Source organism: Lampetra fluviatilis, chromosome 2, assembly GCF_964198595.1.
Source record: "Lampetra fluviatilis chromosome 2, kcLamFluv1.1, whole genome shotgun sequence".
Taxonomy (NCBI): Eukaryota; Metazoa; Chordata; class Hyperoartia; order Petromyzontiformes; family Petromyzontidae; genus Lampetra; species Lampetra fluviatilis.
The window spans coordinates 32,234,860-32,379,038 of record NC_136276.1 but is presented as its reverse complement, the minus strand read 5'-3'; the positions used below and the strand labels follow the sequence as shown (position 1 = coordinate 32,379,038).

At 46.6% G+C, this 144,179-nt stretch overlaps 4 protein-coding genes and 1 long non-coding RNA gene across 13 annotated transcripts; 1 reads left to right on the top strand and 4 right to left on the bottom strand.

The window, feature by feature from the left end:
• Positions 1-3,780: 3,780 nt before the first annotated feature.
• LOC144938505 (uncharacterized) lies at positions 3,781-11,232 on the bottom strand. The gene is made up of 2 exons (XM_078866388.1): positions 10,943-11,232; positions 3,781-5,991 (listed from the first exon to the last, which is right to left on the bottom strand). Exon 2 carries the CDS (start codon positions 5,412-5,414, stop codon positions 4,365-4,367), a length of 1,050 nt encoding a protein of 349 aa, XP_078722514.1. The 5' UTR covers positions 5,415-5,991; positions 10,943-11,232; the 3' UTR covers positions 3,781-4,364.
• Positions 11,233-31,058: 19,826 nt separating this feature from the next.
• NFYC (nuclear transcription factor Y subunit gamma) lies at positions 31,059-52,071 on the bottom strand. 7 transcript variants are annotated; one of them, XM_078874077.1, is made up of 9 exons: positions 51,593-52,071; positions 45,122-45,283; positions 42,928-42,999; positions 42,293-42,406; positions 41,978-42,073; positions 38,994-39,167; positions 38,091-38,159; positions 36,670-36,984; positions 31,059-35,462 (listed from the first exon to the last, which is right to left on the bottom strand). In XM_078874077.1, exons 2-9 carry the CDS (start codon positions 45,272-45,274, stop codon positions 35,355-35,357), a joined length of 1,101 nt encoding a protein of 366 aa, XP_078730203.1. In that variant the 5' UTR covers positions 45,275-45,283; positions 51,593-52,071; the 3' UTR covers positions 31,059-35,354. The 7 variants fall into 7 exon arrangements, with proteins under 7 accessions (XP_078730203.1, XP_078730229.1, XP_078730211.1 ...); XM_078874103.1 differs by having other exon boundaries at positions 45,140-45,283; positions 51,593-52,070; XM_078874085.1 differs by lacking the exon at positions 51,593-52,071 and adding an exon at positions 47,576-47,871.
• An 8,959-nt stretch (positions 52,072-61,030) lies between these two features.
• On the bottom strand, positions 61,031-78,516 carry LOC144945577 (isoaspartyl peptidase/L-asparaginase-like). Its single transcript, XM_078874065.1, has 7 exons — positions 78,461-78,516; positions 75,853-76,222; positions 74,857-74,999; positions 71,016-71,179; positions 70,172-70,290; positions 66,973-67,083; positions 61,031-61,557 (listed from the first exon to the last, which is right to left on the bottom strand). The coding sequence occupies exons 2-7, from the start codon at positions 76,151-76,153 to the stop codon at positions 61,352-61,354; spliced, it is 1,044 nt and encodes a 347-aa protein (XP_078730191.1). The 5' UTR covers positions 76,154-76,222; positions 78,461-78,516; the 3' UTR covers positions 61,031-61,351.
• Positions 78,517-81,627: 3,111 nt separating this feature from the next.
• Positions 81,628-124,405, top strand: LOC144945566 (uncharacterized). Of its 2 annotated transcripts, none has more exons than XR_013639693.1 (3): positions 81,628-81,701; positions 120,254-120,376; positions 124,297-124,405. It is a non-coding gene; the product is annotated as an uncharacterized LOC144945566 (long non-coding RNA). The 2 variants fall into 2 exon arrangements; XR_013639691.1 differs by lacking the exon at positions 124,297-124,405 and adding an exon at positions 120,674-120,704.
• Positions 92,273-142,628, bottom strand: LOC144945554 (protein FAM135A-like). Of its 2 annotated transcripts, none has more exons than XM_078874037.1 (21): positions 142,546-142,628; positions 136,698-136,926; positions 132,995-133,074; positions 124,141-124,283; positions 122,745-122,815; positions 121,014-121,187; positions 117,903-118,029; positions 116,545-116,698; positions 113,170-113,219; positions 112,481-112,636; positions 111,735-111,808; positions 109,165-109,319; positions 107,060-107,348; positions 104,332-106,620; positions 103,609-103,778; positions 102,855-102,946; positions 101,732-101,829; positions 100,646-100,797; positions 100,083-100,193; positions 98,701-98,814; positions 92,273-98,319 (listed from the first exon to the last, which is right to left on the bottom strand). In XM_078874037.1, the coding sequence occupies exons 2-21, from the start codon at positions 136,772-136,774 to the stop codon at positions 98,114-98,116; spliced, it is 4,782 nt and encodes a 1,593-aa protein (XP_078730163.1). In that variant the 5' UTR covers positions 136,775-136,926; positions 142,546-142,628; the 3' UTR covers positions 92,273-98,113. The 2 variants fall into 2 exon arrangements, with proteins under 2 accessions (XP_078730163.1, XP_078730172.1); XM_078874046.1 differs by having other exon boundaries at positions 136,698-136,890; positions 142,546-142,622.
• Between the last annotated feature and the right edge of the window lie 1,551 nt (positions 142,629-144,179).

Genomic DNA, 144,179 nt, shown 5'->3' with positions numbered 1-144,179 from the left:
AGATGTGGACTCGAGTCATGTGACTTGGACTCGAGTCAGACTCGAGTCATGAATTTGATGACTTGCGACTCGACTTGGACTTGCATAACAATGACTTTGTCCCACCTCTGGCGCCCTCTCAAGTCCAGACGTTGGACTTGGTGGGTCGCGTGATGAAATACTGTCGTTACTTTGGCGAGACAGATATATGAAGGAGACATTGTTTATCTAAAATCATGAGATACAGCGGCTGTCTAAGCATTTCGTAGAGGGGGGTAACTGCCCTCCCTTTCCCCCTTACTAGATGCACCTCTGCATGTACTGCAATTACAAGCACAGCACCATTTATTTATTCGTTGAGTCAACACCAACAACAACTGCCACCATCCTTCCACGAAGAGGCATTGGCATAGCCACAGGCCACTTGAGCCAGGCTCCGTGCAGTTTGAGGCTGCTATCATCATGTCCAAGTGCGGAATGCTCGCCGCTGGCAAGGAGGTCCTGGGACAGACCCAGGTGGCATTGCTCAACTGACCGAGATGACTGACAGATGCCAGCATCTGCGCTCTCAGCTGTGCCCAGCCCTGCTGTCCTTTGAACTTGAACCTGCTGAAACTCAGATAAGGTCAACCGAATCCCACACATGAATAACAGCAACAACATTGGCGGCGGTTGATGACACGTGTTTATTTTGTCATTGTCTCTCTGCCGAAGGTTACAAAACGCTTTTATTGTTGTGTTTGTTAGTGATAGTACTAACTACTAGTAATTACAGAAAACATCATGTGCCATTGACATACAAAGTCCCGCTTTGTATAGTACATGACTGCAATATACAATTTTAGTACTCAAATGTCAACAATAATCCATGCAGCATATTCTGAATTATTGGCTACATATACGAGTCTCCACTGTATATGTGTATGTCAGTGATCGTCTCCGTATATCTCTGTCTTCATCTCTCTGCGTCTCCATGTCTTTTCTCTCCATGTCCATCTCAGTGACCGTCTACGCTTCTCTCTCCGTCCCGTCTCAGTAACGCCATCTCTGCGTCCTCCACGTGTCTGTCGGTCTGTCTCCATGTGACTTTTCCTTCAACTACATCTCTCTCCGTGCCGTGTATCTGCATCCGTCGATCTGCGTGTCTGTGTCAATCAACATCGCGATCGGATCATATCCGAATTAACAATAACAATAACACGGTAATAAAGCTGCGCCCTGCTATATATAAACACCACGCCAAGATGCGTACAATTTCAACATACAAATACCCACTTGGATTACAGGATGTCCCTTCAGTGCGCATACATATAACTGAACAACAGAGCAACTATATAGCCACTCTCAGCTTTACACGCCGTGGGGAATCAGAGCTCTTAACGAGCACCCGATTAAGGCCAGCACGACACAACATTCCTCATGTGCACCGAGCACTGGGGAGAAGAAACGAAATGCACACCTCCATGTGTGCTTATTTCTGAAGTGTGCCTGTATTCTAAGTTACCGTTTGCCCCCTCCAGAGCCAGTGCCCCTGATACATGTTTTTCTCCGTCTATATTTGAGTGTCAGCGTGTTCCCTCCGTTTGCCAGTATCTGTCTCTCTCTCTCTACAGTATATCACTGTATGTCTCTGTGTCTTTGTCTTCGTGTATGCGTCTGTGTCTGATTTCCCTCCGTATCTCACTGTGTCCACAGGACACCGTGTCTCTCAGTTTGCTTCCACGTGTTCACCTTGTGTCCAATCAAACTTCTCAGAAAGGGTGTTGCTTATATCGGAGCGGTGCTTATATAAGGCGTGATCTTATCCAGCTTCCAGATACTTTTACATTTTACGCATTGCTCCGCGTGGACGTGATGTCACGTAAGCCTATAATCTATTGGGTGGCGCATGGCTCAGATTATTTTAGGACTTTTTTCCGCCCGTGTTTGCTAAGCCCAGGGAATGCGTTCTCGTTTATTTCGGTGCATTGTACTTTGGCCTTGTGTGCCCACGTTCCTTTGGTGACCCGGTGGCCGGGTTTAAATGCCGCGGCCGCTGAGATTGGGAGACAGCCTCCAAAATTTGTTTGCGTTTGTGTGGATGTGTTTTGCCGAGTCTCGATGCGTCTCTCCGTTTGCCTTGTCCGTCTCTTTCATCGTCTCTGAATCGCCACGCGTGGACGTTTCTGTGTTTCTCTGCATGCCTCCTGTCTCTATGTTTGTCTCTGCACCACGTCTCTCTGTGTTTCTCTGTGTCCACAGATCTCCATGTCTCGTTGTGTTTGTTTCTCTGTGTTTGTCTCTGTCTGTACATCAAGACAAAGATATCCCGTACAGCAGGGCTCCCCAACCCCCATCAGGAGGTGAGCGGTGAGTCCGCGCGTGGCTCGCCCCATTATTTTATTCACCACTTCAGTCACGGTTTTGGTGAGCCCACAAGCTGCTAACCCTAGTAGCCAAAATGAGTAAAAAAACAAACGTCGCTGGAGAGCTTCTTTGAAAAGGGGGAAAGACCCAATGATGACCCGCCCCCCGGTCCGTGAAAAAATTGTCTTCCACGAAACCGGTCCCTGGTCCCAAAAAGGTTGGGGACTGCTGCCGTACGCACAACCTTTAACAGACTCATACTCTTATTTTTTTCGGTAAAGTCACGTACGTAAAAAACTGAAATTAAAATTAATAAAATAAAATAATACAAAAATAATAATTTTAATTTAATTTTTTTATCTACGTGACTTTACCGAAAAAACTAAGAGTATGAATCCTTGCAGTCACGAAAGCTTAAAATCTTTAACAGACTGTTGGGGCAAATGCTGTTAGCGATCACCTTGTTAATGAGACACGGCACACGAGGGGGTGAGTGGCCCCCTTTGTCTCCCGAGTGGCGACGTTTACACACCGCACCAGGTACTCATTCCTGGCCGAGTCGACCTAGAGGAAGCCGAGGACTAGTTCACATAATCGTCACTGGTGTTGGCCATGAGCGGGAATTGAACTCGGATGGTCGGTTTCATCATGCAGTGCGCTAACCACCACATCACTGTATACCACACGCATGCAGACACACGGCACAGACTCAGCCTGTATCAGCTGCAGGAACTCAAGACGCATGTTTTGATTTTCACAGGAATGCAGGGCCCAACACAATTTGCCCCTCAGCAATATTGTTGACCTGACCTCTGGGCAGAGAAAGGCACGCCCAGGCGATGTCAACTTTGAACCTGACCTTTGTGAGCAAGGCTTGTTTACAAAAAAACACCGAGCCGCATTATGGCTCCTCTGACGCATGTGTGTTCTTGTGTGTGTGTGTTTTCGAGGAGCAACTGTGTTGATTGCCTGAGCAAAGGAACACAGGGTGCCTGTCATGGCTGCCACGCCAAACCCACCCCCAATTTTGGCAAGTGTGGCAAAGCCATAAGCTGCCAATAAAAAAATTCCAGAATGTTATGGCGAGCGCGAGCAAGTTGAATTAACAGTTGTAGTCTGGGAGACTTTGCACTTTTGATAGACTGTTGAGTGCCTTGGAACAACAGTAGTTTGTGAAATGTGCTATATAAGCGTAATCTATAGTAATGATTAAAACCATTTGACGCTTGCCCTTCCAAGTTTTTATTTAATTATTCTACTTTGGCCCACGAAACTTATTTTTAAAATAAACTTTGCCAATTGCACTTTACCCCCGTATTTGTTCTAGCCCACGTGGATGCTTCCCACAAAGTGGTACTCATTTTATCCACTCCTGAAGGATGAACGAATGAGTAGCTGAGTTGACTACCCAATAGAGATGTGAACTCGAGACCTTCCAGTCAAGGTCTACGCATATCCAGGGGTATTTGTCCCCCGAAATTCATTCACCTGTTTCTAATTACAGGGTCGTGCCTGTTAGTGACAGCAGTGTAAAAGCATTTGTTTTTTCCAAGGTATATTGTGCTTACGTCACACGGTGGAGTTATCTAATCAGAACTCTTGGACAGCAGTGACATAACATCACAACTTATTAGAGAATGGCATGTGGAAGGTGATAGCAAACAACTACTTCTGAAATCCATTCAATTGCCTCATCCACACTACGAGGCGCACCAACGCATATTCCCTGCTGTAGAGGCATTCATCGCATGACAAAGCAAACATGTTTGTAATTTTGAGAATTTAAATACACCGACTGAAGTGACATCCCAAATTTTATAACTTAATGTCTTCTTAGTGCAGTCAGTGATGACCGAACTGAAACCACCAACTTACTACATTCGAGACCTCGGTTTAACCACGGGTGGCCAAAACTCAGATTCCCACCTCACAGGTGAAGGGCTCAGAGACTTGAAACACAGTATCAGTCTCCTGTGTCACCCGGCCATCTTGTGCTAAAACCTCCAGGCGCTGTTCACGCGGATCAGCTAGAGGCCAAACTACGTCGTGTCTTTGCCACGCGAATTCTTAATCTTCATGATGCCCAGCAGCATTACGCGGAGCGACGGCTTTGAGTTCTCCTCCACCTGTGTGAGGTCCTCTTTGACCGGTGAGCCGTTCGGGCTGTCCCCGACCTTCCCGGCCGAGTTCGACTCCGCCGCTCGTCCTTTGACGTTGGCGCTGCTCTTCCTCTTCTCCTCGCCGGCCGTGGGACCCACAGGGGGTTTGGCCGCGGCCTGGGAAGTTATCACGCTCGCTGACCGGCGCCTCTCGTGGACGATCTTGCTGGGCGGCACCTCCAGCCGATCCGGCACCAGCCGCAGGGTGGAGCGGTCAAGCGAGCTTGAGCGCAAGGTACGGCGTGGCAGAAGTCCGTGCTGCTCGGTGCCCTGGGTGCTGTGCGACGCACGACGTCCCATCATGAGTTGCATCGGGGGTCCGTCCATCATCTCGCTCTGCTGCTGCGATGACGCCGGTAGCTGCCACCGCCGCGTGTCCCTGAGCGTGCGAAGCGTCTGTGCCTTGACCGGCATCGTGACCACCACACGGCCGGGCGAGCCGAGCTGCCGCTCCGTGCCATCGCACGATACGGACAGGCTGCGCTTGCGGCGGTGGAGCTGCTGCTGCGGAACCCTCAACAGCTGCAGCTGCTGCTCGTAGCGGGAGCCGTGCGCCGGCTGCAGGTACACCAGGTCGTCGGTGAGTGACGACGTGGAGAGGGCGCGCCTCCTGCCCTGCTGCTGCAGCAGTAGCATCGGCGGCTGCTGGTGCAGGTGCAGCTGGTGCAGGGCCTCCTCGGCTTTGCTGCTGCTCATCATCATGATCGCCTTCTCCCGGCGCAGCCGCTCCTCCGAGCCGTTCACCACCCGAGGCACGTACCGAACTTCGGTAGAGCGAAGGTCGAAGCCCACACGCAAGGCGGGTCGCTCCTTGGCGTCTCCGTCGCCCTCGGCCGCCTTGAGGGCAGATTTGAGAGGTCTCTGTGGGCCCTGAGGGCATAGCCACGCGTTCTTTCCCGTGGGATGCATGGGGGCCTGTACCTTTTGCATCGCGCCTCGAGTCTTTGATCGGTGAGGTGATTATAGAGTTGTGAGCACAGAGAGGAGCTGTGGCAGGGGAAGGGTGAGCGCGTGGGTGCGTTGATGGGAGGGTAGGTGAGCAAGGGGGTGAGCGAGGGAGTGAGTGTGCAGGTCGTGAGGGTCGGTGGGTGGGTGTTTGAGTTGGCCAGGTGGCTCTGGGGTAAGAGCGCTGAGCTGGCAGAGCTGAAAGTCCTGGGCGAGTGAGGGAGTGAGTTCGTTTTGCTTGTATGTATGTTGAACTTCGTTTGCACTGTCTGTAGCCGAATGTGCTAATAGGAGGTGCGGCGGAAGGACAACAAACTAAACACAAAAAGCAGCTCTCAGTGGTTTCCTAATAGCTTAATGAAAAAGCAATCCCCATGACCGCAGAAACGCTTCTGAAAGCGCATGATGTAGTGACCGTCTTTGTCCGATGGCCAGGAAAAAGCCACTTGCGAGGATGACCGGAGTTCACGTGATGCTTTATGCTCCCTGACGAGATCAGCAAGGTATATTCAGCACTTGGAAATGGTCCCGGTCAGTAGGCCCTGGTCAGACGCCTCCTCTCCTAAAATATAAACAAAGTCACACATGATGAATAACACCAAGCATTTAACCAATCACAGGTAAGTTCACAGTTTTACTTTTAAAACACTCCCCATGCACACATTGTCAAAGGGCAGCATATGATGATGGTTTGATGTCTGCTTACGCTGATACTGCTGCTGCTGCTGATGATGATAATTATAATAATAACTGCTCAACCGGAGCTATTGATGCATTTGGATTGCCTTTGTGCTATTCGCCTTTTGTCATTCTCTGGTTTGACACTGGTGAAACAAAAAGGTTGTCTGTGGTGTAGAGCAATCAGTTCCAAGGACAACGCATACACTATTATCAAAGCACGTTTGTTTGAATGTTCTACCATAAACATGTGTGTTTATTGCAGACTTGACGCTTATCAAAACGCGTATATTTGGTGTTTGAACGTCTTAACATCTGAACTAATGCCGGAAAGGAAAAAAAAATCCTCTTCTTTTTTTCCATCAATAATAACACAGCGACTGCTGCTGTTGTTGTTGCTGCTGCTGATAATGATGACGACGACAACGATTTTTTTTAAATTTCCCTTGTGTGACACCTCAGGCCCGCGCAGTGAAAGGGGCGAATGTGCAATTGGGTGCGAGGGCGCGCACAGATAAGCGGATACCTTTGATACCAATAACCAGCGCGCTCCGTGAGGCTACGACGCCTCCGCATGCCAATCGGGCCGGGGATGGGGGAGTTGGGATGGCGGGGGTTGAACTTGTATTTTTAACACGTGCAATCAAACAACCAACGAATGGTTTGAAAGCAGCCATTGTTCTATTACTGTGGTGGAAACCCAGGAGGGTTGTGTGCATCGTGTCAGCTAAGTTAATGTCTGCGCTACCACCGAAAACACCCCCACTTTGCATGGAAGCTGTCAAGAGAGGCATCACGTGATTGGCAGGAGAACATGCAACTCAGGCCACCATGCAATTGCCTTATTAATAACAGTACACCATACAGGGCCTTCTGTGCCAATTAAACCTCTCTTAAAATTAGTTTATGTATGTGTAATAGGTTCAACTGAGTCACAGACGTAGACACATTTATTCAGTTCCAACACACTTCCCCTGAACAGAATAACAACCTAAGGTGGTGACCACCCAGCTAACTACACTAGTTACCACGTAACTGCTACTACGGACTGGGACCAACGACTTCGGCCTGTGCCCACGTGTTGGAGACTCGTTGAACGGAGATCGTAGACGAAGGGTTTCTTCCAGGATGAACAACAAACCCGGTCCCTCTCGGGACCCTGCTTATATTCTCTGTGGCGTGGCTGGCTTCGCCCTTGGCCACGCCCACCTTCCAGAATCCTCGGGAAGGATCTGGGCCCCAATCACGTGACCCTCCCTAGACCCCTCTTGGGGCCCCTCTGTCAACTTAACCGGTCACGTGTCCTCCAGGGTCAACCAGAGTGCCATGGCCTCACACAACCTTATCGTTCGGTCGGCACCCACACACCCTGTCCTGTATGGTTGGCACTGCACTTAAAGCGTGATGCCATCCAGCGCTATTATTCAGTGCACACCGTGCCCCTCTAGGGCTGGTACTACACCCACAGCATGGTGACATCCAGCGATGTCACTACATATGTACTGTATGTGCGGGCAAGGACAACAAACTCAACACAAAAAAGCAGTTCTAAAGAAATGAGTTTCAATTAAAATTATTTAAAAGTGCACAGCTCCGGTGGTGTCCTAATATCGGATGGAAGAGCGTTCCAGACGGCCGCAGAAGCGCATCTGAAATCTCGCGATGCGGTGACCGTCTTTGTTCGATGGCTGAGTCAAAAGCCGCTGCTGCTGCTGCTGCTGCGAGGATGACCGGAGTTCGTGTGATGATGGTTTATGCTCCTTGACGAGAACAGCAAAGGCATTGCGGTTTAATTTTCGATTTTAAGCTTTCGTGACTGCAGGGATTCATCTTCTTGGTTCTTTCGGTAAAGTCACGTAGAAGAGAAATAGTAAAATAATACAAATAAAATATAATACAATAATTCTCACGACGCTGTCTTTCCGACAGACCTGTTCTTCACCTGAGGACGGCTGCTTGCGTTGTGACCGAAACGTCGTGAGCATTCTTTTATTATGTTTTATTTTTATTATTTTGTTATTTCCCTTCTACGTGACTTTACCGAAAGAACCAAGAAGCATTGCGGTTTACATTCACTCTCACTAAACATTCGCTAAACGCCATGTCTCACGTTAGGCTTAGGAACCAGTAGGTTAGCGCCGGTCTTCGTGCTATCATCACTGAAGATGTAAAATATCGTCAGGGATTCATTTTAGCTGTGTCTTGTCTGGGTCAGTGACCACAAAAAAAGATTCTAAATTCGGCACACCACATCCAGGATACCTCATGATGCGGCCAGAGGTAATATTCAGTGAGACATTAATTCCTCAATCCAGTGTTATACCCATTTATATAAATGTATCGCAATGTACTTTAATGCCAAATGGCTTCTGCAAATCGATTTTGATTAAATGTATTTTGGTGGGAGCTTTTTAGCAGACTGCGGCAAAAGCGATAAAAAATATTGATTTTAAGTTCGCGATCGGTTGCTGGAGAGGATTTGCGAAAGTTGGCCTCATCCGAGGTCAAGTTACGATGCGGCGAGCACCACAAGTGAAAGCCTAGCCCTAGCTCTAACCATAACAAACTAGCCAAATAGACTCTATCCATAAATACACTCAGCAAACCAGACACTAACCGTAACCATATCCCAAACCGCACTAGCCAATCAAAGTCTAGCCCAGCTTGTAACCACAACAAACTAGCCAATTCTACTCTATCCCTAAATATACTCAGCAAACCAGACACTAACCATAACCATATCCCAAACCGCACTCGCCAATCAAAGACTAGTCCGGCTTGTAACCACAACAAACTAGCCAATTCTACTCGATCCCTAAATATACTCAGCAAACCAGACACTAACCGTAACCATATCCCAAACGGCACTCGCCAATCAAAGTCTAGCCCAGCTTGTAACCACGACAAACTAGCCAATTCTACTCTATCCCTAAATACACTCAGCAAACCAGACACTAACCATAACCATATCCCAAACCACACTCGCCAATCAAAGACTAGTCCAGATTGTAACCACAACAAACTAGCCAATTCTACTCGATCCATAATTATACTCAGCAAACCAGACACTAACCATAACCATATCCCAAACCACACGAGGCAAGCAAAGTCTAGCTCTACCCCTGATCCTGACCGCATCCCGCTAACTGTATATCTGAATATTCATCATCAGCCTTCATCTATCCACTGCTGGATGCATGCAGGCCTCCCTTGTGATGTCGCAATCCCTCGCTGTGCTGCAATAATCCAACCCCCAAGCACCGGGGCACGTGCTGATCTCATGGCTATGATGATAACAAAGGTATAACGAAGATAACGAAGGTAGACGTCCCTTGATACGGTTAGCCCCACTGAGGCTCAACGCTCGATTTTTCTAGGAGGGTTCTCTTCTGGGATACTTTGGCTAATACGATTATAATAAGATAATCAGATTTAAATCAGTGGACGCACTCGAGCTAGAGAACTCCCGTTATGCGGATGTACTGTCTACGTCGTGGTGGTAACCACACGCTCCGATCATAAGTTCTTAACAGCCTTCTGGACTATGAAACAACTTCCGCAGAGTTTGCGTAAGACTTGCGCGTGTTAACTTAGAGCAAAACGAGTGGAGTCGGGGCATGAGAGAAATTCGTCCTGAGCGAGACCATCTACTGGGAAATCTGTGGGCGGGGGGGGGGGGGAACGCGCTTCATAGCTCATCGGATTCCTCCCGCAGTATAAATGAACATTCCGACGCTGATTTACAGCGACAATCGAATATGTAAATTTGACGGGAAGCGAATTGGAGACGTTAAAGATCCCCCCGCGTGTAGCCTTTAACAGACTGCCGCCGGGGCACGTGTTGTTAGCGAGCGCCTATTACGATAAGTAAAGGTCGGAACGGCGCACGAGTGGGAGGATTTTGTAAAACTCCACACCCGGCCGCCTTTGTCTCCCCGGTGCCGATGTTTTACACACACACCGCCCCATTATTTACGATTACACCGGGAGATACAGAGCTGCTTCTGGCTTCACCGAGCCACTGATGTCAGCCGTGGTTGGCAATTGAACTCAAGTTGGTGGAAGTTCGTCCCGAAGTGCGCTAACCACTACGCCACCGCTCCCCACGTAAGGTGACACGTTGTAGAGTACGGCGATATTAAAACGCTCATTAATGGAATGTGTCAAACGTTAGTGAGCGTTTTAATAGTGAAAAAGTCTTGAGACTCTGTGAGGCTTTCTTGGTTAAATAAAGGACACGTTGAGTGGAGCGGTGGCGCGGTGATTAGCGCACTACGCTGTGAACTCGGAAACCTCTGTTCGATTCACACTTGATTTAAATTTTCTGTTCGATTCCCGGTCACGGCTAACATCAGTGGTCACCTAACATCAGAACCGGTACTGACCAGCGTGGTGAAGTATGGTTACTCCCCCCCCCCCCGCGCACATCCATAATCGATACGGTGTGGGGGATGTCTTTACCACATCAGTGAATGAATTAAGTTGCTGTAATTATCATCATTATTTGTCTGTATTACCATCAGGATAATAACGACTCTAATCACACACAATATGTAGCACACACACACACACGCGCGCACACATAGCCTGTGAGTGCAGCACAGCGACCGGCAGCTAAAATAACAAAAATATTATTTGTCTCCGAATTCGGCCAATCTTTCAAGAGCCGCAATGCACCGTGGTGGTGGTGGTGGTGGTGGATACGAGACGATCCTTAATCGATAACGGTCACGAAGCAGCCCCTTTAAAAAAAGGACCCCGCGACACGCGTCTACGGAGGAGTCGCGTGTCGCCGGGACCTCCCGTGGTCGCACGACTGTTCGACGGCTTCTCACCTGGCGACGCAGCGGAGAGGGCGCTCCACGTTTGAGTTGCGTCTTGCGTCTGTCGCGGGCACATCCACCGGCAATCGACGGAGCAGCCGCTGGCTGAATCAGTCTTCGGAAATCATTGAGCCACAAAAGGTCGTCCAGCAGCAGCGGCAGCAGCAGCGACGGCGGCAACTTTTATTGCCTCTTCAATTCCAAAGGGCCACCCACACGCGCCGCCGTTCACGCAGAGCGCAAAAAAAACAACCGCGGCTTGCCTCTTCGGCCATGTGATTGTGACGACGTCTTTTCTAGCCAGCCGATAACAAATACAAATAATAATAATAATAATCACGAAGCGAAGATGTAGACACTCGGGTGAGAAGACGACGAAGACGACGACGACGAAGATGACGACGACGTTGTTGATGTTATCGAGGCGTGCCGCGTTAGCTGCGCGCGCGCGTGTCGTGACGGTGTCGTGTCGGTGTCGTGGCGGGGCTCGTGGATGATGAGGTTCAGCGCCGCGGAGCTTCCCACGGAGCGCGCTGAGCGGCGTCGTCCTCGTCACGAGGTGGCGCGTGACGAGGGTGGTGGTGGTGGGGGGGTGTTGGTGGGGGGGTGGTGGTGGGGGGGGTGGTGGGGTGGTGGTGGTGGGGTGGTGGTGGTGGGGGGGGGGTGGTGGTTGTGGTGGGGGGGTGGTTGTGGTGGTGGGGTGGTGGTGGGGGGGTGGTGGTGGGGGGGGTGGTGGTTGTGGTGGGGGGGTGGTTGTGGTGGTGGTGGGGGGTGTTGTTGGTGGGGGGGGGTGGTGGTGGTGGGGTGGTGGTGGTGGGGGGGGGTGTTGTTGGTGGGGGGTGGTGGTGGGGGGGTGGTGGGGTGGTGGTGGTGGGGTGGTGGTGGTGGTGGGGTGGTGGTGGTGGGGGGGGGGTGGTGGTTGTGGTGGGGGGGTGGTTGTGGTGGTGGGGTGGTGGTGGGGGGGGGTGGTGGTGGGGGGGCTTTTTTAGCTGCAGGCCACCGCCGCCACCTCCTTACCCCCCCCCCCTGCACCGCCCTGCGTTGGCCACCCAGCATGGTTCGTACAAAGGCAAAGGACCCCCCTCGTCTCGTATAGCCTTAACGGACTATTTGGGGCAAGTGCTGTAAGCGAGTATCTGCATACCTGTCAACCCCCGATCAGACCAATTCAGATCTTATTGGTCACCCCGTGCACCGTATAAATCTCGACGTTCATCATACAAAGTCCCATCACAAGAGAGAAACACAGACAAATAGACACAAATATTTTTTGCGCGTATTGAAACTGCTGTATGCCGTACGGACCTGAAAACTCAATTTCCCTGTACAAGAATACGGCTAAACCGTATGGCTTGACAGCGATGAATATCTGTCCTATGAAGGTCGGCACGGGCACACACGGGCTCGTGTGTGCGCCCGTGCCCGGCCGCCTTTGTCTCCCTAATGATGATATTTTTCACACCACGCACCACACCAGGTACTCATTTTGAGGCTGAGTCGACCTGCGGCAGGAACTGGACCGGTTCAAATATTCGCCACTGGTGTTGGTAGTGAACGGGAATCGGACTCGGGTCACCGGGTTCTTAGCGTAGTGCGCTGCCCACACACACACAACGAAGACTTAAATAACACATAGAGAGGCATACACACCTACACAGACAAAGACATACACAAAGACACGTAGGCATACTGTACATTAGCCAGAGAAACATAGACAAAATAAAAATGCAGAAATACATACATACATACACATAACAAAACATGTTTACACACCACTGCTGTAGAGTACTAATTTAAGGCCGAGTCAACCTAAGGGAAGCCCGGGACAGGGTCAGTTAAACCCTCACAACCAGTGCCGGATTATCCTAGTAGCAAAAGTAGCTGCATATGTAGTAGCTACGGGCCCCGCACTTTCAAGGGCCCCGCGCTAAATGCTTTCAAGCTATCAATTCCAGTTCAGTGATTCTGCACTTGGTCTATTACTATAGTACTATACTGCCTTCAACTTTTATGAACGACTGGGAGTTTAAGGTTAGCGATTCGTCGTATTATCTGGCTGTATAGCAAATGAAAGAATATAATTACTTTACTTATGCAAGTAAAAAAATGTATGTGTTTTAATATTTATGTGTTTTTATTTAGGGCCCATTATAACATATGCTACAGGTCCCGCACTAGCTTAATCCGGCACTGGTCATCCCTCACAAACTGATGTTAGCCGTGGTCCGGAATGGAACTCAGATTTCCGGGTTTGTCGGCCGAGTGCGCTCACGACTGCTCCACCGCGCGCCAAACAAAGTCATACACACACGCAGGAAGACAAAGACACCGAACACCAATCCAGCAACCTCCCTTGCACCCCACCTCCTCCACTAACCCCATACACGTCACCGGGATCATATACCGTATGCACGCACGTGCGCAGATGGATTGATGGCTCTGCCTGCCTGCCTGCTCCCTTGCCATCATAGCTACGTGTTGTTTTTTATTGGGGCAATGCAAATAGATCTCTCACGCGTACAGGCCACCATATAAAATGAATATCGCTGTTCAACACACTCATAAATCCCAACATTGCACCACAATTTCCCAAGGCGATACACTGTGTGATGTAAAGCTTGCTCAATTGCTTGGCAATGGCCCGATGCTTTACTCTCAAGTTTTCCCTCGTTTATGGCAGCCGCGATGGAAAAGTCCACACGCGGTATTTCGCAGAGCACAGGGGTACTCCAATGAAGGGCAAAATATTCAACTTTGGAAGAACATTGAGACATCTTTAAGCCAACGTGCAACCTTTAATATTATATCTCACGCCACTGTTTTGTGAAACGACCTCCACCAGGGGGAGCCCCTCTCCAGAGTACTGCAGGGTGTGTTTTGGCCTATTCTTCCACGTCAGTGGTACTCACACTTTCCCCCACCACACACATGATCCGCCGATCGACTGGATGGGCGGGAAGCCATGGGCGATACTCGGTGAATTTTGGCCAGATATGTGTCCAGGAGCGTATGACGGATCCTGTGTCAGTTTGATGCGTTTCCAACACTTTGGCCGTCAACTTTCTCAGCAAGAGTGGCAATTAGTTTTGGTGCTGTTTGAAGTCAACTTGTTTGCTGGAAATGGAGAACACTGCAACATACGGACACATCTTAAGCAATCCTATGCTAAACAGACCCCAGATTATCGGTGCTCTCGATACGATTGAATAGTGAAAAAATCACACAATTACAATTAACAAAAACAACACATTCGTCAATTGCGACGTGACCTGGAAAACAATATACAATAGCCGACATTTCAAGCAATGGTCCTTCTTCATAGTAGTACCGTCGGCTTTGACATTCCTCGACGTTGGGTCATTTCGCTCTTGAACATATCGCTGCCATACGCAAGAATAGAATAGCACATCTAGGGACTCCTTTACTTACGGACATTGGATAAACCTCGTCTGTGTGTCGAGTTGCCTGTTTGGACCGAGAGGCATACGTTCAACCGTCGCGCAATAGATGGTGGTGGCATCTACATCTACAGAATGTGAAGAACCAGTGGCATCTACAGGATATTATTCAACTTTTAAAGCCATTCCCTGTGTTTAGTGTGCACGCCGTACCACGTGTTTGTAATCGACAGGAGTAAAGTTGGACTTACGAACAAATCGATTTGCAAACAGACCTCTGGAACCTAACTCGTTCGTTAGCAGAGGAGTCCCTGTACATATTCGAGGCCACAGAGGTAAAGTGGATAATTAGAGCTGGAGACTGTGTGGTGAAGAAGGGCCGTTGCCCAAATATCGCCTATTTTGTATTTTTTTATTTTAAGGCCACAGCGTTGATGATGAAGAATGTGTCACGATGGTGGTTTTTTGTTGCAGGGAAAGTGATTTTCTATTGACATTGAAGTGACGTGAGTCAAAGAGTTATATCAGGTGGGGATTAAAGCCTTCGGACATCGACGATAATGATGATGATGGAGCAATTGCACACCGCACTTCAAGAGACACCACGGAGAGAAACTAACACAACTTCACCCGCTCCTCCCATTGTCCTCTATGTCAAACCAAAAACTTGCCCATCTCCCCCATTGTAGACAATGCAAAAAAAATAGACTTCAAGTTTAATCGACATCCAGAGACAGCGAAATGTAAATTGAACCCAGGATAATGAATGAAAACAATTTTCTATACAGTATCATCATCATCAGCCGTGGTCAATCCACTGCTGGATGAGTGCCTCCCCAAAGCCGCTCCCACCCCCCCAACATCTAGCGATGTAACGACCTCACCCAGCAACTTCACGCGGGCTTCCCTCGCCTCCCGATCGCCTCCCTGCATGTTCCCTCGAAAAGCGTCCCATTCACTCGGCTGCCGCTCCTTCACTACCCTTGGCCATCGACCGTCGTACCCTTCGAGCGAGACGGGTCTTGTAACCAAGCCAACGTCCTCTTCTTAGCAGCTTGAGTTTGAAATTAGATTTTTTTTTTTGAACAAGTAAAAGTGCGCAAAGGAAACGTGGTGAGCTGCACGCTTTGGGAGCAGCGCCGAGAAAGAGCAAGAGGGACACGAGGATTGGAGGACACGCGAAGGCTAAAGACATCATTCAAACGCACGTTCGCATTCAGCAATGAGCGTACACCAGCATCATGCATGGCCACGCAACAACAATGGGCAAGAGCAGCGGCGTTCAGAATTTCAAACGATTCTCTCTCTACGACTGCACCACGGCGCTGTGCTCGCCTCGAACCCTCGTAATGGGGCCGTCCATAAATGACGTAACGCGATTTTGGACGATTTTTTACCCCCCCCCCCCCCATTCGTCACACGGCGTCACAAAAAGTCAGGACCCCCCCCCTCAAATATGACGTCACAAAGCTCTGCCCCCCCCCCCCAAAAAAAACCATGCTTCAAATCGCTTTAAACTATTGTCATTGTAGTGCGTATTTAATGTGGCGCTGCACTCTGATGTTGTAGGAGAAAACATTTATTAAAAAGTCTATTTAATTAAGTAGAACGTGTTGTCTATATTTATTTAAAGTTGCGCATTTGATGTGACGTCACATTTCTCAACCCCCCCCCCCCACTCGTCACACATCGTCACAAATGTCTGACCGCCCCCCCCCCCTAGGTGCGTGACGTCATTTATGGACGGCCCCTAATGGGCCTGGAGGCGCCTCGCCCTCCCTCCCCTTTGCGGGGAAGCCGACCAATTAGCCCGTGCCGCCTGCTAATATAATAATTAGGGAACACGTTCAAACCCGCGTGGACAACGCTGATCCGATCAGATGTGGATTGCGTCCCGGGCTTTTGAGCCACACGGGCAAACCCCCGCGAGTGCTGAGCTCAGAAGAAGATTTCACCCCAGATGACCACGACGCCTCGATTCTGTGGCACCGTACGGCGAACTTCTTTCGCGCCGTACGTAGCCAAGCGTGCTAATCGGAGGCGCCTGGGAGGGATTCTACCCTTCCTCGCCTCCGACAGAACCTTTAACGGTAACCCTGGCAACTGAGGTTGATCTCGTGCCTTAAGCGATTTATACTGGCAGGACCACTGCGTGTGTACGTTGAACTTCTTTCGCACCGTACGTAATCGACCGTGCTAATCGGAGGCGCTGGGTTGGGGAGGGGGGGGAAGGACAAGCAGCTGAACACAAATTAAACACCACTGAGCCGATGCAGCTGAGATTTGGGGTTCAAATCAGGTCGGCCACCCGCGATGAATTCGGATTCTCAAGTGTAAATCCTATCCCTCCACTAATCATGACCTTGCTCTCACCCCAGCCCTCCTACACCCATAACGCACACGCTCATAATTATTGTAGCGTAACGGAAACCTTACACCGGAATATTCCTAATTGTGGATCGATGTCCAAGTTAATGATTACACTGGTAATAATGGACGTCAAATCAAATCGTCGCCTGTTTGCGTCGCTTATGCCGCAGCGCGTAGCCTCCCTCTCGGCAAGCGAGGCCTTCGACACTTCACGTGGCCTCGAAGTGCACCTGGCCTGGCACAGGCGCCGTGGTGACGCCACGGTCTTTAAAGTGATCTCCAAGGGGAGTTTAGGGTCGCACTACCGCACTCATATAGCTAACTAACACCGTCACGCCGACCGTGATGATTACCTAATGCCGACTGACGATTTCGGTACATACCGATTGCGATGTGAAATCACCAACGCTGACTGTGATTGCTGTAAAGGGTAACGGTGCAGCGCTGCAATCGCCTGCTTCACGCCCCTGCTGGCAGAAGAGCCACACGAGATAGAGCCCCACGAGAGGGCATTTGGCCTACTCTTCCACGCCGGCCAGACGTCTCCGACGCGGGTGAGAATGCTCACAATATTACCCCACCTCCGATTAGCACGGTTGGCTACGTAGGGTGTGAAAGAAGTTCAACATACATACATACATGCCACGCGATCTGCCGATCAAATAACCGTGCGTGAACCCATTGATTACCGCTGGGTGGGGAAAAGGCAGTGACAGATTTGAGGAGCTACACTATGGGAACCTCATTTGCCAGTAAAAATATGAAAATTGGTTTTTTACCCTTCTATCTGGCAACAACCCATGTGAGACTATAGGCTCTAAGGAAAGCTGTCTCGGGTGTGGACCAATCAACTTCAAGGACAGTGCACATTATCAGAGTTATGTTCTTTTGTTTGTTTTATGACTGCAGGTATTGCGGTCTATGCAAACATGACTCCTTGTAAAAAGGTGTCAGTTTTGTTGCCAGATAGAAGGGTAAAAAACCAATTATCAGATTTGAGGAGCTCGCACCCTACATCGTTTCAACTGCCGCGCCGGGAACTCGGATTGAACCGGCGCCCTCTGGGTCGCAAGCTTAGCGTGCTTCCCATTGCAGCAGGGCAGCGCGTGCTCCATATGTCGATTCAAAACTGTTCATTTATCATGTTTGCGATGAGCAGTTTTCTCAGGGCACCGTATTACATAGTGCGCTGTACAACCTCCTACTTAGAATCGTTTCCACTTGCTGTCGTTCTTTTCTGACCTGAAGATGGTCCATTGCCCTTCCAATGTATTATAAAATAAGGTTGTGTTCGTGATGTGGTGAGTTATCATCCTTTTAACACATTGTGAATAGTCTAACAATCTTCCTAGCTGGGTAGAGATACACATCTGTTAATTTCTGCTGTACGTATGTTGAAGGTCTTTCAACCCGTGCGTAGCCAACCGTGCTGTTCGGAGGTGTGGGGGAAGGACAATAAACTGAACACAAAAAAATTATCTCCATAACTGCTGTTGGGGAGGTAACTATATATATTCGTCATAATTTCTGGAGTCAGAGAAAATATGACCTTGAATCAAACGACAGCCATTGAGAGTAAAAGTGTATTTTTTCAAGGTAAACCCAATCAACACAAATGGTCAACTTGGCATTTTCAAAACATGACCACAAAACGCCCGACGTGTTTTCGGCTTCGTACCGCATGTCGTTCGGGAATGGTGTCTGACGTTTCGCTCCATGTGCTCCTTCAGGAACTCAACCGGAAAACACACCGGAGGGTTGTACAGTGCGACCGAGAAAGGAAGGCAGTGCCATGACCACAGAATGTTCACCGAAGGTTATTTTGGGGGTCATTGAGTAAAATAAAAAAACTTATTTTTTTGAAAGATTAATAGGTCCTCTTAGTCAAATACAGGGTGGCCCAAAAGTAAATGTTTTACTTTACAACGTTAGTGAAAGTAATTTTGTGAAAAGAGTCAAAAGTCGTTTCTTGCTTAAACAAGCATATCAGAGCACTCATGCTGTCAGCACAGTGGTGAAAATGCAATGTTCCTGTGGTGGGGGTCTGTTTCTACACGGGACGATGGGTTCCGACTGGACGTCTTTGAAAAAAAAGAGATTCACAGCTCACGGCCTCCTCATGCGGCTACTCAATTAATGGAATCTGTCGGGATGAAGGGCACAGTCGACAACCTTCAAATCCCGAGCTGCACCCTCGGACCACAATGCCAGTGAACTTCACCATTCAGGGTTGCTGCGGAACATATGGAGCGATAAACAGGCACAACAATTACAACGGACACACACATCAAGACAAAGATCCCCTGCATATTCTTGGTTCTTTCGGTAAAGTCACGTAGAAGGAAAATAATAAAATAATAAAAATAAAATATTATTAAAATAAAAGAATTATCTTATTATGTTTTATTTTTATTATTTCATAATTTTCCTTCTACGTGACTTTACCGAAAGAACCAAGAAGATGAATCCCTGCAGTCACGAAAGCTTTAAATCGAAAAATCCCCTGCATAGCCATAATAGACTTTTCGCGGCAAGTGCTGTTATATGGGGTGGGAGGCCAGCACCACGCACGGCCGCCTTTGTCTCCCCAGTGGCGATGTTTACACACCGCATCAGCTATGCATTTGAGGTTGAGTCCACCTAGGGGAGGCCCAGGACCGGTTCAGATAATCGTCACTGGTGGTGGCAGCGAACGGAAATCGAACCCGGATCGCCGGGTTCATAGCGCTAACCAGTATTCATAATCAACGTTTTTGGGTTTAGATCGCGTTATTTATAAATACGCGATCTAAACCCAAAAACGTTGATTGTGAATAATATTGGTCGCGAAAGCCTACGTGTTAAACCGCTAACCAGTACACTACCGATGCCCAAATAGAAGACAAAAACACTCACACACCTATAGAGAGACACACACTCTCGTCACACACGCCACGTTGTCTTTTCAGACTGTTGGGGCACGTGCTGTTAGAAAGCCCCTATGAAGGTCAACACAGTGCACAAGAGGATGGTGTGGCCAGAGGCATGGCCGGCTGTCTTTGTCTCTCCAGTGATAATCAAACACTGCACCAAGTCGTTCATTTAAGACTGAGTCGACCTAGTGGAGACCAAGGATCCGTTGTCATATCACTCGCTACTGATGTTAGCCGTGGCTGGGAATCGAACCCAGGTGGCCGGATTTGTATTGCAGTGCGCTAACCACTTTGCCCACTGCTCCCCAGGCACACGCGTGTACACACACACACATAGATGGACACATTTCAATGGGATGTTTATGCTGTATACTTTTTGTGATGACATTGATTGTACCAAGTCAAGAGAGTACTGCATAGTCAATCAAACGTGATATTTATATGGCTCATGTGGCAATAATTCACACACTACTCTTTGTTTCTTTCGGTAAAGTCACGTAGGTATATAAAAAAATTTAAATCACGACGTTTCGGGCGCAACACAAGCGTCCGTCATCAGGTGGGACAACCACAGCAAGAAACAATTGCTGAAGTGGGCAAAAGGGCTGCTGTAACACCTCGAAGCACTGCAGAGAGAAAGACAAACAAATATGTGCAAACATTAAAGCGTACAACTTTAAAAGAAAGTGAATAAAATATAAATCACTTGTTCAAAATGCAAATTGTAAGTATAAATAGTTTACAATTATCCGCGTAAAGCATCCTACCACTGACTTCTGACGGGACTGAACCTTTGTTGAGTAGACGCGGAGCACAACCTCTGACCCCAGCCTGCTGTGTTTGTTGAGCCTGGGTTTGGAATCCGGTGTTTGCAGAGCGGGTCACTTAATAACCCAACTGCCTAGAGGCCTGATTAACCTTGTGGTGGAAAGTCCACATTCCTATGGCGAGGGCAAGTAGACACATAGCAAATCCTGTGATCCCAGGCTGTGTTTGTTGAGCCTCGGTTTGGAATCCGGTGTTTGCAGATCGGGTCATTTAACAACCAAACCGTCCCCTAGAGGCCTGATGAACCTGTGGTGGAAAGTCCACATTCCTATGGCGAGGGCAAGTAGACACACATATCAAATCCTGTGATCCCAGGCTGTAATTCTAGATTACTTTACTTTACCGAGTGTTAACATCCCCAGTTATTTTTTAACAGTACTCTCTTCATTGTTCAGCCAGCATTGGTATTAACATGGGCATTTTCGTTCTTTTGTCTATCATGTGTATTAGAGCTTCCCTCCCCCTCTCTGCCCATTGTGTTGGCGTGTGCGGCAGTTGGCCGCTTGCGCATAATCGCTCCATTGTGTTGGCGTGTGCAGTAATTAGCCGCTTGCGCACAATCGCTTGCACGCCGTCGCCCACCCTTTTGGCCTCGCCCCCCCTCCCTCCCGATACGTTCCATTCATTGGCTACCATAGTCTGATGAGCTCCCCCCTCCCTCTCCTCCCCCCCTCAACTCGCTTTTAAGGGATTACATCTTGAATCATTGCCTCACTTGATGCAGCTAATCTGGCTGTGACGGTCCCACCTGATGACGGAGACTTGTGTTGCCTCCGAAACGTCGTGATTTTTGATTTTATTTTATTTTATTTTCATTCATTTTGATGTTTTACCTACGTGACTTTACCGAAAAAACCTAAGAAGATGATCCCAGGCTGTGTTTGTTGAGCCTCGGTTTGGAATCCGGTGTTTACAGAGCGGGTCATTTGACAATCCAACCGCCCCCTACAGGCCTGATGAACCTGTGGGGGAAATTCCACATTCCTATGGCGAGGGCAAGTAGACACATAGCAAATCCTGTGATTTCAGGCTGTGTTTGTTGAGCCTCGTTTGAAATCCGGTGTTTGCAGGCCGGGTCATTTGATAACCCACCCTACCCCCCTACCCACCACGTGGTGGTTGCCTGCGTTGGGTCAGAACCGCGAACAATCTCAGGCAGCGACGGGAAGAGGACAACCATCGTTCGTTGTGCCCCTCCCCCCTCCGTGTCAACAGCTAAACAATTGCATCATCTTCTTTGGGTCTTTCAGTAAAGTCACGTATATACGTTGAAATAAAATAACAAAAAACTACGACGCTTCGATCGCAACACAAGCGACTTCTCCTCCTGATGACGATCGCCTGTGTTGTGATCGAAACGTCGTAGTTTTTCCGCAATTTTCTTTGAAACTATCTACGTCACTTTACCGAAATACCCAAAGAATGTAAATTCTTGCGGTCACGAAAGCTTTAAGTCAAGATTTAATTGCATCATCGTGAGAACACGTTTGTTTACCCAGGAGAAGTGTTCCTACCGAGTCTTGTTCACACAGCTTGCAATTTTTGTTTTGTTCAAACAAGTAATCCGAAAATAGCCGCACGGCGGTGGTGACTGTGCTACGCTTCTGTACGTGACTGCCTGTAGTCCAGCACTGTGAAGGCAGCCCCAAGGGTTGGTGGATCACCGCACAAATGTTGAGAATCTCTCCCTTCCCGTGGGAGGTTGCCATACACCGGCTCGCCAGCAGGAGACGGTTCATCAAATGGACGAATCGCCGTTTTAATCGCCATCTGTTTCCATCTGCACGGGGATTGAGTGTTGTCCCCTCGCGCGCGTGGGTTTTCTCCGTGTGCTCTGGTTTCCTCCCACTTGTACGGTGTACACACTCAGCGTTAATTGGCTGAAAATATTTTGAAATAAAAGCGCGATTTCGCGCGACACTCCTGAAGAAGAATCCTACGACTCAGTGTGGCTTTTCTGGATAAAATATCAAAGTTATTATTTTATATACAGGAAATAAAAAAGATATTAGAAAAATTTAGAAGATAAATAATTGTAGAAAAATCACTTAAGAAAATGTTTCCACTCAACACCAGGGGGCGCCACGGTGGCGAGATGTTAACTACTTCGCCTTGTATACAGGAGGTCGTGGGTTCGATCTCGACCCTAACGCCTGCTGTATATTTGGAGTTTGCGTGTCTCTCTCTCTCCCCGTGGTGGTCGCGCAGATTTTTCTCTGGGTTCTCCGGTTTTTCCCTCCACATTTATAATCAACGTACATCTAGAATATTTGGCTGCAATAAATTGCCACATGATAAGCCACTTCATTGGCTATCATTTGTGATAGCCAGGTTGCTTCTGAAAAAAAGCTATATAGCTCAGTGGGCCTTACCTGGTAAATAGTTTAGTTTATTTTATATATTAACATTGCTTTAGAATACAATGGGGTTAGGGTAAAGTTAAAGGTACAGCCCCGCAATTTCCTGCTCATGCCACTGATGGCAGAAGGGCCTCCACTAGGCGGAGCGCCGGAGAGCTCATCTACAGGGTGGTTTTGCCTACTCTTCCATACTGCCCAGACGTCTTAGGAAGACGCTGTAGTACCTATGCTCTGGCCCACCACATGAGACCTGGACATTAGAATTGGAATCTTTATTTATAAATCCGTTGAGCAACGAAGCTATTTTTCACTTTGATGAACCCATTTATACTGCTGGGTGGACAGGGTTAGGGGTTGGGGGGATTACAATTTAAATGCCAATTGTTTTATATCTGTCGTGCCAGGAAACAAAATTGAACCGGCGACCTCTGGATTGGAACTTCTGCACTTTGATAACCATTGCATATCAGCAGCAGCGGGAGGCAAGGAATGAGACGGAATATTTCTTTATTTACTTCATCGCAGTAAGTGGAGTGATTTCTCCAACGAGTTAACGGAAAATCATTGAAATGTTAATTTTTTACGTTTGGAGTGCCGCGTTTGGGATGTTCGGTCAATTCGTCTTGTTCGAGTTTTTCATGTTTCGTGAAGAAGGCGGTCTCACACCAGATGAACTGTTGAGTAGGTAAGTAAGAGTTGATCTATAGACCTTTACCTCACCTAACCCTACATTATCTTCACAGCCAGGGGCACAGGCAACGTAGCTGGTATGGGTGTCCACACATTCCCCAACATGTTTAGATGTGGCTGAGAGACGCCCACAAAATGTTTTGACAAATATGGTATTAGATTTTTGTGTCGGCCTTTATTCTCACTTATGCTGACAATTATAATTATACAGCAGCGCACGAACCGTAGACTAAGTACCCAGTCATTAGCCGGTAGCTGCAGAGATTTAATATAATTTTAGCGCAGCAGAACTCTCCTTAATCCGCCACACAGCAGGGGCAGAACTTCACGGATCCCATCTGTAATCTACCCAGTGACTGCCAGGAACCATTCGCTTGGAGGGTCTCCCCCAAATTGCAACGTTTGTGGGTTGCACTCCTGGTTGCCACGGTGGAAATCAGTTAACGACCTCGCCTCATATACAGGATAGGGGTTCAGAGTTTCGATCCCGACCCTGACACGCCTAGATATTGGAGTTAGGATGTTCTCCCAGTGTTCGCGTGGATGTTTTCTCCGGGTCCTCCGGTTTTTCCCTCCAACATTTAGAATCCACGTGCGTTTAAAGTACTTGGCCATTAAATTTTCGATTTAAAGCTTTCGTGACTGCAGGGATTCATCTTCTTGGTTCTTTCGGTAAAGTCACGTAGAAGGGATTATGTTTTATTTTTATTATTTTATTACTTCCCTTCTACGTGACTTTACCGAAAGAACCAAGAAGATACTTGGCCGTTATACATTTCCACATGATGAGCCACTTCAATTGGGCTATCACTTGTGGTCAGGTTCGCTTATGAAAAAGAACAGCTGTGGGTGGGCATTACCTGGTAAAATAAATTAGTCACGACATCACACACTTTCCATATTCTGTAAGAACAGCATCATCATCATCATCGTACCACAATCTCCGGTACGTGAATGTCTGCAATGGAGAGGGGTTGGGGGTAAGGAATGTTTAGTGTTTGGGGTGAGTTTCAGAGTCCATGAGAAATGGGGAGGTGGGAGGGAGAAGCTCGTAGGAGGAGACCAGGCAAGAGGCTGAATGAAAAATCAGTTTTTTAAGCTCAAATATTGATTCTTGCGCTAGGCCAGTCAGTTTTGGCGTGCGAAGTGAATGCAGTGCTCCGTATTACACTTGAAATGGGACGCTGTGAGTGGCGTAGCAGCTAGCAACACTGCATTAATTGACTCGCTCATGGCCACGGCGTAAGGGCCTCCACTAGGAGCTTCAAGAGAGCCCCTCCAGATCAGTGTTCTTCATTGCGAGAACCACGGGCCACTGATTGCCCCTGGCAGCCTTTAGTAAGGCCCCTGAGCATAAACCATAATTTGTGTATTGCCCCCGACAATACACAATTGTGAAAACACCCCCATCATGGTGTGAAACCCAGTGTGGCGGTCCTCGATGACGTCTTATCGGCGAAAGCGACGAACACTGCTGGTCCTTTTTTCTTCTTCTTGGTTCTTTCGGTAAAGTCACGTAGAAGGGAAATAATAAAATAATAAAAATAAAACATAATAAAATAATTCTCACGACGTTTCGGCTGGTGCTAGTCTCGAGAGTAGTTTGCCTACTCTTCCACGGTCTTGGAAGAACCCACGATGTTCGCCCACCACCGCACGTGACCTACGGATCAACCTGCCTGCGGTGAACCATAATTAGGGGCCGTCCATAAATGACGTCACGCACCTGAGGGGGGAGGGGGGTGAGAAATGTGACGTCACATCAAAATGCGCAACTTTAAATAAATATAGACAACACGTTCTACTTAATTAAATAGACTTTTTAATAAATTCTTTCTCCTACAACATCAGAGTGCAGCGCCACATTAAATACGCACTACAATGACAATAGTTTAAAGCGATTTGAAGCATGTTTTATATATTTTTTTGGGGGGGGGGGGGCAGATATTTGTGACGTCATATTTGAGGGGGGGTCTGACTTTTTGTGACGCCGTGTGACGAAGGGGGAGGGGGAGTCAAAAATCATCCAAAATCGCGTGACGTCATTTATGGACGGCCTCTTACTACACTGGCTGGCTTGGACAGCAGTGTTGGGAGTGTGAAGGAGGAAATCGTCTTGTTCACAACTGAATGGATACGGCAGCGTCTGCTTTGCAAGCGCAGTGTGCTCACCACCACACCACGGCAAGCACGAAAATACGCCACTACGCATTGAAGCATTACACTCGCCACAACGGTCGAAGTTTCCACCATGGATATTGGCAAATTCGTAAGCGCTGATGAACCCCATCACCGCTTACAATCTCGCCGAGCTCTCCCTCCCTGGTTGAATAAAGGACGTACGCACAGAGATTCGTAGCAAAGGATACTCCGAAGACAAAGATCCCCCGGGTGGCCTTAACACAATGTTGGGGCAAGTGCTGTTGGCGAGCACCTCTGAAGGTAAACACGGGCACACGAGGGGGTGGGTGGCCAACACCACGGCTGGCCGCCTTTGTCTCCCCAGTGGCGCGGTGTTTACACACCGCACCAGGTACTCATTTGATGGCCGAGTCGACCTAGAGGTGGAGGCGGCCCAGGACCGTTTCAGAAAATCGTCACTGATGTTGGATCGTGAGCGGAAATCGACCTGGGGTCGCCGGGTTTCGTAGCGCGGCGCGCTAATCGCTACACGACCGCTCCCCACGAAGGACACGCCACCTCTGCACTAACACTGCGAGCACGCTGCTGCTGCTGCTGGAGGAGGTGCTATTTCAAAGTGCTGCCAGGTTTAATGGCAGTCGGCTTTGATGAGGTCACAACGGATCAGATGACACAATGTCCTGCCGCTAGATTGTTGTTTGTTCCATTGTTGCCCGGTGTTTTATTTTTACCGCGATAAACAAACCTCGCAATCTCGACCCCACGCAGCCTCAGAGTGTTGGCGGCTGGTGAAAGGGGAAATGGGGGGGGGGGTAAAGGGGGCTCAGCTGTCCTCGTGTTAATGTGCGAGCTTCGTTTGGTGATTCATAAACCGTCCGAAATTTTTGTTCTTTAATTCATAATAATAATAAACGTGTTAATCTATCCGGGAAAGTCGCAGTTGATTAACTCTTTTTCAGGAGGGTTCTGCACCGTTGGGCACCACGGTGGCTAGGAGATGTTCTCTCTCATGCCTGGTATGCAGGAGGTCTTGGGTTGGATCCCGACCCTGACGCCTGCTGTATATTTGAAGTCTGCGTGTCTCTCTCTCACCGTGGCCGCGTGGACTTTTCTCCTGGTCCTCTGGTTTTCCCCTCCATATTTAGAAACGCGAGTCGAGAGTATTTGGCTGCGATACATTTACAAATGATCGGCCACTTCGTTGAGCTGTAATTTGTGGCCAGGTCGCTTCTGAAAAAGAGCTCAGTGGCCCTTACCTGCTAAAATTAAGTGTTTTTAGCCAATTAATGATGAGTGATTATTATACTGGTGGGAGGAAGCTGGAGCACCCGGAGAAAACCCCACGCCTTGCGCGAGCAGACAGCATTCAATATCCCCGTACAGATGGTGATGAGTCCACTTACTGTACTACCTCCTCTATGGGTCTCGGTCTATAATCATACCGGTCAACCCCTTATCAGCGCCTACCTTATTACAGACCAATTCAGACCTTATTGGTCAACTATAACAGAGGGTTTTTGGGTTAAATCGCGTAAATATATAAATGTCGTTAAAACCCGCCACCACCCGACACAGCCAACTAGTAAGGGTTGTCACGTAAACAGAACGTGGCCAATTCGTCACTAGCCCAGCACACCGGTGTGTCGCGGAAGCCGACGTGTCAAACGTATTGGTCAACTCCATGCCTCTTATAAATCTCAACGTTCATCCTACAGTCCCATCACAAGGGAGAGACAAACAGACAATTTTCTTTTTTTGCCCGTATTGAAACGGCTGTACGCCGTATGGACCTGAAAACTCAATTTCCCCGTTACAAGAATACGGGTTGACAGCTATGAATGATATTGTACCCCACTTCACAACCACCACCACCAACGGAGTTCAACTTTAAAACAAGGTCGGTCACACGACCGGGGACCATTCCGTCACACGGGAGGCACGCCGATGACGTCGTTGTAACCGAAGGTTACGATTTATTTTTGTTTTCGTTTCCGATGACCGGACGAGCACATTCAAGTTTCGATTTAAAGCTTTCGTGACTGCAGGGATTCATGTTCTTGGTTCTTTCGGTAAAGTCACGTAGAATGGAAATAATAAAAATAAAATATAATAAAATAATTCTCACGACGTTTCGGCCACAACGCAAGCAGCCGTCCTCAGGTGAAGAATAGGTCTGTCGAGAAGACAGAATAGGTCTGTCTTCTCGACAGACCTATTCTTCACCTGAGGACGGCTGCTTGCGTTGTGGCCGAAACGTCGTGAGAATTAATTTATTATTATTTTTATTATTTTATTATTTCCATTCTACGTGACTTTACCGAAAGAACCAAGAAGACATTCAAGTTTGGCAAGGGCCATCGTGTTCACGCGGCGTGGGGTTCTCGCTACGGAGTTGTCAGCCGACCAGCGGCAGCATCGCCGCCTCGTGTCACAGCGGCCACGGGCGCTGACATCATGCAACGACTTTGAGAAGCCCCTTCCCGGTTCATATTATGCACACGAGGTGGCACATATTTTAAAGGGCCCCGCGGTAGAGTGCTTGTCCCATGCCAATCATTCCGAAAGGACAGTCCTCAAGAGTTAAGTCTGTATTTATATCCCTCCCTCCCTCCCTGTTCAAATCATAAATATTTCCCCAGTTTTCGGAGACCAATCTTGAGATGGTTACATTTTGACCACTTTATGAATTTCTAATTGTATGGTTTCGTTCAATTCTACGAGTTCTCACGTGGTTAAGTAAATACATATTCTTAGGTTTTTTCGGTAAAGTCACGTAGGTAAAACATCAAAATTAATGAAAATAAAATAAAAACAAAAATCACGACGTTTCGGAGGCAACACAAGTCTCCGTCATCAGGTGGGACCGTCACGAAAGCTTCAAATCTAGAATTAAGTAAATACACTTGAAAATATTTCAATCTACGATTTCAGTGCTGGACCAGTGCTCGGACAAAACACGAGTCCATGAGCCTCCCTACAACATTAGTCTTTTTATTTTCAAACTCTTAGTATTGAGCACTTCTTGGATCGGGCAAACAGCTGCATAAAGCAGAGAGAGCGACGAGTCACACGGCAGAGAAGGAAGCAGCATTAATGTAATGAGAGAATCGTCGAAATTGGATTCACACCGCATTCCTTAAGCGCAATTAACTTAAGTGGCATTTACGGTCAGTTGCTTGCGAGCGGTGGAATAAGCCGCTGCCGAGCTTCAACTTCACAAATGCATGCGATGCGTTTGGCAGACGAGCATGGCGGGCGTGGGGGAAAGGTGACTTTTTTATTCAGCCATCATGAATGGCCCGGTTGCATCAGAAAAAACCAACAGGAAACTGAACAAACTATAATTATACTATAGTTTAAAAAAAAAATCTGACCAGGTAAGGCCCAGAGCTAAATAGATCGTTTTCAGAAGCGACTTGGCCACACATAATAGCCCAACGAAGTGGCTTATCTTGTGGAAATGTATAACAACCAAATACTCTAAGCGCATGTTTCTAAATGTGGAAGAGAAAACCCGGATGACCTGGGAGAAAAATCCACGCGACCGGAGACACGCAAACTCCAAATGTACAGCAGGCGTCAGGCTTGGGATCGACCGCACGACCTCCTGCATACCAGGCGAGGTAGTTAACATCTCGCCACCGTGGAGCCCCAACTTAGGACATTTCCGTGGGGCTCGTTGGTGAATGGGCCGTACGTCCCCCCATGAATGTCCAGGGACTCGTTGGTGCTGCCCTGCTGGTCACGTCTGTCGTTTCGAACGGCGCTGCTCTTCTCCCTTGCGCCAATGTGTCCCTACCCCCGAGACCCCACTCCCAAACCTATCCAAACGAAGATTTTTTTGTTACTTATGTAGTCTTCACTTTCCACAAATTTTGTTGTTGGCTAGGACTAAATGAGTCCAATTTCAAGGATACATGTCAAAATAAAACTCCTCGGTCGTGAACGTTCACGAAGCAGTATTAACACATATTCTTAGGTTTTTTTCGGTAAAGTCACGTAGGTAAAAAATTTAAAATTAATAAAAGTAAAATATAAAATAAAAATCATGTTTCGGAGGCAACACAAGCTTCCGTCTTCAGGTGGAACCGTCACAGCACGATAGCTGTATCTCACTTGATACAGCTATCGTGCTGTGACGGAAGCTTGTGTTGCCTCCGAAACGTCGTGATTTATATTTCTTATTTTACTTTTATTAATTAAATTTTTTTTTACCTACGTGACTTTACCGAAAAAACCTAAGAATATTAATCCTTGCAGTCACGAAAGCTTCAAATTTAGAAATAGTATTAACACGGCGCGTTATGTCACGTTATGAATGTCCAATCGTGCAGCCCAGCGTTGAAACTCGGCAAGTCGTGGTCACGGCGACTCCACGCTTCACGACCTCCGGAAAGTGGCATCGCCAGCTCGTTTTGCGCTCTCAATCAGTGGCACTCGAGGGAGAGACAAACATGTAAAAGGTGAGAGGGACGAGCTTCAGGCGGGCTTGGTGTGATCAACAGCCTGGCCCACAGTAGTTAACGGGGAGGGGGCCTGGGAATGCTAACACCCAAGATCAAGATTAGGTTAACTGGGACACGAGCATAAGGTGGGTGAGCAAAAGATGAATGCGGATTAATAACATGTGCCGTCGAATTGGGTCACGCGTAACGATTCGTTCTCGAAGCGACGCGATTATTCATCACAATATGGGGTCGCGATTCCAGACGTTTTTTTGCAACCGGTTGTGTGGAGGTCACTTGAAGGGCTCAAAGGTTGTTGTGATAACTGCTTCCATCGGCCAATCTCCGACACAAAGGGTTGCACCGATCGGCGAGCGATTAAATTGGATGTTGTTGCAAGATAGCCCAATCAGGATAAGAGTGAAATATAAAGAACACACTTTGGTAAATTTCTTAACACCTGTTTTGTTGCCAGAAAAAGGGGAAAAACCTATTATCATATTTTGGTACTGGCAAAGGAGAACCCATGAATCAGAATATAATGTATCCAGAAGTTGATTAGTGAATCTATTCTTAGACGATACAATGCATGTGCGCAGGATTCCATCTCATCAATAAGTCAATGTAGCACATGGTCGAGTGGAACCTAAAAATACAATGCCCTCCCACCACACCATTCAGCACTGATGCAAGGAATGAGACTGGATGGAAACACCAACCAGAAAAAGTGGACATTTAAAATGTTACTTGTGATATTACAATTTCAACACAATCAAGAGTGATGGCATTTCCATTACCAGACAAACCAGACTACGCAAACAAACAGCAACTTCGAAACTGGAAATGTAAGAACACCACATCGCAGGAACAGATCCAGTCTTCACACAAGTTCATAAAACGCTGAATATGTCAAGTCCTCGCATTGACACTCCACACATTTACCACCAAACCGGAGCACCTGAAGGACACATCAGTATAAAAAAGTGAAAACTTTATTTGTTAAAAGTTGGAAATCTTACCATTCTTAAAATGATGTCCAATGAAATTGTGATTAAACTACGGTATTTAAAAAAATCATGACCCAAACCAAGGTGTGCAATATTAATTCACAAGTGGTAGGTCCCTATACCTTTCAGGGACGTATAAAAAAAACCCTTCATTTTTGGGGCATGAAAAGTTTGAGGTTGACCAATGCGTTTAAGGACATGGGCCTGCCCAAGTATCAGGTTGGATGGCGTAAAGATGAGGGGGTACACATCTCAGATAAAAACCCTGCGGAATTTTAAGGAAATCTTTTTTTGCAGATACTTTGAAATAAATAATAAACCGTCAGTGCCAACAGGCAACACTTTTAACAGGAAAAGCACCAACTCGTCATACGTGACATCATTCCCAACAATGCACTTCTGGATCAAACCTTCGGATCTGACATCGTGTCTTAGCCCAGTTTTAAGATATTTCAGATCAATCCCATAATGGGAGACATCTCCATTAAAGACCGAACCTCACAATAATAATATCCAGGGCCTACATTGGCTCCTCCCACCCTCAACCAGTATATATACAAGGACTGTTTTCTTGGAATTTCTCTTACTTGATACAGCTATCGTGCTGTGACGGTTCCACCTGAAGACGGAAGCTTGTGTTGCCTCCGAAACGTCGTGATTTTTCTTTTATTTATTTTTTACCTACGTGAATTTACCGAAAAAAACCTACGAATATGAATCCTTGCAGTAACGAAAGCTTCAAATCTATAACTTATAAGCATAGTCAAACGTTGCCAGACGAATTTAAATTGCAGGGAGATATATAGTGACATGCAGTTCAAGCCGAAGACCACGTGCAAAAAAATGGCAAAAGAAAGTTTCAACGTTGCATCTGCCCGAAAGCAGATTTCTTGGTTGGTTGAGGCCGATGTATGAGGTGCAGAGATTGTTTACAAACAGCTTGACTTTATTTAACCAACACTTAATAGCATCGAAAACATTTGGAAATACGTACAATGAAAAGTATTAATATGGCTGAAACGTTTACAAAATTCACACTTGTGTTGTTTTGTTTGTACAATGTGAAGTGTCCCCCCCCCCCGCCCCTCTTTCTTCAGAAGCATGACCCTAATATTAAATACGTGCACAGGTGGCCCTACAACATCGCCGGGAATTGCGAGTCATAATAACAATAAAAACACACTTCGCTTTTTCTTCTTTATCCGATAAACATATTTCAAAAACACAAAAGTAAATATCACAGGTCACGGACAGGTACACAAATACAAAAAAAACTGAAAGTCAAAGGCCGATCCAAAGCACTGGGAATTCGGAGGGTAAAAAAGATGGGGGCGATCATTTAATCCATTACAAATGTCACGTTAACCCGTGATGTTGTGTAATAATAATCCTCTATTAGTCTGTATAAGGATAACATTAAAACCAACTTAATATTACACGAAGAAAAACACTTTTCTCCAAGTTTGGTAAACACGCTCACATAGGCAATGTAATGTGACCGACCCATTGCCACAATTTGAACCTAAACATCACTGCAGGATTCAATAAACAGAATAGTGATAAAGACGGTGACTGTTTATTCGTTGATGTCCTACACTTAAAACCAAGTAAGCCCCAAAAGACCAACAAGAAGTAAAGCATGTCTATATATAGGTAGAGCGGCGAGGTTAGTAGCACGCTCGCTAAAATCCCAACGACCAGAGTTCGATTCCAGCTCATGACCAAGATCAGTGGCGAATATCGGAATCAGTCTCGGGCCTCGTTTTGGTCGACTTGGCCTCGAATGAGTAACTGGTGCAGTGTGTAAACATCAGTACTGGGGAGACAAATGCAGATGTGGTGCTGGCCACCCACCCCATCGTGCAAATAATAAAATAATAATAGTTTTTCACCTGAAGACGATTGCTTGTGTTGTGATCGAAACGTCGTGATTGTTATATTTTTTCTATCTACGTGACTTTACCGAAAGACCCAAAGAGTATTAACACGTAGGCTTTCAAAATAAACAAAAGTCACATACACCACGTCTTCTGAACCAAAAGGAATTGTTGGGACAGCTGGATATCACAACAAAGTATCCAGGGCGATTAGTGGAGGACTGAAATGAAAATAATGGACTAAAGAGTTGAGCAAGATGGAGTACTTTTGGAAAATTAAATTGAATAATGGAAAAGCACCAGACCACAAACATCCCCAACAAGAAAATTATCAGAGCATTTACCTGCCGTCACCAATGGGCGATGGGAAAATGCTCAGTGGAAGCGCGTTTGCCACTTGTTGCAAAGATTTGCAGTTCAAATCCAGCGAGCCACCCCCGGGAATACTGCCGGGGCATTAACCATAAAATGCGTCGTCCGTTTCATTACCGATGTGAAAGATCCCGTGACCTTATTTGAAGAAGAGTATGCTATAATGTCATGATCCAAATTTTTTAATTGTTCACAAAAATCAGATCATTACCTACCTCGTTGGTAAAGCAATGCATTAACTGAATAACTGAGGCATTCCTGGGTAAACAAGCATCGTAATAAAAAATAATAGATGGACTCAGAATACAGAACAGACAGAGAAACACGTGATCAGAGAACAGATGCAAGTTAGAGAAATCATATTGACCTGTTCAGAACAGTTAAGTTTCGCTTGGGCAGGACACATAGCTAGACATGATGACACCAGAAGAATGAGACTGGTGGCAGAATTGCAGCCAAATGAAGGACCATGTCTGAGAGAGCAACCAGTAAACAGGAGCAAAAAAGTTAAGCAGGAGCGAGACTGTAAACGTCACAGGACGGTGAAGGCGATGTGGTGAAGCCTTTGTGCCGTAGTGGCTAGAGTGCTAGACCATAATTAAATCACAATGGTGCGCGCACAACCAACTTGTAAGCAGCTTTTCCTGCTTTCCGCCAGCTTTACTGCCGCACAATTCCAAAAAGTTCCCAAAGAAGCAGGGTTAGCAAAAATGTCATATTTGTATGCAGCTAAGTCATGTAGTAAGTATATTGAGGTTTAACACCAGGAGCTAAACAATTTTAACTCACATTGCGAGGGAGATATCGTTATGTGCCCTTTTGGAAAAATACAACTACCCCGCACGGAAGAGGCTGATCTCACCTGTGCTAATCTAGACGTATTACTTACTGTTAGCAATGCTGCAAAGTCCGAACCCGAGGCTATTATAATTGCGAAACACTTTTGGAATTGTGGCTAATATTTACCCATAATTTGAAAACGTTTTTACAAGCGTTGCACCAGACACCATATAGAACTTCTGCTGCTTTTTATCATAACGGGTCCAAATTGAAGGCTCTGGAAGCACCCTACACAGATATATTAAGGTTGAAACCCCTGATGTGTGCCTGGACCCGTGATCATGGCCGCATGAAACACCCACCATGCTTGGCGAACCGTATGAAATAAGGGTGTCAACGCATTGTGGATTAAACTGGAAATTAATGATAAAAACACCACCCTCATTCACTTGCCACGACGTGTTTAATCAGCTTATCTCGTATATAAAAAAAAAAGATGTTTGGTTCTCATGCCCCTAGGAATAATATCAAGGATCGACTCTGGTGCGCTGTAAACATCAAAATGGAAAAGCAAACAAAAATGTAAACAAATCCATACCTATTCATGCGGGTTAGGGTGGGCCAAACTGTTCATCGTGGATCACAATAACCAACCACACACTTTCCATATTCTTAGGTTTTTTCGGTAAAGTCACGTAGATAAAACATTAAAATTAATAAAAGTAAAATAAAATAAAAATCACGACGTTTCGGAGGCAACACAAGCTTCCGTCTTCTGGATTTATTTTACTTTTATTAATTTTAATGTTTTACCTACGTGACTTTACCGAAAAAACCTAAGAATACGAATCCTTGCAGTCACGAAAGCTTCAAATCTAAAAACACACACTTTCCATTACCGTAAACCCTAACCATTCCTTGGCACACGCCCTACACCCCTGACACTAACAACACACACCATTGCCCAACACCCATTTATTTACTTTTTGTTTGCAATTCTCTTTTTTGTGTTTATCGCAGAACTTTCAGTAGAGCCTGTTAGTTTACCACTCAGCTGTGCTTGGTACGAATGCTGCGCATGAACGCTCAGCTCACGCCTCCCTATTAAGGGGGCCGCTCCCTGCAAGGACAACTTCATCCCCGTCTGCGCCTCTCCTCGCGTCGCCACCATTTTTCACTGCCGCTACAAACCGCCGCTTGTCAGCCCCATGGCCGTCAGCCTGGGGGAGCGGGCAAGTTGCCCTCACTGAGGCGCCTGCTCTACAGCGACCTGCTGCGTCTCGCCAGCCTGCTGGATGAACACCTGCTGCTCCGGTCCTGATGGGAGGATCACCTGCTGGATCTGGTATAGCTGTGGACACACAGCAAGCACAAGGCGGGGGGGCAGGGGGGGATGAAAATAAATCATTAAGCTCACTTGTCATTATTGGAGGCTCATCTGCCTATGATAATGATGCTAGGCTTGTCCGTGGTCCCACTACCCTGTTGCGGCTGCCACTGCCCCATTAAAGGTTCATCTGTTCTGACTGTACTACAGTAGGAAGTCTCATGGCCTTAGGCTGGGCACCCCCGTTCAGCCTACAACTTTCAAACGATTCTCTTGCACGATACTGCGCATCTCCCACGAGGAAATGAAGTTGGGTTTGAGGAAATGAAGTTGGATTTTAGGAAACGGCAAGCGATGATGAGCTTGTGTTGGCTTTCAATCACATTCTTCATGATGACCCCTTGGCATAAAAACATGCATAAACTTAATCCTGGCATCATGAGAAAATAAAATAGTATCAATTGTCCTTAGACCCGTTATTATTTAGAACAGTATGCTTCAAGAAAAACAATGGAATTTGGATTCAAATGCTCGCTCCTTTTTGGCCACGTTATGCATTTTTTTTGGTAAAATTATATTTTTCAATTGTGCCATTTCACTGTGATAAGTTAAAATATTTCTTCATGGCACTCACATCTTTACTGGACATTTGTGCAAAAATAGTAGCTTCATAGCTCACCAGATTCCTCCAGCCTAAATAAAGATTCTGATTCACATAAATAAGTGCATCACACCAGTCGAAGCCTACTGCCTCCAAGCTGATAATCACAAAACTACTTCACAGGACTCAATTGCCTCTTACCCACACCTCATGACATATCAGTCACATGGCAACCAAAAGCAATGTAACCCTCCCTCTGACGAAATTAATTGAGTCATTATTTATTTAAAATCATTTTATTTGTACCATCTCATTGACAATGTCCATCTCATATGTACCATCTTGTTTGCATTGTCTGTCCCGTCTCATTCCTATCGTCTTGCGTGTACCATCTCGTGTGTAGTGTCTAGCTCTCATTTTGTGCCACATGCCTAAAAATGTACATTTTTCATGTCTATAAATAATTCTTACAAGCACGACTTCATGCACACGAGCATTAACCAATTTTAATGGATGAATCACTAACAATAGCCACCACTCAGCCACCAAAAACAACTACTTAATAACGGTAGCCTTAACACGATGAAGCAGCCAAAGCACAGGCCGTTGTTATTTTTCCGTCTACCTCACCTGCTGTTGGCCTGTGGGCGTAGTGATGGCCTGCACCTGTCCCTGCACCATCTGGCCCCCACTCATCGGCTGTGCCAGGCGGATGTACTGCAGCTGGCCCGTATTGAGCTGGACGGGGATGTGCTGGATCTCGCCGGTGTTGGTGATGATCTGCTGCATGACCTGCATGGTCTGGCCAGTCGTGGCTGTAGTGGTGGTGCCAGCTTGGCACACGGTGCCTGTTTGAACCTGCCCGCCGGTGCCCACTTGACCCTGGTGCGATGAGACGATCTGAAGCTGCTGACCGTCTGCAACTTGCACCGTCACCGGAGTGCTCTGCAAGTTGGAGTGACGGGGACAAAAGTTGGAGTCCATCTTTGCAGTAGACTCGACGAGTGGCTGTTGTCTTGGAATAAGATATATTATAAAGGTTCACTTTGTTCACTGTATTTTAAAGAAAAAGTTGAGGTGCGACTTATACTCCAGTAGGTGTGCGACAAGATTTGTAGACCTTTCTTATTTTCTTTTTGTTTTTGGGTAAGGCCACAACAGTTATGCCAAAATTATTGGCATTAACCCTTTATACCACGTGACAAGATTGTCTAATTTACAAACATATTGTATGTGCTGTTTATAATGATGACAAAAATGTGTATTTAATTTGATACTATGATGAACTCGGGATCACACAGTCTGGGTATGTGTACAATAATTATTCGGTTTTATTTTTATTTACATGGATGGCAAGGGGCCAGTTGTATTACAGTGCCATATGGGTAAGGATTTAAGAAGTTGGTAAAACTGCGTGGGGTTGGCATTACCACTACATTGACCAAACCCACAGTTATATGTTTTAATGCGGAAAAGGGTGGGTCAGGCACATGGTCCCTAGGTATTTAACGATGGTTCAAGTAGTGCGAGAGATAAAATACAACCAGGAAGGAAATCCCCTACTTCGTCTAACCAATTAGGGATGAATGACATTCGTGAGAAGTTTCTTATTTTGTAATGTGGTTGTTTTTGCTAATTTACATTTGTTTGTGTTTGCACCGATTTCTATTCGCTTGATTCCAGTACTTTATTAGATTGCTTTTTTATCATTGTGGTAAACCAAATAATTTTAGCGAATGAGACCATCCTGGTCTCTCGAGTTCTCACCTGGTTCAACAAATAAAAACTCAAACCATTACCGTTTTGCATTCTACTCAATTTACACGAGTAATCAAGTTCCACGTCAATTATCTTCACGTGTGTAAAAGTACCACATTGTTGCCATCAGCTTAAATGTTGCGTGAAAAACAACACCGTTTACTCAGGGAAGCATGTCTCCCCTTGTTCACATTCGTTTCGATTTGATAAACGACCGTTAATGGAAGCTGAAATGTAACCGCACTTCTGCATGGAGTACACATTCATGGAATTCTTTTGAAGACGTAACTTACGCTGATGGTGGCAGCCTGTGCCTGTGTAACCGCCTGGATTGACTGCAGCTGCGCACCGCCTTGAACAACCTACACCAAACACCAACCATCAAACATTATGTAGTCTTTTGTCAATCCATTGCTGGATGAAGACCGCCCCACACCGTTGTCGGCCATGGGGGTTGTTTGACCATACTTCACCACACTCGTTAGTGTGGGTTGGTGAAGGGAGGGCCCACGACCAATTCAAACTCTGGTAGCCGGGGTTCATAGCGCAGTGCGCTAACCACTGCACAATGCTCACCCCCGCACCCTCCAAAAGCGACATTTACAGTAAAAATGTAACCATCAACCAAATAAGTAATTCTTATCTTGCAAATAAGTCACCGTGCTCTATGTCCCAGGCAGACAAGTTTGAATCATAAAAAAATACTTGTCATTTTCAGGCACTCTCCTGACATGTACAGAACATATTAAACTTGCAGTGTTGTTGTTGTGTTTTAAAGAAAATTACATCATGAGAGCAGCTGTAAGCAAATTTAAGTCTCAACTTGATAAACTTCAAACTAATGTCGGACAGTCCAGGAAGCACAACCTAGATTGCACAGCAACAGCCGTTTATGTACAACACATGAATTTGAAATCGAGTCTTAACACACAAGTCAACATATGCACTTAGAATGAAAACAGCAGTGCTCATCGATTAGAAATAAACTCAATATTTTCATGTACACCTTTTCATTAAATAAAGATTTTCATTCCAATTACCTGTACGTAAGTGAACTGTGTGTAAATGTAACAGTTCGCATAGACACTCTAATTTACTCAATTAACGATTAAAGAAAATGTAAGTGCTCATTTTGAAACTCTTTAAAAAAAAAAATCAAGCCGTAAAAGACACCATGCCACCCAAGTGACCATTACCTGTCCCTGGGGCTGCTGTGCGATGATGATGTTAGGTTGTATGGCTTGCTGACCCCCTGCCGTCTGTTGCTGCCCTCCCTGCTGCGCCCCCTGCTGCCCGGCAGTGGGCTGCTGCGCCAGCGTGAAGTAGTACTGCACCTGCTCGGGCGCCATCACCGCTTGCCTCACCTCCTCCTTAGCAGAGCACGGGATGTGCAGACACCACGCACGCACCGAAAACACACAAAGCCACGGACACGTGCACACGCACGCCATGGACACGCCAGAGACACAGCATGCACATACCACACGTCACATAACCCCACCACACGATATGTAGATGACACATTTGGACATAAAACGGGCACAAAAACACACACACGTACCAAAAGATACACAGTAAAACACCTTGCTTAATATTTTTCCTTTTGACTATCAAAATAGAAGATAATAAACAGTCAAAAACACACTTCACCTGATGAGACTGCGATTGCTGATATACAACAGCATTTGTTTGCAGCCTAGCAGTAAAGGGGAACCTATCGAGCAACAGCTTTACTATAAAACACCATAGCAAAAAAATCTTACATCTACAATGGATTATCCAGGTGAAAGATAATTAGAAAAAAAATCCGTCTTTATTTAGTTTTTTTTTTACTCTGTTCTAAATTTCAGTGGTTCGTCTCGCGACAAGGAGTGGCGTCTGCAACTGCGTAACATAACTCAAAAGGGTATGTTGAAACGTTTAAGGATATCTGGCAGCAAAAACTTTTCACCACTCATTAATCCTTCCCAGAAACATCGTGTACGTAAACTTACTATGGGGGGGAGGGGGGAAACAAATGTGAAGATACAAAAATGCATTACCACTGAAGGTGTATACAAATTTGAATCCTAGTTATTTAAAAAAAGCCATCAGAGCAAAGACTCCATGAAATAAACTTTGTAATTTGTGTACAACTTTTCAAATTCGCACGAAGGTCGGCAACACGTCCACTCCTAAAAGCAACTTCACGTGTTACCGCCGACCATGGAGACGCATTTTAATAGGCAAAAAATTAACCCGTAAAAACGTTTTTCACTATAAATCCTTTATATGCGTGGCGGCTAGAGTCCTCTCGTCCTCTGGCTTGAGATGGCTGCCACCTATGGGTCAGATGATTGTCTGCCACAATTAAGCAATTGGTAATTAAATATTTAAAAAAATTTCCCTAAACAGTGTAAAATTTGGGAAAATTTTTTTTCACGAAAATTATTTGTCACGCACAACGAGCCTGTGTGCAAAATGTCAGCTCGATTGGATCACGGGAAGTGGGTTAAAAAACGACCGAAAGATTTGCACAGTCCTAAGAAGCACGCAAGCAAGTGAATTTAATATAAAGGATTTAAAAATGGGGACAATTTTATGCAGACAGCTCAAAGAATTCAAATGGGGGGGGGGGGGGGGGGGGGAACCAACATGGGGGAGCTGGGATCGGAGGAGGTATGTCCGAGCCAGCTGGTGTCAACACCCCCCCTCTCAGTGTGCTTCCGTCTCACAGCTGAGAGTGAAGGATGTTTACACCACCTGAAACTCGGGATGTCTTCGCACGTAAGGTTACAATCCAAAGCCCCCAAATTGTTTAGCCATGTATTCTCTGCTTTCAGCTTTCTCACACAAGAGACCAAGAATGTAACCCAGAGTCCAGTGTCATTGATTAGGGTTAGGGCTGTGTTCTCCATTGTTTCACGTGGTAATGAGCCGAGGACACGTTGAGTGAAGCACAGGAGCAGGAGACAGACGCAAACATCCGACTAAAAGCACTTGTTAAAGCACGGGCTTCCAGTCGAGGATGTTTACAGATGTACACACTGCCAGTTCTTGTCCAACGTCGGTGTGTACTGTATACATTCTAGATGCACACAAATTACTTATGGTTACATAATCACACAGAGTGCTTTTGGCAATAAGTGGCATTATCACACTTAAGGAGCCCTCCTGAAATAGTAGTTTCATCGAGGCTCTGGATAATTAAATGACAATGTTTTTATTTATTAAACCATGCCTCGTAAATTTCATAGTTGGTTGGCCTTCCCCTGGAAACCCAAGTTTATACGATATTAATATTGATAATACAATTGCCTGCTTGGATAATTAGAACATTATTTGTTTGGCGATCCTTAATATAGACTCCTACTGCAGAGTCTGCAGTGATTGCAAGATTTAAGTGTCCGAGACACCAATTCAATAAACTGAATGTCATGTTGCCATTAATTGCACGGGGCAAAAATATCGTGTTTACTTTCCTTTCCAACTAATCTGTTCGCAAAAATCATTTGAAATTACTCATCATTGGCAATAAAACAGGGGTCAAAGTTTCACCTTTTGCACCGTTTATACATAAAAAGAAAACCCCCAACACACGCCCTCATACACCTTTACGCGATTTTGAACAGCTGTTTGGCGATGGAAAAGAAAATACGCAAAAGGGACCTGACACAAAAGACGACAAAAAAAACCCTCGCACACATTTGTTTGGTTGCTGGACTACGGAGAGCGAGTGGCAGTAGCTGCAGCTGGGTAGCGTGCTGACGTGAACACCTAACTGAAAGCCTTTACCTACGTCACAGCTTCCAGTTGAGATGTTTACATCACCCTCGCACTACCAAAAATGGGAGCTTCATCGGCACCTGTAAATCAAGGGTAAACCTAAAACCATTCAAACCATTTTGCTACGGTTTTCTGAGAATTTTTGCATACAAGCAATGCAGCAAATTGCCACTCAAATGTGAACCAGTGGTGTTTATGCTCAGGAACTAGTCGGTTATTATTACTCTGTGCTGAAAAACAAGCACTTGTACGCACCATGACAAGCAAGTCCTTAATGGACTGAAAGGTCTACTGTGTGGGATGCAACGACTCACATTGTTTCCATTGTCTGATCGACTCAGCGGGACACAATTAGTGTTGGGGCACACATCAGAGGATGCGAATTTAATTAGGCGGTGTGCTTCCGTTGCATTACCTGTCTCTTGGCCGGCTTCAACTCGTCTCGAGGCACAATGTCAATGAGAAAGTCAAACTGATCAAACTTGCTTATTGCCATGGCAATGTCGTTCCTCTGCGAAACACAACACAACAAAATGGAATTATTCAACAGCAGGCCAGCTTATAGAGACGTGAATAAAAGTTTGTTTAACCGTTTACGAGGGAAGCTCCAAAAACAGAATACAAAAGATGCGGAATTAATAATCACAATTAAAGTCATTGGTCACACAAAGGTGGGATACCAAAATAAGAAATCGTTGCCAAAGGCCCTCCCCCCCCCATTGCATCTCACCTGCAGGGTCCGCCGCTTATTGTCCTCCGTGTGGATCCAGGCGCGGAGGGAAAGCTCGCTGATAAATATTTGCGCCGCCTTGGCGAACAGCACCGGCGCCTCAGCGCTAATCATCTGTGCACCACACACACATGGGTCCGGAGAGCCATTGCTACTGCATAGGTAAAAAACGCCACTTTGTTCTGTGGCTAAATTCACGTCAAGTGTGGCTTATGCTACTCATTTATGGAACCCATTAATTTATTTTGCATGTGAATTAGTAACCCATTTGTTCAGGAGTTTATTGACTATAAAATTGTGTAGGTCATGGCAGATTGGGGAAAAAATGTATCCATCCAACACCGATATATTAGTTCAGCACGTAAGCCTTTCGCCACCAATATTATCATAAAGATGTTTATGGGTTAGATCGTATAAATATAAATGTCATTAACCCACCATCACCAACACAGTCAATTAGTAAGGTTTGTCACAAACTAAACGTGCCAATTAGTTAACCACTTCAGCCCACTGGTGTGTTGGAGAATAAATCCACAACATTTACAATTTGAGTACGACATTTCACTGGTAATTACATCCAGAATTGAGATACATATTTATGCTGGACTCCAGTCAAACTTGTGATCGGCACTCACCTTCACATCTTCATCCATTTTCATTATTTTCTTAATTCGTGCCAATGGCAGCTCCTGGATCTTGAAATCATTCTGCAAAACATCGGTACCTAAAATCAGTAAATTCAGCAGCGTTTCCCCATGTATTTTTGTGCCCATTTCGGGAACAATATTATAGCGTGCATGTAACTTCCAGGGTGGAATGAGCGAGCCCCGGGAACACGAGGATCCACGCGAAGCGACAGTCACCCCAGGTCACGTAACATGGGGTTCCACAGCAGGGCTAACAGCCCCACACACACACATAACGATCGTGAAAGTGCACTAGATCTGTCAATTAAGACTATCAATGGGGAATAGCATTGGCATGCATGGCAATGTGGAGAAATTATACATAATGCTGGGTTACTGCATTCCTGGTTGGGGGTTGACCGAGCTCATCACCCTATTGGGAGGGGGTCGATAAAACAAGCACCACTGTGGGAAGTCAACAGTTGTCCCATGGATGGACTTGCCCCCGACATAGCAATGGGGGATTTTCACAAGTGGTTCACGGCTGTCAGGCTCATTTAAGCAGGAAATCAATTTATAAAATGCACAAGATGTCCGTTGTTTTGCCTTCTTCTGCAAAACAGTCAAATATACAAATAATGAATATAAACATGGAGCGACAATGAGCCTAAGTTCTATTTCCCTAAGACCCAAAATTACAAAAACATTAAAATGTATGTCTAAAAATTCAAACAATGATTCAAAAAGGCATAGCAATATAAATGTAACATGTTAAAACTTTGGTGGGCTCCACTTTTCCTTTATGTGAACTACGTATGTGGACATGTTTCCACGATGCTGTGCCACTGACCTTTTAACCTCATGAATATGAAGGCAGGCACGTCACTCATGAATATTAATTAGAGTGAAGTGGTGCAGGCACAGGAAGTCAGTGCCGACAAGCTACGGTGGCCCACGAAGCTCAAAGGCAAAACCATTTCTTGTTAGTATCATCAAAACAGCAGCCCATTACTGCACTATCAGCTTCCTGGAAGCAAACAGCACATTTGGTTTGTTTAAAAAAAAACTATTAACTTGCCACTGCAGTTTATGCGATAAGCCGAGAATTTTTCTGTGGAGGGGTCTTCTTTACAGTTCACTACCACCATCTGGTGAGAACGCAATGTACCAGAAGAAACATTTATTGGCACATTAGCCATGTTACCTTTGATCTTATTTCTAATACGGTTAGTTGAGCAAATTGTAAATAATTATGACATGGGAAACGGTCATTTTAACAGACCTTCGAAATGTAGCATTTCATGTACAAGCAATGAAATTTCTGTTTCAGTTAAAAACATAACACTCGAGTGTTTACCTTCACAATACATCTGCAGTCCAAAGTAAGAGGCTGGAATGCTTTCTGAAAATAATAATTTCCCAAGAAATATGTTTCTTAGAGAAACTGGAAGTATGGCAAAACATACTTCTGTATCTGCCGACTGAATCTCTATGGCCGACGTAACTTTACAGAAATAGACACTCGTAGTATTTTACACACCAGATTAAAACAGCAAATCCATAATTAGGACTCAAATGTCGGTGAAGATGAACGTAATCAAGATGGCATTAAGGAGTAAGTACCTATCATTAGTCTCTTCAATTCCATTAAAAGCATATGCATTGCAAAGGGTAAGCAAGATTACTTTTCTGAAAGTCTGTTGGGAGTTTGTGGGATAACCATCTGACAACATTCACAACGTGTACACAATATCAACGCAAACCGGGATCTTAATAAAAGCAACTTAAAAAACAAACAGCTCTCATATTGTAGCAGCACCATGGCTGCAATGTCCCACACTGTCTGGCAAAAGTTTAAAAACCATGGAGAAATACGACTTGATTTAGGGACTGTCAGGAGTGTGCTGTTAACACCACATTAGTATCACTCCCATGTATTTTATCACTGCAGTGAAAACTGTCATTTTCAACAATTTTTAACTCGCAAACAATGCTTCAAACCCATGTCGGAACAGCTTGGAACATGCAGCTAAAGTTCCCGTCTACAAGATAAACGATCTTTTTGTCATTAGAGTTGCATCTTCCTTAATCCTCCCACACACGTGCCATGGTTTCATGGCCGCAGCCAAGCGGGGGGGTCCGTAGGAGGTCGGTGCCGAAATCTAGTTTGTGGTGGATGTCATCGCAATCTCAACAATTCCACCTCTTTGGCGCGGCTCACAGTGTTCATGGTTCGGATCTCTTCCATGACGCGCGGCCAGAAGTTCTGCAGGAGGAGGTGGGCGTCGGTGCCGCTGCCTCCGCCGCCGACCTGCCCTCCTCCGGGGCTGTACGCCGCGTCCGACGAATTGGACATCTCGCCTCACTGAGGCGCACACACACACACACGTACACACAAACCAAGGCCATTGTCATAAGCTGATGAAAAACAACACAACATTTGAATAAAAAATACGAATGGGGGGGAAGCGAACCGAGCTGCCACACAGTAATTATTTTCTTCAGATGGGGGGGGGGGGGGGCTTCGTCGGGTGTGACATTCATTTACAGAAACAAAAACCGCTAAATCACAGTTCAGGAGCCTCTGGCTCCGATAACTTAATGTGAATTCACCAAAACCGATCCCCTCCGCTTGCTGCCTTTACTTGCATTGACCTTGGAATTTTCCGCAGAAACGATCGCGGTGAGTAAAGATGGCGAAGTACCCGTATTTTGTTTTAAAATATGTGAAGCAACCGTTAGCCGAAACAAGAAAATACAGGTAAGGTTCACCCCGTCACCTCCAACCCAACCGGAAAAACTGCATACTTGCGTCACAGTACCATATCGCACAATAGTGCACTTCGTTAGGAACATGGCTCAGAGAAATAGGAAAAAAAGCACACAGATTCGTCCACTAAAAACTTTAATCTCACGAAAACTAAAAATCACAAGCAACGCATGTGCATATTCAAGGACGCAGGCCAAGTTCACTCTGTGTATTAATGCATCGCTTGCAGTGGCAGGTACGAAATACTATACACGGTGCCTTGCCTTGTTGATACGGTTTATTAATTTTGAAGGTGACACTTGCAGACTCAAACCTATTAGGCGATGCTTCCAACAGCCTTTTGGCGGAATACACGCATGCCACCATTGACTTTGCTTCTCATATACGTGTACAGTAAATGGAAAAAAAAACCCAGTCCAAGGTGAATCTGTCCATTAAACTATGAGGGTAGAAGGGCAAATACCTTGGCAGGGACTCAACCCATACAATCACCTTGAACAAATCGACCACAAAACGCCAGGATAATTTTATGTGACCCTCCGCTGTTTTAATGCTGGTGGTTAGTAGCGGTTTAAAGTGCAATGGAGCAGTGCTCGGCTTAAAAATGCTAAATTGTGACCGAGTGTCTACAGAACCAGCGCGTTGCCAAGCCTGTGCCACAGAACACTAAACATCCCACAACACAAGTGTGCGTGACTCGCAAAGTGGGCCCCCCCCCCTTCAAACACACCAATCGTGCCGCCTAACCGCCCCCCCCCCCCGTTAATAATCCACCAGTCTTTGCCATTTATGCTTTCCAAAAAGCAATGCTACAGAATTTACAATTTTTTAGGTATAAGCTGCATTTTTTCTCAGTACTACAAATAAGACCGATACCTCTTCAACCACTGCAAAGACAAAATCTATCGCAGACACAATATATGGGTGGCCTAACCATATTCTTCACCGTCTCTTCCTAAAAACTAGCCCCCCACCCCCCCCCCTCGACTAGAATCTGAACCATGTAACGCATTTTTTTGGCCCGTCAGCTGTTTCTTTTTGTTCCAGTGGCTCAGCTAAGTTCTTGCGACCACCACTAGCCGCGCATGTGTGTGTGTGACCTTCAGTGGACACGGCGTAAAAAATAAACGACACATACAGTAGGAGAGATGCCCCCCCCCACAACCAGCTCGCCCCACGGCCCCGGCCACCGCTCACCAACACCGCATCCTGCCCCGCTCTTCCTCGTTTCCAGCACTCGTTCCTGCTACACACATTTACCGCTGCGGTGTTTTTTTTTGGTCAAAAAGAACGTTTCGTAGAAACAAGGGTGTAAAAAGATACAAAAAAAACCCACCAACACACGCCACCGTCGACGCTGTTATACAAACGTTTGCACCGCCGTCTCTTACGCTAACAAAATCGTGTCTGTCGTGTGGTGTCCTTGGTTCATTGTACGACAATATCCGCCTTCTTGCTAGTTAGTGGAGCGAGTGGATCGTCAACTCACTCTGAATAAAGCTTATAAATGAATACACAAAAACACAATGCTCATGAATATAAAATATGTACATAAAAGGAGTGCTGTACAATTTAAATAGGGGGGGGGGAAGCACGAAAGCTACCTCCTTTTAAAGAAAAGATCCAAGGCAAATATAAAATAACTGCATCTGTACTGCATCCCAGGTCAAACATGCGCACACACATACCGTGGCACGAGCAATCCACGTATTCCAACAGCACATGATCGTAACGGACATTAGTACTAAAAATCAATGCACGTACAATATTCGAGCGCACAAACACACCGTGTGATAAAAAGCTGCAGCGCACAACGCAGGACCCCCGCCGACCGACAAACCCCGCGGCCCAGAGAGAGAGAGGCACCGATCCACCCACCGCACTCACCGCCAAAAAGCCGCTCCCCTAAAGCCATGGTTCTCCCCCCAAAACACCGCCGCTGTGGCTGAGGTCTCCCCCTTGCACCGTCCCCTTGCCCACTGATGCTAGTGCCATGCGGTGCCGGGAAGGGGGAGGAGGTTTCCATTTGATTCTTTATTTTATTACGTCGAATAACACCGCCCCCATCCCACAAACCCAGCCAAAGCCCAACCCAGTACAGCCCCCCGCCATATTAATTCCGAGTTTTTTTTTGTGTGTGTGCCTGCCTTGCCTTTGGTTTGACCTTATTCTAGCGTCCAGTTACGGCAGGGATAAGCTGGGCAGCCAATGAAAATACAGGCAGGCTTCTGTGTGTGTGTGTGCGCACTCTACGTGGATACATACACACAGCACGCACTGGTCACACGACTTATCACACGCACGCCGGTGCTATCCAACCACATACTCGCTGTTCACAAGCACTTCAAGCAAGACATAGTCACGTACACGGCATCAAGCACACGAACGCACACGATGTAAGGCAGACCAACACGATCAACCAAAGCAAAACCAAATGGTGTTGTCGCACGTGCCAATGCTGTATATGTTTTGGCACACCAACAACACTTGATGTTACACATACATTGGGTCATCCATACCAAAATAAGACAATGACCAAGGCATTCGGTAGGCCAACAATGACTGTGCCTTTAACATAGCCACCGGCAGAGGCTGATAACATAGGAACACCAGATCTGTGACGAACCAGTCAAACAACTAGAATTTGGCTGGAGTCAATCTAAAAGTGGGAGAGACGCCACCACCAATGTCAGTGACTTACAAAAGGTTGTCCATCTCTGAAATGACTTTTTGATGTTTAACACTCGGCCACTGGTACATCTTAGCTTAAATACTGACGCACAAAAACTCGGAGAGTTTGGAAACTCAGCATGGGCAGTCTCATTCACAAAACTGCTCACCCATTGTCTTCATTGCATAACAATAATTATTTCCCCCCTCACCCCTGCTGCTCATTTCCTTTTTTCATATTCATGTTCACTGTACTAAGCACATAGCTCCTTATCCCTAATCCTATTTATACCTCAAAGTGTATACGCACAGTACAATATTAAGATAACAATGCCATTGTCCACAGTATTATAGTCCACGCAGTGTTGTATTACTGCTAAACAGTATCACGCTTAGTCGACTCCTGGCTGTGTGCGTGTTGTCAGCGAGCACATGGCCAAAGGCAAACTCTGAACTGCATCGGTGTCAAGATGCACGGCTTACGTTTGGGTCTCATTGACCAGCTTACTCATTGCGATAAAGCGTGGAGTGGTTTCTACAATGGAGAAGGGGGGGGGTTGTTAAGGATTCCTTAAGGCTACTTACCAAAAAGGCCGTCTCCACCCTCTAACCCAACAAACGTGTGGGAAGTCGGGTCGGACGGCACTTCATTGACACAATGCACTATTATTGTTACAAGACAGTACTAACTGCTAGGGCAAGTTTCCTATTGAATAAAAGGCGGATCTGGGTCCGAAATAAGATGTTTCTATTAACCCTGGGTTCACACCCATGTTGAAATAATGTTGAATGTAAACAGCCGTGTTGAGTACACACCGAAGGAGGCTTACACCTGGGCGTGTACTGTAATATTCAAGGACGCACACCGCAATTTGCGTGTAATGTATGTGTACATCTATGTTCAATCTTGTACATACACAATACTCGATGGTGTATAAATGTGTGAGTACAATGGGTAGTATATTCACATTATCTCAAGTGTAGATATATATACAGGTGTGGATGGGTGCCACGCATATTCGGGATGCACATAAATCAGTTTAATACAGTATTCGTGAATGCAGATATAAACGTGCAGATATTTTACATAGAGAACACGTAAACTACACACGTGTACCGAATAGATATTCCCATACGTTTAAACAGTATGTCTCAATATATATTAAACTTACCTAGAGGACAAAACATTAGGGCATTGGACCGCCAGTGACAGATAAGCAAACATTAACTTATCACAAAAAACATTAACGCCGCAACTATCTTGCAACTACAATAATAGTTTGACGTTAGGGGAAATTGCCCTTCTATCGAGCCAACGTACACAATGGCTGTATGACAACATTCTAGATTTAAAGATTTCGTGACTGCAAGCATCTATTTGGTTCTTTCGTTAAAGTAATTTCTCCCACTTGAGTAAACATTTCTAGCTGCGATTTCACACCTGATGATGATTGCTTATGTTGCAATCGAAACGTCGTGATTGAATTCACTTTTATTTATTTTTTCATTCTATTTTTCTCTTATTTTTATTTTATTTTTTACCTACGTGACTTTACCGAAAGAACCAAGGAGTACGTACGTATGACAACAGTTTGAGATCGCAATTAAGAAAACTGACGATTTGCATTTTTTGGGACCCGATCTCTCCCAAATAAAAAAAAATCTGCACTCTCCTTCCTTAACATTTCCCAGTACAAGTACGTGTGTTGCCATCCGTAAATTGTGTACAACCGCATCATCTATAGTGTTTATCGGGTGGTTAACGCACTCCGCTATTCCCGGCCACGGCTCACATCAGGGGCGATATCTACACCGGTTATTGGGTTTCCTCTTCACCAACCCACACCGACTCAGTGTGGTGAAATTATATTGAAAAAAAAACCCACGTCTGACACGGAATGGGGAGGGATTCATCTAACAGTGGATTAATAAATGCACAGTACATTTCCATGGCTACATACGTGTGTGCTTGTGCACCCAAAAGCGACGTGAAAGACATTAAATACAATGCCTGTGTACATGTTGTACCTAAACAATAATTTACAACCCCTTTGCAAAGCCACTTCTGGATGAAATCACTCCATTCTGGGTGGTGGTAGTTTGTTCGACCATACTTCACCACGCTGGTCAGTGTTGGTTATAACCTTTGAAATCATCAACTACAATACACATGGCACAGAGGACTTGCGTTACGCAATACTGCACTGTACGGCCCAAGTGGTTTCCCGCGCAATCGGGCCACGGTACTCATCAGATCGACGCCTCCCGTGGAAATTCCACGTTCTCACGGCCAGAACAAGTACACATCAGATGACAAATCACCAGCCATGGCCAATCCACTGCTGGATAAAGGCCTCGTCCCCTCGCCCGCCACGCAAAGCCACATCACGATCGTGTGGCCGTCATTAAACCTCACAAGCAATCTGCAAACGAATTCATTTCATCTCTAGATTTGAAGCTTTCGTGACTGCAAGGATTCACACTCTTAGGTTTAATCGGTAAAGTCACGTAGGTGAATTCAGCTGTGCCGGTCCCACCTGAAGACGGTGACTTGAGTCGTGATTTAATCGATTTATTTTCATTTATTGTTATTTATTTATATGATTTTATTTTTTACTTACGTGACTTTACCGAAAAAACCTACGAGTATGAATTCATTTAATCTCTACCATCTTCCCCGGTAAGTCGTCTAAGATGACAGTGTTGGATGAGCACGTGCCACAGACTGAAGGAACCACCCCCATAAGATCTGCGCGCCGTACACCGCAAACACAACACTTGTGTCACAACACTTGTGTATGTGTGTGTACAATACAGGGTGATAGTTGTCTAAATGTGTTATCAAAGCATCGTATCCCAGCCACGGCTATCATCAGTGGCGTGGCCTGGAACCTCCACAAACCTCCCCATCATCAACAGGACACTAAAGCAGCATTTACCGGCGTAAAGTACCGCGTAGTCAAAGCGTGCTCAAGGTCGGTAAACTATACACGTACGTACAAAGACACGGCGGCGATAATAATTATAACAAATAGATTGTAACTTTAAACATTTCCCGCAGAACAAACAAACAAACGCCGGGTTACAAAGCATCAGCCACGGTGCACTAGCCGCGTGCGTGCGAACCACACTTTCATCAGCAATGTTACGTTTCATATAAAGCCGACGAATGTAAATAAACATGTATATAAACGCAATTCTTAGTGAGAGAACTTAACTCGGGGTGCTTCTGACCTGAGTACTCGGGTCGCAGACCGCGGTGTTCCTACGCGGCCCCAGGCCAACGCAAACGGGATAGTGCGCGCACAAATTTCGGTCCGAACGCGTTTAAATCCCTCGATTTTAAAGAAATGTGAAGCGCCAGTTGTCAAATTAGAGGCGAAGTCGAACGGAATTGGTTAAAAAGGAGGTAAAAGTTGCTTGTGGTGGTGGGCAAGGCGGGGAGAGTTTGAACGGAGCCGAGAGACGCGTCGCCATTAGACGACGCCGACCAATCCGCGCGCTAAACAATAATACCTCAAATTAAACTACTTTGCGTTATTTGGATTTTTAACGAAACGTCGCACACGCCAGTCGATCGGCTGATATTTCTTATTGATTTTTACTCTATCCGACGGATTTTTTCCCGAGACACTGCGACCCTTTTACGGCGGAGATTTAATCGTAGACTCCTCTTTATTTTCCGCAATTTATATTAACCGCGGCACGACGAGAGCCAAGATGGCGGACTGCGCCCTCTGATTGGCCGATGTCGCCTTTATATTTCCCATCACCGATAAGCAACGCATTGTAATTGAATATCATAGTCCGCATTGGAGCGTGCTCCGCCCCGCACAGCAACAACCGGGGAAGCGATCGCGGCGCGAGGAGGGGGCGGGGGGGAGAGGTGCAGAGGGGCGGGGGAGAGGGGGGTGGGGGACGAGGGGGTAAGGGGCGGGGTAAGGGGCGGGGGACGAGGGGGAGGGGGACGAGGGGGAGGGGGACGGGGGAGGGGGGCGCGGGAGGGGGCCGAGGGGGAGAGGGGCGGGGGAGGGGGGCGGGGGAGGGGGGCGGGGGTGGGGGGCGGGGGCCGAGGGGGAGGGGGTAGTCGAGGGTCAGTGTTAAGGAACACACCAAACATGACCCCTAAGGGCACGAACACTAACCCTACCCCTATCTAAAAAAAACTTCAACGTATTCGTCAATAACAAGTGGCGTTAACAGTTAGGCAATAGGCGACGTTTCGGGCAGTGGCCCTTCTTCGTAAAGCATAAACAGACCGGCTAAGTAGAGAGATAGAGTGGATCATCAGAATATTTATTTATACTGGAGGAATCCGATGAACTATGAAGCTATTTTTCATAGATATCCAGTAGGGGCGGGTCAGAACGTTACAACAACAAACAATACAACAATACGAGAGGAGTACAAAGCAAAGGAAATGTCAACAAATCGCTTAGAAATAAATACATATAAAACTAAACAGTGTTTTTATCTTACCAGGCGAAGCTCACTGAGGTATTGACTTATTTTTCAGAAGCGAGCTGGCCACAAATGATAGCTCAACAAATTGGCTCATCATTTGGAAATTTAGAGACGCAACATTATCTAAATAATAAGAGTTGGAGACTGAAATTGTTTACACAATGGGGGCCTGATCATAATTACATTTCAGAATGTTTGTATGATTTGCCAGCGTTTAAATTAGGCATATGAATAGTTACCTAATAGTAGCTATTGGGTAACAGACAAATCCTTCAGAAATCTAAAAGTATTCCGAAATAAAAAATGTATGATAATTGTTTTTTTACCCTTTTATCTGGCAACAAAACTGACTCTGATGGTGCATTTTCTTTGAGTTGTGCGCCTTTTGGCGTCATCTGGTCCAACACCATGTGAGACTAGGCTCGAAGAAAAGCTGCCTCGGGTGTGGACCAATCAATTTCAAGGACAGTGCATACATGATCAGAGTTGTGTTTTTTGTTTGCATTCCGACCGCAGGTATTGTGGTCAATGCAAATATGACTCCTTGTAAAAAAGGTGTCAGTTTTGTTGCCAGATAAAAGGGTAAAAAAACAATTATCATATTTTGCTACTGGCAAAGGAGGTTCCAATGGGGTAAAAAATGTATGTTAAAAGTTAAGTTGTAAAATGTGGTGCATTGCATGTCGAATGTTTTGATGACAAGCACATGGCACAAAACGTGGTCAAACCAAAATATGGATAATTGTATTTACCCAGGCGAGAACTCAAGAGACCAGGATAGTCCCATTTGGAAATTACTTGGGAATGACCGATTAAAGTAACTGCTGAATATCGTCCAATTCCATGCACCTCCGATTACTACGGTTGAAAGAAGTTCAACATACATATTAATACCTGTACATACAAACGTCGACTACTATGTTTCTTTCAAGACATGTTTTAGCATCACAACAGCGTGGACACTAATTTGATATGCTTAAGCTTGATGGTGTTTTTATTTGTCTGATGTGTAATTAAGAGAGCTCGTATGTGCTTTATCCACAGCAAATACACATAAAGTGTGCCGTCTGGTTATGTTGTACTGTAGTTCTATGCTATTATCCAGGTCTCCACTGGAGAGGATACTTCTGGTGTCAACTTCATCTCATCTGATTTTAAATAAAGGAACTTCAAGTTCTTTGTGGCCCATGTGTCTCGTGATCCCCAATTTATTTACCCGTAACATTTTTAAAAAAACTTTTTATACTTATTTCTGTTTTAAATAAACCTTTTAAAAAATTAAGTCTTAGAGATATCATGGGAGGGGTCAACGGCTATCTTGGACCACCATGTCCAGGACCCAAGGCTCTAATGAAAAATGGATAAAATTGTGGCTTTAAACATGGCTTTAAACATGCGGCAATGGTCATTGGCTTTGTGTATGGTGACACACCCAAGGGGCCCCGTCCTTACGTGTTCTCACTCCGAGCCTCGGTGCCCCAACAACCTATCCTCTTATTTCATGCCTTTGCCAAATCGGCCCCTATAGTTGTGTTACAGGGAAAGGGCATTGCGTTACTATCCCGCACCTCCGATTAGCATGGTTGGTTACGTACGGCGTGGAAGAAGTTCAACATACGTACATACATTCTTAACAAAGTTAATGAGCCATGTCCAGATACTTTATTTGCTGGTACCACCTGAGATGGCAGGACGAATAAGGGTTCCTAATATCTGAATGATATATTGCCATTAAAACATTTACAGACCTTTGGCAATCCATGGTTGAACGAAGGCCTTCCCACATCGTGTCTTTGGCCATACTTCACCACGCTGGTCAGTGTGGGTTGGTACACAAATTGGTGGCAACCTGGGCGGTACCGGTTCAAATATCACTCAGCACTAAGTTTTAACCATGACCTGGAATCGAACTCAAGTGGCCGGGTGTATATTGTATATGCTGTAAACATCCTTTTCAAATGAGTCAGATTTTTTTTATTGTTACATTTATCCTTGCTTTCAATCTGGCCGGTTTGCTGAAAGACTTAATCAATTGGCACATTTTGCCATGTGAGAACTTGATGTGTTTGTCTGCATCGGATGGTGGTGGGGTACAGCTCGAATTGACGTTCTACCCAACACGATCTGACCCAAAAAAAGAATCCCTGCAATTATGAACCGTATTATTTGGTCGTGAAAGCCTACGCGTGAAATTAGCTTTCAGTCCGTTATCACAATTTTACAATTCTCACTCCGTGCTGCCACTTACGTGGGGCAAATGGATGGGTGTCCGCACAAATAAATACACTTCAGCCTAATTTTTACCGTTAAAACGTTGAACATCTCCACTTTGTCACCTTTGCTACCAACATTACCTTTCACTGGAGTTCCATTTGGCAACTAAGCAATGCACACATCGCAGTGTTGTATATTAGAAATTAAAGCTATAATTATCGATGAACATTTTCAATTTTCAAGTGCTGTACAGTAACATAAAGGGGGTATTCAGCAGTATACAGTCCATGCAAAGAGCTAAAACCACAATTTCTGCAACGTGATAGGGTATCATTTTCATTTTAGAACTCAACGCACGTCATAATTATATGAACTTAAATATTTGACAACGTTAGTTATTGTATAACAACAATATTAATACAGCGATTAAAAGTGACGTTACATAACACAACACAGTTATTTGAATTACATTACAATTTTTTAAAGCCCCATAAACACTCAAACGTTGGGCCACTGTTGGTTGACATTGGAATCAAGGTTGGTCCGACTTTGCATGTTTACTGGCAGTATAGTTTTTATAATTTTTTTTGCCTGAATGGTGAAGGAGGTGATGGACAATGGCGTAACTGCAGCAGGGCCCATGAGTCCAGAAACAATGGCACAGGGCTATAAAGAGAACGGAAAGGTGGACAGGGGTGCGGTGGAGCATTTCATTCCTTGCACCAGGGCACATGTCACCCACGCTAAACCTCTGGGCCTGCTTCTTTCTCTGAAAGTTTCCCGCCCATTGCACATTGAACAGTTCACGATAACCTCTGCAATTGACCTCTCAGCGGCAGAGTTGGGCTATCTGATGATTTAAATAATTGATTCATCTACCGACGGTCAGTTTAAATCACTCAACCAATCGGATAACGCTAAAGTATTTGTGGGGGGAGGGGGGGGGGAGGTCGGAAATCGCACTTCTATTGCAACGTGTGCCGCTGTACGGGAGGTGCCAGGCTGGGCTTGGAGGTGTCATTGACATCGTCAGCTGCGTCACGTTGGGGGATGGCTTGTGGTGGGGGAGGGGATTCCTGCCTTCAAGGGGCAGGGGTCATCTCGGCTCTATTTGGCAGCACTCAAGATATCTGAAATCTGCCTTGCCTGAGCAGATTTTCAAAGTCACTTCGAATAGCATTGACATGGATGGGTGGGGGGGGAACGGAATGGTTGCACAAATGGGCGTTCCATCACAACCATTCCATATGCGAAAAATCCCTGGTAATTCACTTTCGTTGGTCGTTAAAGGAAACCGGTGCTATTGTGCTAAGGTTTTTTTTTTCCACATCGGCTGAACCCTTTTCTGCCCTTGCCCATGGACATATGAATTGCTCCAACAGCAAATCGAGAATTTAAGGCGTTGGCCCAACAATATACTGTGCGCGGATTTACACCACTGCAGAAGTTATTGTCTAGATTAGAATTCACGAGCATTCCTTTGCCGTCCATAAATCATTCAAACAATGTTAATCATTAAGCGTAACGTGCCCGATGTGCTCAACTAAGAAAGGTCTTCAAGCAGCGCCGTGACGCGCATCACAGAGACGTGGTCAGAAACGACCCAACAGGAGGCGAAACAAAGACACGACGGTGGACTATGATCGAGAACAATGACTGTGACGGCGACGGAACGGAACGCACTGCGAGAGAGGACGTACGCTGGAGGAGACGGAGCGATGAGATCAGCTGGTGCGTAGGCGTTCTGCGTGGATTGTTTTACATGGCAGGATCGAGGGAGATGGTGGAGGTGGCTCGGGTTGATCATGGTTGATGATGATGACGATTAGCGCCGTTGGCTACGTACGGTGCGAAAGAAGTTCAACAAGTGAATCGGTTCCTTTGTTTAAACAAAGGCGGTGCATCTCACTGGTGATGGGTCACTCTCGGAGTGTTACCGATGGGCACGCAGCAATGCGAGGCTATTCAAAAAAATGGTGATGATTCGGAGAAGATGCTAGTGCATGGGAGTGTGTGTCGAGATTTATGCAAAAGTAATGATATTAATCTGTAAAACAAGCGCCTCAAAACCACCCCGAACAAACAGGTTATACAAAAATGTACAGTGGGTTACACACGCAATGCTTAAACGATGACAAAGATTAGGTTTCATATCACAATGGGTTTTTTTTGTTTCAGTAAGTGCTGTTAATTCGACTGAAATGGATTCGATATACTGATAAGATGGATTATAATTTATAAATCCTTTCCAACAACAAATTGTATCCAAACTCAACACCGGCGTCGCTTTCGAATGCATTTTGGACACAGTGAATAGAGAAATCATTACACTACTATGATTGAGATGAGTAATTTCTTCTTCTTGGTTCTGACCCAGATGCCTGTGACCGCCAGGGTGGCCCAGATGTCTTGTGACCCCCAATGAAGTGACCCCTAGCATTGGTTTCCTTTGCATATTCATATCTGTGTTAAGTAATCTTACTTTTAAAAAAGTTTTGGAGAATTAAATGGCGGGTCACAAGACATCTGGACCAACCCTGTATATTGTAAACCCAATTCGCTGATACAATGACGTACAGAACGTCGGATATCCAACTTTCTGGGGAGGGGCGCTGAGGTATTGGCGGCCGTGTGAAAACGGCCGATAAGTGAACAGATACCAGCACCCACGCACAAACTGGTGACTGGACGAAAATGACTTAAACATGGGGACCATTCTTCCCTGGGCTTTAGAAAGGAAGCAAATGTACGCGAGTTTAAGAACGCAATACGGTACCGCGTGCGAAGGTGTCATATTTTGTGAACATCTATGGGAAATTACAGCTACACCCTTGCACAAATACCACACACTGCACTGGGTGTGTGGGTGCAGTTGATTGGTCAGGGCGAATATGCGACGTCCGGATATACGGCGTTACACTGTGGTATTCTATTCATATGTAACTCTGTTGAAGGATCATTGGAACCTCATTTGCCAGTAAAAAAATAAGATGACGCCAAAAAGCCTTTTGGCGTCATCTGGTCCGACCCATGTGAGACTAGGCTCTAAGGAAAGCTGTCTCGGGTGTGGACCAATCAACTTCAAGGACAGTGCACATTATCAGAGTTATGTTTTTTGTTTGCATTATGACTGCAGGTATTGTGGTCTATGCAAACATGACTCCTTGTAAAAAAAAGGTGTCAGTTTTGTTGCCAGATGGAAGGGTAAAAAAACAATTATCTGTTGAAGGATTTTTTGCCTTTTCCATGTATGTCGGGGATGATGATGGGGGGGGGGGGCAAAGCTGAATCGTGCATATTTATTGTCAACACTATTGAAGTAGATCTGATGAAAAAAACTGCACTGGCTTCCGGCCTACGGATGGCTCATATTGATCGGGCTGACGCTAAGTTAATCACCAAAATCTTGGCAGGCTGCTGGAGCACAGTCAAAGCATTAGCCATTGATTCTGGAGACCATCCGTAGAAGACAGGTGCTGTCAATGCGAATGTGGAATTTCCAGCTCGGGCTCAGGGCCCTGATGACAGAGTTGAGTGCCGGCTAACGCTCCCGCGAAAATACTTTGGCAATGCGAGAGAAATGCCAGTCAGAAGATTCTGAATAGGTAGGAGGTCAGGTTGCTCAGAGGTCAGAGCACGGATGAGAACCTGGGTTCGAATTCAGGTTTTAGCCGCCTGTGGTTAAACCGTGGTTCTCAAGTGTAGTCAGTCGATGATTTAAGCTTGGTCACCAATGACTACAACAACAACAAAACCCACTACGTAAAAGACAAAATTGGTTCTGTACTTAATTTGGCTAATTTCCAGTTCTGACAATAACGTATCGGTGTGACTGTCATGCGACAAACATTCCTATCATATCATGGGACCTCCTTTGCCAGTATCAAAGTATGATAATAGATGCATTGTCTTTGAAACTGATTGGTCCACACCAGAGACAGCTTTATTTAGTCTCAAAACGATGTAAGCCAAAAGGCATATGAAAGAAAGCCGTCTCTGGTGTGGCCCAATCAGTTTCAAAGACAATGCATATATTATCAGTTCTTTTTGTTTGCATTCTGACCACAAGTATTGTGGTTAATGGCAGACATGATTCCTTGTAAAAGGTTTCAGTTTGGTGTTTTAACACCTTCACACCTGTTTGTTGCCAGAAAAAAGGGGAAAACCTATTCTCATTCCTATCATATGCAGGGTGGGTGGGAAGGAGCAGCACTCTACCATACGGATGAGATACCACGTGAAGGTATCTTAGAGGTAGCTCTGCAATAACCACTTCCGTGGGCTGTTCTCTCGAACATAAAGGGTTGCACTGCCTGGCAATAGATCCAAATGGATAACCCAAATCAGGATAAAAGTGTGGGTAAATAACAAAAAATATATATTTATAAAAAGGCATGTCAAAATAGTCTCAAATGCAAATAAGTGCATGCTGGTGCTCCTGTTAGCAGCCCTAAGCTATTTGGTGAGCATGCCACATTCCTATGGCGTGTGTGAGTCAAAGAAAGAACTGGTGACTTCTCGTATGAAACGGAACTCCTCTTACGAACATCACAGATCGGTGTTATCAATTAATTTTTTGTTGTTGCAGACCCTACAGCTCCCGTTGTTACTTGGAGTTGCGGATAATACGGTCGCTAATAAGAGGAGTTCTACTTCGCTGGCACTCGTTAATGCTGACCACTGAGGGATGAAGGTACGAAGGGCCGAGTTTGACCTCTGACCAGGATTTTAACTGGTAACCTTTTCCGATTGAGAAGCCGTGTGCTCTGACCACAGTGCCACCTGGCTTGTAGAATATGTTACTGGAGGGATTGATGATTAACTTGGACATTGGCCCGTGACAAGTCTGACCTGTGCAAGAATAATAATGTACTAATAACTGCAGGTGACCCATGGCTCCAAAGCACTGCAGCAGCTGTAGCTGAAACGCCCCGTGAAGAGAACGAATGGGAACTTTGTACCCAGGAGCAGGACAGCATCATGCAGACCAATCCAAGAACAAAGATCCCCGTGTAGCCTTTAACAGACTATTGGGGCAAGTGCTGTTAGTGAGCACCTATAAAGTCCGGCACAGCACACAAAGGTGGCCAGCACCACGCCCGGCTGCATTTGTGCCCCCAAGTGGTGATGTTTACACACCGCACCAGGTACTCATTTAAGGCTGAGTCGACCGAGGGGAGGAGGCCTGGGACCGGTTCAGATAATTATCTGTTGGTGGCCGTAAGCGGGAATTGAACTCGCGTCGCAGGAGATACATCAATCAATTCCCGATGCCACTAAATTGATTAGCAGACTCAACACACAGTTATAATGGTTTGTACGTTGCTTTTCAATGGCACATGAAGTACATAATTAAATAAAGAATCCCCACCCTGAAGAATCCTCTGCCTCATTCCTCAATTCATTCACAGCTCAAGTCGCTTCACTGTCACTCGAAAATTGATCCTTAAACTGGGAAAACACGTGGATGCCACTGGGAGCCATGTCCAGTATGAATGGGATTTGTTCAGATTTCTCTGGATTTGCCTCTAAATATTTCTCGAGATTCCATGAAATGTTCACAACACTCCATTGACAGGGAAACACACGAAACAAATCATCACGAACAACTGTAAACGTAACAAGTTATTTTATTTGATATGAAAATCGGTAATTATAGTTTTGAAATACAGTACGTTAACACTGAACTTCTTACTCTATGCTATCGCAGCACTGCAGGCAATATTTTTGCCAAGTTTGTAATCAGTAAATACATTTTGTGACTATAAACTAGGGAAATTATATATTATTAGGAGGTAATACCTGCAACGCTTGACGATGTGGATTAATATATTGCATTTCAAGATGCCGTACAAAAACTGGGCAAATAATGTTGTACAGAGGCAGTGAGTCATCGGTAGAGGAAAAGGGGATATGAGACTTGAATAGAGGCAGGGAACCGATAGCACGGATAGTATGCATATACATATCCTGCATCGTTTACTTTGAGTAATACTTCTAGTTAATTGTCTAGTGACGTGATTGCATCCGTGTATTAAAGGTATTAAAGATCCTGTATCAGCGAATTATGTGTAATACAGTGCTTGGGAAATCGTCTATTGACATTTGTAACAACCTAACAAGATCCATCACCGACTTCTGGAGCACTGTTTGGCGACTTTTCCGCTGTAAGAAGTTTGCAACACCCATCGGGCATGAAGCCATCAAATGTTAAACTGGCACAAAATCCCGATTTTCACAAAAGCTTCTTGGGGAAAGCGCTGAGCCAACTACCGGGGGGAACTGTCCTGGCCCCAACCGGACCGTTTGGTGGCTTTACTGGAGAGGCTCGATGTGGACTTCCCCAGGCTGAAGGCCGTAGTAGAGCGAGCCGGCGGCCACGGCTGCCCAGGCCATGCGCTCGGTGGAGCAGCGAGCCCCCCAGCGCCCGTCGCGGCCCAGCACCACGGCCCCGCCGTGACCTCCGACCCGGTCGCGCATGTGGCTCAGAGCCAGCGTCGTCGCCTCATCCGGGGACTTTCCTTGGGTCGGGGCACAAGGGGCACATCTTGAGATGCAAGGGCAGCACCGGCGTGGTGAAGTATGGTCAAATATTTTTCGGTTTTTTCGGTAAAGTCACGTAGGTAAAAAAATCAAAATGAAATAAAATAATAATAAATGAAAATAACTAAATTAAATCACGACGTCTCGGAGGCAACACAAGTCTCCGTCTTCAGGTGGGACCGTCACAGCCAAATTCACTGTATGGTCAAATAACCTTCCACGCCCCGTATGGCATGGGGAGGCCTACATCTGCCCATGGATTGACAAACGGGCTGGACCTCTGATTAGCACGGTTGGTTACTTAGGGTGCGAAAAAAGTTAAACATACATACGTACGTATGTGCAAATGTACAACGGCAAATAATTACGTGCTTGAAGAATTCAAGTTGCGTTGCAAGGCATTGATGTGGATTTTCTACAGGTTTTCACGATGAAGAGGACAGTGTAAATTGTTGAAAATATCATAAGCAGTTGGCACTGGGAAACTGGCGCGTGGACTGGCAGAAATTAAAGGTCTTGTGATCGACTGGAGCAGCGTCGTCTTGGTTGAGATCTTTCCTCACCGACAATCCTTTTGAATATTGAGACCATCTGTTGCGTAATCACTTCCCCCCCCCCCCCGTGTGTCTTGTTTCTATACGGCTGCTTGCGCGTGGTGCTGCACGTACAACCGGGGCCCTGCGCGTACAGGTTCCATCGTGTATGGCCCGGTCTGTGTGCGTTGTGTCAGGAGACAGGTGCGAATGTGATCGTTGAAAGATTTGCCGAGTGCATGCCTCTGGCGAAAAAAAAGAAATCTCTCTCATCTGAAACTTTTTTTGGAAGAACAGCCAGAGGACAAAAAAAAACACATCTCATTCGGAATGAGGTACCTGCATGTTGGGTACTCTCCCCTACGAGATTATGCAGGTAGCTCTGTGTGTGTGGCGTCGTGGTTATTGCACTGTGGCGAGCGATAGTGTAGTGATTAGCGCACCGTGCTACGGACCTGGCGACCCGAGTTCGATTCCCGCTCATAGCCAACACCAGTGACGATTATCTTAACCGGTCTTGGGTCCTCCCCTAAGTCGACTCAGACTCAAATCAGTATCTGGTAAGGTGTATAAACATAGCCACTGGGAGATAAGGGCGGCTAGGCGTGGTCCTGGCCACGGCACCCCATTGTGTGCCGTTCCAGCCTGCATAGGTGCTTGCTAATAGCACTTGCCTCAAAAGTCTGTTAAAGGCTATACTGGGGATCTTTGTGCTTTTTTTTATACACCGCAACAGGTAAATCATTTCAGGCTGAGATGACCTTGGGGATAATCAGGCCCGAAAAACAGCCAGTGGAAAATTATGAGTACAGTGCCATACCTCTACGGGTTGTGCAGGTAAATGTGTGCGTGTGGGTTTTTTTTTGTTTTACACCACTACAGGTAATCACAATTTAAGGCTGAATTGACCCCGGTGAAGGTCAGGACAAGTTCTGCGTCAGGATTGTCATTGAAGTGTCCAAAGCTCAGCGAGTCGCACTCAAGACACCAGGGAATTCTTTTTGTACAGTAAAATGAGTGACAGTAGGTAAGATAATTCAAGTTTCTATAGTTGATAATCATTTACAGGGCGCATGCACACCAAAGCTGGCATGCAAGTGCATTCCATGCTAGTAAAACTTCACACGATTAGCGTGCATAGTTCATCAACTGATGCCGTGTACTCTGGCTGGAGATTGAGCCTGGGTTTCTGAGTTTGTTGCGCAAGTGTGTGAACAACCGTTCCCCAGTACTATACTGGGGAGACAAAGGTGGCAGGGTATGATGAATACCGCACCACTTTGTTTTACGTGTCCACAATAATAGGGTGCCACGGTGGCTAGATGTTAACTACCTCACCTGGTATACAGGAGGTCGTGGGTTTGATCCCGACCCTGATGCCTGTATATTTGGAGTTTGCGTGTCTCTCTCTCATCATCATCACGGTGGCTAGGAGATGTTAACTTCCTCACCTGGTATACAGGAGGCCGTGGGTTTGATCCCGACCCTGATGCCTGTTGTATATTTGGAGTTTGCGTGTCTCTCTCCCCGTGGTCGCGTGGACTTTTACTCCGGGTCCTCTGGTTTTCCCTCCACATTTAGAAACATGCGTTTATAGTATTTGGCTGCTAAACATTTGATAAGCCACTTCGTTGAGCTATCATGTGTGGCCAGGTCGCTTCTGAAAAAAAAACTATATAGCTCTGTGGGCCTTACCTGGTAAAATATAAATAGTTAATAGGTGCTCACTAAGAGCACCGGCCCATATGGTCTGCCAAGTTAAATGAGTAATCTTCGTCATTGTGCGTATATATTTATCAACCTGAACAGGAGCTCAACTCGAAACGCTTGGCCGAACGGTGTGCGAGACTCAACAATTGATCTTTGTTATATTTCGTAAAATCACAAATAAGGATAACTCCCACCGGTGCCTTCACATTAAAAAAAAGTGTTTAAGTCCATTGGCCTCTTGGTTTTTTGAGCAACCATCATGCCGTGGACGTGTGTCATTTATCGTGCAACCGTTTGTGTTCAATGCCACAATTGTGGCGCGACATGGGCTCGAACCCTGTGAAATGCACGGCACCGCTGGCAAATTGTCGGGGCATCTACTGGTGTGGACGAGTGAGCGGCTGACGGCAGTGGCGTCACTCCACCTTGCTTCATATGCAGAGTCAGCCTTCATAGGCGCTTGCTAACGCACTTTACCGCATGCAGGGGAAGTGTTGGTGGGGTGGGGGGGGGGCGGCACTTGGTCGTTGTGAGGCTGTCAGTGGGCACCTTGGGACGACCTTGCCATACCGCGGGTGCATGCATGCGTTCTGTGCTGCTGGCGGTGGTCGGTTTGGTAGATTTTTTTTTTCCACGGTAAAAGTCACGTGAAACTGCGTGACGATTCGTTGGGCGCATTCTCCTTTCCATCCAGGTAGCGCGCCACGCTCATACTTGCACCTACCGTATTCTCCGGAGTATAAGTCGTACTTTTGTCCCTCCCAGTATTTTAGAGTAATGTTTGGGGATGCGTCTTATAATCTTGTAGGTGTGTGTGACTAGATTTGGTTAACCGTATTGACACTTGGGCACTCGTTTGGGGTGCGGCTTACTTCAGCGGTGTCTTTTCATCTGGAGATTACGGTAAATTCCATGGACTGCCAACTCAAGTCGACCACAGTAATATTTGCGAGTACTGTAGGAGGCTGATGTCCAAAACCACATGGAATGTGCCGATCCTATCAGACCTCAGAAGCTAAACAGTGTTGAACCTGAGGGTTTTTATTTTAGAAGCTATGGGTAGCAAAGGTTCCAACTTACATGCCAACGTTGGTCCAACGTTGCATGTTTACTGGTAAGGCACCAGGGCAACTTAAACAAGGGCAACTGCCTTGCATGTAACTTTGTAACACTTTCCCAATGATGCACAGGGCAACTGTAGTTGCCACCTGTCCTGGTTTTCCCCAGGGCCATTCTCTAATTTGAGACAGCTTTTTTGAGAAATGTGCCGTTAAAAGTCCCGGGTTTTTGTCAATCGCACAACAGCACGCCCACTCCAGGCAATGCACGTGCAAGCGAGCTCTCCCGTCTTCTGGCATTGCGAGATATTATTCTGCCCAGTTTCTTGTACATCAGAGGTGGCAGGCAAGCCTTATCTCGCCCCCCTCCCCCCCATAGGTCAACTCAGTCTCAAATGAGTACCTGACGCAGTACGTTGACCGTCAAGCATTTGGGGAGACAAAGGTCACCGGGCGTGGTTTTTGGCCACACCGGCTTTAGGAAGTGATCTCGAATGGAAACTTGCACCTGCGGTCTTGAAGATACACGGGGAAAGTTGTTGGGATCTCTGTGTGTGTGTGTTGGATCTTCTCCCTTCCATGATGTCCGCGCCTGCACTCTTTTCTGTTGTGATGATATTTAAAAAAAATCAGATTTGATTAAGCTCCGGGAAATCTATGAATTACCACTGCTTTATTTTCGATTCATCGTGTGACACTGTCGTTTTAGCTCTTGATTTTTATTTGCATAATTGCCGTACTTTTTTTTTCTATCCGTCCTCAATTTTGGTGACCCAGGTGCACTCTCGCAAACGAGACTCGATCCTGGTCGTCTTTTGGTGGACTACACCTGGTTTAAAAAGAAACGAAATGAACGCAAACTTAATTAACTTGTGCTGTCAATGTTTGAGAATAGCAAGATGTGAGCTGAACCAGCCCGTGCCGCTAGGGGTCACTCGTCACCGCTACGGGGTCACGCAATGCATCAGGCTCACGAAGCCAAGCCGAAGCAGATTGCAGACAGTGGAAATCTAGGCAAGGAACGGAACTAGTTTAGCCAATAACCTAAACAAATATAGAAATATTATTTTTAAACCCCACGAAGAAGTTTAGAAAAAAGTAATCAAAGATTTAGATAAAAAAATGCAATAATCTTTGGTTCTTTCGGTAAAGTCTGTTTTTACAGTCTGCATCAGCAGCAGATCACGCTTTCCCACCTGATGACGGACGCTTGTGTTGCGCCCGAAACGTCGTGATCTATTTTGTTTTATACCTACGTGACTTTACCGAAAGAACCAAAGAGCATGTATTCCTGCAGTCACGAAAGCTTCAAATCAAGATAAAAAAAATGCAATGTCACGGATCCGACCGTCACATATCCGCCCTGACCAATTAACCGCCCACACCCAGTGCAGTGCTTATGCAAGGTGCAGCTTTCACCATCGATAAGACGTCCGCAAATCTGACGCACGTGTTCCTAATCTCACGTTACTTTCACTCTGTCGAAAGGCATGTTCCCCACGTCGAAAGCGGCTCGCACGATATGTTTGCCTAATGACCGTTTTGTACGCGCGTCTGTGTCTCTGAAAGAAGTTCAACACACATGCATGCGTCCTGTAATTTTCCACGCATGTCATTTTCGGTTATCCGCCTACATCTGTCTCCAGTGAGTCGGATATGCGACATCGTGCTGTATGAGGAAAAGTAACAACAACGTCAGTGCGTTATTTACTCATATTATGACATAAATTATGCAATGCAGTGAATTGGCAATCAGTTGTTGCTGGTGCTGCTGCTGTAATGTAATGATAATTAAAATGTATAAAGCGGCCTTAAACAATCGTTCTCACACGCAATTTCGCACACGGTCGCACGCAAACGGACACGCACACGCCACGCACACGCACACGCCACGCACACGCACACGCCACGCACACGCCACGCACACGTCACGCACACGCACACGCCACGCACACGCCACGCACACGCACACGCCACGCACACGCCACGCCACGCACACGCACACGCCACGCACACGCCACGCACACGCCACGCCACGCACACGCACACGCCACGCACCCGCCACACAAACGCACACGCCACGCACACGCACCGGCCTCCATGTGGAACAGGATGAGTCGCGCCAGCGTGACCTTCATGATCGACTCTCCGTGCCCGGTGGTGGAAACGGCGCCCACAGCGTTATCCGCGTACCCTCCGCAACCTTTGCACAAAGACAAACGCTGACTGCTGGGGGGCAAGCGGCGTTAGCGAATAGCACCGATGAAGACCGGCCCGGCACACGGGGTGGGGGGTTGGTGGCCGACCCTATGCCCGGCCGTCTTTATCTCCCCAGTGGCGATGTTTTGCATATGGAACCAGGTTCTCATTTGAGGCTGAGTCGACCTAGAGGAGGCCCAGAACTGGTTCAGATAATATAATCATCACTGGTATTTGCCGTTGGGCGGGAATTGAACTCGCGTCGCCGGGCTCGTAGAGCGGTGCGCTCACCGCAATGGCACCGCTCCCCACTACCGCACCCTTGCACAAACACCACACATGGATGTCATGAACACATTCCTGCGGAGGGAGCTGGTAGGAACGTTGGGTTGCTCGGTCAATGGCCAGGGTCAACGGCGGCGTGGTGTATTCCGCAAATATGCTCGACTGTGAGGGCGGGCACAAGCCGGTGTAAGTAGCTTAAACGTTGAGTTTTATAAGGGCACCACGGGGTGACCAGCCCCTCCCCACCCAGCCCCACCCCTCCCACCCCCCACCCAGCCCCACCCTCCCCACCCAGCCCCTCCCTACCCTCCCCACCCAGCCCCTCCCCACCCTCCTCACCCAGCCCCTCCCCACCCTCCCCTCCCCACCCAGCCCCTCCTGGGAGGAGGTGGTGGTAATTTTTTGTGTTTTCAGTCAATTAATGAGTGTTTATACACGTGCGAGGAAACCTGAGCACCTGGAGAAAAACCCACGTGTGTGAGGGGTCAACACTCAAACCCCATACAGATGGAAAAGATGGAGATTAGTCCACATTAAATTTCACCGCCTTCTGCTGGCGAGCCAGGGTATGGCACCTTCTCGACACCCACGGCAAGAGAGTTTCACGACATCTGCGTGTGATCCACCAACCCTCGGCTCCAAGAGTAATGGGATTGAAGGCCACGTGCGTTAGCCATCACTGCCCAGCGGTGACTATACGCAGATATACATGCAGATACGCACACAGATACACAACGATACACATACTCATACTGGTAGGAACCTCCTGGTTACACCAGCCCACAGAGGATTATTGTGTCCGTCCGTCCGTCGTGCATCCAAAAATGGGAGGGGTGGGGCTGGGTGGAGAGGGGAGGGTGGGGAGGGGCTGGGTGGGGAGGGGAGGGTGGGGAGGGGCTGGGTGGGGCTGGGTGGGGGGTGGGAGGGGTGGGGCTGGGTGGGGAGGGGCTGGTCACCCCGTGGTGCCCTTATAAAACTCAACGTTTAACCTACTCACGCCGGCTTGTGCCCGCCCTCACAGTCGGCCATATTTGCGGAATACACCACGCCGCCGTTGACCCTGCAGGCCATTGACCGAGCAACCCAACGTTCCTACCAGCTCCCTCCGCAGGACAATGTGTTATCTACATATGTTGAGGAGTATTGTCAGTCACCTATTAGGGGGCGAGCTGAAGGAGGTGCGAGCGGGTTGAGAGTCATGCGGGGCCCAGGGTGACGTAACGTCGCGGGTTACGTAAGGGGATTTCGGAAAGCACTTTCGGGAACATGGGCGGGGCCGAGCTGGGGGGGAGGAGCCACCCAAAGGGTTCTTAAGAGGGACCCCGTGACGGGGGCGTGGTCGTCGTTATGAGCCAGTGTAAGGACCGGCTGGAGTGGGGGTCTCTCTCCTCGTCGCAGAGAGGTGTTGGCTGATCCCCCGCTTCGGGCTGATGAGTGAGAGAGCCAAAAGGATAGCCGAGGGTCGGGTCCAAATAGTTATTCAGTGTTCGGGTGAAGGACCGAGAGAGAGTGCCCCTACACTGGTGTGAGTGTAGGATGCCGAGTGTGAGAGTGTTTTAATAAACGGCAACAGCCCTTATAGTATTCCCCGTCTCCGCGTGATTGTACTGCACAACATACACATAGACAAAATATCTCCCAATTAGCCTATAAAGGCGGAAAACACATCGCAAAGATAATTGCATCTGAAATCAACTGAGCAGGCAATTTCTCTTTATATGTACAATTTGTGTTTGAATGTAACATTCGGCAGCCTTGCCTCCCACGTAATGAGTTAATTGCAGTACTTGTGAGTTGCTAACTACACGAGGGGAAATCCTCACCACACTTGGGCGCACAATCAGGGATGATCTCTGTCGCCTTGATTACGGACGCGCCTCTAACATTAAGGGGGGGGGGGGGGGGTGGTGCTACATTGCATTAACTGCAGTGGTAGCGAGACATTGCCGAATAGTGGCATGTGACGGACAAGGTGCTAGGAGGTGGAGGGTATTGTACTGGAGACTGCTCAACTCCACAAGCTTTAGATCGGCTCCATAATCTATTGGTGGTGGGTTCCAAAAGGGGCTATTGCTGCCCTGATATTTTTCGACGCCCGTTAATCGTAATCGTCTCAATTGTAAAATAAAAAGTGTGCGTGATCTAATTGACTGCCCAATAAGCAACCAGTACTGGAGGCACTGGAGTGTTTCCTTTGAAACAGAAACATGATTTGCAAAAGTTAAGAGTTACAATTGTTTTCCTACCAAGTTGGAAATACGTTTTTTTTTTCCTAACTTGATAGCTCAGCAGCTGTGTTAATATTTTACTGGCAACATTGCACGTTCTTTGGACGTAACCGTCCGTGCGTCCATCCCTCCCTCCGGACGTGACCGTTCTTTGGACGTCACCGTTACAGGGGATAGGATAGTCAGAGAAAAGTAATAGATAACACGCAGCCAGCCAGCCAGCAAAACTTATATACGTATAGAATACAGTAATGCCTCCTGTGAAACGTGCATCTGCGTGCACCACTGCATGCGCACGGTAGAGTACTACGATATTTCATTCTTGGCTAACCTATCGAACAAAGACGGTTGCCACATCGTGCGCTTTCAGATGCGCTTCTGTGGCCGTCCTGAACAATCTTCCTCCCGATGTTAGGACGCCACTCGGAGCCATGCACTTTTAAACCATCATCTAGATAGAAACCAATATATATGTTTTAGAACTGCTTTTGTCTTTAGTTTTGTTGTCCTTCCCCCCGCACCTCCGTTTAGCACGGATGGCTACGTACGGTGCGAAAGAAGCTCAACATACGTACGTACCCACGATGGGGCTGTCTCCGACGCGACCGGGCATCTTGTTGGTGATGCCTCCTGTGGAAGTGGCACACGCCACGTCACCCCGCGCGTCCAGGGCCACCGCACCCACGGTGTCGTGGACCCTGCGGACAGACAGCCGCTTTACAAACACACATAAACAGACGCATTTATATATATTAAAAAACACATTGTACGCGTGTAAATGTATGTTGAACTTCTTTTGTGCTGTACGTTGCCAAACGTGCTTATCGAAGGTGCGGGGGAAGTACAGCAACATACAAGACACCCAATCGTGCTGTGACGGTTCCACCTGAAGACGGAAGCTTGTGTTGCCTCCGAAACGTCGTGATTTTTATTTTATTTTAATTTTACTTTTATTAATTTAAATGTTTTACATACGTGACTTTACCGAAAAAAACCCCTAAGAATATGAATCCTTGCAGTCACGAAAGCTTCAAATCTAGAATTATACGGGGGATCTTTTCAAATCCTTTATATTAAGTTCACTTGCTTGCTTGCGCGCTTACGACCGTGCAAATATTTCGGTCGTTTTTTAACCCACTTCCCGTGATCCAATCGAGCTGACATTTTGCACACAGACTCGTTGTGCGTGACAATTTATTTTCGTGAAAAAAATTCCAAAATGTTCCACTTTTTAGAATTTTTTTTTTCATATTTAATTTAAAATACCAATGTGATAAAAATGAAACTCTTACTCAAGAAAAACAGAAATGAATAATAAAATAAAACCGATGCCACGCATATAACGGATTTATAGTAAAAAACTTTGTTTTTACGGGTTAATTTTTTATCTTTGTCCACGGGCATCGTCCGTGTGTGTCCGCACCGCTCCGAGCTGAAGAGCGCCCTCACGGCGTGGCGGTAGCGCCGGTAGCGCTCCCACTCGGAGCGCGCCGCCTCCGTCACGAGCTCGCGCTGGGGCACGCGCGCCACCCCCAGCGCCTCGGCGAAGCGCGCGGCCCCCGCCGCCGTCAGCATGGCGTGCTCCGTCTGCAGCGTGGTTTGTCGCACCGACACGGGACGATGACGACGATGAGAGGTCGGCTTAACGGCTTTCGCCAACCGATGTCATTCGTGTAGCAAAGATTTCGTTTAAATAAATTAAATATGCTAAATTCCTCTTGATATGCAAATAATTTTGTCAAGGCGCTCTTCTTCCCCCCTCCAACCCAGCTTAAATATACGCTCCAAGCTTGGTGGTGTTTCATTCTTCACCTGAGGACGGCTGCTTGCGTTGTGGCCGAAACGTCGTGAGAATTATTTTATTGTTTTATTTTTATTATTTTATTACTTCCCTTCTACGTGACTTTACCGAAAGAACCAAGAAGATTTCGTTTTGGGTTTGATTGCGTAAATATGAATGTGACGTTAACCCACCACCACCTGACACAGCCAATTAGTAAGGTTTGTCAAGTAAACAAAATGTGCCAATTCGTTACTACAGCACACTGGTGTGTTGGAGAATAATTCTAGATTTGAAGCTTTCGTGACTGCAAGGATTCATATTCTTAGGTTTTTTTTTCGGTAAAGTCACGTAGGTAGAAAATTCAAATTAATAAAAGTTAAATAAAATTAAATAAAAATCACGACGTTTCGGAGGCAACACAAGCTTCCGTCTTCAGGTGGAACCGTCACAGCACGATTGCTGTATCAAATAAGATAAATTACAAAAAAACAGTCCTAAGAATATGTTGTAGAATAAACCCACAACACTTATAATTCGAGTACGATGTTTCGCCGGCGATTACAACCAGCTTTCATCAGGCGATTGTGAGAATTGGCTGAGGTCGGGTGGTGGTGGGTGAACGACACATTTATATTTACGCGATATAACCCAACACAAACCTTCATGATGAACGATGAGAGGCGGAGGAGGACTCAGTGAGGGTCTTCCTGCAACTGCTTCTTGCTGGCGGAAAGGGCCCTACCGCCACCGGAGGGAACTCGAGAGTGGCATTTTTGGTCTCCTCTTCCACCAACATTGGCAGGAAGTTGTTGGAAGAGGTAGCGTGTGGGCCCACACTTTAAACTCCACCACGCGCGATATGCTAGTCAGCTGTCACTCGGCTAGCTGGGGTGAATACATTTATACCGCTTGGCCAAACAGAAGCAGTGGGGGGCATTTACGAAACTTGCGCCGTTGTTTCACCTGTCGTGGTGGGAGAGCGAACTGGTGACCTCTGGAGTGCAAGTTCAGTGTGCCGACCGCTAAACTAATCGCGGGAACTCCGGTCATTCTCGCAGCCGCTTTTGGCTGAGCCATCGAACAAAGACGGTCACTGCGACGCGCGCTTTCAGATGCGCTTCTGCGGCCGTCTGGAACGCTCTTCCTTCCGTTATTAGGAAGCCACTGGAACTATGCACTTTTAAATCTCGATTGAAAACTGATTTCTTTAAAACTGCTTTTTGTCTTTAGCTTGCTGTCCTCCCCCCGCAGCTCCGATATACATGGTAGGCTACGTACAGTGCGAAAGAAGTTCAACGTACATACAGCACATTATCTGCAACGATACAAACGCATTTAGACCTGACAGACGCATGTAGCTCTCGGGGGATATTTGGTCTCCTCTTTCACGCTGGCCAAGCATCTTGGGATTGCCGATGCTTTACCCCATCACACGTGACGTGCCGATTGACTGCCTCACCGTGGCGTGCCCTCTTACACTGCTGGTGGATGGAGGAGGTGGGTGGGGGGGGGGGGGGTTGATTTAAAAAATACTTGGCTCATCGTTTCAACTTCCGCGCCGGAAGATGGAATCGAACCGGCGATCTCTGGATTGCAAGTCCAGGGCGCTGATGACCGTTACACCAGGGCAGGTATCTTTACACACAGAGGTACGCATCGATCCACTGGTGGATGAGGGCCTACGCACACTGCCCGGGTTGTAGGGGTTCGTTTAACCAGACCTCACCATGCCGGACAGCTCGGGGACACGGCTCGGTTGTCACTCGACATCAACGCGAGCAGTGGCCACGATTTGAACTCATGTTTGCCGTGGTTAGCGCACTGCACTGTGAACCCGCCAAAAGGAGTTCAATTCCTGACCATGGCTAATATCGGTGGCGAGAGATATTCCCCACCCCACCCCCCCCAATTCAATAATCTGCACTGACCAGCACGGTGACACGGCTGCTGTAGCATAAGGAGGCCTTCGTCAAGCGATGGATAAACCAAGGGGCTGTATATTATTGTTATTATTTTATCTACGAATCCTGGCGTGTGAACGTGATGCAGTGTGTAAACTGCTCGGCTGTTGGGTTGCGGCAACTGGGAGCGGTGTTTGTCGCTCAGGATCCTTAAGGCTTCATGAGAACTGGGCGTGGGCTCGGCGGCTCAAATTTAAATTCGACCTTCGCGAGGTCACGCGTGCTCCGATCGCCAGATTTGGAGCCGGGCGATGTCTTTAACGCGACCTTCAGGGTGACGTGGCGACGAGGAATTCAATCGCCGAGCAACCCGAGCTGAAAATCCTGAATGTCCCCCCCACCCCCAATCCTTTCCCTCTCCTCCTTCTCCCCCCCCACATAAGCAACCGACGGTCGGAGAGGCATTTGGTATTTTTTAAAGGTTGAATTTTGAAAAATATGGCGTTCGCCTTTCATGTAGAAATCCTTAAATGTTGTTTGGGAGCAATTGAATGGTCAGAATCCTACCGGCTAAGCCGGCATCTCCAAGGTGAAATCACTGTTTAGCACGGTGGGCTACGTACGGTCCAAAAGAAGTTCAATATACATACATACATTACTGCTACAAATCATTTGCAGCTGATTGCCGATGGACTGGGAACACTTTTTTTCCCTAAGCTTACCTACACACGGGTCAACTCTCATCGACTAAAACTACTCATATATATAATACTTGAAAATACACAAGAGGGTATGGGTGATGAGCCAGTGGTGGAAGTTCCACATTCCCATGGTGGAGGCGAATCTATTCCGAGGGAAACCATTGTTGACTTCCCCATAAAGTAATATTTTCAACCAACAAGCAATGTTTGATCTCGCAACCTTTTGATTGGGCGCCCCAGATGTTAACTACCTCGCCTGGCATACGCGAGGTCATGGGTTCAATCCTGACCCTGAAGGTTGTATATTTGTAATTTGCATGTTCTCCCCGTGGTCGTGTGGATTCTTCTCCGGGTCAACATGCTATACATTTCCACATGATGATAAATCACTTCGTTGAGCTATTAATTGTAGCAAGGTCACTTCTGAAAAAGAGCGATATAGCTCAGTGGGCTTTACCTGGTAAAATAAAAAAAAAGTTTAGTATAATAATTGTTTTTTTACCCTTTTATCTGGCAACAAAACTGACACCTTTTTTACGAGTCATGTTTGCATAGACCACAATACCTGCAGTCATAATGCAAACAAAAAACATAACTCTGATAATGTATGCACTGTCCTTGAAGTTGATTGGTCCACACCCGAGACAGCTTTCCTTAGAGCCTAGTCTCACATGGTGTTGGACCAGATGACGCCAAAAGGTGTCAGTTTTGTTGCCAGATAAAAGGGTAAAAAAACAATTATATTTTTTACTGGCAAATGAGGTACCAATGGTGTAAAAGTTTAGTATAGTTTCGATTTGAAGCAGCTCGCTCTGCCGTCGAGTCACCGGGTGCACAAGAACACACACACGGGATTCTGCCCTCTGCCCATCACCGCACCTTCTCCATGACCGCGCGGGCCAGGCTGACCGGGTTCGCCACCCCTTGCACGCACGACACGGAGCCCAGGCGCAGTGTCCTCCCGTCCATCATGAGCGCGTCCATCTCCACCTCGCCAGCCTCCGTCAGCACCGAGCCATGGCCTGGGAGGCGAGATGCATGGTCATAAATGAATTTTTTTTTTGCTGTAATATTGGCCTCGACATAAGAGGCTCCAACCTATGGATATATGTAGTTGAACTTCTTGTGCACCATACGTAGCCAACTGTTCTAATCTGACATTCATAACTAAAGAGGCTCAACGTTTAGTCGACGAGACTAAGCGAATGGCGACGTGAAATCCACAGCCGAAGGACCTGCATCAAAAAAACAAATAGAACCCTAAGGTCGTGGGTTCGATCCCGACCCTGATGCTTATTGTAGAATTGGAGTTTGCGTGTTTCTCTTCCCGTGGTCGCGTGGATTTTTCTCCGGGTACTCCCGTTTTTCCCTCCACAATTAGAAACATGCGTTTATAGTAATTTGGCTGCGATACATTTCCACTTGATAAGCCACTGCGCGTTGGGCTATCATTTGTGCCCAGGCCTCTTCTGAAAACGAACTATATAGCTCAGTGGGCCTTACCTGGTAAAACAAAAAATTGTAAAAAAAAAATTCGATTTAAAGCTTTCGTGACTGCAGGGATTCATCTTCTTGGTTCTTTCGGCTACAACGCAAGCAGCTGTCCTCACCTGAGGACGGCTACAACGCACGGCTACAACGCAAGCAGCCGTCCTCACCTGAGGACGGCTGCTTGCGTTGTAGCCGAAACGTCCTGAGAATTATTTTACTATGTTTAATTTTTTATTATTTTATTATTATTTCCCTTCCACGTGACTTTACCGAAAGAACCAAGAAGATGTAATTTTTGTCTTTAAGTTATCAACGTGAATACAGATACCCCCGGCGATGGACACACACACAGAGCGAGAGAGGGAGAGTGGCGGCACCGCAGACCCGCGTCGAAGGCCGCGTCATCCTCCAGCGCTTTCACGGCCACCTCCACAGCATCGAGCGCGCTGCCTCCCCCGCGGGACAGAAGCTCGTGGGCTCGCACGGCGGCGCCCTTCACCCCCGCCATGCTCGCCTCGGCAAGATCGTCCGGGATGGCCCACGCCCCGCCGTGCACGACCACCACGGCCAGCCCGGGATTCCTCCTCCTCCTCCTCGTCTCGTCGTCATCGTCGTCGTCGTCGTTCATCTTCTCCGCCGCCTGCGACTTCTCGTCACGTCCCGACTCCTTGGGAGGCGCTTGCATCGCGAACCCCCCGCGCACGTTTTGTTCCGCTGCGTTTCTCGCCTCTCGATCGCGTTGCGCTGATGTCTACTTTGTTGAGGGCGACATAGGCGCGTCAAATAAAGATTGGTTGACGATTGAGGTTCATAATAATTATCAGCCATGATCGGTCGATCGATCTACTGCTGGTGGATGAAGACCTCCGCAATTCCATCGCCAACTCTCACCAGTTCTGAGATGTAATAATCCACCTAGCACCTGCACGAGATGATTGCATCCATCCATCTGCATAGAGTACTACATGTGACTACCTCCACTTTACTTACTCCACCACATGCAATATTGCGATCAACTAACTGCGGTGTACTCATTTCAACTGCTGAAACCATCAACTCATTCTAGCTGAGAATCCACTTGTTCGCCATCGTTGTCAACGCGTGCCTGGAATTTTCTCCAGGTGGTCTCCAGAGCCGGAGGAGGCGTATTGTTGCAAATTCTCAGAAGTGTTCACATTGTTTTGAAGCACCCTGTAGTTGGCAGATGCCACTCTCGCAATCGGTCCCCGACTTATCGGTCCCGCCTGTCTCAGGCCACTCTGTTGGCTCTGCTTGTGCACCAGGAGCCATCCGCCCTGCATGTGTTGTCAACCGGGGCTCGGAGGGGGTGGTTTGGGAGGAACCTGGGGCAGACTTTGTTTGAACCCCGTTAACTGGCATCCATAAGGCAGCACTGACCCTGCTTCCACTGTCGCCATGTCGGGATGTCTTCATTTACGGATGATATGTTTGTTCTCTCTCTATGTATCTCTGTGATATCTGTCTGCTTATATGTCTGTCTATGTGTCTCTGGTTATGTGTTGTATCTCTCTCTCAAATGTAGCATTCTCAGGAAGAACGTAATCAACCAGGTAGGGTGTTGACTGTTATGTTATCCGACTCTCTGTTGTATTACATTACATTTCTAAGTATACTAGATTTGTGTTTCTATTTCATTTCTACCTGATGATGATTGCTTGTGTTGCAATCGAAACGTCGTATGCTAGTATTTAATTTATTATTTTATCTTTATACGTGACTTTACCGAAAGAACCAAAGAGTAATTCCTGCAGTCACGAAAGCTCCAAATTAAGTTTGCCAGAATAAACTTTGGAAATAATAAAAATAATCATAATTTCATGTTATTTTGCGTAATTCGTGCAATCGCATCCCACAACGCTGCGCATCAATTAACCAGTCCCTTACACGGGTGATATAAAAAAAACAAATCAAAAACGAAAAAGATGAATACGTAAATAACGGGAGAAAATATGAAGAATGACCATTGCCTGAAACGTCACTTATTATATTGTTTTACTGTTGAGGCCACAGCGTTATTGGCGAACGTGTTGAGTTCTTGTTTTAATGTTTTTGTTCTTGTCCTTGTGCACACCCACTGTCACAGCAGCAGCATTATCACAGCAGCAGCATTATCAGATTATCTTTAGAATTTCAGACGCGCATAACAGACTCTATTCTTGCCTATGGTAATATGTTTAGCAGCTACATGCCAATGTTGAGGTCTGCTAGCCACGAGAGGGCTTCAGGAGAGAGGAGAGAGTTCGTGTAGTTTTTATATTTCTCCGTTGAAGGAGCAGAGACTATGGTGGTTTATATGTATGCATGTTTAACTTCTTTCGCACCGTACATTGCCAACCGTGCTAATTGGAGGTGCGGTTTAACATATGGTCCATAGTTAGAGTTGCATGGGTAAAATCACATTGATTAGGCAATCGTTAATGCATCTCTATGTGTCTATATGCATCTATATGTGTCTATTTAGGTCTCTATGTATATCTATGAGTCTATGTGTTACTATGTGTCTCATTGAGTTTACTATATGGCCCATAGTTTGAATTACGTGGCCACGATCACACTACTTTGGCTCATATTTCATGTATCTCTATGTATTTAAATGTATCTCTACGAGTCTATTTGTATATCTGTGCTACTATAGAACTCTGCGTCTCAATGTTTTTACGAAATCATTCCATAGTATGCAATGCATGGCCACAATGTCAATCGCACTGCCGTGGCTCGCGTCTTTAATTTTCCATTTATTGACTAAGCTGCTTCGATCATTCACTGAAAAGCACAGCACACACTCACACACTTACGTGACCGGGTGGCCTTGCACGCGACTTGCAATGTCAGACTCGCGTTAGCATCGCACACTTCGACAAGCAGCAGCAGCAAGCAAGCAGCAGGAACGGCGTGGCTTCATTAGCGGCTGTCGGGGCGTAGATTCACACGCGCCAAACAGCAGCGGCACGGAAAGCCATGTTTTTTTTACCTCTTGCGCGCTGTCGATTCAAAGAGCCGAATGAGAAATGACGAATTTTAAATAGGGCGGCCGCAACTGCAAGCGAAGATGGCTCCTTTCGTTAAGAAACAACAAAGTCCACGCGCGCGCACGCACACACACACACTCACGTACACTCTCACACTCACTCATTCAAGTCGACCTGTGACCCTGACCGTGAAGAGAGAGAGAGAGAGTGTCTTGCTTGCTGCACTGTAAGGCTGCTTGCTGCTGCAAGGCTTCTTTGTAAGCGGTTTGGTGTCCACCAGTTTAGCATTATGGACCGCGTGCCTGCATGGCCGAAACGAGACCCACACTCCTGCGGACTTAAGCGCGTAATCTTAAAGACGCAACACACCATGAGCATCAAGCCAATCTCATCTTGTTAATTATACGTCTCGCTCATATATGCACCTGTCTGTTTAACACGTAGGAGGCTTTCGCGACCAATGTCATACATAATAGAGTTTTTTTTGGGTTAGATCGCGTAAATATATAAATGTGTCGTTAAACCCGCCACCACCCGACACAGCCAACTAGTAAGGTTTGTCACGTAAACAGAACGTGACCAATTCGTCACTAGTACAGCACACCGGTGTGTTGGAGAGCCAAGCCAGGCTGTCGCCTGATGAAGCTGGTTGTAATTACTGGCGAAACGTCGTACTCAGATTGTAAATGTTGTGGCTTGGCTCTCCAACACACCGGTGTGCTGTACTAGTGACGAATTGGCACGTTCTGTTTACATGACAACCCTTACTCATTGGCTGTGTCGGGTGGTGGCGGGTTTAACGACACATTTATATATTTACGCGATCTAACCCCCCAAAAAAACCTGGACTATGGATGTACCTGTCTCTCCACGTAAACAATAACACACAAACCACCGCCCCCATATTATTCTGGGCATGCGATGAGCAGCGTTGATTCAGTACTAACAATATCTGGGCCGGTTTGGACTTGTAACATCTTGCTTGCAAGCCAAGATTCTCGCCGGTTTGACGCAATGGTAAAGACGAGTAATATTGTACTCAACTCAAAACGTAATTTACAGCAACGTTTCGGAGAATATAGATGACAAAATAAATAAGCAATGTCTCCTCCACGTAATTTTCGTAGCATTTTGTACAACCTATCAACCCGCCACGGCCATCTGAGGGTGGTGAATTTCAGCAGCATTGCTTCGAGACAAAGTGAAACTCCGAACCAGGTTTCTAAATTACAACGTCTCATCAGCAGCTTCAACTGCCACAGGTTATTGGCAAAGAGCTTCTCTCTGAGATATGGGTCCGATGCTTTGTCTAAAAATACATTTGATATGTTTTTTGCACGTGGAGAGACAGATAGTGGTGTACGCTCTTTGCAGGCGACATTGTGCTATGCGGTGAAAGCAGAGGGGTAGTGGAAGATGATTTGAAGATCTGGGTGCAAATGATTGAAGGGAATGGGTTGAGGATCAGTCGGATAAAGACTGAGTGTATGGTGGCAAATTTCAGTGGAAATGATGCGGAAGGAGGTTTGCAATTTGTAAATAACCAGTTAATGAAGACGAACGAGTTTAAGTGCCAGGGTGCAACGATATGGTTGCTGATGGGTCACTGGAAGGAGAGATGAGAACAAGAACAAGGGCTGGGTGGCTCGTGTGGTGTGCGATAAGAGGGTCCCAGTTTGGTCGAAGGGAAACGTGTCGTGTATAGTACAAGACGGTGGTGAGACCGGTGCTGCTGTATGGGGCCGAGTGCTGGGGCACAAGAAAGAGGGAGGACCAAGCCATGGCAGTCACAGAGATGAGGATGTCGCGGTGGATGTTGGGTTCAACAAGCAAGGACAGGGTGAGAAATAAAGAAGTGAGAGGAAGACTCAAGATGGTAGACATCACAGAGAAGATGAGAGAGAGAGAGAAAAGGCTCTGGTGTGGTTCGATCATGCGGAGAGACAGCAGCAACATTATGTGGGTCAGAAGGTGCAAGCGATGCAAGTGAAAGGAAATAGATCAAGAGGAAGGCGGAAGAAGAGGTGAGGGGGGGGGCGATGTGATGCGATGGGACACGGTAGCCCGGAACGAGAGATTGTGCAGGACGGGGCAGCAGTGGAGAAGGTTCGCAAGGACAGCAGGAGCCCACACAAGTGGGACAAACGCGTGGAAGAAGACGAAGACGGATACTGCACACGAGGGGAGACGTCGCTTATTTATTCTATTACACTGGTCAACACACTTTTTCTGGCATTAGGTATTCCAACGGGTTTAAGGTAATTTTGGGGTGCTGATTCCAAATCTGGCATCAGTTTTTGTCTATCACATCAGGTTTTTGAGATATCAAATATTGCATTTTCAATTAAAACTGCAGAAGAAAAATATTAAATAAATGTGGATATCTACATAAAATGATATTATAAACACACTATACTAAAAATACAGCACCATATTTTAACACTAAAGCAGTCACTGACTCGCAACAACTTGCAATCATAAGTGACAGAGTTAATTTCGGATAAAATCAATGAAAATGGGGTATGCCGACAGCATACAAACGAGATGTGATAGAGCAAATCTGAGATCAGATTTGGAATCAGCACCCTGAAATTAGTCTAGAGCAGCTGCAAAAGTCCAGGCCAGAATTTAATTTTTTTGACCAGTGTTATTTATATTTTCGATAACGACACGATTACTTCGAGTTATTTGTTTGTGGCGCAACAACTTAGGCTGGGTTTTACATTCGGCACCGACATGTTCCTACCCAACGAGCCGTAAAGAGAACTCCGCGAGCCGATGGCGATAAGGCGCGTGTGGAGAGACCCACTCAACTTGCACGCTCTGTTCACGGACTGAACATTGCACAACGACGGGATAAGCGGGTTACATAACCAGCAACGCCCCTCTCGCCTGCCAGCGAGGTTTTCACGAGTCGGCGGTTAACACCTCACGCCTCGATTATTTTAACCTGCCATTTCCGCCGCCTTATCCGTGAATAAACAGGCGGGCGCCGCACCTCTCTCTCTCTTACGCAAGGCTACGACTTGTGTTGTCGACGATAAATCGACGTGGAACAAGTCGCCGTTTCCACCAAAGATTACTCTGGGGGCAACAAATACACCAGTGCTGGGCAAACAGCACGCGGTGGGGGGGGGGGAGCCTGGAAGAGGTCAGAAAGAGGATGAGGGAGCAGGCAACGATGCTTATTGTCGAGAAGAAGAGGGCAGAATTGGTGGGGTATCTACTAAGGACGAATAACGCGTGAGTAAACTAAAACAAGCATCTTTTTTTCAGGTAATTACCCACCGAGCTTTGATAGCTATTTTTCAGAAGCGACCTGGCCACACATGGATAGGTCAACGAAGTGGCTTATCAACACGTGGAAATGTACGGCAGTCAAATACTCTAAACGCGTGTTAATTCTAAATGTGGAGAGAAAAACCGGAGGACCCGGAGAAAAATTCACGTGACCATTAAAAAACATTCCACCAGATAAGTACCGAAAGAGCTATTATAGCTATTTTTCAGAAGCGACCTGGCCACACACGATAGGTCAACGAAGTGGCTTATCGCCACGTGGAAATGTACAGCAGTCAAATACTCTAAACGCGTGTTCATTCTAAATGCGGAGGGAAAAATTGGAGGAGCCGGAGAAAAATCCACGCGACCATGGGGAGAGAGACACGCAAACTCAAAATATACAGGCGAACCCATGACCTCCTGTATATCAGGCTAGGTAGTGAACATAATATAGAAACTGATGCAATGGAAACAGACAGAGAAGAGAGAAAAGAGGAAGCCCTAGGAGCAGATTAGAAGCCGCAGAAGACAGAGCCTTGGCACAACGATGTTTAACGATAACAAGTGGAGAAAGATCTAGGAACCATGCACTAACAAAAAATCCCCCCCCCCCAATTTTAACACGACTGCGTTGTTGATGTCATGTTCTGAGACAAAGTCTCCATTCGGATCTCTCACGCAGAGCAGCGCAATCTCATCTTGTGAAGTGAATGGCCCACGGAATCAGACATCGCAGAACTACCGCTGAGAGGGTAGCACTTCTCCACGCTCGCTGAGAGTAATGTTCGTCGCGTGACAGTTAAAACGAATGTTTGATTGTTGTTGTTGCTGCGTGCAGTCAAAAGGCGAACGCGTTGCCACTATCAACTTCGATGTACTTGAAAATCCGGTTTTAATCGGAGGCGTCTCTCTGGCTGTTGTGGCGATGTTGGTGGTGGTGGTGGTTGTCGGGCAAGAGGAGAGGGGTTGTGAAGGTTGTTGGTTTCATGGGGAATATGACGATGTGTGTGTGTGTGTATGTTGAACTTCTTTCGCACCGCACGTAGCCAACCGTGCTAATCGGAGGTGCGGGGGAAGGCCAACAAACTAAAACACCAAAAAATATGTTCCGTCACGACGGCAGCTGTACAAGATACTGGGGGCGGTGGTGGTTATTGTCGAGGAGACGGGGGTTGTGGTGATTGTAGGTGGTGGTTATTGTCGAGGAGACGAGGGTTGTGGTGGTTGTAGGTGGTGGTTATTGTCGAGGAGACGGGGGTTGTGGTGATTGTAGGTGGTGGTTATTGTCGAGGAGACGGGGGTTGTGGTGATTGTAGGTGGTGGTTATTGTCGAGCAGGCGAGGGTTGTGGTGGTTGTAGGTGGTGGTTATTGTCGAGCAGGCGAGGGTTGTGGTGGTTGTAGGTGGTGGTTATTGTCGAGCAGGCGAGGGTTGTGGTGGTTGTAGGTGGTGGTTATTGTCGAGCAGGCGAGGGTTGTGGTGGTTGTAGGTGGTGGTTATTGTCGAGCAGGCGAGGGTTGTGGTGGTTGTAGGTGGTGGTTATTGTCGAGCAGGCGAGGGTTGTGGTGGTTGTAGGTGGTGGTTATTGTCGAGGAGACGGGGGTTGTGGAGGTTGTAGGTGGTGGTTATTGTCGAGCAGGCGAGGGTTGTGGTGGTTGTAGGTGGTGGTTATTGTCGAGCAGGCGAGGGTTGTGGTGGTTGTAGGTGGTGGTTATTGTCGAGGAGACGGGGGTTGTGGTGATTGTAGGTGGTGGTTATTGTCGAGCAGGCGAGGGTTGTGGTGGTTGTAGGTGGTGGTTATTGTCGAGGAGACGGGGGTTGTGGTGGTTGTAGGTGGTGGTTATTGTCGAGGAGACGGGGGTTGTGGTGGTTGTAGGTGGTGGTTATTGTCGAGCAGGCGAGGGTTGTGGTGGTTGTAGGTGGTGGTTATTGTCGAGGAGACGGGGGTTGTGGTGATTGTAGGTGGTGGTTATTGTCGAGCAGGCGAGGGTTGTGGTGGTTGTAGGTGGTGGTTATTGTCGAGCAGGCGAGGGTTGTAGTGGTTGTAGGTGGTGGTTATTGTCGAGCAGGCGAGGGTTGTGGTGGTTGTAGGTGGTGGTTATTGTCGAGGAGACGGGGGTTGTGGTGATTGTAGGTGGTGGTTATTGTCGAGCAGGCGAGGGTTGTGGTGGTTGTAGGTGGTGGTTATTGTCGAGCAGGCGAGGGTTGTGGTGGTTGTAGGTGGTGGTTATTGTCGAGGAGACGGGGGTTGTGGTGATTGTAGGTGGTGGTTATTGTCGAGCAGGCGAGGGTTGTGGTGGTTGTAGGTGGTGGTTATTGTCGAGGAGACGGGGGTTGTGGTGATTGTAGGTGGTGGTTATTGTCGAGCAGGCGAGGGTTGTGGTGGTTGTAGGTGGTGGTTATTGTCGAGCAGGCGAGGGTTGTGGTGGTTGTAGGTGGTGGTTATTGTCGAGGAGACGGGGGTTGTGGTGATTGTAGGTGGTGGTTATTGTCGAGCAGGCGAGGGTTGTGGTGGTTGTAGGTGGTGGTTATTGTCGAGCAGGCGAGGGTTGTGGTGGTTGTAGGTGGTGGTTATTGTCGAGCAGGCGAGGGTTGTGGTGGTTGTAGGTGGTGGTTATTGTCGAGGAGACGAGGGTTGTGGTGGTTGTAGGTGGTGGTTATTGTCGAGGAGACGGGGGTTGTGGTGGTTGTAGGTGGTGGTTATTGTCGAGCAGGCGAGGGTTGTGGTGGTTGTAGGTGGTGGTTATTGTCGAGCAGGCGAGGGTTGTGGTGGTTGTAGGTGGTGGTTATTGTCGAGGAGACGGGGGTTGTGGTGATTGTAGGTGGTGGTTATTGTCGAGCAGGCGAGGGTTGTGGTGGTTGTAGGTGGTGGTTATTGTCGAGGAGACGGGGGTTGTGGTGATTGTAGGTGGTGGTTATTGTCGAGGAGACGGGGGTTGTGGTGATTGTAGGTGGTGGTTATTGTCGAGCAGGCGAGGGTTGTGGTGGTTGTAGGTGGTGGTTATTGTCGAGCAGGCGAGGGTTGTGGTGGTTGTAGGTGGTGGTTATTGTCGAGCAGGCGAGGGTTGTGGTGGTTGTAGGTGGTGGTTATTGTCGAGGAGACGAGGGTTGTGGTGGTTGTAGGTGGTGGTTATTGTCGAGCAGGCGAGGGTTGTGGTGATTGTAGGTGGTGGTTAGCGTTGGTGAATGCCTTTGGTGGTGGTTGTTACCGGGGCGTGGTGGCGATCGGTTGAGGTAGTTGCTGGTGGGTGGCTAGGAAAAGGAACACCACTTATCTACCAGATCGGTGAACTTCAAAGGAGAGGGGACAAAAAAAATGAAATGGGGCACTCTGTTCAACACCCCCACGAACATTCATAAATAGCTGCCGTGGCGTCGCGTTTCCCACCCACCCTTACCGTTTTGTAGGACGAAGATAGGAGAGCCCTAAGGCTGTTGGGTCCGCACTGGGTTACGTAAGGTGACACACGCGCGTGGCATTTACTGGGAATCCTACAACGCAGCTTCAAAGACTGAGCCACGGACAGCCCAACTCTTCAGGGATTAACCCGTGACCCCACGCTCACTGGCTTAAGGTCCACGACTACAGGACACGCGAGGTGCGAGTCGATGGGTTTGTTACAATCAAGTGCAGCAGGAGTTTCGATTTAAAGTTTTCGTGACTGCAGGGATTCATCTTCTTGGTTCTTTCGGTAAAGTCACGTAGAAGGGAAGTAACAGGACGGCTGCTTGCGTTGTGGCCGAAACGTCGTGAGAATTATTTTATTATGTTTTTATTATTTTATTACTTCCCTTCTACGTGACTTTACTGAAAGAACCAAGAAGATGCAGCAGATGTGTTACTGCATGCACATCAGGGTTTTTAGCTTGGCCGTGTATGTTCGGGTATTGCCCGGCACACCACATCCACAATACTCACAACCCCCAACTCAGGTTGTGGGCTACTACGAGTCGAGCGCCAACTCCAGCGTACCAGAGACCTCGAAAATGTTTTTCCGCGCCCGACACACCACATCTAGTATACATCTCACTACTATTAAAACTAAACTTTAAAACAAATTTTTACCAGGAAAGGCCCACTGAGATATATAGCTTTTTTTAGAAGCGACCTGGCCACAAATGATAGCTCAAGGAAGTGGCTTATCATGTGGACATTTATCGCAGCCAAATACTGTAAACGCATGTTGTTGATTCTAAATGTGGAGGGGAAAAACTGGAGGATCCGGAGAAAAATCCACGCGACCATGGCGAGAGAGAAACACGCAAACTACAAATACAGCGATACCTTGACTTTCACACCATTGGAATCTCAATTGCCAGTAAAAATATGATTGGTTTTTTACCCTTCTATCTGGCAACAAAACTGACACCTTTTTTACAAGGAGTCATCTTTACATAGACCACAATACCTGCAGTCATAATGCAAACAAAAAACATAACTCTGATAATGTGCACTGTCCTTGAAGTTGATTGGTCCACACATCGTCCACTTACGTCTCGGGTGTGGACCAATCAACTTCAAGGACAGTGCACATTATCAGAGTTATGTTTTTTGTTTGCATTATGACTGCAGGTATTGTGGTCTATGTAAACATGACTCATTGTAAAAAAGGTGTCAGTTTTGTTGCCAGATAGAAGGGTAAAAAACCAATTATCACCTTGACTTCCGTCGCTTAGCTCTTTCGGCCTTTTTCAATTTTAACATTTCAAATTTCGTCTTCCACGACGTTCGCGCCACGCGCCATCTTTTTCGTTCAGTCTGAATAAGTCGTTCAGTGAGCATCTCTTATATTTGTGTTTATTGATATATTAATAATACTGTACTTATCACCAATATATTCATCGTCCACTTACGCAAGAATACAAACATTTAAAGGAAATCTTTTTTTATTTGTATTGTTTATTTATTCTTGCTTATTTTTATTTTATTTCTATTTATTTAGGTTTCGCACGCATGTGTTACATAGTTACTGTAGGTATTTGCACGTACGTTTTTATATTTACTGTAGTTATATACATGTACGTTTTTCGCCGGCCAAAATAAATTTGCAAGCTAAATAAAGGCTCTGCATTGACATTCGTCCATGCTCTGGTCCCTAACCAGACGAAAGTGCAAGGTATTCCTGTATACAGCAGGCGTCAGGGTCAGGATCGAACCCACGACCTCCTGTATACCGCGCGAGGTAGTTAACATCTCACCACTGCCTGCGCAAGTCTGCCAGCGATCCCACGAGAAAAAAACAATCTCGAGAAATTATGCCTTCACGTACGTGCACATCCTGCAAATTCACGTTGGGCTTTGGACGAGCGTTACGCAGAGTACTGCACAGCACCGGAGTGCATTGTGGCGTCAATGCGCCACCTACTGCGCTAAATAAATCACGGTTACAGAGGGGAGGGGGCATCGAAACCAACGCGACAGAGCCGCGTTTCTCTATGCGCGCGTCTGGATTTTCGGAGCGTTTTTTTTTCAAACGCAACCGCATCTCGGTATGCAGCAACACCAACAGAGCGGGGAGTGGAGAGGGATTGCATTGATACATAACGCAGTGAATATGGAACGTAGAGTTAACGTCGGCCATGTGGTTGGAACCGTTAGATGAAACGTTGGGCCCAACGTCCCAGTTACTTGGGTTGATTCATTTGTCCCGCATTTGCAATCTCGAAATCGCCGTGCGCGTGTTTTACTCGTTTTGTTTTAGCCTGCACTCACCTGTGTCTCATATCTGACGTTCTAGATTTTAAGTTTTCGTGACTACAGGAATCCATACTCTTTGGTTCTTTCGGTAAAGTCACGTAGCTGAAAAAATTAAAGAAAAAATATATTTATTTAATAAAAGAAAGAAAGTTATTTATTTAATAAAAAAAAATAAAGTTCTTTATTTTTTCACCTACGTGACTTTACCGAAATAGTCATATGTGACTCTTCGTTTTGCCTACCTTTCCGATAATTTCGACTCCGATCGTGTCTTTGTACTGTTTATCGTTGTAGCTTACTGACCCGCCCCTACCGGACATCTGTGAAAAAAATAGCTTTATAACTCATCGGATTCCTCCAGTAGAAATACACATTCCGATTCTGAAAGTGTTAGCGTGGGTTTACCATTGCTCGGTCGATCTTGGATTCAAGACCAACGTTCGCTCCAACGTCGCATGTGCACAGTGGGGAACAGACGATGGCTGTTGCGTTTGTTTTCTCGGCATTCAAAGGAGGCGTTGAGGACGAGCATTTTTTTTTTCAAAATACAGCAGACATTTATTTTTTGTTTTGCTTTTGCGACGGGCGACCGACCGACCGACCACGCAGGAGGAAGAAACGAAACATGATGACTTTATATCCTCCTGCCTCCGGTCGACCACATGGGTACCGCGACCTGCGGTGGAGATTGTGTTTTTGATCGACCCGCGTGATGACGGTAACTCAGTTATGACAAGTTGCGTAAAAAATTAATTTGTTCGTCGACAGAGAAAGAGATGACAAGCTCAGCGCGATGACAGAAAACAAGGAGCGCGCACTGCATGTAAAAACTGCGATGCAACAAAATAATCGAGTTGCCCGATGTTGTGGTCGCGCGCACTCCTTTTGAGCGTGAAAATCTCTCCTCGTTCCATTGACGTCGCGATCTTTGTCGGCCGAGTGTCTCTAACCACCCCCCCTCCCAGTTGGTGCCGTAGCGATAGGAGAATTCACACGGCGAGGCGAGCAACTTCTGTATCCCTACCGACGCCGCGGATAAGGGGGGGGGACGACTTCAGATTGGGTGCAAATAACACCAACTCAACGTATTCCGTCAATTTGACTACCCTAACACGGCAAAACTTTACAAAAATTGATGTTGGATATAACACGCTGGTTGGCGCAACGGGCCTATGACGTTACTAATGATGATATAATCGGTGATGTTCCGGGCAGTGGTCCTTTCTTCATAACACAGATGTGTGTCTGTCTGTGCTATTGTAATGACAAGAGCGCCTGCATGCGGTGGGAGGGGACTAGTGGCCACGGGAGGTAATGCCAAGGGTGTCAGCTGTGAGTACGAAGGGCCCGGTGGCTACGGGAATTATCGAGAAGTGTTGACAATGATGGCGAATAAGTGGAGGCTATTTTACTTTGTGAAACTATTAACATACATTTGTAATGGAAATTGCGCCTACATATGGGAGGTAATGACAGGGGAGTCAGCCTACAGTGTGAATGCACTCGTGGCCACCGGAGGTAATGACAGGGGTGTCAGCTGTGAGTACGAAGGGACCGGTGGCTACGGGAATGATCGAGAAGGGGGCGTGGTCAGGTGACGGAAGAGGACGGTGGAGTCTGCCGGTGGAGCGAGTGTCCAATCAGCGAGAAGGATCGAGAAGGGGGGCGTGGCCTCGTGTCGGTATATAAAAGGGAGACGCGCGGGAGACTCGGGGCTGTTGCAGTGGGGGTCTCCGCCTGATGTCAGGTGAACGTGTCTTCAATCAAATGCCATCTCAAGAGAAGTGTGGCAAGTCATTATTAATATTACATTGTTTCCTTCTTGGGCAGTGTAATTGATAAATGTGGAATTTCTGTGACCTGTGCACAAATGCCAAAGCAGTAACAATCGTTCTTTGTTGTTGTTGGTCAATTTAGAATGAGTGTGGTAAGCACACACACTTGCATTTGTAAGAAAGTTACAATACAGCAGCATTATTCATTGATACAAGAAAGCCTCATCGACTTTTGAGAGTCTTATTTATAGCGGTTCTGCATTGGGATGTATGGATAGCTTATGTCTAATTAATGTTTTTTTCTCATATGAGAAGAATATTGAAAGCCCAGAGAAAACCCACACTACTACAGAGATATGACACTCAAACGTCCAAATACATGGTTTATCAAACCCACTTGCCATTTTTTGAGCCATTTCACAGCCTAGCAGATCAATGACTTTTGTTATAAATCTGAATTGTGATCCATCTTCAAATCGCTTGATAAATATAATCACTGGTGTGTCACCACATCGGCTAATGATCAAGGTGTCCTGTTGGTCTGTAAGGGTCTATGTGCACCAACACTGCACTGCTGAACACAGTAAAAGCCTGTCACTTCATGGCCAGCTCCACACACTGATGCCGTCTGGCCTCACGGTGCCAAAAGCAACAACCCACTGCAGACTGGTACCGCAGAGCCAAATCCTCAACGGTGACCAATGGCAGCAAGTGCCGTAAATTAAATCTCGCCAACTTCACTATTAGCACTGTGCGCGAGAGTCCAGCGTATGCTGGAGGACGTGTCGGGCAAAAGGCACTTCTTTAAGAGCTATATGGGTAGGGTACATTTTTTTTTGCTGCGATGAACACAACTTACTTTATAGCCCTCGAAGAACGGTCACCGTCTCAAATGTTAGCCTACTTGTATATATTTGTGGATTTAAAGATTTCGTGACTGCAGGGATTCATCTTCTTGTTTCTTTCGGTAAAGTCACGTAGAAGGGAAATAATAAAAATAAAACAATAAAATAAAAATTCTCACGACGTTTCGGCCACAACACAATCAGCCGTCCTCAGGTGAAGAAACAAGAGCTGTCGGAAAGACAGCATCCCAATGTCTTTCCGACAGCTCTTTTTCTTCACCTGAGGACGGCTGCTTGTGCTGTGACCGAAACGTCGTGATAATTTTTATTTTATTATGTTTTATTTTTATTACTTTCCTTCTACGTGACTTTACTTGTATATATTTGTCTCACAAGGCAGTGCTAATGACGAATGTGGTGAGTTTGTAATGGCAATGCAATCCGTGTTTTGTTTCTTCTGCCAATTTGATCGCAACAAAGACAATTATTTTCAATGTTGCCATCATCTTGTATTCGACATCCATTCGTTGTTTTAATGACTGCCCGCCTACGTACAGGTGCCTGCTGCTGCTACACAAACCTCAGTAAGCAGAAGGGGGGGGTCATCATGACAGACCTAGAACGCGAACTGTCTGTACGTATGTGCGTTGAACTTCCTTCGCACTGCACGTAGCCAACCATGCTAATAGATAGTGCGGTGGAAGGACAACAAACCAAACACAAAAATCAGTTCGAAAGAAATTCGTTTTCAATCTGGATGATTTTAAAGTGGCGCGCGATGCAGTGACCGTCTTTGTTCGATGGCGAGCCAAAAGCCGCTGCGAGGACGACCGGAGTTCACGTGACGATGGGTTATTGCTCCTTGAAGAGCAGGCAATGCCCTGCTCGTCTGCTCCAGCGTTGTCTGCTGGAGAGCCCTGCACAGCCGATGATGACTTAAGCATCGTCACTGACCGTGCGTGGACCTGTCCACCACCCACCCCCCCCCCCCCCTTAAGTTGGTGTGATACACGGAAATGAAGGACTTACTAGATGAACCTTATGGCGGGACCCAGGGGGGCCCAAATAAACGTCAGTCAAAATATCAATTAATTTATTTATTTTGGCGACTCCGTCCCACGGCGCACATCAACGCCGCGACCCGCCTGGCGCGGATTGTTATGTCGTGTCCAATCGCAGCAGCGAGGACGAATGCCGTAGTCATAAACAAAACTTTGATTAGCGCATCGTGTAGAGCTCGTCGAGAGGAATAGATTGCCGTGTCGTTCGCCTTCAACAGACTTAAAATGACGTCGCAACGTAGTTTATGCGAGAGCCGGGGGCTTATGGGACCCCGGGGTCCCGCCATCAGGTTCAAATGAAGGAATTGCTAAACCAGGCACCGATATTTATTGGGTGAGAAGGCAGTTACTGCGGTACCAATACAGCAATGGACATCGCATCAATCTGTAACCACAATTTCACATTTTTCACCTTATTTTTTCTTTTGTTACTACGGCGTCGATAATGTGCGCCGAATATTTCTTAAATACAACTATGAGGTACAATTACAAAAGTTTTACCCACGTGTGGAAAGGTTTTTTTTGTTTGTTTGTTGCTGTAACATCATAAACCATTTATACAATACACGCGATTTGTGAACCTGCCACGCGTCAAAAACACCAATGCTGCCGAGCCGTACGATCGAAACCAATTCGCGGAGCGTCCCGTGAATCCGGCCGGCTTCCTTCTACTCGGACCGTCGCAACGCCTGGGAGCCAACCGAACTCGTTGCTGCTCTCCACTACACCGTACACCAGAGGTCGCAACCGGGTACCCGATACTCGTACCCTACCCGATATCCGGCTACCCGTAATCGGGCGGGTACGGGTAGCCGTTTGCGACCCTGGTGCGGCCGAGTACGGGTAGGCCGTGAGTCACTGGTGAGTAACCGTTTGACCCTGGTGCGGCCGGGTACGGGTAAGGAATCAAAACCCGTTTGCGACCTCTGCCGTACACGTGAGTTGTCCGTCGTGTGTCGTAATGTGCGCGCGTCGCATTTCACTAGGACATTTTTGTACAAACAATGGAATAAATAAAAACGACGTGGAAGAAGTAATGATCAACGTGTGCAATTTGGAATCCAAATGTGGCTTTTTTTTCTGCGTTGGGCTTTTGCCACACACGACTGCGGCAATTCTACAGGAGTTGGAAGATTCAATAGGGAAAAAAAAAATTTGTTGGTACTCCCTGCTCTGCTTTCTCTCGAGAAATCAAATCGATAATTTAGTTGCAGATTCAACTCCTGAAGACGAATTTCTCAACCAGTAGCCCATCACTGAAAACCACACCTGGATCAAAACTGTAATGTTCGGAGAGGGCATGCATTCATGTAAACCTCCTTACCGCCCTTAAGCTCCCACCATATACATAAAACGGATGGCTTGACTTACATTTAAAGTGATACAACGCAAAACGTTTTGAGACCTCGGCTTAAAAGTAAACGCGCTATCACCATCTTATGTATGTTGAACTTCTTTCGCACCGTAAGTAGCCAACCATCCCTAGATCGGAGGTTCGGGGGGGAAGGACAACAGACTAAACACAAGTCTCGCATGCAAATGTAAACCCATATTTACGTTAATGTATTTTTCTGCAGTAGACCAGCTTGCTCCACTGTCTTGCTCAAGTCTAGCAGGCTGCATCCGCGACCGGGTAAGTTGCACATTTGAGAGAAACACAGTGCGACACAATGTACCGTCATCCAATTAACCATTAGCAGCGTCACATTATTAAGTATGGACTGAACTTATGATATATAAATATACATTTACATCTAATTATCTACACAGACGCGCAATATCTTGACCTTGTGGGTTCTGCATACTTAAGATAATCACCTGGCTTCCGGAACAACAACAAAAACCAGGCACAACCGATTCATGGGAAAAGGATACTTTGAAGTTCAAGGATTTAAACGAGACACCCTACCAGTGCGTGCTGCACGTCATTTAGTAGTTCGTGCCGCGTGCGATGCCTTTGCTCGTGAACAGATCGTTTAAGCGACACGTAGAAACAAATGAACCTCGTCTCGCGTGACTGACACCTGTTACCATAAAATAAACGCCCTTTCAAACGACCGCTCGCTTTGGCAAGAGAAACCTAAACGATCTAAAACGTGTTTTTTGTTTTGTTTAAAGCGTCTCAGGGCACTATACATCTCACCTCAACACATTTGACCAAACCGCCTGAAAAAGCAGCAGCTGATGTCTCGTCAGATCTCAAGACGCTAAGCAATGTTGGCACTGGACAGGGGTACGGATGGGAGTCCAACGTGAAAAAAATAGGTGCTATAGGCTGCCGTGGAGCCACGTGATGGGCAGCAAGGAGGGACCGGGCAGCACAGCAAAATCAACTGCTGTATCCTGTACCCTGTTTGCTCCAACATTTATGCTCTCCAGCTCGACCAATTCTGTGCTGTCCAGCACGGTTGAAGCATGGCCATACAACCCCCCCAGCTCCTCGCCCAGCAGTGGACTGGAAAAGGGGGTGTGCGTGTACATAATCATAACATTATTGCTATCGCTCAGTTAGCGGAGCAGCAAGTCTCCGAGCCTTCAATCCTGCCCAGGGTCAATTTATCACCAATATCTTCAGTTTAACATGTAGGCTTTCGCGACCATTATCAGCCATAATACAGGTTTTTTGGGTTAGATCGCATAAATGTGCTGTTAAACCCGCCACCACCCGACACAGCCCATTAGTAAGGTTTGTCATGTAAACAGAACGTGCCAATTCGTTACTAGCACAGCACACCAGTGTGTTGGAGAGAAAATCCACAACATTTAAACGTTGTGGATTGTATTTACAATCTGATTGTAAATGTTGTGGCTTGGCTCTCCAACACACCGGTGTGCTGTACTCTTAACGAATTGCCACGTTCTGTTTACGTGACAAACCTTACTCATCGGCTGTGTCGGGTGGTGGCGGGCTTAACAGCACATTTATATATTTACGCAAACTAACCCAAAAAAAAACCTGTATCATCCAATATCTTAATCATTTAAAAAACTGATTCGATTCCGCATGCGACACGGTTGCTTTTGGCACCGACTCCCATTCGCGTCATCGCCATGCTGTACTGCGTTGGCTTTGCTCGTCAGCTTGGCGACACGGGCGACTCACCCAAAAAAACGAGACGTCCTGCTCCTGAGATTTATCTCACCTGGTCAAACAAAAAATTTACATTAACACACTTTGTCTCCGCCCGCCATAGAAAATGTGAAATTTCAACCGCTGCCTCAGTACCACCAATGCCGACGATGACCATCTCAATTATCCTTCGAGCACGGCGATAGTCACGTTTAAAAGGTTCGTTCCAGTAATTAGTTTACATCTTTACCGCATAGTCACAGACCAGATCCGCTAACGTCCGCAGAAACGTGCATATCCACAATGCTTTTGTTCAAAATGATGCGAAGTTTGAAAAAAAAAACACACAAAACCCAAAGTTACCACACCCCAGGAGCCTCACCGTTCGATAGAAAAAAGAGAAATGCAAATAACCTCGTAACAGAGCGACCACAAGCGTTGCCAAGTGTAAACCATAGACGTTACTGTAAGAAAAGTTACACAGCGCAACAATATAAACACACGCCGTCGGGATTCATGCATTGCATGAAGTCTAAAACGATATAAACAAAAAAAACACATTCGAAATAGATCCATAAAAAAAGATACATAACAACCAAGCAGCATTACAGCACCAACGTTAAAGTGACGGGCCCACTGTTGCAGACCCCCTGACGCTTCATTTTAGTCCCGTCCAATATCTTTGCGGTGCGCGCTCGGGTTGGACTGCGTGTTGTTCAGCGTGACGTCCCACCGTTTCGCGTCACGTCCAGGGAGTTTGAATTAATTCAGAGTACGCACAAGTGTGCACTGCGTGTACAAGAGAACTCGCAGCCTTATACAGAAAACTACCTACTCTTTGGTTTTTTCTGTAAAGTCACGTAGGTAAAAAATTTAAATAAATAAAATCACGACGTTTCGGAGGCAACGCAAGCTTCCGTCTTCAGGTGGAACCGTCACGGTAATTTTGCCCACGTGACTTTACCGAAAAAAACAAAGAGTATGAATCCTTGCAGTCACGAAAACTTCAAATCTAGGAAACTACCTGTTCAGAAGAACTGCACTGTGGTCATTTATACAGCTTAGAGCTTTTCTGTGATACACAGTGTGTATTTTTGTGTGTTGACGAAACTTTTGGTTTTTGGCCTGCACCAATTGTTGCGATTAGTTCTCGTCGTTGAGAGATTTAAAGATTTTAATACTTCAGGATGTTCCCGGCTCGTGGAGCGAAACGTCCGGACATCGTGCCGAACACAAATCGGAGAGCTTAACGGCGCAACTGTGAATAACTACGTGGTTGTAATCAAGTCAAATGTTTATCTTTGCGTCTTTTAACGGTTGTGCGTAGGATGTAACTGCCGAACCCTGCAAGAAATGCCCATCTTGTTGGACAGAAGCAGCAGTCGCAGAAACAGCAGCAGCCACAATTCAATCAACGAATCACAGCGGAAATGTGGATTGATTTTGTTTGTTAATCAATGGAGGAACGGACAGTAATAACCATTATTCGGAGACCGTATTTCACGAAATTAAATATCGTCTCTGCATTGGGTCAGTTAATACGATCCGCATTGCCGATATTACAACAACGAGACACAGCTTAAATGGGAGGGAGGCTCTCCAACTCTACCGCTGTCTGAAAATGAAAAACGTCCAACAGAGGACATCTCTGCTTGGTCATTAGAATGCGGGCCTGGTAAACGGAAATATTAACACTGAATCAAATATTTGTCCACTACATCCTCAATATTACATTCAAAAACTGTACATCCACATTATATATATACCGTACTTTGATAACCCATCCTTGTCTCTCACCTCCGTTAAATTACTCCACCTGCAACGAACCCCGCGCTGTCCACAATATTTCACACGCAGACTCCCGCACTTACCCAATATACATGGACTCGCATATATATTAAGACGACGTAACGTTAAAAAATATATGCATCTTACAAATGAGCCATCCGGCGCCAGTAACCGGTGACGAACGTACGCGGGTGGTTGCTGATCGAAAAGCATAGGTTGGGGCTTGGCAAATGACTTGAAATTGATGTAAATGTTTTCACCGTTCAGCATTATTGCCGTCAAGTATGCGGACTGGTTATAACTCGCGTGTTTGGCAGTTACAGGCCGACACCTTCCGCAATTATCCCCAAAATTGGACAAAGGGGAGAGCGCATTCTGCGGAACTCATCGTATCGATCGTTAAGACTTCGCTCAAGCCGACCACACAGTATCAGATACGCGCAAATAAAAGCCGATCTCCACAGGATAAAAAAACAAATTGTAATACAGTATACGACTGCTCACGATTAATTGTGTTGCAGCCCCAATTGTTCTTGCTGTGGTTGGAATGAAGAGACTCTGTTAGCGCACAAATTAACGACCGCTTAACAAAACACGTATAAACACATCATCTCACACTTGCGAATCACTTAAAGAAACAAGTAAACATCTGCTGGCAGCGTAGCGCTGATTCTGCTTTAACCGAGAAAGTGGCTGGAATGCTCTTGAAGGCAGCTGCCTGGGTGTGTGTGTGTGTGCGTGTAGGCATGACTTCGCTTCCGTGTACGTACGTGCACGCTGGTGGTAGTGCAGTGGTTGACCCACCGCGCTACGGACCTGCCGATCTGCGTTCGATTCCCGCTCACGGGCAACATCGGTGAGGAATATATGAACCGGTCCCTGGGCCGCCCCTAGGTCGACTCAACCATAACCCAGTGCCTGGTATGGTGTGTAAATACCTTGTGTGCCGTGCCGGAATTCATAGGTGCACGTTAACAGTACTTACCCCAACAGCTTGTGTATGCTGCATTGGGGATCTTTTTCTTTCTGTTCATGGTATGAAGCAAATGCTATTGAAGGCGGCTGCCTCTGTGTTTGTTTGCATGCTATCATGATGGTGCATGCCACGTTCAGCTTCGGAAAACTCATGGCGTGAGTGCTCTTATCATGAGGCGTCTAAACCAGCAGATTTTCCTGCCAAAGCTGGGATAAATAGGAACCAAAATGCATCTCCGTGGAGTGGAATTAGCGTCAAAACACAAAACGAGTTACGAACAGACAATCGGCTGCATCAGCACGAGACGGAGAGGAGAATCGCTCGCTTTGACTGCAATTATTCACTATTAAGTCACAGGGTCTTAATCCAGTTGTGGGAAAAGCAGCAAGCTACATGCCCAGGTAGTAGCCCACCAACTGCACATCATGCATACCGCCCCCCCCCACTGCCTTGCTCTACGTTGGCTTATTACACAACAGCAAGAGAATTGGAACTCAGCGGAGCATCGGACGGACGCGCAAGGCCTTAAGCTGAAACGGCGCAGCGCACTGGCACGAGCTGGGCCGCGAAAATGCCAGAGCGGTGGACAGTTTGCCGCTTGTCACAGAGGTTCGCCCCTGGTGAATACCGCGGGACCCTATTACATCGTAAATACGTGTCACCATAGACCCCCCCGTGACGTTATTGGAAAAAATGTGTGGGCCATGTTGTGCTGGCATCACGGTCCAAATCTAAAAACGTCACTTGCAAATTACCTAATTGGGCAAAAGCGCAGGGCAACATCGCCCTCCTACTCTCAAGTCATTTCGTTCGTATTTTTTTTAACGAGGCGAGAACTCGTTCAAGACACCAGGACAGTCTCGTTAGCGAGAGTGACCTGGGTAAACCGCTGCGGATTCTCGTCTGCGAAACCCAACGCCTTCTACATAAGCCTTTGCGCTGAGAACTGCGCGAATAACAAACGTGAGAATGATGATGTTACCTCAACGATTTCAAGCGCTGACCTTCACCACACAAGCGCAACCGATCGACGGCCGCCCCCCCTCCCGTCCCCAGGAGCCGCGCGCCAACGGCCGGCGTCTCTCCAGAGAGATGACGTGCGGTGCTCGTATCTGTTCGGGCAAGCTCTTTCCCCCCCCCCTTCCCTGCCCTGCCAGGCCATTATCGGAAGTACTCGAGTCCCCTGACGAGCAGGAACTTCTCAAGGAAGAGCTCGGAGTCGAGCACGGCGATGTGGGCCGCGCGGCCGATGATGGAGTTCGCCGTGTTGGGCAGCGCGTGCACCACGTCGTAGCGCACCAGGCGGCACCGCTCGGACGCCAGCACGGGCCCAAGCAGGTTCGCAATCATGTCGGCGTACACCGCACCTGGACCGAGGTGGGGAGGGGCAACGAAACGTGGCTGTTTCACACAAATATCACAATCGTCATCGCTGGCAATGGTCTATCCGCAGGCCGGTTTAAGCACAGGCACTTGTGTGGATTATAAACCCGGGATCTCAGCAATGCCAGCAGAGATATGACATCTAAACCACCCCTGTCACCTCTTACAAAATAATTATCTTCAGCCGTGATCAATCCCCTGCCAAACGAAGGCCTCCCCAAGCCACCTCTCACCAGCCTTTGATGTTACTAATCTGCCTAGCACCTGTACCGATTTCAAGGGTAACAACGGTTTTGCTTTGTCAGCGGGCTGTACGTGTACAAAGGGTCGCGGGAGAGAGGGCCTGCGGAGGTCCAGCCACTCACCCAACTGCTTATCCTTGAGCGCCAGCTTGCACATCTCAATGCGAGCCGAGTGGTAGGGCACGTAGCGATCCTGCAGGGAGCCCACCAGCACCACGTTCCTGAAGTGCTGCAGGCCTAGAGGCGGGGGGGGGGGGCAGGATAGAACCACGAGTTCACGCACGCGCTCACGCGAACACAGCCAACGAAGAGCACGTGCGAAATAAACCTACAGCGGATTTTAAGCGGGGTTATAATATCGATAATCGATCGTGTCAATAATCGTTTATAGATTCAGTTATCGATGCCCGAAAGTCACGGAATCTACAATGGAATCCAGTTGGATTTTAGAAACGATGTAAAGCGAGTGTTGTCGAAACCGCACATCGCGTTTGCATGCGACGGGTCACGTGACACCCTATTACATACTCAATATATATCAATCAAAACAGAAGACGTTTGCCAGTCCAGGCCTCACTGCGCCGTGTCAGTCATGGAGCTTATTTGACCATAATTCACCACGCGAGTCAGTGCTGGTTAGTGGTCGGTAAACTGATAATCAGTTTTACATTTTTTTATCTTACATACAATTATCAACAACACAAAAAACTAGCGGCTATTAAAATGTTTCTGGAGCGTGGAAGGAATAAAATGTGTCAAGTGTGGTTTGGCTGGAGAATGCTGAGATATCTCATCGAAGGCCAGTTAAAAAACATATGATGCCATCGCCTGTGGAATGCTACAAAGCAGAATTGACTAAGGACTTGATCACACAACCCCTGCTATCCAGAATGGAGCATTTCGCAAACCATTGATTAAGATTAAAAATCGATTCTTACGCTCAGAATACACGCGCGTCAAATCACGAGTGTAAGAATCCATTCTTTATTTTTATTCACGTAAGTTATTTCCCCAATTCCACGGAGACGTTTGGTGCATTTTTTCAGTAGTAATTTATTTATATTTACGTACAGTATTATTATTACAGTACAAGTATGTTCGATACAAAATAAGTATAACAAGCGTTACGCAATCATGCGCACCCCCATGGACTATGCAACGCCTTCTACCACTCATTTGTCTTTGGAATAATTTACTTAACAAAGCAGAAACAGAAGCTATTGGGGCATAATACATCCCCATATTTGCAAATCGTCCTTTCCCGCTGTGGTTTGTTTCACCGAATTAGGAGCAACTCTTTTGATCAATTGGGCTATTTTGAAAAGGGCAAGTCCCGAATATCGAATCATCTTTTTGAGAGTTGTAATGCTTCCCCCCCCCCATTACAGTGGGACAGAAACGGCCAATGCATTAATGCTTTCAACCTTAGTCGGAAGGCAATTAGAACAAATTTGGCCCATAGCTGTTCGTATGCTAAATGAGACGATGTGGGAAAAAACTGGCACCTGGTTTTTGGCTGAGCTTGTAGAGGAAGGTCTGCCGAGGGTCAGGATGGTCTCTGCACGTCAGCTGGAGCAGCGATCCAGACTTCTTCCACTTCTGCATGAACCACAGCCCTGACGCACAGACGCACGCACGATGTACAAACAATTGATGATCGATGATGCAGCGCAAAGAATCAAGCCTGGAAAGAGTTACCTTACGTGCACGCTGTCAGTTGGCAGAGAGACGCTGCTAGGAGCATGCTTTCCAGTTTTTGTGCATCAATAAATAAATCAACAGGGATTACACAAAGCAGCAATCGTCGCCCCATACCTCCAGACTGATGCCCCTTTTCTGGCCAAATGCCGAGTCACCTTGTGCCCACAGGGACAGCTGCCACTAGGATTGCCCTTATAAATGTTTGAGATGTGTGCAAAAAACAAATTGTGATCAGAACAATAATTATAGGGACAATTATTTTTGGCGAGCAAATGAGCAAGATCGTGAAGGAATGAGTGAGTGAGCAGATGACCAAGTGAGCGATTGACTGAATGCGTGAGTGAGCGAGCGAGCGAGCGGACGGTACCAGTGTTGACGAGAGCGCTGCTGTTATAGAGGGTGCCGAGATGTGGGCCGGACAGTGACAGGAAGGTGTGCAGCTTGGGTAGGAAGCAGCGAAAGCGTGGCCTTGTCAGCACCGAGCGCACGATCAGCGTGCCCAGCGAATGTCCAATGAAGCTACAGCAGCGGAGAAAATAAAAAAGAACGACATCAGTGAGAAGCCCCGCACTGCAGCGAGATGCTGGTCCGCTTAAAATCCACGGGTGCCGCAATGATGAAGGAAAATGTTAAAATACTCATCTTCACAAACTTTCCTGTACGCAATAATGAATATTAACTAGGTAAAGGCCCAAGTCTTGATTATTGCTTGCTCCCGCCACTGCTGCTAGAAGGGCCTCCATGAGAGGGAACTCCCAGAGAGCCCCTCTGGAGGGAATTTGTGGCCTATTCTTCAACGGCGGCCTAGCGTGGCAGTCCCCACACTCTAATCCACCACATGCGACCTACCGATTGACTAACTGTGGTGTACTAATTTAGACTGCTGTACGGACATGAAAGGGGGGAATTTAATCAAATTACCTCATTGTTTCAACTGTTGCAACGAGAGAATGAACCGGCGGCCTCTGGATTGCAAGTCCAGTGTGCTAACCATTACAGAACTGCAGCATCCATTACACGCAGAAAATAACTGACAAGTCAATTATCGTACAGATGTAATAAAAAAACACGCTAGTCACTAGAAAGGTTTTTCTACATGCAGCCTCCATAGGTAGGCAGGGTAGCGCATTGGCAACACTCATGCCTCACAGCAAGGGTTCGATTCCTGAATCAGGCGCCTTTCTGCGTGGAGATTGTATATTCTCACCCATGGGTTTTCCGGTTTCTGTCCACAGCTAAGAATATCAGAATATGTATTTATACTGGAAGAATCTGATGAGCTATACAGCTCTTTTTCATACATGTCCAGTAGCATACGTCATTGGCATTGGCCAAACTTCCCAATGCAGGATCCTGCCGGAAGTAAAGGAGGACTTATTGTATGTTTTAAAGCACGTCACGACGTTTTAACGTCTAATATATTTATCCGGCTATATTGAAGCAGTGTACCGACCTGATCTTGCACAGCGTGAGGCTGTAGATCTGAATGTGCTGAACTATTTCATCCAGCAGGCGATCCGTCATCGTCTCAAAATCGGCAAACGTGTCGTTCTGATTGGCGTGCACGCATGCACACAGACAGACACCGGCGGGGGGATGCAGGGCTCTCATTACTCACCAGCGACTCATTCGGCGCCAAGTAAGCCACTCGCACCATTAAGGTGCCAAGTCATAACATGCGACTTTGTGCTATTTTTTACGTTGTTGAAACTCAATTTAAGAAAATGTTCGTTATTCGCGGGTAATTTTTTTTTTCTCTCTCTCAATTTGACTAAGAAATTGGGCATTAAAATGACCGAAACATATTTATGAAGCAAGCAGTTAATCTGTATTGCTGGCAAACACACAGACCACTCCACAAATTTCAATACAGTACCATTTGAAAGAAGTGTGGCTTGCAGTTCATGTGAATGAGGTTGAAATTACATGGAAGTGTTACCTTTGATCTGACAATTGAATAAATAAGCAGAGGATACATGATCCTTATGGCGGTACCCCGGGGTACCAAATAATACAAACTGGCCGAGGCAATTAAATATTTTATTTCTGGGACACTATTTTTTTCAGGGGTGTACTTAACTCTGCGACTGGGGTACCAATAAATCTGAAATCAGTGCTACTCCGTGATGTCGAAACGCAGCGAGGACGATTGTGCCGAAACCCTGAAGGCTCGTACGCACCGTAGTGCATCGTGTACAGCTCGTCGAGATGAGTCCATTGCCGCATCGCCGACCATCAACAGACTAAAAATGACTGCATCACGGACATTATGCGAGAGCCGGGGTACCGCCATAAGGTTCACATCTTCACATCTGTCTCTGCACGTACAAAACATTGAAGTATTCCTTACACAACCCATCAGCCATACCATGGCCTTCTGGGAGTGCATACTTTCAGCAGCTCTTTTTTTTCAAGACGAGCAAACTCTGGACCGGTTTCAACATGCAGTGTCTCATCAGCAGTCAGACTTGCTTGAATCAATGTTGGTGAACTGATGCTTTTTACGAGGCAAGGACCATCTCATTACAATATGGGTCCTGGATGATGAAATATCCACACTATGTACAATACCTCACCTGGTTTCTCTCTGACATGAGGAAGTCAATCTTGGCTGTTGGGAGGCCCAGCTCAATGTAGGTCTTCACCAGACGCAAGTCGGCACTGTTCCCTAAACAACGGCACAAAAAGCAGGCTGGCAGTGACGCTACCGCATAGTATTTAGCAGTTGCGCTGCGCAGCGTCGAAATGCAATCACAAAAAACAAAACTATGTGAAGACAGAGAAAGTGGGGTCTGGGGAGAAGTGGGGTCAGGGCAGGGAAACACAGAAAACAGGCCAGAAAGCAACCAAAAAACTGGGGCGCTAGCATCGACAACATTAAGGACAATGAGCTGCGGGGGACAGTCAGGGCAGCACTCGCGAGTCCCAGGGGGGACGGAGGCCCATTCGCGAGTCCCAGGGAAAGCCACATATAACACACTGTCAAAACCCGACCGTGAAATTACTGCAGACTATCATCATCATCTGTGAAACGCAGCGCCATCTGGATAGCCTCGTGTTATTATTATAGCGCTAAAACCCATCGTGCTAATGGTGCGTTGATCATTGGGGGGGCTGGAGGGGCTGCCGTTGTGGCGCAATCACGAACAGAGTTGCGGGGGCATCCTCAGGGAGGGCCCATTTGCCGGCGATAACATACCGGCCACACAATTTCAGGATCTCCGAAGCATCGGCCCAGAGACGCAATCATCCTCCCGTGCCGGCCGGGCCCCATTGCTGGACGCTCCCTTGCGCACGCGCATCGGTGACATTCGAACGCATGTCTCATACCGTCCAGGCCGTGCACGCACACCACCAGATGAATGGCGTCGGCGTCGCTGAGACCGTCCGGCGTCTCGGGCGCGAAGTAAGGCACGGCCGAGGCGAACGTCGCCTGGTCGCTGTACAGGAAGCCCGGGAACTTGAGTTGCTTCTTCACTTCCTCCTTCGCTCGCATGAAGCTGGGGTTTAAGCGTTAACACACGTGCGGGGAACATCAGCACGGAGCGTTGCCACCGAATGGCTTTCCAAGCTCGACGTACGGTTATGAACTCAACCGCTAATTTTAAACGCCGAGGGAAAGAAGAAGTGAAGAGTGTGCGACATGAAGCATTAAGCGACAACTTTGACCTGGGACGTCAACAACTTTCTCTGCAAGGGGTGGCAACCGGCGGCGTTCACTCGTACCAGTCAATTAAAACAATATAAATAGTAAATGTTGACATCAGTAGTCATTTCGATCGACAGCTCCACATTGTTAAAAACATTGTAGAAATTGTAATAATGAGTGTCGAATAATAGAGTTTAAACTGAACTTGAAGATGCACCCAGGAAGTGGAGCAAAACGTTGGGACATCAAACTGGACAACACGCGATACAACCCGAATAACACATTGGCCATACATCAGAACCAAGAAAACCGACACATCAGTTTGAATTTAGTCAAATATTCTACCCAAGATAACTATAGAAACAAAGCAAACATTCGCACGGTGACATTTAAAGCGGAATTACCATTGCAGCTGCGGGTTGTCATCCACGTCTTCTTGACCCCAGGGCGATCCCTGGGCGGCCGACGAAATTGGCTGCCTTGTGATAATCATCGCCTCTGGTGTCTCGGGGCTGGGGTGGAGCAGTTGGGCGCGTGAACCCTGAACTGTGGAGCCTCCGCCCCCACCGTCCCCGCCGCCCCCGCCGCCACCACCAATCGCCTTCCGCGCCACCGCCATCCCGGAGTGGACGGGCGAAGTGTCTGTGTCACGTGGCGCTGACGAAAACGCCAGGCAGGTCGGTGTGCAGCCGACGCAAGCGCCCGTGCCGGGGGGTGCGAGCATCGCCGCCCCCGTCGAACTGTCAGACGGCACGCCTCCTACCCCGCCGTCGAAGGCGGGCGATGTTCCGCCGATGGGCTTCAGTACCGTCGCACTCTGGCTGAGGATCACGCTGCTGCCGTGCATGGGCGAGAAGCCGTCGCTGAGCGCGCCGTCTTCCGTCGCGCTGTCGAACGCCGTCCTGTCCTCATCCTCGTCGTAGTAGCCATTCTGGATCATCTCCAGGTCCTCTGTCTCGGTGTCCGAGTCTTCCCCATCCCCGCTCGTTCGCTCCGCTTCACCCTTCGAGGGGCTGCTCATCTCGCTGCCGCTGGCATCAGGGTGGCCGCCGCCGCCTGCGCCGCCGGCGCTGTTTCGTGGCGAGAAGTGATTTTCCACGATGCAGAGTCCAGTGGCGCTGTTGTTGTTGTTGCCGCCGCGAGGGATGGGGGGGCAGCCTGCCCCAGCTGCGCAGTCCGTTTTCGCGCGCTGGTCCTGCTCGCTTGAGAAGGCGAGCGACTCCGCGGCGGAGTGCGTGATGATGTTGAGCGCGTTGTCCGAGCGAGACAGCTTGAGCGCCACGTCGTGCTTGAGGCACGGCTCCGTCGTGGGCTTTTCGAACCGCTCGGCAGCACGGCCGGAGGAGGAAGGGGGGGAGGAGGAAGCGAGGACGCCGAAATGCATGGAGGCCGAGGACTTGATGGCGCGGGACAGCAGCACGTCCCCGGCTGCGTCCTCGTCGCACGGCAGGGAGCTGATGGAGGCGAGCGACGACTGCACGCCGCTGCTCAGGAAGCTGGCACTCTCTGCCCGTGTCAGGTTCGCTTCGTGTCGCGACTGCGGTGCATCCGACGCGCCCTTTGGCCTCTGCGTCACGTGACCCTGGGGCACCTCCTGGCTCGGGACCTTAACCGCCTGGGAGCTGCGATCCTCGAGTGACGTAGCCCCGATGAGGCAGAAGCTCATCTCGCTCTCAATACCAGAGTCGGAAAACACGAGCGAGGAGCTTTTAAGCAGGGACACGTCGCCGGTTATTGAGGGCACCGTGCTGCGTTCTGACACCGGAGCTTGGGCGACGGTCTCTTCCGGCTTCGTGCGCTTGTTGCCGCCCTTCACGTCACGCGGCAGGGTGAAGAACAAACTCTTGGTGTAGTCTGGCGACCATGGCTCCGAGACGGGGTCCAGGGAAGGCAGCGTGACCGCCTGCTCCGTCACGCGCTCACCCCGAGCGGCTTGCGTCCTCGTGGGCGTGAGCAGCGTCACTTTCTCTCCCCGGTACGGGTCGCTGCGGCTAGGCGTCACCTCGATCCGCCGCAGTCCGGACGCCGGGGCCAGCCCCGCCTCGGGTCGGACGACAGTCGCCGACAGCGATCGCGTCGGGTGGGGCCGGTACGTCAGGCACACGGCGGAGGGCACGGCGGCGCTTTTGGCTTCGTCCGTTTTGTTCCGCAGCAAGCTCGTCTCGGAGGAGGTGCGTGACTGCGAGCCGGCCTGGCCAAGATGCTTCAAGCCCGAGAATCCGTGCGAAAACAGCGCTTTTATCCCCGACTCGCTTAAGTCGGCCGCTTCAGCTTTCGAATTGGCTGCCTTGGGAGATCCCTCCGGACTTCCGAAGGGGGCGCACTTCTTAGGGCTGGGAAAGCATTTTGTGGGCACCGCCGCCTTGGATGCCTTGCCCTCGGGTGAGCTGCTGTGATGGTCGGATTTCAAGTACTTCTTGAAGGAGGCCTTGGAGAAGCTGCCCCGCTTGGCGAGAGATGCAGGCAGCGTGGCGTAGCGCTGGTCGGCGTCCAGCGTGCGCTGGGGCGAGGGCTGGGGCGAGCGCTGGGGCGAGTGTTGGGGCGGGAGCTGTAGCTTTGCGTCACCCGTTGCGGCGTCACCCTCCAGATGCCGGTAGCCCAGTAGCACCACGGAGCCATCTTCGTCTGGCCTGTCGGTTGAAGGCGACCCGATCGTGAGATTTCCACTGCTGCCTCTGCCACCTTTCCGCCGGCTGTTAATGAACAACAGGTACAAGTAAGAGAGTAACAGAAAGATAACCTCATTGGCTGTATTCTTCGTTTTTTTATCTATGAAATTCACACTTAACACAAAAGATATTCCTTACAAAAACAAAGAAATAACCAATATCCATTGAGCTGGGTGTAATGGCGCATGCCGGTGATCCTGTGCTTTGGAAGCAAATGGTTGGTTTGGCACTGTCCATGATTTTATTTCGTCCAAGGCCATCCCGTCCCCTGTCATGTGCATTCAGGAAGCAGCTGATGGCAACATCTTTTCTGATGAGCGTACGGCGAACTCTTGCGCATGGCTCCGCGCTTACGAATTGCGATCATTAAATGTGTACATTTTGGGAGACTTGCACGTGTGAAAATAAAATTGTTATACTATCGTCATCGTATTGGGAACATGGGAGCAGAGATGGCACCAACCTGGCGCCGAGCTCGTCCGCCTTGCGCTGCCTCGCCCTCACGACACCGTCGGTGGCGTCACGTGGCTCCACCGGGGCCCGGCTGTCGCCTCCTCCTCCTCCGGTGCCGCCACCAAGCTTGGGCGACCGCTGGCGGGCGGCGGAACGGGGAGAGCCGCCCGAGAAGGAAGTGGTACGGCGCTGCTCGCGGTTCTCAGGCCGCTCGATCTTGATGGTGAAGGAAGAGCGGCGTGCATTCTCCCGCACCTCCTTCCAGGAGATGGAGGCGTCCGCCAGGTCCATCCCAGCGTCTCCAGAAGAAAAAAGAAGAGAATTTGGAAAATGGCAGCGGCGGCGCTTAAAACACTTAGCTCCGACCGGCGGGATTGGCAAGCGCTTCGACTCGTTTGCACAGGGTGGAGAGAAAGACTGACCGACGTAGTTAGAGATCGCACTTCATAGCGTTGCTCCCAAAAACAACGGAGAAGCGTAAAATAATAAATGACAGCCCTTTGTCGATCTACTGCTGGATCAAGGCCTTCACACAGTGTCAGTCTTGCGGGGATCGTTTAAAGTGCTGGTCAGTGCAGAGTGTGATTACAGTCGCCACTGATGCTAGCCACGGCCGGGAGTCGAACGCAGATCATCTGGCTTCAGAGTGCAATTGAGCCAACCACGATGCCACCATGCCACCCACGTGATAGAGTAAAAGGATGGTAATTCCAAATCTCACATTAACATCATGCTAATCTCCCAGTTACATGCTAATTTCTGACTTTAACATCCTGCTAATTCTCTCACATTAACACAGCTTATTCAATGCTAAATTCTTTGGTTGATATGTAAACTCCTTTGTCAAGGCGCTCTTCTCCTCCCACCCAGCTTAAAATACGCTGCCAAGCTTAGCAGTGTTCATTGGAGCGCTGTCTTTCAGACAGCTCTGTCTTCACCTGAGGACGGCTGCTTGTGTTGTGGCCGAAACGTCGTGAGAATTTTATTTTATTATTTTATTATTTCCCTTCTACGTGACTTTACCGAAAGAACCAAGAAGATGAATCCCTGCAGTCACGAAAGCTTTAAATCGAAAAATAAAAATTCCAATAAACTTTAGCGTGTGGACAACAACGTTCGACATATCCTATGAATTGAACAGGAGAGTCGATATCACTTGAAACTTTATGGATGCTTAGTGTAAATCCATAACAGCTCATAGGTGCACAATCAGTAATATGGGCGAGCAAGAATGCTGAACCTGGTTGTTCATCCACTGCTCGCTGAAATAAACAGCAGAGAGACCTTGCTTTCGTCCTCTCTGCCCCTCTACCCATCTTCCTAATGGCACTTGCACTTAACACACCCAGCTGAATAAGCCGTAATGGACCATCAACTGCCGCTCTATGCATTACCGATTTTTTTTTCCCCCACAAATAAATCTTCAGCGAATGCCAATCTCGTGCAGCCGGTGGAATGGTTTCTGGCCACCGGCCAATTGCTGAAGCCCTGCTTCGCTGAACACATCTCAGGGCTCGGGCCTGCGAGAGCTTGACACTCCTCGATCGCTAAGGAGCAGCTGCAATGAAATAAAAAAACACTAAACCGATGCAGTGCAAAGCACCCACTCCTCTGTCTACAGCGGCGAGTGTGAAACCCCCGAAAATTACAATCTCCTGAGCCAAGATTTGTGCATCATGAGACAGCCAATCCGGAGGGGTTAGGGCCAAAATACGATGGTTGGCTGAATGTATAGAAAGTCCTCCCTTCTAATGCTCACGCTCTGTGCCAACAGCTCTCACTTGCAGTTTTGTAGGGGGCTAATACCAAGATGGAGCACGACGCCGGCACTGCTGGGACCCTGGGAATGAATCTATTTGAACCATTACCGTCATCCAAGCTCGCTCCACTGCTAGAACGCAGGCCTCCTCCAAGCCGTCGCCATCATTCAGTTGCGCAATGTAACAATCCACCTTACGCCTGCACGCATGAGCCAATTTCATGGCTCCGTCTGATCAGCGGCCGCATCAACCACTTGCGACTAAAAGAGAGTTCTTACGTGAACGTTTATATGGAGGAACGGTTCAGGAGGAGCAGGGAGGTGGTTTTCATCAGCACACACTACTGGTGTCTCACCTTGGGTCACGGAGTGAAGGTACCGGTCCTCAAATATGATGGGCAGTGAAGTGAAGTCCCCATCCAGCTCCAGGCACTCGAGGGGAAGGTTGGGCAGGCTGCTCAGGTACGGGGAGTTCTTAACCACCGAGGCAATGTATGCGTGGCTTTGTGCACTACAAAGACAAAGACCACCCGTATAACATTAACAGACTGTAGGAGCGAGGGCTGTCAGCGAGCACCGATGAAGGCCGGCACGACAAACGCCCGGCCGCGTTTGTCTCCCGAGTGGCGATGTTTACACACAGCACTAGACCCGCGCACACAGGCGAGTATATTCAGTACGGCGTCACACATTCGACTGTCACGTATCCGCCCCGACCAATTAACAGCCCACACCTAGCGCAGTGTTTCTGCATGGTGCAACTGTCATTTTCAATAGGCACTCGCAAATACGACTTCTTTACATACGTTCATGTATTTCTCATCTCGCGTACATTTGCTTACTGCTACAATTCAGGAAAAGCGACTTCCCCATGTTTATAGCAGTTTGCTCTTTATTTAGATTTGTCCAGTCACATCTTGACTTAAAGCTTTCGTGACTGCAGGAATTAATATTCTTTGGGTCTTTCGGTAAAGCCATGTAGATAGGAAAAATAATAAAAATATCACGACGTTTCGATCGCAACGCAAGCAATAGTCCTTCCTTTTGGAAGAAGTACATAGATGACACGTTCGTCATCTGGCCACATGGCCTACCAGCTCTGGACCAATTATTCAACCACATCAATTCCATACACCCAACCATCAAATTCACCATGGAGGTGGAAAAGGATGGCAAGTTACCATTCCTGGATGTTTTAATCGAAAAGAGACCAGATGGCTCAATGGGACACTGTCTACAGGAAAGCCACCCATACGAATGCCTACCTAAAACCTGACTCCCACCACCATCAATCCCAGAAGAATTCCCGCATGAAAACTCTACACCATAGAGCTCGTTGTATTTCTGACCATCACCACCTAGCCAGTGAACTGGAACACGTACACCAAGCCCTCAAGATGAATGGATATTCAGACTACACAATCCGTAAAGCTATCACCCCAACTATTTGGAAAGAACCATCTGAGGAACCAATCAAAACCATCACCTTGCCATACATAGCAGGGGTCACCAAACAGATTTCCAAGATCATGAGCAAACACAAGATCCAGGTTCGATTCAACACAGTACGTAAAATTCGTGATCTGATCCCATCTGTAAAGGATGTGATCCCTGACATGCAATACCCCGGCGTCTACAAACTAAGCTGTGTCTGCGGCAGTGGTTACATTGGGGAAACTAAGCGACATGTCTCGGACCGTGTTCGTGAACACAAGGCAGATCTGAAACACGGTAGGACCAATACCTCAGCCGTGGCTGATCATTATTTTAACGTGGTGGGCACACACGAAATTGATTTTTCCAAGACTCTGCAAACCCACTGGCTATCGGCAAAGATTCGTTCATGAAGCCATCCAGATATATAAACAGACACAAATTCAACCAAGAAGATGGCTACAAACTGAGCAATCATTGGAAGGACGTTATTAATCAGGTTAAGTCATAACTGGCTGTGATGTTTAGTAGTTATTTTCGACTCTCTGGTGTTACATTAACAGGTTATAAAATGCCTCTACATTAACCGGTTAAATGTCTCACTAACACAGCCACCGTTGCTCGTTTTCCTTGACGTGGCAGTGGCTCTACGACCTTACATTGACATGCTAATCTCTCACAATACAAGGGTCACCCCCGCAGCTTCGTCATTGTGGAGGTTTCCCAGCTCTCTTTGATCTTACATTGTCCACTCACGTCGTTGCACACGGTGGTGTACCTGTATAATTTTTTTCTAGGTGTTCACAAATCTCATCTCTTTATATAACCGCCGCCTCAACTAAAACTATTAAATAATTTCTACTTTACCAGGTAAGGCCCACTGAGCTATATAGCTCTTTTTCAGAAGCGACCTGGCCACAAATGATAGCTCAACGAAGTGGCTTATCACGTGGAAATGGATATCAACCAAATACGTGGATTCTAAATGTGGAGGGGGAAACTGGAAGACCCAGAGAAAAATCCACACGACCACAGGAAGAACATTCAAACTCCAAATATACAGGTGTCAGGGTTGGGATGGAACCCACGACCTCCTGTATACGAGGCGAGGTAGTTATCTCGCCACCGTGGTTGCCACTGTGTTCCCTGGTGAATCGGATAAGTGACGTGATGCTGCATTCAGATTACATACATAAAAGGCTGTTTCGATTTTATAGATACCACATTAAATCAATATGGAGAAATCAACAGTGGAAACTAAATTAACATCAAAGCCTCTACATGTCTGAATACACATATTAAATCGTTGTACACTCTCTTGAAACATTGCCCAACAAGACAGAGTGCTTGGCTCACAACATTCAATGATTCTCAAGCAGAGGTCAACACTGCCTCACGGTTTGCAAACGCATTCGCTGTACTGTTACAGCAAAACAAAAGTTAACAAAACCCGTGCGTGTGGTCAGTGCCTGACGAAGGCTGCTGCCCTTACTGCATCTCCTGGTAAGTGAGCGCTGACTGCAGGGGGTGCTCCATGCAGAAAAACGCCTCCGAAAACCTGCGAACCTGAAGGGCAAAACAGTTATCCGACGTTAGCCTGCGAGCTCTATTACTCCAGCTGGGTAATCGTACAGCAGCAGTTTGTTGAATTTCTTTCGCACCGTACGTAGCTAACCGTGCTCGTCGGAGGTGTGGGGGACAACAAACTAGAGGAGTAATCAAGGTCCCCTCCTGGTAGCGCTCGACTTCTCGCCTGGTAAATCAAAATAAACTCGAAGCCTGTTAAAATTCATCATCACGCGCTGCGTGTAAACGCACAGGCCTCTGTAAATCCACTGCTTAACGAGGGCCTCCCCACGCCGTGTGGGTCAAGGGTGCTACTACTTCAGCAAACTTGCCGGTGAGGGTTGGTGAAAGAGGGAAGCGTAGACGTGGGAGGATAGAAAGGACAGTACAACAATAGTTTGCTGTATACTGCCCACGTACTCCCAGAAACCATGACAACCTCTTAGTCGCGGTTCAAAATAATCATTTGCGTCACTGTTATTCACGGTAGTCACCCAACAAAGCACCGTCCGAGTTTAAACCCAACGTAGCTTACGAGAACCGGCGAGGCGAGACGCATTCGGACGTTACGTTATAATCGCACGACGCATCGCCGTAGCCTCATCGCGGCGACCGTCGCTAGCGCAACAAGAAATGTATCGAACGCGCGCAAGTTCCACCGGCCCCGCTCACCCGCGAGTGGTGGTGCTCACAGGCGAGGTGGCCGGTGACGTCGGGGCGCAGGGCGACGCTCTGCAGGAACTGCGCCCAGAGCGCCATGAGCAGCGAGCAGAGCTGGGCCAGGTCCACTGTGATGGCCTCCACCAGCTCCTCCGCACTGGTCAGGCCCTGGGTCCGTTTGCAAGGAGCAAGCGCATGCAGATGCAGACACGCGCGTATGTGTAAGCGTGTTATAAAGATAAAGATCCCCCCCCGTATAGCCTTAATAGACTGGTGGGGAAAGCACAGTTAGCGAACACCCTACGAAGGCCTGGCATGGCACACGAGGGGATGGGTGTCTCCCCAGTGGCGATATTCACACACCGCACAAGGTACTCATTTGAGGCAGAGTCGGCCTAGGGTAGGCCCAGGGCCGGTACAGATAATTCGTCACTGGTGTTGGCCGTGAGCGGGAATCAAACTCGGGTCGCCGGATTCGTAGCGCAGCGTGCCAACTGCTACACTACCGCGTGCCTGTGCATACACAGACACGCAGACACACGCATGCATACACAAACACGGATGTGCATACATGTGCACACACACACACACATGGCCCCACATGCACAAGTGTACGGAGGCATGCGAATATGTACACATAGGGAAGGTGCTGGAAACACTGCGCGCCCTCTTTAAAGGGGCCCACTAGCTGGTCTTCTCACCTGTACGTGTGAGCACAGCTGTGAGAGCTTGGTGGAGACATCACATTTCTCTGTGGAGTAAAAAGACAACTCGCTTCAAAATCGTGACACCGGCCGCAGAGTCTGCGCCTTCCAGAACAAATGATTTATAAAATGCCATCTCAATTACAACCAGGTAAGCACTGCTCGGAAGAACGTTCAATGAGATCGGTGAAAATGGCAATAAAAATTACACGAACAAACATAATGGAGAATGGAAATACTGCACATTGTGTCGTTGGTAAACAAATAAAACATACAGCAAAGAGGTGATTTGTAAATAAACATCACGAGTTAAAATTGAGTAACTTCTAAAAAGACCATGGGCGGGTTACTTATTATTAAAACAGACTTAATAGTTTATTTACGATACAAACAAAAAAGGCACTATTTTAATTGTTTGGCCATTGGGCAAACGTTAAAAACACTATAGCAGATTAACAGGGGATGCCCTTTTCATTCAAAAAGCACTTGAAAATGTTGACGCTTTATTTAAAGCATCAGAGTTGCAAGTGACTGAGGAAGGAAGAGGTGACGTGACGAGAACAGCTTGTGTGCTGAGTGGATCGTTAGATCGTAGCACCGTGACAGATGGCAACCACTTGGGGAGGCTTTTGTCCAAAAGTGGACTGATCACTGCTGATGATGGTGTTGGTAAATGGGCTGCGTGGTGGCGAGATGTTAACTACCTCGCCCGATATACAGAAGGTCGTGGGTTTGATTTAAAACCTGACACCTAATATTTGGAGTTTGCATGTTCTCCCAGTGGTCGTATGATTTTTTTTTTCCGGGTCCTCCGGGTTTTTCCCTCCACATTTAAAATCAACATGAGTTGAGAGAATTTGGCTGCTATAAATTTACACGTGATCCCCTTTGTCGAGCCATCATTTGTGGCCAGGTCGCTTCTGAAAAATAAGAATATAGCTCAGTGGGCCTCACCTGGTAAAATAAAACAAGTGTTTAGTTTAATTACACCGAAGAAATCTGAATTTGTTGTAAGTGAACGGGATTCCTCGAATGAACTGCTTTGTTCTCTTTGTTTGAACTCTTGACGAGTGTTGCTTGCTTCTGCAAGCAGACGGACGGACGCGCAGACGTACCTATGCGTAGCTGAGGGCTGTACGGAGCAGGATTCTGCGTCTGCACCAGAAGCGAGTACAGCCCCTGAATGCTGGCGATGGCTGGCCGCACGCACGACGGCACACACACGCCACGCTGTCAACCCGCCTGGGCTAGCGTTAGTGTTAAAATACGGCCGGGGGGTTAGGGCGGGGAGGTTGGGGGTTAGGGCGAGGGGGGGGGAGTAACTGTTGACGACACCGGTGTTCGATTTCTACACAATCGATTCCCGGTACATCTGTCTATTGAGTGATTCAATGTGATGCTGTTTTAGCACCGTTAATGTGTAAGTTATTAATTAAACGTCACATTAACCGTCACTCCCACTCATTGACAATTCAAGATTTCCCTGACCACGCAGGCTTTAAATATAAGCCCATGTGAAGTTTCGGAGGATCGAAGGCGGTTAACGGGAATCCAACGGAACACTTTTCATCCGCTGAAGTGTCGTGTGGGACTCTTGGGCGAAAAAACCTATGCGTTCCCGCTTCCGGAAAGACCCTAAACAAGAAACTAAAATTGCAGTCTGTGCTGCTCTTAGGCCACTGGCTTCTATGGTGGCCGGTGACAAGTGCGTCTTACCATCTGGAGCGTCTATAATCTGCAGGATACGGTATTATTTGCCGAATTTATTTGGAGACATTGTTCTGCGAAGCACAATGATGATAGCTGGAACTATTATTGTATTAAAACCACTTAACCTAACACTTGTACAACAGCATGATTCCTTGAGCATCACTTCTACTGACTTGTTAAATATGTATGGTATTCAATATGTGAATGTCATCATTCATTTTATGCATGCCTACAATTTTCTTGTGCGGAAATAATTAAGAAATCCCGGACAATCAAAATAATCATTTCAAGTGCTAGTTATGCATTAGCAATGTTCTAGTCATGTAATTTAAATTAGACACTCCCATTTGTCAATTCAGAAAAAATATTTAAGTGACGTTTCAGGCAATGGACCTTCTTCACAGCAGGTTATTTACCTGTGCACCAACTTGGTAGCATCACAAAATAATTGTTAAATTTAAATAAGGTGCCGTGAATCATTCAAACAAAATCAAGGGGATAAGATGTAAAACACAATTTGAGAAACGCACGAGGGAGGGGAAAAAAACGTGGCAATGCAATGCATACCGTGATGTCACACGCACACACATTATATACAGATCAGTATGAACAATTTCAATCGTTACAATTCATACCTGTTGCAAACAGTACGACGATGCAAGGTCTGTTCAGCTCACAGAAACCCAGGGAAGGGCCATAGCCGTCTGAATTACCCGAGCGATGTAATTTATCCTTTGACATGACAACTGAACCTCGGCACAATATCTCACTTCCTCTTTCTTGCTTCTCCTGTCTAAAACAAGTATCCACTTTGCAGGCGATACTGCTAAATCTATCTCAAGCTTAAATCAAGCCTACAGACCGCGTCTCTCCTCTCAAATATACGTAGCTTTACATGTTATACATTTCTGGTAATCCAATAATACTCAGTTCGGAATACTGTTGACACCATAAGTAAGCGGCATGCAGAAGGAAGCAGCATACGTATGTGCACGAGTCATTCTAATGTCATACACACTGATCTGTTATATAGAATTCAGTGAACTAATCCGCTTAGATGCCACCTGCTCTGATATATGCTTTCTGCTTTGGCTGCCACTCTAGTGTTCGACTTGGCCATCATCCCTTCTAGCGGACATCTCCTGTACAAGCCCACTTTTACCAACAGTATGGTTCCTCTAACTGTTCTACATTTGTCTTCGAAGTTACGTGTTCCGATAGCTATCTCTCGGTGTAAGTCCTAGCGTGCACCTCTCCGTGCTTCTGTGCGCACTTTTCAACATTTATTCCATAGCAGGTAACACATACTGATAAAAAAACTTTCCTCTTTAGGCACATTGCTTTAATTTCTTTTCATTATCGAGCTCAGATTTTCCAAAGACACTCACACCAGCTCGTGTCCGTCTGTATTTGATCATTTTTTTCTGACAATTGACCATGTGCGCATGTAAAAAGCGTATAACGTTTGTTTTGCTTTATTTACTATTCCGGCCACTTTCCGCTGTATGCATGTATGTACGCTGAACTTCGTTTGCCCCGTACTAATTGGAGGTGCAGGGGGGGGGGACGAACTAAATACAAAAGGCCTCCCCGCTGGCTTTCGTGGCAGCTCGACCACAACGACCTGGGGGGGAAGGTGGGGGAGCGACCCGGGGGCCTTACCCTGGGCGGGCAGCTGGAGGCTGGGCACGTCGTGCTGCAGCGCGGCGCAGTGGTTGAAGAGCGCGCGGTACGACGCGAGCAGGGCGGCGCACGCGGCGCGGTGGAACTCGTGCGCGTGCTGCAGGCAGCTCTCCGGCACCACCAGGCTCCCGCCCTGCTCCACACCGCGCCGACACGCGTGCGCACACACACACACACCCACGGTGACATCCAGGCGCCGGTTTATTTGTTGTCAAATAATCGTTTCAACTGAACGCGAGCCCGGTACATAGCAGCCATCACAAGAGGGCAGAAATTACGCGAGCAAAAGCCCGAGATTGGAGAGGCAGGGCTTGGTGAAGGGGTGGGGGGTAGATTGGGCTCACCGCCCCACCCACGACAGCACGGTACAAAGATTGAGCGACAGGTAGAGCGCGGGGGAGGGGAGGGGTACAGATGTTCTGCGGACGACAAGCCCGAGGCCAGGTACCCACTGGGCAGGAGAGAGGGAAGGGGGTTGGGCCCACAGCCCGACTCACGTAGGAGAAATGTTCGGGGGACGTGGTATTTTTAGGGGAGGGAAGGGGTTGGGGGTGTGTACATCCAGTCCTCCAAAATGTATTTAATGTGCAAAGGTGCAATGAAGACCGAAATTAAAAGGAAAGAGGGTGAGAAGGAGGAGGATGATGATGATGACAGCGATGATAGCGGTGGTATTAATCACTCTTATCTAGAGTCAGGAAAGCTGCATGCACAGGGGAGGCGCATGGTTCGAGTCTATTGGCGTGCCACAGAATGAGATGGAAGTATCCATGTTAATCTATAGCACAGCAGCAGCACAACCATTTGCAGAGTGACCTCAGATCTCTGAAAAGTGACCTTTGGTCCCACACAGCAGATGGCAGCACTTTCCCACTGGTTCTGTACAACAACAATGTTTGTCACAAGACAGGTCAAACCAATATTTGAATTCAAAGGTGGAATTTTTGCCAAATTCACCCTTTCCCATTCCAATGACGCGGTCGTGTCCCTACAGTTCCCAGCGGTGAGTACAGTGTCGTTAAAAACAGTGGCGTTACGCCTCTTTAAATAAAATGAACACCAACCACTTGCACGTTCCAAGATTCAGCGGCGAACGGGACACCCACCCTGCAACTTACAGACGTCCCAGAATGGAAAAGGGTTCAGTGCAGAACCAAATGTTACGTGCAGTCACTGGTGACCGGATTGAATCAACTTGCTGAACTTGAGAAAAAAACATTTATTCGCAGGTGCTTGCCTGGATTCGTTGGGGGAAATATCAAAGTACAGAGATGCATGGGTGAGAGATTCCGGCTGAGGCTTAGCGTACACACACACACACGCACGGGGCCACTGACGTTGGGGGAGCCCTGGCTGCTGTATCCGCTGCCGAACAGCACCATCTCCGGCGCCGGGATGTCGCAGTCTCGCGCCGGCAACGTCTGCGAGCTCCGTCCGAGCCACGATTTCACCTGCCGCGGGAAGCTGGCGGAGAGACGAGGCGGGGGTGGGGGGGGGTAAGCGTTGCTAACTACCGTGCCTTTTCGTATAATCACGATCGAATCAAATTACGAGTACATTTGGCATTCCCACCATTCTTACAACGCAGTGTTCTTCATTGCAAGGCTCGTGGGCCAGTGACAGCCTCTGGTGGGCTTTGAGTGCGGCCTCTGACGTGTGGCCCCCGACAATACACAAATGTGAAAACACTGAGTGCAGGCGGTGTGGCAGCCCTCACACTGATAATGTCTTATCGGCAAAAGTGAGCCCCCCTCTGAAAATGAGTGAAGATCATCGTTATGAAGCAAGGCTATCACGAAGACGCCGTTCGACAAATATACGAAACACGAACGTTACAATTATTGCGCTGCTTACAATACTGACGCGTGGTGCATTACATGATGAATTCTGAGTAAATAAATCGAAAGCCAGGTCAAAAAGAAAAGACATTACAAGTTTCCGAAAAATATTTGAATTTTTCTTGGCACGCAGTTGCTGTGCTAATCACACCTCCAATTAGCACGGCCCAGCGTATGAGAAGGCGCTCTCCCCAAACTTGTTGGGCATATTCTCCATTAGTTTCATAGAAGGGGTTGATGATGCTATGTTGGCTTTTCCGAATGAATTTGGCATATTTCGACCATGACGCAAGTACGCATGGCCTCACTTTATCGAAAGACGTCTCGGGATCATTAACGCCCGCTGCGAAGCAGACGATGCACACCTAACTTAATTTCTCACAATGAATCACCAATTGAGAAGTAACATATCTGGGATGATCAGTCGATGATGTCCATTTGTCAACCGAGTAATTGTAATCGACCGCATTTTTACTCAGGCCTTCTTAAAAATTGTGGCCGCCCCAACATCCTGTCTCGTGAAGGTGGGAAACCCCGTTGGGCTTGGCCAGCGTGACAAGGCTGATGATGCCGATGGCATCACCAACCACTGCCCATCACACCCTCCCGATTAGCACGGTTGGCTATGTATCGTGCGAAAGTTTAACATACGTACATACATCACCTCCTGTGCAGTGGAATAGAGGGGCTTTTTACTGGTAGGAACGAAGTGGACCAGACCACCAATAGATTATATCGTCCGTCCGTCCGTCCGTCCGTCTGTCCGTCCGTCCGTGTATCAACATCGCCCTCTACTGCAAACACTTGGCATGACCCTGTCCGACAAGATGGCCGCCCGCTCCCCCTGCGATCTGTGAAATAAACAAGATGGCCGTCGCTTCCGGCGCCTCACGGCGAAACTTTAAACACTAGAATACAGTAATTTTTTCTTTAACTCCTCTATACCCGGTCGATATCCCTGTACCGGTACTAAGTATTATTCCTACCAGCCCACCCCGCAGGGTCCTGTTATTAATAGTTTTCATGTTATCCGATTAGTCGCATAATCTACCCAATAGTCAATAGATAATGAACAGAGTAGCCACGTCGGTGAGTAATCGCACCTCCGTCTAGCACGGTTCGCTCTGTATAGTGAGAAAGAAACTCGATTTGAAGCTTTCGTGACTGCAGGAATATAAATAACAAAATAGTTTATTTTATTTCATTTCTACGTGACTTTACCGAAAGAACCAAAGGGTGAGAAAGAAGGTCAACATACATACAACTTGGATAATCGGATTACAGCCCAGACGTTTTTCTAGACAACACATTTTAAAGTGTGAAGTATAACTTTAAATCAAACTCTCTGCTCTCCTTACTCTGAAAATTGGTGATTGCATCGAAGGTTAGTAGACTGTTATTTTGTTGTTGTAGGGCAGTGTGAATGGCGAACATGTTGAGATGTTTCGTGCTTGTACACACCGGCCAAGACAGTCCAATCATTTTCCGTCTTAAAATTACATTGTTGTAGAAGCTGCTCAACAAGAAGATCTGAATCTTTAAATTTGAATATAATGAACGTGACAATCTAAGATTAAGCTTCACATGTATGAGGTCAAGATTGTTTCACATATTAATGTTTAATAATGCTTTAGACGGCAGAAGCTTGCACACTTAAACCCTGCATTTTCTATTTCAAAACGTCATTGTTTAAGCTGCTCAACAGTCAATCTTAATGACAACTTAAAATACAATTAATATAAACGGCTATGATCAAGTTTAATATGCAATTTGTTAACAGTGTTTCATATCAAAATGTTTAATAATGCATGAGTAGCCAGTCACTGCACTGTGGCACAATGAATGCACAGACGGCTGGATGGACGGATTGATGGATGACCCTACTGATGGATGGACTGAAGACCAATCGATGGACTAAAGACCGACACAGCAATGGACGAACGGACGGCCAGGTGGATGGACTGTCTCGACAGGTAAACAGCTTGACAGCCGGATGAACAAAACGACGGAGGGACCCGTAGATCGACGCACCATCGGATGGACCGATGGACAGACTGCAATTTTATTGAGGGACTGTGGGTTGTCTTGGTGTGGTATGGGAATGTTTTTGTTGTCGTTTTGCCGCCGTAGCCAAGCTTGCATTTAGTGTTACAAAATCAGCAGGGATTTGTGTACTTGTGCAATTTTGATTTGCGTACTTATTCATATTTAGTTATTTCCTTTTCGTGACAATGCTTACCTTTTCTCTACTTTGCACTCCTATCATTTAGGTTTTTTTGTATTGTTTGTTGTAACTTGCCGACCTGCCCCAACTGGACATCTGTGAAAAATAGCTCATGGGATTCCTCCGGCCTAAATAAAGATTCTGCTTCAGACTGATGGGACAGATCAACGGACAAAAGAACTGATGCACCATCACATGGAATGATGGATGGATGAATGGATTGGACGGACAAATCACTACATCAAAGAACGACGCATCAATGAACAGAGTGATGGATGGACGGACTGAACAGAAAAAACAATGGACTGAAAACCATTTGCAGCGACGGATAGGCTGACAAGACGGAATTACGGTCGGACATACGGATGGGCCCCGGGGAGTCGCACCTGACGAGTGGGTGGTGCAGGGCGACGAGTGAGCCGTGCACGGACAGCGACGCCACCGCCAGGTGGAAGTAGTCAAACATGACGGGCCGGTGCTGGTGCAGGCCACGGCCCGCGCTCACGTGCAGTGCCAGCGTGCGGGTGCTCATGGGCTGCATCAGGTTCCAGCCGTCTTGCCTGCAGCATCGCACGCACACAGCAAGTGCGCCAACTTCGCTAAGAAGCAGCGACGGGAAACGGTGCGAGTGCGAGCTAAGCACGTTACTATATCGAGCGTATTATTAAATAAATAAAATATATAATAAATTTACAATTCCTTATAAGGGAAACAAATACCAATGAATAACAATTGAATGATTACCAATCTATTATATAATTACAATACCCTCCCCCTCTCTGCACCTGAATAAATTAAATGATGACGTCACCCTGCTGCTGCTCTATTTAAGACCGGGAGCAAGAGGAGAGCCTCACCATGCTGGCAAATCGCCCGATGAAGCTGGATGTAATTACCAGCGAAACGTCGTACTACTCACATTTTAAATGATGTTGATTCACTCTTCAACACACCGGTGGGCTAAAGTAGTGAATTATTTTGTCCTTTGTAAACGTGACACATTTTTTACTGTTTGGCCGTGTCGGGTGGTGGAGGATTATGACACATTTATAAATAACGTGATCTAACCCAAAACACATTATTATGAATAATATTGTTCGTGAAGGCCTACGTGTTCAACTGACGTTACCATATCGTCTGTTCCTTTCACCATGTGTCATGCAATCCCCTGACGCTTCACTCACTCTCCTCCAAATATGTGTTTCCTCTCTTCGGGGTCTTCTTGATGTGTGGGGTCTCCTACCTGTACAGAATCTTAAGATGCAGGATGTGCTTGGATGATATATAAAATCAAATTGCTTGCTGTTCCTATTACGTAGGTTTCAACGGGTGTGCTGTGTAGCTCTCCGATGTGTTTTTGGGTTTCACCGCGTGTTGTTTGGCACGATGTCCGACGTTTCATGCCGCATGCTGCGAGCAGTCTTCTGGAACTCAAGGGAGCAGCTCGTGTTCTCCCTTGATGATATCGAGTTGCGGGGCTCCTGCTCTCGATTCATGTATCTTGCAGGTTATATTTGTAGAGATCGTATCACTACCAACGATACTCACCTGACGGTGTGGACACTAGGCGACACGGATAATCAGCAAGTAAAAACAAGCCCTCTGATTGGTACTTAATGGGCCTGAAAGGAGATTGGTTAGAGGCAGGTGAATTTAAGGGATTGGAGGAGAAATGTAAAATGTAAAGAGCGGGAAACGGAGGCTGATTAACAGTGAGGTCGGCTGGGGTCCGTGAGAGAAAGTTGAAGGTGATTGGCTGGAGGGAAAGTGGATCAAGGAAGCTTCAAGAAATGGGCTTGAGGAATATATGAGGGGGAAATGTGAGAGCACAAGACGCTTGGAGTGAAGGGAATCATATCTCGTGTCTAAGGACATAAAGACTCCTATTGTTGAAGACGGCTGTGTCGAGTGTCGCTACATATTTATGAGTTTCGTCTATTTGTACGCACAATGTTAAAACCCGTTGAAAACTCAACACCCCCCCCCTTGGCGCAGTTACGAACCCAGTTGCTGTACATTTGTGTACACGCATCTTTATGGTGTCTGTGTGGTGCACGTGTGCGGTGGTCTTTTGTTTTGTTGGGGGGCGGGAAAATGTTGCAAGGGAGATGACTCACACGCAGTTTGTGTCGGTGAAACACAGTTCCAATATGAGCTGAAAGTCAACTTCCGCAAGGGACTCCTCCATCTGCACACGACAAATTTTAAAAATACCGTTCCGACATAAACACGCACACATTTAGTCTCCCGCCCATTTCTGTCCTTCTACAAAACAAACTATTTTGCACACATCCCATCAGCCACAGGGGCCTTCTGGGAGTGTACAATTTCAGCAGCACTGGTTCCTCACAGCCAAACTCTGGACCAGTCAGGACATTCATTGCCTCATCGGCAGTCAGGCTAGGCTAACTTGAACTAATGTTGGTAAACTGCCAGATATATTCTTGGTTCTTTCGGTAAAGTCACGTAGAAGGGAAATAATAAAATAATAAAAATATAAAACAATAAAATTATCGCGACGTTTCGACTGATGATTGCGTGTGTTGCTGTCGAAACGTCGTGAGAATTGTATTGTTTAATATTTTTAATTATTTTATTATTTCCCTTCTACGTGACTTTACCGAAAGAATCAAGAATATGAATCCCTGCAGTCACGAAAGCTTTAAATAAAAATTTAAACTTTCAGTTGTTAACGGACAATAACCCTCTCTGTTAGATATGGATTCAAGTTCAATGCAAAACTAGATGATACTCAACACAAAAAGTCGTTTAGGGCCATTGTGAAGATAATAAATAACGAAATAAATAAGCAGACAATATGCAATACAGGGTCACGTATGGATTCTGTCTTTTGTTCTTCTGGTACATTCAGAATTTAAAGTGGTATGAATATATGGTGTTACATATGTACGCATACGGCCCGGTTTTCTGAATCTATTGCTGGCTTGAGACCGACACATCTTGCGGGCCACAGGGTATATTTGACCATACTTCACCACACTGGTCATCAGCGTGGGTTGAAGGTGGGGTGGAGGAGCAGAACAAGAATAGAATTTACTGCACTCATTACACACAAAGTGCTTGCCACAAATGAGCAATAAATGAACCACAATACCATGGTGATCTCATCAAGGGGCATAAACCACCATCATGCAAACGCCGGTCATTCTCACCGCGGCTTTTGGCTAGCCAGCGAACAAAGACGGTCACCGCATCGCGCGTTTTTAGATGCGTTTCTGCGGCCGTCTGGAACGGTCTTCCTTCCAATATTCTGAAGCCACTGGGGATATGCAATATTTTATATGGATTGAAAACTAATTTCTTTAGAACAGTTTTTTGCGTTTATGTTTGTTTTCCTTCCCCCGCACTTCGGATTAACATGGTTGGCTACGTATGGTGCGAAAGATATTCAACATACATACACGTACCGCACTGCCCGCAACAGCTATCGCACCTGCGGTATTTACATAAGGCACACGGAAGACGTAGCGCGCGATCGGCCAATCGACTCACCCGGCGTGCGTCGAGCAGCACGTGCGCTTTGAACAGCACCACGTCACCGAGCACAACCTCCTCGCTCTTGTACAGGATCTGGAAGGTGCGGCTCGACACGGAGGCGGGGCCTAACACCGTGGCCTGTGACACCGGGTCCCCTCCTGTGTGTGGCAGAAAGAAAACGGAGAGGGATGGAGCACGTTTTTAAGAATCGCATCACGGACGGACAGGAACGAGCTCGGGACCAAGAGGGCAATGTTCAGACTTATTTTTGACAGCGCAGTCCAGCGTGGCTGCAGGACCAAGGTATAGGAGGAGATGATCTTTATGGCGGTACCCTGGGGTACCAAATATTACAAAATGGCCGAGGCAATTAAATATTTTATTTCTGGGACATTTTTTTTTCCAGGGGTGTACTTAACTCCGCAATTGGGGTACCAATAAATCCGAAATCAGTGCTACTCCGCGATGTTGAAACGCAGCGAGGACGATTGCGCTGAAACCATGAATGTTCGTGGTACGCACCGTAGTGCATCGTGTACAGCTCGTCGAGATGAGTCCATTGCCGCATCGCCGACTATCAACAGACTAAAAATTACTGCTTCATGGACATGCGAGAGCCGGGGTACTATGGTACCCCGGGGCACCGCCATAAGGTTCATATGTGAAAAGGTCAGATAAGTGAACAGCAACAGGAACTTATTGGTAACACCGTGCACACATTGGACAACAATGAAGAGGAAAACTATTTTAAACATGGGAAAACATGGAGTAATGGGATTAACGATTTAACAGTACGGTACATTACTATGCCATTTAGAATGATAAGGAGTTTTCCCTGAAAAAAAGAGAAAAAAAAAGTACCAGTGTAAAGTAATTCACATTTAATGGCTTTTTAACTCTGAAAGTAACTCTGTTAATCGTTTTTTTTTTCTGTTTTAAGGATCTCTGTTGTGTAGTCATGTTTACCAACGACTGGACAAGCGTTAGCAGCGCTGGCTCAGCCTCAGCCTGCCACTTCTTTGGTCAGCCTCTTTATTTGAACATTTGGACTCCAATTCGCCTTCAATGGCTCTTCTAGGTACAATTACTCTGCTGTCTTTTCCCAGTTGCGTGACTCTCTGATGGACGTCTCCAATTGTTTGGCGGGCTCTGTTTTTTTTGCTGGTATTTAAACCGAGTCCAACTTTGCAGCCTTCTTTATGACAGAGCTTAAAACATCATTGACAATATTTTGCACAATTTTGGCAAAAGTTAAACCACGTATCCCTCCAAAGTGACACAAACCAGGCGACAAAACAACGATTGAGTTGTTAATTCTGATGAAACACAAAAAAAACCACGCATACAACGACGTTAACCTCTGGCCTCCAGGATACCTTAGCCCTGCCATGCAAAAAAAACAGTCCTACACAAAATCTCGCACGCTAAATTGCATTTCGGCAGCAAATGAAATTTCTATGGCTACCACTTAAGTTTTCTGTTCTCATGAAAATGGAAGAGCGTGTGTGGTCAATAGTGGATGATTGTGTCCGATTCGAGGGGTGGCACTTGATAAGTGCACTGGATTAAAACTTAAATCTGTGCATAATGGAACCACTTCAGGCCATTAAATAAAAAAACTCTCTCCGATGTGGTTTCGGGTCATACTGCATGTTGTTTGGCATAATGTCCCGACTTTTCACTGCATGTGCTGGAAGCTGCTCAAGACACTCCCAGAAAGAATGATCACTGACAACCACAGTTACATTCTCACAAAGAGGTACATCTTTCATTGACCACAAATGGATGAAGGGATGAGTCGAGCACCTGACCCGCATTTTAACTCGCGACCTTTCACACGTTTCCAACCAGAACGCCACCTGGACGGATCTTGTTTTGAACCGAATATAAACGGACATCACGACGGATCTACACTGCCATCGTTGAAACAAGCATTTACACTTAATTCAGCGAATTTTATTTTCAAATCGTCACTACCCGTGCTGTGGACCAGACGCAATTAAATCTGCGTCATCACAAAACGATCGCAATGACCCCAGGTGACAACAACGGGGATGGGGAACAAAGCGCGTGCACACGATCGCCACAAATTTCAAACGACCGACACGACGGACGCCTCTGGTGGTCCGGGATTGTGTTTGTGTGCACTTTGGTGCTGTTGAATGAAGGGGTTGGGGGGGGGGGATGCCACGACGCTGCCCGGCCAGTCACGCCGCATCACATTATCCGTAGCGTCGGCTTGGCTCGCTCGCTCGCCCCTTCCAAACGTTGCTGCACGCGACCGGCATGCCAAGTAGGGTTGCTGCTCCTGCGACGCAGGTCTAAAGGGAGTTTATCGAAAAACCACAAAAACTAAACCCCAGTGACAACAATATTGCTCAATGCGCCCCCCCCGGCTTAATGAGAAAAACACAGTGAACGCAGTGTGGTGAGACGGCTCCTCCCCCCCCTCTTACCCTATATAATCGCTTGTCACAAACAGCTCTCTCTGCCCACTACAGTAATTATGTTTTTTGCTGTGGTTGTTCCACCTGATGATGGAAGCTTGTGTTGCCTCCGAAACGTCGTGATTTAATTTAATTATTTATATATTTTTTATTTTCACCTACGTGACTTTACCGAAAGAACCAAAGAGTAAGGCTGGAGGTATTATTTTGAGAGAAAAAAAACAAGGGGTGGCCAAATGACAGCACATCCTCCGCATTTTAAGATGCTCCGGAAAGTAAGATGCACCCCACACTTGTACCTGGTGGCAATACAGTTGTAGAAATCTGGGTCACACACACGCACACCAACTTTTGTTTAAAAAAACAAGGGGGGGGAAGTGTCTTGGACAGGGAATACGGTAATTCAAGAGGTGATTGAAATGTCAGCAGCTTGGCAAACAAACAGCTATTTGATCGCTGTCTTGTAATGAAGAAACTATTTTTTGTTAATCATGCAGAATAGTTTCACCGATTCTCCAGATACGGGAGAGACAACTCGAAACAGGTTAAAGATTAGAAAGTTAATTCACGGAATACTAGAAGTTGCCTGGCTCAATAATGTGGGATGTGGGTGACGTCATCGTACAGATGTGCGTGTGTGGTGAAGTCGCCACCGCTCACTTTCCCGCCCGCACGCATTATAGCCCCATGAGGCCACTTGGCTAGTGATAATACTAAATTGATGTCTCGCAGAATATCCGGCCAAAGTTATATTGTAGACTAATGTAATCGGGACCAGTATGCAATTGAATTTGTCTGTGTTTACATCGCAAGAATATGAGAGATAGCGATGGCTTGGGAAGGCCTTCAGTTCACCAGTAGTTTAACCTTCTGAGTTTTTCTCCGGGTCCTCCAGTTTTTCCCTCCACATATAGAAAGAGGCATTTAGATTATGTATTTTACTGCTATATATTTCCACGTGATAAGCCACTTTGCTGAGCAATAATTTGTGGCCAGGTTGTCTTTGAAAAATAAGTGAATAACTCAGTGGGCTTTACCTGGTAAGAACATTTTTTTGTTTAGTTATATTCATACATTTAAGTGATTTGTTTACCTAACCCATACTTTTTGTATTGTTTGTTGTTGTAACCTTTTGACCTGCCCCTACTGGACATCTGTGAAAAAGAGCTTTATAGCTCATCGGATTCCTCCAGTGTAAATAGTCTGATGATGATGAACCACTCTCCCATCGTGTTTGGTGCTTGACCATAATGAGCACAACCGCATGAGTGGTTACAAAGCATTATTCTTCCCAAAAAAAGACAACAGAAGGCACTTCTATTTGCCTACAATTCCAGAAGAACAGCACTCCGGCACGTTATTTGCATGGCAGGCACGGCTCGAGTCATCTCATCTACCCACTTCCTGAGAAGAACACCGCACTGCTTCTCCTCCAGTGTTTCAGGGATAATGTATATGTAGTGACTGGGAATGTCACTGTGTGATACCGGGCCTGCGAGGCCACGGCGGGATGTCTACTGTTGAGTGTACACCCCGGACACGGGGTGTAGTACCAGCCCTAGTGGGGGCTTGGGTGAGCGCCGGTTAAGCACGGTGGCACCACGCACAGCGTGCGGTGCGGGCTCCTGTTGAGAGAACGAGAGTGTCAGCGAGCTCGGGCTACGTTGGGGGCATGATACTCTGGCTGACCCGGAGACACGTGACCAGATAATACTGGAGGGGGGCCACCGGTGGAGGGGGCCAATGGGTGGTCACGTGGTCCGGGAAGAATTCTCGAGAGCCTTCGGGCAAGGGCGAGAGAGATCGAGAAGGTGGGCGGGGCGAGATGCGGAGCCAGCCCTAGCCCGGCCCGATATAAGGGGGGCCCCCCTTGGAGGGGCTCGGGGTTCTTACTGTTGGAGAGGCAGGAGATCCACGTCAAGTTTGAAGAAGACTCCAGCCACGTGGTCCGGGACCCAGCTTGTAGTCCGGACCGGGATAGTGGAACCATGTCTAGTTCCGCCGTAGCGTGGTTAGTTGGGTGGTCACCACCCGAGAGTATGTTGTGTTAATAGTTCATATATATAAAAAAGTCAAAAATTGTCTGTCGGTTTGTGGCTTTGTGTGTGTTTGCGTGCTTGCGAAGGATTTGGCTCTCCAACGGTGGGGTTTACTCTTTGTTTTTTTCTCACGGCGGGGCTTACGGCGTGGTACCTGGATATTTTATTTACGTTAATTAAAAATATCCAGGTACCACGCCGTAAGCCCCGCCGTGAGCAAGCACCAGAGGTGGGACAAAGTCATTGTTATGCAAGTCCAAGTCGAGTCGCAAGTCATCAAATTCATGACTCGAGTCTGACTCGAGTCCAAGTCACATGACTCGAGTCCACATCTCATAGGTGGGACAAAGTCATTGTTATGCAAGTCCAAGTCGAGTCGCAAGTCATCAAATTCATGACTCGAGTCTGACTCGAGTCCAAGTCACATGACTCGAGTCCACACCTCTGGCAAGCACTATTCCTTTTTCACATCCGTCAACTTTTAATAAGTTTAATTTGAGATTTAGTGCGTTTTTTTGCGCTATCTATTTATTTATTTATGACGTATGCACGACCATACCAACTCATGCACCTTTGGTGGGGGGGAACGGCCCATGCCAAGTCGCACACCTTCGGTGGGAGGGGGACTTTTTCTTTCGTGTTTAAAATGCTTTAAAAATACACTAAACGTTGAGCTTATATCTTCACTGTGTGATGTCCCCCCCCCACCCCGATGCGTGCAGTTACTAATATATACAGTTGCTAGATGCTACCACTATAGGCCATAAATATTACTGTAGAGCAGCAGGGGAGATTGTGGCTGGGGGGGGGGGGGGGGGTCAGGGGTAGCAGCCCAGCCTGCCAAGTTGCCACCTCGGCCGGCTGGACAATCTAGGCGAGGCCAGAGTCTCTGCACGGGACTAGGCCTCACCACGCCACTCTGTAAGACGAGTACTTTGTGCTATAGAGTCAGCGTGTACTACTGTAGCGATAGCAGGTACCACCACAATCAGTACGCACTGCTGTTAGATTTTTAAGAGTAGTTTTGAAATATTTTTTTGGCCCGGGCAACGCTGGGTATATAAGCTCGTAGTTAATAAAAGTGTTGCTCCCTAAGACAACGTCTGTTGCTCAGTTGGACTCACTACATATACAATAATTGAAAACGAACAAAAGCCAGGCACGAAGGCGAGCCGTGGGCAGTCTCAACCTAGCCCCGGCTCATCAATAACCCAAGGTGAAGGCGTCGTACGACGCGTGTGCATGCACCGATGCGCTTTAGGTGTAAGACCAGTGCGTCGTGACATAACACACGATTGCGCAGGGCAGCATCAATTTAAAGGACATTTTTTAAATTAGTCCGTTTCGTGTGCTGTCGGCATTTTCTTTCCATCGCTTTACGGTTTTAAGCAGAAAATGGCATGCCACTTGCTTTGCAGCAAAGTACAACTCCGACCAAAAAAAATCACTGCGCTATTTGCATACGTACATGACGTGCTAGAATAAAGGTGTGCATAGCCAAGTTAGGATAATTCATGCTCATGCATTGATTATGTAACACGTTGCTACAGGCGTTTGTCTCTGAATTATCGATGTGGAATAAGTAGCAGGGAGGCCTAAATGGCTTTGAATGTTTGCAAATACAGGCATCCTTTTCGATTTAAAGCTTTCGTGACTGCAGGGATTCATCTTCTTGGTTCTTTCGGTAAAGTCACGTAGAAGGGAAATAATAAAATTAAAATAAAATACAATTCTCACGACGTTTCGGCCACAACGCAAGCAGCCGTCCTCAGGTGAAGAACAGGTCTGACGGAAAGACAGCGTCTTAAATTCAGACGCTGTCTGAATTTTTATTATTTTATTATTTCCCTTCTACGTGACTTTACCGAAAGAACCAAGAAGATACAGGCATCCCTCGCATAACGCCCCCCCACCCATCCCCCGCACCCCCCCACAGCGTGAATTCGCAGTTACGAGATGCACCTTTTAGGGACGTACTTCCAACTTACGCCATGCGTTTCACCGTTACGCGCTCAAGAAAAAGACTTAAAAAATATTTTCAATGATAAAGATTCACAGTAACTTTTTTTTCTAACACTACCACCGGCATCATAGCAGCACCCAGTGTCACGGAATGGGTGTAGCAATCTGAGATCTGCATTTGTTTTTCAAGAAGCCCTGAGCTTACTCCTTATTAACTAAGATTTCTTAGTAACCTCTTTAATCTTTATTATTTGTTAAATCCCGCTGACTGTGTCCACCCAGCAGTACCACAGTTAGTCGATTGGCAATTCGCCTGTGGTGGGGTAAAGTGTGGGTACTCCCGTTCCTTCCTCGACAGTTGGCCAGCATAAGGAAGAGTAGGCCAAAATTCCTTCGCGAGCTCCCTCGAGTGGAAGTGATTCCAACGGCAGTGGCGGGAGTAAGCAATTGAAGGGCTGCACGTTTACCTTTGTGCTCGAGTATTTTTACACGCTTTTATTTAACTCACTCCGTCTGTTGTCGTATCCTCAAATCTTGGAACTCCATTTCAACCGTCTTCCCAATGTCGTATGGACTGCAAATTTGGTATAGGTATGTCCTACTGATGAAAATACTATATTCTATCATAAAAAAAAAACTACATTTAACACACTTTTATTTAACTCACTCCGTCTGTTGTCGTATCCTCAAATCTTGGAACTCCATTTCAACCGTCTTCCCAATGTCGTATGGACTGCAAATTTTGTATAGGTATGTCCTACTGATGAAAATACTATATTCTATCATAAAAAAAAACTACATTTAACACGCTTTTATTTAACTCACTCCGTCTGTTGTCTTACCCTCAAATATTGTAACTCAATTTCAACTGTCTTCCCAATGTCGAATCGACTGCAAATTTGGCATAGGTATGTCATACTGATGAAAATACTATATTCTATCATAAAACAGAAAAATTAAATATTATTTAACATTTAACACGCTTTTATTTAACTCACTTGTCTGTTGTCGTATCCTCAAATCTTGTAACTCTATTTCAACCATCTTCCAAATGTCGTATCGACTGCAAACTTGGTATACGTATGTCATACTGATGACAATACTATATTCTATCATAAAAAAAATTATATATATTTTTAAACATTATTTTTTACGGGTCTAATTGTCCACGCTCAACTCACGTTGCCTGTAAATCACCACGGTCCCTTACGCTATGGCAAGCTGCGGGGCCACTTCCTGGAGTCGTGGAGTTCTGCCATTACGAGTACGGTACATTTCATTAAAGTGTGTTTTAAAAAAAAAGTATTTTTAAATATTTTATTTACATCTCCAAGTTTGGCCAAAACAACTTAAAAAACCAGCTTAGCTCATATTAGATAATCTTTCGGAGAGTTATTGCGCCTCTCCCCAATAGACAATATAAATGCACATAATGTAAATTTTTTTTTATAAAAGACCGATGTCATTTGCCAAGATGCAATGATAAATGTGAGAAACAACTGAAATTATAAGGCTTTAAAAGTGTTCCTGTTGTAGGTTCAGATGGCTCTGACATTTAAAAATCTTAATATGCACTATAAGTATGGGATTATAGATGGTTTATTGGTTTCAATACATTGTCTCATGAGCCAATTTTCCGGACAACTTCATGCAAACCGGGATTTGCAATGCAATGCACGCACCCGTACATTTCAGCTCTTCTGATAGCCGTGCAATATTGTTAGTAATAGAGTTAAATCATCATTATGTAGATTTAGAAAGAATTAAACCCACCAAAACCAATGATGTGTTGAAAAAAAAAAGATATATAATTTAATTACTCATCCCCCTTCCAAATCGATTTTTTTATCCATAACTCAATTTTTTTCTTCCTTGCTAATTTATCCGTGGTTATAAAGCAATAAGCACCCTTCGCTGTCGCACGAAACAAGACTCCGCTAACGTCCCTTGAGCAAAAGAGGTGGAAATAAGGTTTCCACGGTAAACGTTGACCAAATGCAAGCGACTTTTTTCCCTCTCTAAAAAACAAAACAAAATTGAGAATAATCTCCCTTTAGGGCAGCGATGAACATCCGATAACTCATCGCCATCTGTTTGCACTCAACTGTAGCAGGATACTCATAGGGAATAACAATAAGGAAGAGGGTGCCATTATGAAAAGAAGCGCCCGGATTAATGCACACGTGGATGTTAAAGTGCAGGTAAGTGTTGCAGTTGCAGAAGTACGCTTAAAATGAAAGAGTGTCCTCTGCTTGCGTACTGGAAACTTGCCATGAACACTAATTGCCAGACAACCTTTATCTGTGAGCACAGTGCATGCGACAGGCACTTATATACATGTTGCGGATGGCTGCGGGGCAGGGCACAGCCAATCCGAATGCAGACCACGTAGATGTGAGTGCACCGGTGGGATTGCCGTACCATTTTTATGGGGCAAGCTGACCTCCACTTTGTGTGGAATCCGCGGAGGCACCTTCAGAGCGGCCCGCAGCTGGTAAAACCTGCAACGGAATACACGTCTAAATTTAGCATGCACAATTCCGCGGTCAATGTTGTGATTCGTAATTGATTTTTTGGGTTGGGTCGCTCAAGTAAAATGCATATGTGTGTGCGGTAAACCCTCCTCCACCCGACACAGAAAAATAAATAAAAGTTGTCGCATGAACAAGCACGTCAATTTATGATCGATTCAGCACACCGGTATATATTTGGCAGAAACCCAGATGCATTTTCAAGGGCCAAGACTAGGAGGAGATTTTCACAATTCTGGCAAATACGTGATGATACTGGTTGTAATTACCGGCAGAACTTCGCTGAAGCAATAATAATTTAAAACTTTTGTCTGGGTGCCAACAGTATTAATATGGCTGTGTCAGGTGGAGGAGGGTGTATGACACACAATGGGAATTTCATTCAGGCGATCTTAGCCAGAAAATAATTTACAAATTTGAATACATTTCCTTGACAGTTTTATATTCATGAGTAATGAACAATGAGTCATGATCAATGCAGTGATGGGCAATCGGTCACGGTCCTGCGATGCCTCAATCCGTCTAACAAATGCACGCAAGCCGATTCCATCACTCCATCTCCACGGAGAACGTCCGTCTCGGGCATGTTATAATGAATATGCATTTATCGCACCTCCGATTAGCACGGTTGGCTATGTGCAGGGTGAAAGAAGTTCAACATACATACATATTTAGACGTTCTTGATCATCGGTATTAAATATCGATCAAACAAGTTAAATGATGCGAGCGATAAACGCATCAAACCATGAAATGCGCCGATTTTAAGTTTATATTTAGTAGGAGCACTCTATAAGCAGGTGGCAGCCCGTTGAGATCTGGCTTAAATAACACTCAGTAAAGCACACATGTGTTTGTGATTGGTAGTCAGAAACCCCACAGTCATCGCAGATTACATACCCAGGACAATCTCGCTTACGTGACTCGCTGGGGACTGAGGTACCAGGCGAAGGTGTGAAAATTACATCTTTATAAGATGACAGTTACACCTCTGCGCACAAATCGTATACTGGAAGAAAAATAACGTACGAACCGCTTTAAACATGGGGGGAAAAGTTTGGCCGTGCTTTAGTACCAAGCAAATGTACAAAAGAGCAGATCACATTTATCAATAAAAATGGAACATTACGGTTATTCAACGGAACAAATATTTTGCACTGGCTACGGGTGGTTAATTGATCAGGGTGAGAATGTGACCATTGGGTATCCAACGTTGTACAGTACTATATACATCGAATAGCGGGCAGGGTAAATACTTACATCCAGAACGAATATGAACCCTCTGTATTGATATACAATTAAATAATTATTTGCTTCGTTGACCGACTATGGGGAAAAAATCATTTTAAAAGAATGTACGTTCCTGGTACGTCAGCCTGTAAGGGGTTTAAATGTAAAGCATTCAGAATCTTCCTTTTCAGAAGGACGTCCGTTAACCTTGACGAACCAGCAGCCAACACTTGCACGCACGTGAAAAGCACTCAATGTATCCAATGCACCACTCCTGCATTTCCAGCTTCTGCAGAATAATTACACGAGTCCAAACCACAAAACGAAACTAATGAGACGCACAATCTAACAAAGGCGTTCTTAGTTAGGAAATATGGTTTGAAACGAAACACATTTACGACAGAAGAAAAAAAAAAGTGCAAAACATGCTAGAGCATGCTCGACACAGCGCCACCAAAGCATTGCTGTGAGCGGTGTGCTTGTGCTATGTCTGCAACGACGCAACAAGCTTCGGAGAAGCAAAACAAAAAACAGGCGTACACAAGGGTTGTCCTGACAAGAAATAACAATCGCAACGGAACTCATTTAAAATGTAAAAAAAACATTCGGCGGTGCATGCAATGCTTAGCCCAAACCCACCAATGCAGGTTATACAAATTTGCGTGTGCAAAGTCCTGCAACGGCAACCTTCACCGAACGTCCGCATTGTGCCGTGTGCGTGCGAGTCAGCGTCAACACCGCTAGCTCTGCCGTTTGGACCGCGACTACACCGCAGCAGCGGTGGTGGCAGCTGCCAGTTCGGAATCGATGAGAAGCAGGGGGGGAGAAAGTGACTCTAAGGTGTCACCATGCTTAAACCTGTCCATCACAGCAGCACTTCAATAGTTTGCACGAGGCTAATCCGTACAGCAGGCTTGTGCGGATTATTAATGGTCTATTTCTGTTTTTGAGGCTGCAGATTTGAGTGTGTACCGAGTGACATACTAATGGACAGTATTTCCAGAGGGGGGGGGAGGGAGGGGGGTAAACACTCAATCATAGCCTTTTTTTAAATTATTACTCGACGAGCCGAAAAAGACTTGCAAGAATAAAAACAGCAAGATAGGATTATCATTAAATTGTTTAGTTTTAATGAAGGTTTCAAAGCAGAGCTGTAAGTTACATGCAGACACTTGGTTGTATTTTGCACCTGCTCGTAAAAGTGAATCTGACAGCTCGAAGCTGTTTAAAAAAAATACACACATTACGTTTTGTTTACAGTCTAGCAAGGAAGACATACACAAGGCTGATATGAAATGCAACACGATACGTAAAAACAAGACCAGTAGCATGCGTCTCGCATAACATCGCGCAGGGAGGCAACACAAGACACATTGACAGATGGAGAGGTGCATGCTTGGAATTGCACTCAGAGACTAAGAGTAGAAAAGTATGCTTGGGCAGAATGCATCGCGAGAAGGACTGTATGTATGTTGGACGTCTTTCGCACACTACGTAGCTAACCGTGCTTATCGGAGGTGCGGGATGACGGCCGATGGACGAGGCTGATGACAAAATGGAAACCAAAGGAGAGAACACACCACAGAGATGGAGCGAAGCGATCAGCTCATGTGCAGGACTAAGATGGATTATGGCACGATAGGACCGTGACAGATGGTGACTGTATGGGGAGAGGCCTTCAACCAAAAGTGGACAATGGCTAAAGATGATGCATGCGGCTGGTTGTGGAGTACCAGGTAGCGCTGAGCTGCACTACAATCCAAGTCACCGAGTTCAATTCCCGCTCATGGCCAACATCGGTGAGGGATATCCTAACAGGTCCTGGGCCTCCCCTACGTCAACTCGGCTTCAAACGAGAACCTGGTGCGGTGTGTAAACACACCCACTATGGAGACAAAGGCGGCCAGGCGTGGTGTTGGCCACCCATCCGCCTCATGTGCCGTGCCGGCCTTAAAGGTGCTCTTGAACAGCAATTGTTCCAACACATGTAGAGAGCCCTTTTGTCATTTAACTTATGGACAGCCTCCCCGTGCTTAGCCGGTCATTAATGTTTACGTGTTTAAATGTATGCTTGTTTGTGAGCTAAATTTCTGGTCAGTTTATTCGCAAGAGTGAGATGATGAATCGTATAAGCATGAGGGGTGGTGGTGATGGATTGGGGAAGTCTTCATTCCGCAGGCAATAGATGACGGCCGATTAAGATTATTATGATGAAGGTAACACTTGAAGCAGGTCTAAAAAAAAAAAGGTGAAATTTATTGAATGCGGCAAAACCGACAAGGAGGCCTGTCCATCGTGACCACGGGACCCGACGGCAGCGGAGCAGCCCTGAACGCATCATCGAGTGGTCTCCACGACGACGTACCCTCGCTGGAAGAGGTCCACGTTGTGGAACTTGTGAAGCTCCACGGAGAACTCGACGGTGGCCTGCGCCTCCGCCATTACGTTCCCCCCGCCGTCTCTCGAGACCACCTTCGCCGCCCCTCTCCGCTTCACGTTGCCATCATCATCCCACTGCCACGCTCCGCGATCCTCAGCCACTGCTTAGACAGGGCCATCTGCATTAGAACGAAGAAAGCTACTGCGAGGGGGTTCTGGGGGAAGAGAAAAGCGCCAAGCCGCGACAATGTTCAGCAGTTCCACTGCTGGATTATATATTTTTTCCGCCTCAGGACGACCGCCTGTGTTGCGATCGAAACGTCGTGATATATTATTTTTGGTTTTATTTTATTTTCTGCCTACGTGACTTTACCGAAAGAACCAAAGAGTATGGATTCCTGCGGTCACGAAAGCTTCAAATCAAGATTGAGAATGTAATGATTCGTCTATTAAAATCGATAGTTATACTCACGGTATGTACACAGAGTATAACTGCCAAGGATTTGTCTCTGTCAGCCAGTTATGCAGAGGAACGGAGTTGGAAACGTTCTGTAAAGTTTACACAGCCTTTGTGGTTATAGCCTTTGTGTTATAAGAATGGCACGAATATCAGATGTCCATATTATTATTACTACAGCCCTTTAATTAAGACATGTTGCTTCAACTCGCTCGCTCGTTGCACCAGCTGCCTTACTTGTATATGGTTCATGGCAATGATAATAAACATTCTCAGCTCTGTCAATCCACTGCTGGATAAAGGCATCCCCTTTGCAGACAGGTTATGGGGGTTATTGGACCACGCTTCATCATGCTGGGCAGCACGGGTTGGTGAAGATGGGCAACAGAGGCGTAGATGTTTAGAAGTACAGTACAACCATAGAATTTGCCGAACTGCCCCCTGCTCCGCACAATATCAGTAACGCACCAACCACTACATGTATACATCATTTATATAGACATACCATTCTATGATTCTTGCAAATTATATGCAAATTAAATGCTAATGTGCTTATAGGCTAAAAAAAACAAGAAAACAAGTCAAACAATACAGATGAGACTGTTGCATCTCGAATGGTAACCTGGACACCAAATCACGACACTTCATTGAATCAATGTGGAAGGGGTGTGGTATGAATAGTTTCACCCCTGCCACGCAGATTCATTATGAAATGACATGCTGGTGGCCAGTATTGATGATGCGGTCATACTTGCTCCACCAGAACGCAATTACGGCAAGCATAATTTATTAAAACATCGTCTAATCAAAAATCCACCTGCTTATAATGGTTTTCTCTGCACAGTCGCATGCCATTGTGTAATAACATACAGCCGAAATGCGCAAAATTAAAAAAAAAAGCAGCGAGTCATACGTTTGCATTTATAATTTCAATGACACGTGTTTTTGCGTTAAAAAAAAGGCACAAATTGTGTACACGGTTGTGAGCTTGCAAGAGTCTTGCGGTTCGAATGCCTGCGTGCATGTAAATGCGTTTTGTATAGCACAACCATCCATCAGCTGTTCTCAAATAAGTGTCATCTTACTTCTATTCACCAAGGGGCCTTCCGAGGCTTACCGTGAATGGATGAGGGTTGCCAGTACAGTAATAGATAATTCCTATTTCTGACCATGACCCGGCATAACCTGCCTAAACAAACCGCTTACTCGCAACGACCCTAATAAGTGGTAAGATTAAGGTGCGAATTAAATACTCCCGTGCATTTACACCGTGATAATACGAATTGTTAAGGCTAATCCTCGAGCAACGTGACTATAATCCTAACCGGTGCAAGCAAATTATAAATCCATGCTGAATAATGATGTAGATGTCCTTGAGATCCATCCTAGGCAATGTGGTAATTAACTTGGTGCTGTCAGTGAGAAGCTGGATGAATAGCAAAGGAAGCTTGCATATGCCGGTGAATGAATGTCTACCTTTGAAAGCACAATCACTTCTAATTGACTCTCCACTTTCATGAAGATGTACAGTCTACTCGCTCACTCTCCACCAGCTGTCTTACTTGAACGTGGATCGTATAATAAAAAAGAAAATTCAGCTCTTTGTAAATGCACGTTGGATGATGGCCATCCCACGGCCGTTTCTTATATGAAAGTAATTTATTTAGCGCCTTAACTACACGGCGCTTTACAAAAAAATAACAATGGTACACACGAATGTAATGGTGGAGATGAGGTGAATGAAATAAATGAGAGGAAGCAACGGGCAAATCTGTGATGCATGAATTCAGTGAAAGCGAAATTGATGACAATAAATGATGATGAATGGATTGAATGAATGGGGAATGAATGAAAGCCATATAATGAGAATATGAAGAGGGTACAGTAACGATGGTGGTTATTAGGGGGGGGGGATTAAGGGGTGGTGGGGTGAGCTCGGGAACAATGAGTGAGTTCAGTCTTGATTTGAAGCTTCGTGACTGCAGGAATCCATTCTCTCTGGTTCTTTCGGTAAAGTCACGTAGGTAGACAAAATAACAAAAGAAAACACGACTTTTCGGGCGCAACACAAGCGTCCGTCTTTACCTGGCTTTACCGAAAGAACCAGAGAGTATAATCAGTGAGTTTTGAGTGCAGAGTGGAAATTAGTGAGCGAAGGTGACCGCTTAATGTGCAGGGGGAAGTTTGTTCCAGTGAAATGGGGGGGGGGGGGGGCAAGAGAGAAAGATCTTCTTGGTTCTTTCGGTAAAGTCACGTAGAAGGGAAGTAGTAAAATAATAAAAATAAAACATAATAAAATAATTCTCACGACGTTTCGGCCACAACGCAAGCAGCCGTCCTCAGATGAAGACCAGGTCTGTCGGGGAGACGGTCTTTACCGAAAGAACCAAGAAGATGAATCCCTGCAGTCACGAAAGCTTTAAATCGAAAGAGAGAAAGAGCGAAAGCGTGGATTGAGCGCAAAGAGGAGGAGGAGTAACAGAGAGAGACAGCAAAAATTGAGAACGTAGAGGGTCAGAGGGCACGTAGAAAAATACAAGCGTGGCAAGACATGGTGGCGCAAGCCCATGAAGGGATATGTAGACCAGGGTTGTAGTTGTTGAAACATATTTTGACCATGCTGGTCGGTGAACAAGGTCTGGGAATGGTTCAGATATCACTTGTCACTGATGTTAGCTGTTGTCAGAATTCAAATGCAGGTTGCTGGCTTGAAAACAGAGTTGTGCTCTGTTGTTGGACTGTGAGTAATAAATAATGAATATATTAACTGACATGCGCGTGTATTTCAATACCAAAACATAATCTAACAAATTAAGCGTAGTTTGATTATTAAACAAATGCTGTTAAAAATACATTGGTGCAGAAATGCAGTTGGATGCATAATCTAATGTCAGTTCACAATACTGTCAACAATGTGTACTCTATACGAAAGCCTAGATCAACAATTAATTACACATCAACACAACTGTGCATTCATTTTACATGTCAACAGGTTAGGGGCATATTTTTACAAAAAAAAAAACTGCTACTAAAGCAGTGGAATGACACGTAAGACTTTTTGCATGCACAGTACACATAAGTTACATTTAACTTGATGGTGATGAATTAATTAGTCCCAAAAACTTGTGCTGGAACATGCATTTATGAAGCTATCTTTAACGCGGGCAAACGTCATTTGCCTCGCGGCGCTAAAATTTCATCAGCTGGTGGTTTTACATTCAAACGTGTGCTGCTAATGACAACACAGCGACGCCAAACATGAAAAGTATTGTGATCAGTAAACTCAAAGAGAGCTGAATCGCAAGGAAGATCCTAATGACACTTCTGCGATAACACACTGGCGTTGATATTAATCACGCCAATTAGGCCGGAGACATACATTTCCCCCCCGACATTAAGATACTTAAAAAGTGTCAGTTCCTTCCAACAAACCATGTTGGCACGTTAAATACACAAGCATATTATTTTGTAGATGACCACCTTGGCGTTGTGTGCTTACCTGAAACTGGTTTTTAGCTTTCGGGGAAAAGGTCAGGAACACTCTAATAACTACTCTAGGGCATGCCACACTCCTTAATATGTCAATGAGTGACGTCAATAAAGTGACACGACCCATACCTTAAAATGCTTAATCTAATTAACAATAAAGCTTCAGCCATGGTCAATCTGCTGCTGGATGAAGAACCCCCAAAGCTGATACCCACTTCTCACAGTGCTGCGATGTTACTATTGATCCACCTAACACACCGGCACGTGTACAGGCATAAACAGCAGAGGTCGCAACCGGGTACCCGATACCCGTACCCTACCCGATACCCGGCCGGGTACGGGTACCCGTTTGCGACCCTGGTACGGCCGGGTACGGGTATGGGTAAGGAATCAAAACCCGTTTGCGACCTCTGATAAACAGCCTAGGAAGTTTTTTTTTTTGGTTCCTTTCAGCAGTCTCGCGTGACAGTTGTGAAACGAAATGATCCTCATGAGACTCCTGTACAGTGGGGAAGGATGTACCTGGGCATTCATCAATAACATCACTGTGTATGACATACCTGTGCGCGTAATTACATAACGTGCTCCTGCAAAAGGGGAAAATTATGATCTCAGAACATTTTATTGTGCCATTTGTTTCCATCAGATGTGTCATTAAATGATCGGTTTTCTTATAAATCACGTTGAGATTCTACTTTTAACAAAACAGTCATTAAAATAGAACTGGCCAATCATTCCAAAACAGGATTTTCCTTTATAAAACGTAAATATCTGCGTGAATTCATGCTATTTGTTAATTGAAAATATAAACAGTGGCATATTGTAAAACCCATTCGTCATTGAGTGCATTACGTAAAGGACATAAGAACATCACTTGAGGTGTTGTGTACGTGTTTTTTCCTGCCGATTACAGACAAAGACAGAAACGAATACCAGCGTTATAGTTTTTTGCATCAACCTCTTAATTTGTATTTGAAGACAAATAAAATCTCACTGACATGTTAATCACTGATATTAGCTCTAATATCGAATTGATTAGACTCCTTTGGGATTCATGGAGTTTGGCGTAAATGCACAAAGCTCAGACAGTCAGGATAAGGCGACATGTAGAATGTTAAAGCTTTCGGTAGGAATATAAGAGGCTTGTTGTCTCTGAGGATCATTAAGGGTTCTGCGTTGTTCATATCCAAGTCCCCACAGCCCAGATTTAGGCACAATTAGGATTATTTTGGTAAAGCGCTAATAACACGGGGCTCACGTAAGTCGGACTAGGGCACATTTAAAATACTGAGGTTCAATGTTAAGTCCAGGTTGAAAAAAAACCCCAGAATAAGCCAACAACGACACACTTAAAATCCTGAGGAATTTCGTCACTGCAGCATCACCGTCCGAGGCTCACAGAGCCAGAGACGACACCTGCAGTGAGTACGCGAATCGCACAACACCGCTTTGCATCGAACAGTCAGTCGCCTTAACACTTTACACATTAAATCGTCACCACCACCACCATCAGCCATCGCTAATCCGCTGCTGGATGAAGGCATCTCCAATCCGTCGCCATCTCTCGCGATATATATTTAAAAAAACGTTAAATCGCATGGTATTAATTGCAAATTCTACAACCGACTCGATAACAACACCCCGTAGATGCGGCCTACACCGGTCTTAACTAGTGTCACCAACCGACCAAGCCGCACCGATGACCGGCCTGACCATATAGTCGACACCGGTGGGGGGGGGGGGCAATAATCCTGAACGCAGCAACACCATATATTTGTTGTTAAATAAACACAACGGAAGAGACCCCACGTGCTACCTGGTGGTTCTTCGACGGCACAGAGAGAAAGAGAGGGAGCGAGCGAGAGAACCTCGGACGCCGCGGACTCACCCAGGACGCAGAGGAGGAGAGAGCGCGCAGACGACGCTGAGACGCGGCGGCCACAAGCCGCGTCTGCTGCTGCCCCATTCAAGTTAGCGTGGCCACGCCTCGACCAATGGGAAGGCGGCATGGCAGTGATGTCATCGAAACTACCGCCCCCCCCCCACCAGCCGCTCCTTCTCCAGGGTGGGGCGGGGGGATTCGGCTACGTGACAGCTGTCAATCATCTAATCATATACTGGTTTAAGAATCAGAATATTTATTTTTATTGGAAGAATCCGATTAGTTATAAAGCTCCTTTTCACAAATGTCCAGTAGGGGCGGGTAAGAACTTTACAACAATAAATAGTCTTCTTGGTTCTTTCGGTAAAGTCACGTAGAAGGGAAGTAATAAAATAATAAAAATAAAACATAATAAAACAATTATTTATTATTATTTTATTACTTCCCTTCTACGTGACTTTACCGAAAGAACCAAGAAGATGAATCCCTGCAGTCACGAAAGCTTTAAATCGAAACAATAAATAGTACGAACACATGATATGAGTGCAAATAACAACCAGATTAAGTTTAACCATATTCAGATTTTGAGAGAGCAAGGTTGAGTCTCATCATCAACAGTGAGCTGATGGGTTACCAAAAAAAACCCTAAATAAAATGCAGCAAGGAAGCAAAATAAATCAGCGCGAAAACAACTGTGTATCAATAAAAAATATAAAATACTACACAAAAATAAATCAATGTTAACTAATAAATTATCTGTAACATAAGTCGGCTCGGGCAGATTATGTTTAGACTGATCGTAGTGCAATTACAAATGAAAGAAAACATTAAAGATATATTGTCGTATTATGTGATTTATCAATCATCATCATCGCTAACCATGTTCTATCCAATGCTGGTTGCAAGTATCCCCACGTTGCCAACCCCTAAAGAATCACATGATACCACAATCCATTTTGCTGCTGTACATGAGCTCATCTCATCCATCCATCTCGGCAGTGGACGTCCTCTTGGGTGTTCCCTCTTTTGGCTGCCATCTCGTTACCAGTCTGGTCCATCCACCATCCTCCCTTATAGTGAGCTGTCAATATAAATGCATCTAATTTGTGCGTGTAATCCACGCTTTTCGTTTCTCAGAGTAATACTATAAGCTAAACAATGTTTATTTTATTTTACCAGGTAAGGCACCACTGAGCTGTATAGCTCCTTTTTCAGTAGCGACCTTGCCACTAATGATAGCTCAACGAAGTGGCTCATCACCGGGACATTTACAGCGGCCAAATACTCTCAGCGCGTGATGTCGATTCTAAATATGGAGAGAAAAAGCGGAGGACCCGAAGAAAAATCCAAGGGGAGAGAGACACGCAAACTCCAAATGCACAGGTGTCAGGGTCGGGATCGAACACACAACCTCCCAGCATACCTTTCTCGACGATTCTTTGTGCACTTTCCATATTTTGTTCCCTGTTTTTTTGTCAAAGTCCTTATTTTCAACCCGTGTCGTGGAAGGTAATATTTTAATAACTTATTTTTTTCCCTTTAATACGCCTTTATATTTTGTTTTTCATTATAAAATGTATATTGAAAGCACTTCAAGTTGCTCTCGTCTGCCTCTCAATTTCATTTTGATCTCGGCTTGC

Excerpts from the sequence above, each read along its gene's own strand:
- LOC144938505 (XM_078866388.1), bottom strand. The coding sequence starts at position 5,414 with ATGCAAAAGGTACAGGCCCCCATGCATCCCACGGGAAAGAACGCGTGG.
- LOC144945577 (XM_078874065.1), bottom strand. The coding sequence starts at position 76,153 with ATGCAAGCGCCTCCCAAGGAGTCGGGACGTGACGAGAAGTCGCAGGCG. Across the intron at positions 70,291-71,015 it reads GCGCTCTTCAGCTCGGAGCG|GGTCCACGACACCGTGGGTG; the intron begins GTGCGGACACAC and ends GTCTGTCCGCAG. Across the intron at positions 67,084-70,171 it reads CGGAGACAGCCCCATCGTGG|GTTGCGGAGGGTACGCGGAT; the intron begins GTACGTACGTAT and ends CTTTGTGCAAAG.
- NFYC (XM_078874077.1), bottom strand. The coding sequence starts at position 45,274 with ATGTCCAATTCGTCGGACGCGGCGTACAGCCCCGGAGGAGGGCAGGTC. Across the intron at positions 39,168-41,977 it reads TGAAGCCGGCCAAGAGACAG|GAGGAGGTGAGGCAAGCGGT; the intron begins GTAATGCAACGG and ends TGCTCTGCTAAG. Across the intron at positions 38,160-38,993 it reads CACAGCAGCCCCAGGGACAG|GTTGTTCAAGGCGGTGCGCA; the intron begins GTAATGGTCACT and ends TGTTTGGTGTAG.
- LOC144945554 (XM_078874037.1), bottom strand. The coding sequence starts at position 136,774 with ATGGCGGAGGCGCAGGCCACCGTCGAGTTCTCCGTGGAGCTTCACAAG. Across the intron at positions 124,284-132,994 it reads CAGCTTGCCCCATAAAAATG|GAGGGGACCCGGTGTCACAG; the intron begins GTACGGCAATCC and ends TGCCACACACAG. Across the intron at positions 111,809-112,480 it reads GTGAGCACCACCACTCGCGG|GTTCGCAGGTTTTCGGAGGC; the intron begins GTGAGCGGGGCC and ends TTTGCCCTTCAG.